The 144,179-nt window shown below is 36.5% G+C and overlaps 11 protein-coding genes, 2 long non-coding RNA genes and 2 pseudogenes across 14 annotated transcripts in view; 4 read left to right on the forward strand and 11 right to left on the reverse strand.

Moving 5' to 3' along the window:
• Positions 1–200: 200 nt before the first annotated feature.
• Positions 201–1,980, reverse strand: LOC113709037 (exopolygalacturonase-like). Its single transcript, XM_027231787.2, has 4 exons — positions 1,848–1,980; positions 1,377–1,688; positions 753–1,268; positions 201–658 (listed from the first exon to the last, which is right to left on the reverse strand). The coding sequence occupies exons 1-4, from the start codon at positions 1,977–1,979 to the stop codon at positions 413–415; spliced, it is 1,206 nt and encodes a 401-aa protein (XP_027087588.1). The 5' UTR covers position 1,980; the 3' UTR covers positions 201–412.
• Positions 1,981–5,869: 3,889 nt separating this feature from the next.
• Positions 5,870–7,653, reverse strand: LOC113709036 (exopolygalacturonase-like). The gene is made up of 4 exons (XM_027231786.2): positions 7,520–7,653; positions 7,049–7,360; positions 6,425–6,940; positions 5,870–6,330 (listed from the first exon to the last, which is right to left on the reverse strand). The coding sequence occupies exons 1-4, from the start codon at positions 7,649–7,651 to the stop codon at positions 6,085–6,087; spliced, it is 1,206 nt and encodes a 401-aa protein (XP_027087587.2). The 5' UTR covers positions 7,652–7,653; the 3' UTR covers positions 5,870–6,084.
• Positions 7,654–47,894: 40,241 nt separating this feature from the next.
• LOC140014250 (uncharacterized) lies at positions 47,895–53,151 on the reverse strand. Its single transcript, XM_072064691.1, has 6 exons — positions 53,002–53,151; positions 52,315–52,878; positions 52,006–52,173; positions 50,654–51,627; positions 49,948–50,437; positions 47,895–48,035 (listed from the first exon to the last, which is right to left on the reverse strand). Exons 1-6 carry the CDS (start codon positions 53,149–53,151, stop codon positions 47,895–47,897), a joined length of 2,487 nt encoding a protein of 828 aa, XP_071920792.1.
• A 9,112-nt stretch (positions 53,152–62,263) lies between these two features.
• LOC140014251 (polygalacturonase-like) lies at positions 62,264–62,950 on the reverse strand. Its single transcript, XM_072064692.1, has 3 exons — positions 62,938–62,950; positions 62,614–62,843; positions 62,264–62,518 (listed from the first exon to the last, which is right to left on the reverse strand). Exons 1-3 carry the CDS (start codon positions 62,948–62,950, stop codon positions 62,264–62,266), a joined length of 498 nt encoding a protein of 165 aa, XP_071920793.1.
• Positions 62,951–71,745: 8,795 nt separating this feature from the next.
• On the reverse strand, positions 71,746–73,533 carry LOC113707833 (polygalacturonase-like). Its single transcript, XM_027230168.2, has 4 exons — positions 73,381–73,533; positions 72,910–73,221; positions 72,281–72,796; positions 71,746–72,185 (listed from the first exon to the last, which is right to left on the reverse strand). Exons 1-4 carry the CDS (start codon positions 73,510–73,512, stop codon positions 71,931–71,933), a joined length of 1,215 nt encoding a protein of 404 aa, XP_027085969.1. The 5' UTR covers positions 73,513–73,533; the 3' UTR covers positions 71,746–71,930.
• Positions 73,534–76,375: 2,842 nt separating this feature from the next.
• LOC113707812 (polygalacturonase-like) lies at positions 76,376–78,166 on the reverse strand. Its single transcript, XM_027230133.2, has 4 exons — positions 78,011–78,166; positions 77,540–77,851; positions 76,911–77,426; positions 76,376–76,815 (listed from the first exon to the last, which is right to left on the reverse strand). Exons 1-4 carry the CDS (start codon positions 78,140–78,142, stop codon positions 76,561–76,563), a joined length of 1,215 nt encoding a protein of 404 aa, XP_027085934.1. The 5' UTR covers positions 78,143–78,166; the 3' UTR covers positions 76,376–76,560.
• A 2,839-nt stretch (positions 78,167–81,005) lies between these two features.
• On the reverse strand, positions 81,006–82,796 carry LOC113707829 (polygalacturonase-like). Its single transcript, XM_027230160.2, has 4 exons — positions 82,641–82,796; positions 82,170–82,481; positions 81,541–82,056; positions 81,006–81,445 (listed from the first exon to the last, which is right to left on the reverse strand). The coding sequence occupies exons 1-4, from the start codon at positions 82,770–82,772 to the stop codon at positions 81,191–81,193; spliced, it is 1,215 nt and encodes a 404-aa protein (XP_027085961.1). The 5' UTR covers positions 82,773–82,796; the 3' UTR covers positions 81,006–81,190.
• Positions 82,797–85,641: 2,845 nt separating this feature from the next.
• LOC113707808 (polygalacturonase-like) lies at positions 85,642–87,458 on the reverse strand. Its single transcript, XM_027230127.2, has 4 exons — positions 87,277–87,458; positions 86,806–87,117; positions 86,177–86,692; positions 85,642–86,081 (listed from the first exon to the last, which is right to left on the reverse strand). Exons 1-4 carry the CDS (start codon positions 87,406–87,408, stop codon positions 85,827–85,829), a joined length of 1,215 nt encoding a protein of 404 aa, XP_027085928.1. The 5' UTR covers positions 87,409–87,458; the 3' UTR covers positions 85,642–85,826.
• A 4,481-nt stretch (positions 87,459–91,939) lies between these two features.
• Positions 91,940–93,559, reverse strand: LOC113709035 (polygalacturonase-like; annotated as a pseudogene).
• Positions 93,560–95,180: 1,621 nt separating this feature from the next.
• LOC140014059 (uncharacterized) lies at positions 95,181–97,847 on the forward strand. The gene is made up of 3 exons (XR_011820945.1): positions 95,181–95,353; positions 96,846–96,933; positions 97,605–97,847. It is a non-coding gene; the product is annotated as an uncharacterized lncRNA (long non-coding RNA).
• An 8,734-nt stretch (positions 97,848–106,581) lies between these two features.
• LOC140014060 (uncharacterized) lies at positions 106,582–109,248 on the forward strand. Its single transcript, XR_011820946.1, has 3 exons — positions 106,582–106,754; positions 108,247–108,334; positions 109,006–109,248. It is a non-coding gene; the product is annotated as an uncharacterized lncRNA (long non-coding RNA).
• Positions 109,249–126,731: 17,483 nt separating this feature from the next.
• Positions 126,732–128,280, reverse strand: LOC113709033 (polygalacturonase-like; annotated as a pseudogene).
• Positions 128,281–131,853: 3,573 nt separating this feature from the next.
• LOC113709031 (exopolygalacturonase) lies at positions 131,854–133,880 on the reverse strand. Of its 2 annotated transcripts, none has more exons than XM_072065189.1 (4): positions 133,535–133,880; positions 133,300–133,428; positions 132,441–132,956; positions 131,854–132,331 (listed from the first exon to the last, which is right to left on the reverse strand). In XM_072065189.1, the coding sequence occupies exons 1-4, from the start codon at positions 133,664–133,666 to the stop codon at positions 132,080–132,082; spliced, it is 1,029 nt and encodes a 342-aa protein (XP_071921290.1). In that variant the 5' UTR covers positions 133,667–133,880; the 3' UTR covers positions 131,854–132,079. The 2 variants fall into 2 exon arrangements, with proteins under 2 accessions (XP_071921290.1, XP_071921289.1); XM_072065188.1 differs by having other exon boundaries at positions 133,120–133,428.
• A 7,416-nt stretch (positions 133,881–141,296) lies between these two features.
• Positions 141,297–141,647, forward strand: LOC113709030 (protein FAR1-RELATED SEQUENCE 12-like). The gene has a single exon (XM_027231782.1). It carries the CDS (start codon positions 141,297–141,299, stop codon positions 141,645–141,647), a length of 351 nt encoding a protein of 116 aa, XP_027087583.1.
• A 9-nt stretch (positions 141,648–141,656) lies between these two features.
• Positions 141,657–144,179, forward strand: part of LOC113709029 (protein FAR1-RELATED SEQUENCE 5-like) — a 2,857-nt gene continuing 334 nt past the window's right edge. Inside the window, exons 1-6 of the mRNA XM_072064693.1 lie at positions 141,657–141,858; positions 141,970–142,061; positions 142,143–142,403; positions 142,584–142,853; positions 143,538–143,612; positions 143,786–143,857. Coding sequence (XP_071920794.1) covers positions 141,657–141,858; positions 141,970–142,061; positions 142,143–142,403; positions 142,584–142,853; positions 143,538–143,612; positions 143,786–143,857 — 972 coding nt within the window. The remainder of the gene's footprint in view (positions 141,859–141,969; positions 142,062–142,142; positions 142,404–142,583; positions 142,854–143,537; positions 143,613–143,785; positions 143,858–144,179) is intronic.

The following is a 144,179-nucleotide window of genomic DNA, read 5'->3' on the forward strand; positions in this document are numbered from 1 at the left end:
TGATAATAAGTAAGGAAGTTTGATATTCAACATAACTAATGATGAAGTGTATAGTAGATAAAAGTTTTAGTTGGGAATGTGATAATTTAATGACCATTACAAGTTAAGTTTCCTATTTGTAATGGACAATTTCATCTTTGTAACTATTGATACAATTAATTGAAAAACAACAAACATAATTATAAGATGAAGGGTATAGGTTACGGTAAAAATTGAGACAATATTTTATTTGCTGTCAAAAGTATCAAAACTTATGATATTTTCATACAGAGTATGGATTCATCTAACAGAATTACTTTTTGAATGGATTCAAAAAATAATAAGACCTGAAATATATTTTCAGAAAGGGGGAAAGAAAAAAGGAGAAAAAAAATTGCAAACTCGTTCCTACACTTGCAAAAATTTAAGCAGCCTAAGCATGAACGATAGCATTGGCGCAGATAGGAGGGTTCAGTTTGCCACTGAGAACTGGCTTCACATTGGCACATTTGCTTGACAGAGTCCCTTGTTTGCCATTGTATGCCAAGTCAATGTGAGCAACCTCTACACCCTCGCATGGGATACTCTTGCTGCAAAGAAGAGTCACAGCAGCTGGTGTTGCTGAAGTGCCAGTGATGTGCTTGAAGCTGACCTGAGCAATCTTAACTCTTGATGGGGCCTGTAAATCAAAACAACGAGAAGAGAAAAAAATTAGCTCGAAAAGAAATACACTTTAAATTTGATTGTCTTAGCATGCATGTTTCTTAACTTACTGTGTTTGTGCATTGGTTGTTTGGGCAATATTCTTGATCAATGATCACTGGATTGCTGACATTTTGCATGATAATACCTTCAAAGTGCATATTGGTGGCACTACCACGTTTAGAAGCTGGCCAACTCTTTACTCTTACACCATTTAAAGTACCAGAGATGGTGCAGTCGGTAACAAAGATGCCCTCAACAGGCAGTTCATTGTCATACCTTCCAAGGCTTCCAACACTGATTCCATGCCCAGGTCCACATGTCACTTTGCTTATGTTAACTTGTTTGGCACCATCACCAATTGAGATGCAATCGTCCCCGGTTCCTATGTTTGAATTTGTGATGACTACTCCAGTGGAATGTCCAATGTGAATACCATCAGTGTTGGGACTGTCTCCAGGTGCTGTGATTGTGAAGTGTTGGAATGTTACATTGTTGCATGCGAAAAGATTCACGTGAAACAGTTTGCTGTTCAAAGAAGTTAGGTCACGGATGACAGTATTGTTGACGAAATTCAAGCTCAAAGTCTGCAATTTCAAGTTAAAAAAACGCAACAATCAGATTATTAATTGAGCTCATGTATCATTGGCAAAACATTCATATGTGTGTATTCAATGTTGTAAAGGCTGGCTCACATTTGGAAGTTTGCTGCATTCGGTTTTAACACGACATTCATTTTGGGTCCAAGCTTTGGCTCCTTGGCCATCCAAGGTACCACCTCCAGAGAGGGTCAATTGGTTAACGTACATAATTGTTATCCATTCCTTATCCTTGCTTATTTGTGCAGGATCTGCAGGTGCTTTGATGGTGCCTTGTATTTGAATCGTAATGGGTGCTTTGCAAGGACCTACAAGGCTCGCTTCTTTTAATAAAAATGTGCCCTTTGGAATCAAAATTGTAGATGCTGTTGTAGAATTACATGCTTGTTTCCAAGCATTCGCCAAAACCTGCAGCAATGGCAAATCTTTTAGAGCCCAATTATTTATTTCAATAGGAACAAAGCTTTCGACAAATCACGAACATTTCTTCAAATTCTGGTGAACTGATCAATCAACCAACTCGATTTCGATGTATGTAGCTTCTGCATTAAGATTAAGATTAATTACCTGGCTCATGTCAGCTCTGCCATCACGTTTTGCGCCAAGTTGAATGACATCAATAGGTCCTGTTCTGGCCTGGACAATGCATGTAAAGAACAGCCATGAACACAACAATGTGATGTCTAATGCTCTTGTCATCTTTTGCTCTTCTTTTTTTTTTTTTCTTTTTTCTTTCCCACTATTTACGTTTGCTTTATCTAAATAGTGTAATCTTAACTATATTTGTAGCCTTTTTATAGTGGTGACAAGGAGTTTGGCACCGTTAATTATCAAAATTTATGTTTGTGGTTTGTAAGGGGCTCGAGTGTTGTGGTACAATTGTGGCTGTAACTTCGGTTACTTTCTTCCTTTTCTCTATCCCGCCATCTCTCCGTTCTTGATCTCTTAATCTGGTCAAAACATCAACCTTTTATTAACTAAAAATGGTTAATTAGAATAGCGGATATAGGATGGATTTTTCCAACGTGGATGGATCTCCTGATGGTCAATGGTTTGCAACTTTGAATAGTAATTTGAAATCTTTGCAGCTTATAGTTCTTCGCAATAAAGTGATTAACAATGTGCTAAACTAATGGGATCATTGTATTAATAGGATTCCAAAATTATCGAAATCGAGTTGGGAATGTATTAATAGGATTCCAAAATTATCCAAATTGAGCTACTTGGAATCGGATTCTTTGAAAGAGATAAATTTTTATTTTAGAAATAATATATATTGGCCTACACACATACTTTTGCAAATGGCTAATTTCTCTATGTTCCTTTATGGTATGTTATAAACGAAGACATCCCTTGTAGTAATTTTGAAGATCAACAATGACCTCCCGATTCAAGATTGTCAAGTTTTTTTCCTTTATTTTGATTTTTGCCGATGCTTAATTCGACCATGAAGACAATATCTCATTTGGATCTATAAAATTTCACACCGACAAATTTGGGTGTTTGCAGTATATATGCTTTGTGATATTAATACCACAAAGCTAAAATGCTTATATATGAGCATGTTAAAATTAAATAGTGGTAAACTCGTAAAACTAGGGGTAGCGTTTTGCTAAACTTGACAAACTTCAAAAAAGGCTAGTGTAATATAACCTTTTGTGAATCACAATTGATGGACGAGATGCCCATACATTACAAATACACAAAGAATCAAGATTCAAGGTAACTATGTCGTATAAAATGTGATTTAACAGTTTCTTTTTTCCGTTTTTAGACTTTGCATGAGTTCATATTTTCTCATTTTAAGTGAAAACATGAACATGTTCTTGTTCCTAATAGGCAAGTTGTTAAAGCAAACATCTTTTCCCCAGTTTATACATGAACGTAGACATTGCTTAAATTTTGGAAGGTCAGACAACACTGATCGCATATACGATTATGATGTTTGATCAAGATTCATTTCAAAAAGCTATCAAATTTATTCATCAACTTGTAGACACTAATCGAATTTCTTTATTTATTTTCGTCTGAATTAACCTCAAGAAACTTTATTGTTTTTCAATGAATAATATCTACAGTCTCTGGGTGCGACTAGCTAATTGCCAGTCAAGGCAAATTTCTCAAAATAATGGTAAAACAAAGTATTTGTAGGGCTTTGTTCTATTCATCTCATATTCTAGCGTTGCTATGCATAAGGACCGCACATCTCATGCATGGCGACGGGCTAAATTTTCTTTTTCTTTTTTTTTAATAATTTTTTTAAACCAACCCATGTGTGCAGACATATTTTTTTTTTTGGCAGTCTAGTCCTAGAATCCTAGAATGTAAAATGTCTAATAAAAAAAGGAATAGTGTAGCTACACATATCATGTATGGCTACACATTGATTTTTTTTTTTAAATTTTGAGTGCGATTACGCTTTGAATGATTATGATTCTGATCCAAAGAGGAAAAAGAAAATTTAAAGCATCTTTACTTAGAGTAATATATCTTATGCTTTTGGTGCCAAAAGGGAAAAACAATTGACAATTTGAAGTACTTCACTTGTAATTTATATTTGTCATGGTAAAACTTTTGAAAAAATCGTTCAAAACATTTCTCATATTTTGTAAAAAGACTTTTTTTGTCTCTCACTTTTAAAAATGTAATTTTTTGTCTCTTATAAATTCACATTGGTCAAATTTGGTTCTTATCTAAGTTTTCGACTAGTTTTTGGTTGGAATTCATCACGTGTCTTGCACGTGATCAATTTTTAGGGGAAAAATTATCAAAACAAAATTTACATAATTTGATCTATAGTTCCTTACATTTTACAAAATGAATTGTTTCGTCCCTCACATTTCACGAATGAATTTTTTCATCTCTCATTGACCATGTGTACGAATAGTTTTTTTTTAAATCCATATATATATCTATTTGGTTTCATCTGAACAGTACGAATAACATGTAATATATCTCTTTTTTATTTTAATTAAACAAACTAATTGTAGTTGTACACATGATATTCAATAGACCTATACACGAGTTTAATAACAATTTTGATTTAAACCCATAAATATATATATATATATATATATATATTTGATTTCACCATGTGAATCTATTCAATAAAAAGGGCATGCTTATTGTTTTTTTAGCCAATGATCTATTGAGTATATAGGTAATCTTGAATTATTGCTAACGTAATTAGTTCTTTCCTAATCCACCTAGATAAGATTATATTATCTCAAAATGAAACATGCTATATATATATATACTAAATTTACATTATCAACTTTATTAGACACTATTTCTATATTTTTCATTTTCTTTGACCAATTTTTTTTTTAAAAACATTATTTAAGTTTGAAGTACCAGATCTAACATTCTCCATATTATTTTTCATTTTTGTGGTTTTTAGATTATTCATAACTCCAACTCTAAGACACTGCCATCTTTTATCCAAGTTATTGTACACTCATAATATTATGATGCTTAATAATTATACTATGATATTTCTATCAACAAAGCAAAACTGTTAAGTAGGAAAAATGAATTTGCACATCAAAGGGTGGGAATAATAATAGAGTTTATATCAAGGGCTTAATCTGTATCATTATTCTATGGCAGGTCATTTGTATAAAGGAATTGGCTTTTTGGATTTGTGTCATTCAATGTCATTTGTTATACTGCGCCACCCACTTAATCCTTCTCCACTACCCACCTAGCAAATTCATTTACCTACCAGACCTGTGCGTTGTTCAACTTGATAGTAAATGACAAACAAATTGTGAGAGTTCAGTTATTGGGTTAACTTTGTACATGTGAAAGTAGATGAACAAACACTTTATGTTTTTCTTTGGACTTGGTTGCCTGAATTTGTTTTGCCAAGGAGAAGTAATTCTTTGCGTAGAAGTTGTATGCATGCTTATCTTTGTTATTATTTCTTATTATGCAAGAAAAAGTTCGATAATGTTGCAATCACTGATGTTGATGCAATGATTATGGGAAGGCTTCAAGTCGAATCTTGAGACTGATAGTTGGGGACAAAAAAAATATAGGGAGAGATGAGAGGATAGAAAATAAAAAGTTCATTAGCATTGCAATAAAGTTGCTTAATATGAAGTAAGATGCAATGTTTTTTAACTTGAATAGATGTATTTTGTTTGAACATGAGCAATATGCATTCTTTTGGGTGTAGTGTTTATTAACAATGGGGTGCAAGTAATCCTATATATCTTATTGTTCTTGACTACAACGGTTTATTGTCATTAGTTTAAACTTCATTGGTAGACACAGTTGGTTTTCTCTCTTTTTTCACTATTCTTTTTCTTTAATTTTAAATACGCTCCAACACAAAGAACAAACAAAAAGTTCTTTTTCCCAAAAGTACTTTTTTAATAGGGATAATGATAATAAGTAAGGAAGTTTGATATTCAACATAACTAATGATGAAGTGTATAGTAGATAAAAGTTTTAGTTGGGAATGTGATAATTTAATGACCATTACAAGTTAAGTTTCCTATTTGTAATGGACAATTTCATCTTTGTAACTATTGATACAATTAATTGAAAAACAACAAACATAATTATAAGATGAAGGGTATAGGTTACGGTAAAAATTGAGACAATATTTTATTTGCTGTCAAAAGTATCAAAACTTATGATATTTTCATACAGAGTATGGATTCATCTAACAGAATTACTTTTTGAATGGATTCAAAAAATAATAAGACCTGAAATATATTTTCAGAAAGGGGGAAAGAAAAAAGAAGGAGAAAAAAAATTGCAAACTCGTTCCTACACTTGCAAAAATTTAAGCAGCCTAAGCATGAACGATAGCATTGGCGCAGATAGGAGGGTTCAGTTTGCCACTGAGAACTGGCTTCACATTGGCACATTTGCTTGACAGAGTCCCTTGTTTGCCATTGTATGCCAAGTCAATGTGAGCAACCTCTACACCCTCGCATGGGATACTCTTGCTGCAAAGAAGAGTCACAGCAGCTGGTGTTGCTGAAGTGCCAGTGATGTGCTTGAAGCTGACCTGAGCAATCTTAACTCTTGATGGGGCCTGTAAATCAAAACAACGAGAAGAGAAAAAAATTAGCTCGAAAAGAAATACACTTTAAATTTGATTGTCTTAGCATGCATGTTTCTTAACTTACTGTGTTTGTGCATTGGTTGTTTGGGCAATATTCTTGATCAATGATCACTGGATTGCTGACATTTTGCATGATAATACCTTCAAAATGCATATTGGTGGCACTACCACGTTTAGAAGCTGGCCAACTCTTTACTCTTACACCATTTAAAGTACCAGAGATGGTGCAGTCGGTAACAAAGATGCCCTCAACAGGCAGTTCATTGTCATACCTTCCAAGGCTTCCAACACTGATTCCATGCCCAGGTCCACATGTCACTTTGCTTATGTTAACTTGTTTGGCACCATCATCAATTGAGATGCAATCGTCCCCGGTTCCTATGTTTGAATTTGTGATGACTACTCCAGTGGAATGTCCAATGTGAATACCATCAGTGTTGGGACTGTCTCCAGGTGCTGTGATTGTGAAGTGTTGGAATGTTACATTGTTGCATGCGAAAAGATTCACGTGAAACAGTTTGCTGTTCAAAGAAGTTAGGTCACGGATGACAGTATTGTTGACGAAATTCAAGCTCAAAGTCTGCAATTTCAAGTTAAAAAAACGCAACAATCAGATTATTAATTGAGCTCATGTATCATTGGCAAAACATTCATATGTGTGTATTCAATGTTGTAAAGGCTGGCTCACATTTGGAAGTTTGCTGCATTCGGTTTTAACACGACATTCATTTTGGGTCCAAGCTTTGGCTCCTTGGCCATCCAAGGTACCACCTCCAGAGAGGGTCAATTGGTTAACGTACATAATTGTTATCCATTCCTTATCCTTGCTTATTTGTGCAGGATCTGCAGGTGCTTTGATGGTGCCTTGTATTTGAATCGTAATGGGTGCTTTGCAAGGACCTACAAGGCTCGCTTCTTTTAATAAAAATGTGCCCTTTGGAATCAAAATTGTAGATGCTGTTGTAGAATTACATGCTTGTTTCCAAGCATTCGCCAAAACCTGCAGCAATGGCAAATCTTTTAGAGCCCAATTATTTATTTCAATAGGAACAAAGCTTTCGACAAATCACGAACATTTCTTCAAATTCTGGTGAACTGATCAATCAACCAACTCGATTTCGATGTATGTAGCTTCTGCATTAAGATTAAGATTAATTACCTGGCTCATGTCAGCTCTGCCATCACGTTTTGCGCCAAGTTGAATGACATCAATAGGTCCTGTTCTGGCCTGGACAATGCATGTAAAGAACAGCCATGAACACAACAATGTGATGTCTAATGCTCTTGTCATCTTTTGCTCTTCTTTTTTTTTTTTCTTTTTTCTTTCCCACTATTTACGTTTGCTTTATCTAAATAGTGTAATCTTAACTATATTTGTAGCCTTTTTATAGTGGTGACAAGGAGTTTGGCACCGTTAATTATCAAAATTTATGTTTGTGGTTTGTAAGGGGCTCGAGTGTTGTGGTACAATTGTGGCTGTAACTTCGGTTACTTTCTTCCTTTTCTCTATCCCGCCATCTCTCCGTTCTTGATCTCTTAATCTGGTCAAAACATCAACCTTTTATTAACTAAAAATGGTTAATTAGAATAGCGGATATAGGATGGATTTTTCCAACGTGGATGGATCTCCTGATGGTCAATGGTTTGCAACTTTGAATAGTAATTTGAAATCTTTGCAGCTTATAGTTCTTCGCAATAAAGTGATTAACAATGTGCTAAACTAATGGGATCATTGTATTAATAGGATTCCAAAATTATCGAAATCGAGTTGGGAATGTATTAATAGGATTCCAAAATTATCCAAATTGAGCTACTTGGAATCGGATTCTTTGAAAGAGATAAATTTTTATTTTAGAAATAATATATATTGGCCTACACACATACTTTTGCAAATGGCTAATTTCTCTATGTTCCTTTATGGTATGTTATAAACGAAGACATCCCTTGTAGTAATTTTGAAGATCAACAATGACCTCCCGATTCAAGATTGTCAAGTTTTTTTCCTTTATTTTGATTTTTGCCGATGCTTAATTCGACCATGAAGACAATATCTCATTTGGATCTATAAAATTTCACACCGACAAATTTGGGTGTTTGCAGTATATATGCTTTGTGATATTAATACCACAAAGCTAAAATGCTTATATATGAGCATGTTAAAATTAAATAGTGGTAAACTCGTAAAACTAGGGGTAGCGTTTTGCTAAACTTGACAAACTTCAAAAAAGGCTAGTGTAATATAACCTTTTGTGAATCACAATTGATGGACGAGATGCCCATACATTACAAATACACAAAGAATCAAGATTCAAGGTAACTATGTCGTATAAAATGTGATTTAACAGTTTCTTTTTTCCGTTTTCTTAATTGCACGAGTTCATATTTTCTTATTTTAAGTGAAAACAAGAACATGTTCTTGTTCCTAATAGGCAAGTTGTTAAAGTAAACATCTTTTCTCCGGTTTATACATGAAACGTCGACATTGCTTAAATTTTGGAAGGTCAGGTGCCACTGATCACATATATGCTTATGACATTTGATCAAGATTGATTTCAAAAAGCTATCAAATTTATTCATCAATTTGTAGACACTAATTGAATCTCTTTCTTTATTTTCGTTTGAATTAACCTCAAGAAACTTTATTGTTTTTCAATGAATAATATCCATAATATTCAGGTGTAACTGGCTGATTGCCAATCGAGGCAAATTTCTAAAAATAATAGTTAAAAAAAAAGATATTTGTCGGGTTCTATCACATTCATGTCATATTGTAGTAACGCTGTACATGAGGATCGCATATCTCATGTACGGCGACTGGCTAAATTTTCTTTGTTTCTAAATTTTTTTTAAACCAATACATATACGGTGACATATTTTTTTTTTTTACATTCTAGTCCCTAGGGAATAGAATGCAAAATGTCAAACAAAAAAAATAGGAATAGTGTAGCTACATATATATGTGTGGCTACGCATTGATAGTTTTTTTTTTTAAATTTTGAGTGCGGTTACACTTGAAATGATTGTGATTTTGATCCAAAGAAGAAAAAGAAAATTTAAAGCATCTTTACTTGGAGTAATATATCCTATGCTTTTGGTGTCCAAAGGAAAAAACAATTGATAATTTGAAGTACTTCACTTGTAATTTATGCTTGTCATTGTAAAACTTTTTGTATATATGTAAAATCATTAATATCGTTTGTGGTTCATAGGAGAATTATATGAAATATATCTGTCCACTGCTTAATAGTACATATCATTAAAAAAAATACGAACCTAGTTGGGGACAAGATTTTTTGGATCTGTGCGAGAGAGATGTGTTGTATGAGTTTGAATAAAGTCAAGTATATGTGTTGCTTGAGAAATCTGAAAAACAATTGAGATTCTGCCAAAGTGTAAAATGCTTTTATAAGAAGTTAGTTTGTTTGCCAAACTATTGAAAAGATTGCACACTGTTAAATGCTAGAAAAACAAGTAGTCTGGTTACACTGGTATAAGGCCCAGGATGTGCTAAAATAACTAAATTGAGACTACACTAACAATTCAAAACAAAAAAAATTCAAAGTCATATGCAGCTATACTATTACTTTTTTTTTTTAATAAAAATTGGCATTTTGTATTTCAGTCCCGAGGGACTGGAATGTTGAAAAAATTAATGTGGTGTCACATATTTTGGTTAAAAAAAATTATGTGCAAGGACGCTAGAAGAAGAAACAGATATGGCAGAGTACCACTTTTGCTATTTTTTAAAAAATATTATTTTGGAAAATTGCTAGTTATCAGCACGAAAAATCCAACTCCCCATCCGGCATGCTTTTTCTCTTTTCGTAATCTTTATCCCAATTTTTTATCCTTAATTTGAAATTGGAAGCAGCATTATCGTTATAGAAGTGTTGGGTTCAAATAGGTTTAAGAAATGAGACAGTTTTACTCCATGCCATCAGTGTCATTATACTTGTATTTATGATGAGTGCAGCTGGGTTATTGGTCGATTTTAGGCTGCTTTATCTAAATCTTGGGCCAAAATAAAAAACATTCCAACAATTACCTAAGGACACATTAATATATCCTAATTTGTGTACAATCACTAATACTAGTAATCTCATCTGCAAAAGGAAAAAAAAAATTCTAGGTGGATATACATGTGAATTTGTTTGTATGGTACTAATTTATTTCCAAAACATAAAAAGGACATGCTTTTTTTTTTAGCCAATGATCTGTTGTGTATATAGGTGCTCCTAAATTGTTGCTAAAATAATTAGTTCATTTCTAATCCATCTGGATAAGATTATATTATCTCAAAATACAACATGTTATCTTATCTTATTTTATTTTATCTTACTATAAGATAAGAAAAGGCCTAAAGTTACTGTAGCACCTTGTTGTGCTGACACATGGCACAACAGATGAATTTTGGGCCTTTTTCCTTTTGCTTTGTATATAAGTTTCACTTTGCCATATGAAGTTAACATTTTTTTTGATGTGCTCAATGACTTAAATTAGTTGCATTATTTTTAGTAGACTTAATTATACAATTTATATAATTATATTATATGTACATTAACATTTGAAGATAGATTAACTTAAAATTTAATTATTTTTATTTCACTTTCCAACCTTATCATTTAAATTATTTATAAAATTAACATTTGAAAATAGATTAACTTAAATTTTAATTATTTTTATTTCACTTTGCAACCTTATCATTTAAATTATTTATAAAATTATATTTGTTAAAACATATGAGTACATTATATGTATATTAACATTTGAAGATAGTAAATTGGTTAACATTTGAAGATAGATTAACTTGAAATTTAATTATTTCTAAATGACTTAAATTAGATGTATTATTTTGAACATACTTAATTATACAATTTATATAATTATAGTATATGTACATCAGCATTTGAAGATAGGCTAACTTAAAATTTAATTATTTTTATTTCACTTTCCAACCTTATAACATATGAGTATGTTCTATGTAGATTAACCTTTCAAGATAGATTAACTTGAAATTTATTTATTTCTATTCCAGTTTTCAATCTTATCATTTAAATTATTTATAATTATATTTATTAAAAATTATATATCACATTTTATTTAACATTATTGAAAATTATATTTGACATTTTAACTTATATTTGTCAAATTATGTTAAAAAACATTTTAACTTATATTTGACAAATTAATTCAAATTTTTAACATTTGAATTTCATTTTTTAACCGTATTATTTAAAATTATATTTGGCTATTTAAAATTATCCTATCCTATTATAAAGAATAAAATTATTTTTTTAGTGTAATGAACATTTTTCTTCCTATTATACACAAAATCTAGAACCTCACAATAAAATCTACATTTTTCCTGTATTTATATTTATTTTATTCTCATCTAAAGTTATACAATTGAACTAAAATTACGACTTAATATACTATATATATATTTGTTATCAATTCTATTTTAATTCATTTAAACGTTTGTTTCTTAAAGTTGTCAACTGCAGTTAAACGTTCAATAGTTCCAGTCAAAACTTGAATATAATTCCAACTTATTTCTATTGAAGATTGAAGAAGGTCACAGAGTTATCGATTCCAGTTAAGAACACTCCAGAAATGTACTTACATATTGTTTGGTTGTCCAGTTTTTCCGCTTGTTTTCTTCTAACAATGTCAAAAAAAGGACAGCCATTCTTCAACTACTCCCTTTTTCACCTAATCAGATTAGACAACAACTTTTTTTTTGTGAGATTTAGGTTGAAATGTCAATCTTCTGAATAGTTTTCAGCTGTACTTCATTTTTTCATGGCCATTAGATTCAAATACAGAGTACTAGATTTGGTCAGATTGAATAGTGCAGTCCATGCTTACTACGTACATTAATAGCTTTTGTTCTCCTTTGTTTTTCCTCCGTTCGCAGATTGCATAAACAAGCCTTCCTTCGCTCTCCTGCTCTCTCATCCTTCCTTCGCTCTGCTGCTCTCTCATCGTTGGGTAATACAACTTTTCTTAGTTTTTCCTTCATTGTATTTGTGGATTTATGTGTTATTGTAGTAACATACAGTTTCTTTTACATGTTTTCCGTTTTTACATTGCAGCATTGCTTTGAGGATTTAACGTTTTGGCTTGCACCCCCCCTTTACTTGCCGGTTAGTTCTATTACTTATAATAGCCTACCAAATGTTTGATAAATTGCTTGTTAGCCTTTCTTGATGCTTCATATTTACAACTTTTCATCAGCATTGATAGCTGCTTATTGTTGATTTATATATGCTGTGTGCCTGTGATTGTCAAAGGCTGCTGATGAATATTCAAACTACTTATTGTCAACTACTTGTTCATTTGCAATATGTTTGCTTATCTCTTTAATCCATAGCTAACGTTATTGAATGTCTGTTTCATAATTAACCTAACTCTCACAATTGTTCCTTCTCTGCATGGCAAACAGCCTACTACAAACGGCTATGCCATGATGTCTGATTTTCAAGGCATTCCTTTTATAAGCTTGCCACATTTAGGTAGCCATTTAGAGAAGAAAAACTACAGAAGACAGGCTTACCTTAGATGGAAATCAAAAAGATTACGCTTATATCATTTTCAAATGAAGAAACAATCTTCTACTGAACCAGTCAATATTCCTCTGTTGAATATTGATAGAAAACTTCTGGAAAATAGCTCTCAAGCTGAAAACAATGACAATATTAAGCTTCCTAAAAATAGGCAGCAGGCATATACTAGATGGAAATCAAAAAAGTCTCGCAATGACAGTGTCCAGCCTGCTGAGCCAGTTTGTACTGGAAGTATACCTACATACACCAGTATAATTTAGGCATCAAGAAATTCTGAAAACATTGCTATACCTATGAACCATAACAAAGGTAATTCCTTTTATGGTTCATCGAACTTTTAATGTATCATTTACTTAGTATTTTATTTACTAAAGTTATAATTTGATGTGTGAAACCATTCACTGCAAGATCAAGGAATGCAAACGACATATGAAAGGCAAAACCATGTGCCAAAGAAAAGAAAGCGTTCAGGTTATAGTCAATATTTGCTACTTTATCTTCATTAAAACAGAATATTACCATAAAAGTTTCTAATGTTGTCAGATATTATATATATATTTTTCCTTTAGGAAGCACTCCTAAGAAAGGAAGAGCGTTGTTAGACTATATAGTTGACACTCCTGATATTCTGCCAAAACAAAAAGACTGTCCGCATTGTGGAGCTAAAAAGTTCTACTCAGAAATGGCAAACTTTTGCTGTGCTAACGGCGATGTAGTCCTCGCGCAGAATAAGCTTCCAGCTGTTTTGAGAGAACTTTTAACTTCGTCTTCTGAGGAAGCAGAAACATTTAGGCAATTGATTAGAACTTACAATAATCACTTTGGATTCACATCTTTTGGCGTTAAATGTGATAAGAATCTTTCAAGACGAAACAAAGGAGTGTACACATTTAAAGTACAGGGACAAGTGTATCATTTTTTGAATAGTTTGACCCCTGCTAGCAACCCAGGCAATAACATGCAATTGTACTTTCATGACGTTGAAAATGAACTATCTAACCATAAAGCTGCCTGTCCAAGATTATCAGAAAATGTAATAAAAAAAATTATGGCTGTTCTTGAGAACAATCCATATGCAAAATTTTTTAAGAGCTTAAGCAATGTCCATAATTTAGCTAGCTATAAGATAATTATGCATACTCTGCTTGGTGTTGACCAGAGAGTCTACAATAAGCCAACTGAATCGCAGGTAGCTGCATTATGGGTAGAAGGCCAAGAAAACGGTGAAAACAGCCGACGTAACATTCAAGTATATATACTCATGGTGGACAGCCACGAAATATTGAGTATTACTATGCATGTTATGATCCATTACAATACCCATTAATGTTTCCCTTTGGAGAACTTGGATGGCACCAAGGCATTCCAAAGAAAGGAATAAAAGCAAAGAAAAAGAAAGCTAAGACAAACAGGAAAGCATCAGATCAGGTTTCTCCAGCAAATGCTTTTACTGTTGATCAATTACTTCACAGTGAAGAAGCTGGTAAGTGCAATGAAAAATAATAAATACTGTACCATATTATAACTTACATAAATAGCTATTCTAAATAGTTTATTACTTTATATTGCAGTAATGGGTACACTAGAAGATGATCCATATTTTGTTTCGCTCAGAGAATATTATGCTTATAAACTTCAAATCAGAGACATAGATGAATCATTTCTGTTGCATTTTGGTCGATTATTACAACAATATGTAGTTGATGGTTATGTTAAAGTCGAAACACAGCGACTTGACTTTTTCAGATCACAGCAACAAGAAATCAGGAAGGAATTTTTGAATGGCATAATTGATGCAGTGGCATCTGGAGAAACTCTAGAATCAAATGTTGGTCAGCGAGTTATTTTACCACCAAGCTTTATAAGAGGACCTAGAAATATGAGGCGAAAGTATATGGATGCAATGACATTAGTCCAAAAGTTTGGTAAGCCAGATCTTTTTTTAACTATTACCTGCAATCCTAATTGGCCAGAGATAAAAGACTGTCTAATTGCAAACGATGAGGCACAGAACCGACCAGATTTGATCTCTAGAATTTTTCATGCTAAAGTAGAACAATTGAAAAATGAACTCTTCCAAAAAAATATTTTTGGCCAGATAGCAGCCTATAAATATGTTATAGAGTATCAAAAAAGAGGATTACCTCACGCACATTTTCTTCTTATCTTAAAATCAGAGCATAAACTTTATAACCCTGAAGAATATGACAAAATTGTATGTGCTGAGATATCAGATAAAAAACAGAATAAGCACCTGTATAGAATGGTTGTCAAGCATATGCTTCATGGTCCTTGCGGTGTAGCAAATCCAGAAAATGTTTGTATGAGAAAAAATGGAACTTGTAAGAACTCTTATCCAAAAGACTTTTGTGACTCAACCTGTCAAACAGAAGATGCATATCCAAAATATCGAAGAAGAAATAACGGTGTGAAAGTGAAAGTAAGAAATGCATTACTTGACAATCGTTGGGTTGTACCTTACAATCCTTATCTCCTTGCTAAATTTGATTGCCATATTAACGTTGAGATATGTTCAACAATCAAGGCAGTCAAATATATTTATAAATATATCTGTAAAGGTCATGATAGGACTTCTTTTCGAGTTATTGCTGATTGTTCAAATCCAGCGATTGATGAAATCCAGCAATATATATCAGCCCGGTGGATATCACCTCCAGAGGCAACATGGAGAATTTTTAGATTTCCTGTTAGTGAAATCAAACTGGCTATTATTCATCTTCAGCTTCACTTAGAAAACCAGCAACCACTAAATTTCAAGAAAAACACTGATCTGCGTAACGTTGTAAGGAATACACATTTAAGACGAACCATGCTTACTGAATTTTTTAACATGAACCAAACAAACGAAGAAGCACAAAATCTTAAGTGTACCTATTCAGAGTTTCCACAATTTTTTGTTTGGAAAGCGGACAAAAGAATGTGGAAAATACGTGAGCAAGGTGACTCTATAGGAAGAATAGTGACTGCTCATCCTGCTGAAGGTGAGAGGTACTATTTAAGACTTCTACTAACAAAAGTTCGCTGTCCAACTTCTTTTTCTGACTTGAAAACAATTAATGGGATACAAGTAGCAACTTTTCGAGAGGTAGCACTTTTGAGAGGTTATTTGCAGCATGATGATAGCCAACAGCTTTGCTTACAAGAAGCTGCTCATTTTCATATGCCATATGAAATGAGGCGCTTATTTGCTACGTTATTAGTTTATTCATGTCCAAATGATCCAATGGCTTTATGGCTTAAATTTGAAGATGTCATGTCAGAAGATTATGTTAGACTAAATACATTAACAACAAACCAAGTTAGACTAAAGGTTCTTGAACAAATAAATGGCTTCTTACAATCTATGGGAAAAGATATTTCTTCATATAATTTAGTTCCTCCTAACGTTTCATTCACAGACTTTGAAAATGAAACAAGAGAGTTAAGAGCAGAGCGTAGTATAGCTATTTCACTAGATGACTTAAATGCAATTGTAATGTTAAATATGAAGCAAAAAGAGGCCTTTAAAATCATTTCTGAAAGAGTGTACACAAACAAAACAGGTGCATTTTTTATTGACGGTCCAGGTCGCACCAGGAAAACATTTTTGTATCGTGCATTGTTAGCAGATGTACGATCAAAAGGATTTACTGCATTAGCAACAGCTACATCAGGTATTGCAGCTTCAATTTTACCGGGAGGCCGAACGGCTCATTCTCGATTTAAGATACCAATAGATATTTCCCCTGGTGCAACTTGTCGAATTAGCAAACAAAGTTCACTAGCAACTTTAATAAAAGACTGCAAACTAATAATTTGGGATGAAGCCCCTATGTCTAAAAGAGTAGCAATTGAGGCATTAGACGATTTGCTGCGAGACTTAATGAGTTCAGATGATATCTTTGGTGGAAAGATAGTAGTTTTAGGCGGAGATTTCAGGCAAATACTACCTGTTGTACGCAATGGGAGTAAATCTGAGACAGTAAATGCATGTTTAATTAATTCTTACTTGTGGCCTCATCTAGAAAAATTGCAATTAACTGACAACATGCGAGCAAGACTAGATCCAACATTCACACAGTTTCTTTTGAAAGTAGGAGATGGTTTAGAAAAATCAGAAATACAGGATTGTATCCAAATTCCTCCTTCAATATTAATTAAATATGATAATGAAACTGATTCACTACAAGCATTGATAGATGCTGTATATCCAGACCTGAATCAGCTGTCTCAAAATGCAGATTCATCTTTAAATAGAGCAATACTAAGTACAAAAAATCACTTTGTCGACGAAATTAATGACTTAATGATTGAAAAATTCCCTGGAAACAGTGTTGAATATATCAGCTTTGATGAAACTATCAATCCAAATTATCAAGCTGAGTATGTTGATTTGCTTAATACTTTAGCTCCCAGTGGTTTACCTTCTCACAAATTGATACTGAAACCAAATTCGCCAATTATTTTATTACGAAATCTTGATCCTACAGAAGGATTATGCAATGGAACTAGACTGATATGTAAGACATTGCACAAAAATGTGATCCATGCACAGATAGCAGTTGGTGAATTTGCTGGCAAACAAGTGTTTATACATAGAATTCCTTTACAACCATCAAATGATGAACAATATACAGTTCCTTACAAGAGAACTCAATTTCCAGTTCGGCTATGTTTTGCAATGACAATTAATAAAACTCAAGGCCAAACACTTGACTTTGTTGGCATTTATTTGAAGGAGCCTGTCTTTTCACATGGACAACTCTATGTTGCCTTATCACGTGCAAAAACAGCTGCTTCTGTCAAAGTCTTGATCAAACCATCTTACTTTGATTCTGCCAATGCAGATCATACAAAAAACATCGTTTATACAGAGATATTAGAACAGTCTACAGCTTTAATTAGAAGTAAAAACATTATCCTATCAGCTGGCTAATTCTTTTTTTATATTAACATTATGTTGCCTTCGAACTTCCTAACAACATATTGAAATATGCTTCCTTTTTTCCTGTTACAGGCTAACATGGGTAGACAAATGCTTCAAGTGTTGGAAGTGAACAAACAGAGTCACCAATGGACTGTGCTAATTCAGGTTGTTGAAAGGGGAAATGTGCATGTTGCACGAACTGCTCCATTCAAAAGGTTTCGTCGCTTTTTGTTGACTGATTCCCAGGTCTGTCAAACATCAATCATAAATACTTATTAACGTTAACATAAATTCCTTTCTGACACTGTTTCATTAACACTATAAATCAGGGAACAAGAGTCTCTGCTCTTGTGTATGACAGCTGCATTAAGCTATTTCAACACATGCTATGTCCATTCAAGCGCTACTACATCTCAAATGCATCAATAATGGACACATCAGCAAATTTCAGAATCGGCAACTACCCCTTTTCATGGGCCATTAACAGTGACACTCTCATTGAACCATACAATGAAACAATTCCTCCAACTTTACCATGCCCATTTGAACTGACACCATTTGCTGACCTGCATCAGTATGCAGACACAGAAATTCTTCAAAGTAAGCTTTGATTTCAAAATAATTGCTTTTTTGTTAACAGCTAATATTACTTTTGCTGATATATATTAATCCAACTGTTTTTTGCATGTAAACTGTTAAAAAAAATGTTAAGGCAATCGTCATTCATGCATTTCCTCGGAAACAGCAAAAGGACAGTACAACAAGAGACTTTGTGATTGTCAATGAAGAGTAAGTCAAAACACCCTCAAGCTTCATCTTCTCTTTTCCATAAAACAATGCTGTTTTCACATACAATCAATAAATTTCTCTTTTTTTGAAGGAAAAAAATGATGCTCCTCACTCTTTGGAATGAGTTTGCAAAAGATGATGGTTCAAAAATAGCCAGTAACATTGCTTCTGCCCCCATGATTATAGCTATGAGGATTAAAGTTACAACCTTTAATTGTAAGAATGTATATTTTCACTCACTTCATTGTGTAGCTATGTTTAAATAGGTTTCTTATTTCTTATTCTTTGTCTATATCTACAGCACTTTCTTCAACCTCAAGGCTCTCATCTTGCATCCTCTACAATCCACCAGTTCCTGAAGACATGCAAATGAATGAATGGTCAGCCTATTCTTGCATTTTATACATTGCTCATTCTAAATAAAAACCACTCATTCGTTCACTAAATTTCACTTACTTTATTTTCTTCATTAAATCTTCAAGAGTATCTCTGTTTTTTGCTTGTTAAGAAAATATGTTTGATATGCAGACAGAAGATGATAAAAAAATTTGAACAGTATCTTTTCGTTTGCCATATTTTCCAAGACACACAGTTTGAGAATACCCAATTCAGGACTAATAAGTAAATCTTTTGATTATGTCCAGTTCATAACTAATAAGTGAATCTTTTAATACACAGTTTGATTATGTCCATTTCACCATCGTTTCAGCATTTCATAGTTTGAAAATAACTTTTATGTTCAAGTTTAAATATGTTTTACTTATGTTAGGTATGCTGCTCACAAACAAGAGCTCAAAAATATGCTTGAAGCAAATGCTTTCAAAGATACATCACTTCTGCTACCTCCTCGAGGCCCAGAATTCATCAAAGATATTAAAACTGTTCTGGCATCCTTTGATAAAGTAATTTCCCATGCATAATTGAAATTCTAATGTTTATATCTTTGCTGACAGAGATAATCACATAGTTTATTTGTATGAAAATTCCAACAAAAAACTGCCTGGGTACGAGCAAAACCAGCCTTCATTCCTGGACAGCAAAAATGTTGGCACACAGTCTGTGCTAATTGTCACAAAAATGTTGATGCTGATATAGACTGGATTATTACATGTCCTTCATGTAACGAATCGACTTCTATTCAAATGAGGTCAGTCATAATCAGACTGAAATAATTGTTACTTTGCTTTACTTTCTTACCTTTAAAGGCTCATATGTTGAAAACAAACTAATATAATAGTGAATTTGCTTCAATTTACTTTAGTTAAAATTGCTTCATAATTATAACAGTCTTATTAGAACTTCTCTCATGCTGACAATAAAATTTTTCAGCTGTCGCATTGGCATTAAACTGACTGACGAAACTGGAAAAATGAATTGCACCATTTACTCTCCAGAAGTTGAGAAGTTGATTCCTTATACTGCTATTCAGCTGCGTGATGCGTATGAAACTGTAAGCTCAACATAAGCTCTATTCATAAATGAAACAACCAATAGAACTTTTTACATTTCACAGTTCAGTTTGAATAACCAGTTGTTCTTGATATACAGCTAAGTCCATTTTTAAAATGTTTAATAATACAGGGAGTTGCTCTAGATATGCAGCTTGCAGAATCTATTAGCAAGCACACAGTTGTCTGCTTTGTTCGATCATTTGAGGTGGAATATCAGAGTCAGCAGCAAAAGAAAAATGTAGTTGTCAAACTGTACACTCTTGAGGAACTACCACAAATGATAACATCCATCAATCATGAAGACCCTCTAAATGTACAAACCCAACTCATGACACCTGCAATAACTGAGGTAAAAGCCAGAGCATCAGAAGACATTATCACTCCACTGCTTGCACCAACAATTGAAGATAAAGCTGCAATCAACACTTCTGCAACTGCTGCCGCACCTGGAAAGAGTTCAGCCAAAAGAAGCCTTAATTTCACTTCAAAAGCTGTAAACAGTATATCCTCAGTTGTTGATGAAGCTTCAATGTTGATTGAAGAGGATGATAGTAAACAGCAGAGCTCCATAACGTTTGAACCTGAAACCTATAGCTACAAACAGGTAGGAACAGGTTCAAGCAAAAAGAAGAAGAGCGACCTGAAAATTGACTGATTCCTTTGTCTTCTTCAAAAACTACTTTTGTTAAGCTACTTTAATCATAGATTACTCAGACTCTTATATTTTGTGAATATATTATGATTCATTATGTTAGTCTACAAAACATAATGAAGCATAATATTTCTTTTGACGTCTGTAGAAGAAAAACTAACCTACAGAAGTAATATGGTATTGTCTCTTCATATGTAATCCAGTGTTGCTTTTGATGACGCTATGCAGTAAAAGGATTATATTCTGTCTATCTGCTCTTTCACATTACAGTAAGCTCCATATATTACATTTGCCTTACTTGCCGATTCTCTTGCAGCATCTATATACGATCATACATGAATAAAGAAGTCATTGGTTCTTTTGACGCTTGGTGGAACTGAAAACAATTTAAAAAATGGTACTCATTTGTCAGGATAAGTTATTACTTGAGTCGATTAAATTAAATGTTCAGAGTTCTGCTTTTGGTCATGTAAATCTTCTCATACTTTTTCTTTTCTCTATTTTCTATTCCCAACTCAGTAGCTTGTCCAATGTCTTTCCTTATTACCACCCAGAGAAACTCTTTACACCTCAACTTGTTGAACTACAGTTAGTTTTAAGTCCTTAGTCTGGTTGAATGCTCTTTGATAGTCATATAAACATGATTAACTTTAGCTAAGTCTGTTGGGAGAAGAGAATTGGCCAGTCAGTCTGTTGCCAAGTCTCAGCTGCTAAGAGCAATCATGAATATTGCACCTTTAGCTATATCAACCACTGGCCAAGGTTATTCAGGAGTTGACTTGACATCTGCAGTTACTTCTGATCAAGAAACAGGTAATACACTCTTATGCTATCATTAACTTTATAAAGTAACTATAGTGAATATTTATCAAATTGATGGCATTGTCATTAGAAGAAAGAAGGCTAGAGGCTGATGCTATGGTTCTTGCTGATAGAGGAGTTGTTTGTATTGACAAATTTGACAAAATGAATGACCAAGATTGTGTAGCTATACATGAAGTCACGCAGCAGCAAACTGTAACAATTGCTAAAGCTGGAATTCATGCATCCTTGAATGCCCAGTGCAGTGTTGTAGCAGCTGCAAATCCCATATATGGAACAGTAAGATGCAGAATCTATGTTCCTTGAAAAATTCCAGTTTGATATCCATTCCTTTCATTTATTGACTGCATATTATTCTTGTTATGTACACTATCACTGCTCGCTAACCACAACAAAGAATATTGGACTCCCACATTCTTTGCTTTCTCCTTTTGATTTACTGTTCATTGTCCTGGATCAAATGGAGCCTGGTATAGAGCGTCATATCTCAGAACATGTCTTGCAGATGCATAGTTTTCATTCCACTATGGATAGAGATAAGAGTATAGTAGCTCCTTTACTAAAATATAGCTAACTTCATCTTTGTGCTTGGATGGCTGAAAGTGAAACACCCAAATCTTCAAATGCAGATGTAGCTACACAATACAAAAGGGATGACAAGGGTCCACAGTCTTTGTCAAGTATAACCCAATGCTATATGGGACGAAAACAAGTCGTAAACATGAGACCCTCACCATTGATTTTTTGAAGAAGTACATCCATTATGCAAAACACAGAATTCAGCCTGAGTTAACTGATAAGGTTGCATTCCTGCCTTTTTAATAATGCAATCCTCAACTACAAGTGCCACATCATTGTCCCATAATTTGTGTTAAGAATTTCTGTTTACATCTCTTTTAAGTTTCCTTTGTGTTATCCATTCATTTGCTTCTCTTACATGGTCACTGGTTCATGGCTGATTTTACAAATTACTGTGTACAGCCATCAGATCAAATTGCAACTGCATATGCAGAGCTTCGAAGTACCAGTCCAAATGCCAAGGTAGTTAGGTAATTCGCAGTTAGTTGTGTACATGTATGTAGTATTTTGCATCAACATACTCAAATTTTATCAAAACAATAGCAATTGTTTTATGTAGACTAAGGCTGGAACACTTCCAATAACTGCCAGGACCTTGGAAACAATAATACATCTGTCAACTGCCCATCCAAAATTCAAGTTAAGAAGCCAGATAAATCTGTATGTTGCAGTATGTTGATTCGCTGTTATACTGTTCATCCCTATTTATTGCAGCACCAATGCTTTTTCATGTGCAAAATTACATATCCTTGACTAATTATGTCCACTAATTGCTTTTGAATAGATTTTAAAGGCTGATGTAGATGCCGCTCTTCAGGTCTTGAACTTTGCCATATATCATCAAAAGCTAACTAAAATGAAAGAGCATAAGCAAGAAAAAGAAAGACAAAATGAAAGAAAGTGCAGATCCGAGAATAATGCAAGTGACACCGGTAGACCTCACCATCAAGGTGCCAGAAATGATAGAGAAAATGGTGATGCTTCTGATAGAACAGAGTGACTTGTTCCTGAGCAAATCAAACTGAATGACTGCAAACCCATGATTTTGAATGTTTGCTTTCTTTGTGTTTTTTCGCTGTGCTTCAGCTGAAAGCTCAAATTTTCTTATTTGGCTGTAGAAAGCTCTTATCCTCTACAGATATATTTACGAAGCACATATGACTACAGTTCACTTTTTAAGATCATGATACAAAGACACCCAAAATTTGAGTCCGGATTATTAGATTTAGTGCTTGATTAATTCCCATTTTTCTTTAGATCTTGTTCTAATAACTTAGCCATGTTCTCTTTTAAGCATTTTGTAACGTCACAGAATATCTAATGCTTTATCCAATTGAGGCTACGTTCTATTCTGTTTGCCATAGATCATTAAAATCTTCCAATAACAGCCTTCAGTCTTCAACACTCTCCCAAACGCAAGCTATATATTTTTGAAAAGCTGCTATTTCTATCAGCCACCAACTCAATTGCAGTATATATGAAGTCAGCAAGCAAAAGATGCTAATCTTTCCAGTTGAATATCAACTGACAACTTCACAGTAGACAACTTCACAATTATTAACATTGGTTGAATATAATGATAACTTTACATATTCTGTGTACAATAGACTGACAAAACAAATCAAAAAACCAAATGCTAAAGCAAAAGATCTTATTTCCAATTTTCAGTTCACATAGTCATTCAGTTCAAAATCTTTTCCACACGAAGAAACTAAGATCTTCTGCCAGCTTTACTCCCACTACGCCTGCCAGCTTGACTCTGAACACCATCCTATAAATACCTTCAACATCCTAACACTTAGTAATATCAAGATCAAAAACATCAGGCCTGCTCTCTCACTACACTTCTCAACTTCGCTTCCCTTCAAATCTTAACAGCAAACAATGACACATAATGCAATGGCCTTAACTGATATTCACTGCTACTCCACAAATTGGACTACATTGGTCCAAGTAATTGAGGCCACTCACGTTTTAGAAGCTGGAAGATTTTCAACTGGAAGAAGATACCGCTGCTTCGTTCTTTCCAATTCACAGGTATACAATGAACATCAAATACTGCTATACTGCTTTTAACCTATAAAGTAAATATAATTTATTTAAACTCATTGCAATCCTATAGGGAATTCAAGTAAAAGCAATCGCTGTTGACAATGCTATTCCACTTGTTGATGGATTGCTACTACCATTCAAAAAGTATTTTGTTTCAAATGCATCCATTCATCGAAGCCAACAAACATCTTCAACTACAGACTATCCATACTATTGGACAATCACAGCTACAACAACAATTGAAGAAGTTAATGAAGCAGTGGATGAAACAATACCACCATACCTACATTTGCACCAATTTGCCAACATTCAGACTTATGCAGACTCAAACAAATATATGAGTATGTTAAACACTCCTCCACTTTTACCACTATCAACATCTGACTAACCTTCCAAACACAAATTTAAAAATGCTTTCACTGCAGATATATTTGGGATTGTTGTTTTTGCACGTCCAATGAGAGAGATAACAATTCAAGGACAGATAATTCCTGCAAGAGATTATGTAATCATCAATCAAGAGTAAGTTCTTTACCATATTCAAACTCAAAATGAAAAAAATTGCCTATTGACACTGATCTTACTGCATACTCAGGGAAAAACCAGTCATCTTAACACTTTACAATGACTTCCAGACAACTGAAGGTATACAAATCGCAGCAAGAGAAGAGCCATCAGTCATCTTGGCCATGAGACTCAGAGCAACTACCACAAACTGTAAAGCCTGAATATCCCACCTTATTATGCATTTTTTCACTAAAAAAGATATAATACTAAAGCTGATTTTTCATACAAGAATAATCTTATTAGAACTGATTTTTGTTCAAACACAATGTGCAGATCTTTCACTGGCTACGCAAGTTTCATCTGTCATAATGATTGAACCTGCTCTAAGAGAAACAATGGAGCTTAATCACTGGTAAACACTCCCACACCAAATATTTATTCCTAAAACTAAAGATTTAATTCTAACATTCCAAAAAACAAATCAAGGTTTCACAACAACATATCGCTGATGACACAAATGATTCATAATGAAGCTTATGCTGATCCAAGAGTTATTCTACCTCCAGTCAGTGCAAATGAAATCAGCCCCATAAACAGAGCTCTTCAGGCAGTAAGATTTGTAAGACATTCATAACTTAACCTTTCAATAACAAGAGTGATAATTTATTACTTCTACCTCGACCTCTAACATACTCTAATTGACAGAAACGAACAGCATCGATTGAAGGTCGAGTTGAAATTAATTATCAAAAAGCTCTTTTCTGGTATTTCACATGCTCCAACTGTCATGAACCCACTGACTACATAGGAATCTTGGACATTAATTGCCACTATTGCAGAGTGAAAATCAACCCCGCTCCTAGGCAAGTAAACGATATTTTTATCCGCCTAAAAATTTTCCTTCCGCGACTAATGAAAGAATAGCAAGTTAGCTAATACATCTAATTACATATATAGAGCTTGCATTACACTTACCATACTTGATGCCACTGGAAAAATGGATACACTTGCCTTGGGAGAAGAAGCTGAAAAATTGATGTCCATTCAAGCTGCTGAACTAACCGAGATAAACAATCAGGTATTAAAGAAAAGCGACTACAGACTGCTGACATATTAAATCTCTTTGCTTCTTAACATGTTTCATTGTGACTATAGCAGAATATGATTTTACTTCATCACATAACACAAGCAATCCAAGGAAAAAGACTCATGTGCTTCGTTAAAAAGGCAACTCCAAGAGAAAAAGCAATCAAAGGAACGACATTCACCATTGTCACCAGCTATGAAGTGGAACAGCTCGCAACTGACCAGCAAACTTCACTGAACTTCCACAATGATTATGCATAGCATTAATTTCGAACAATATAATGCTTATGTACTTAAAAACTGAACTACTTCTGTTTCATTTTAATTATCTTGTATCTCTTTATTCTACTTGCGTTAATGTATTTCTGTTATCTTATATTCAATTTACTCTCTTTTGCCTTAAAAAATAAATATACTTAAACTACACAACCAATTCTAATATAAATGTCCACCTATGAAAGCATTAAATTTGAAATCTAAATAAAACCAAATATCAACGTACAAATAAACTAAAATAAAATTTATCACAAAATTGAAGGTGGGCACGCACAGCCGGGCCTTACTAGTATATATATACATTAAATTTACGTTGTCAACTTTATGAGATAGTATTTCTATATTTTTCATTTTTTTCGACCAATTTTCTTTCTTAAAATTTTATTTAAATTTGGTATTCTTTATGCCATTTTTCCTTTTTATGATTTTTAGATTATTTATACCTCCAACTCGATGACACTGTCATTTTTTTACCAAAGTTTTTGTACACACATAATATTATTATGCTTAATAATTACACTATGATATTTCTATCTACAAAGTAGTACTGTTAAGTTGGAAAATCGATTATGCACGTCAAAAGACAGGAATAACAATGGAGTTTATATCAATGGCTTTATTTGTATCGTTAATCTATGGAAGGTCATTAGTATAAAGGAATTGGCTTTTTGGATTTGTGTCATTCCATGTCATTTGTGTCGCGCCCCATTTTTGATAAATAAATAAATTGTTTAAAAAAATGTATTTTTTGATTCAATTTGTGATTGAAAAATGAATTGTGATTTAAAAGAAAAGTGGGTGTAAATGGGGGTTTGAGAATGCGACGATTTGACCCAAAAATTATAGTTTAAAAAGGGTTTTTGAAATAAAAAATTGGAGTCGCCACTTGGTAATGAGTTAAGGTGTACCAAGTCACCTAAAAATGAATTTTTTTTGAAAAAATAGGAAAAATTAGTAAGAAACCCCTTTTAAACGACTCCTAGTCCACGTAAACCAAAGAAAAAGGTTCGGGAGTCACATTTGACAAAGGGGAAGGCAAGGATAAAATCCAAGGCACCCCTTTGACCTAGCCAAGGCTAGTTGCATGATTTAATCAAAGATTTTCTTGTTTTAATCAAAGAATTTATTACATTTGGATGCACTACATGAATGCAAACCCTAGACCTAGGGGTATTGGGGGAAATTTCCCTTCAAAGGTTGAGTGGTGCCAATCACATTAATTGTGAAGCCCAATAACGATCCTTTGAAGAAGTCACGAATAATGCGAGTGGGATGCAAATGAATGGAATGCATGTATGCAATGTGAGGACATGAGTTTGAAAAAAGTAATAAAAGACAAGAATGTGTAAGTGAAAATGTGCACGTGAGTGAGCAAGGTACGATATGTGAAATGATAATATAAAGTGCATGTGTGCAAGTGATGATAAAAGTGTTCGTGTGCAAGTGAAGATTATAAAGGTGCACGTGTGCAAAGTGAAAGTGTAATGAGGGTAAAAATGGGAGAATGGATTCATGGACCTAGGGAATTCATGCATACTGAGTACGGGGAGACCTAAATCGTGACTCAATTTGCCCTTTTATAGAGGGAATACAAGCGTGCTAAGGCTTATAAAAAGCCACACTCGTCTATATCCCATATTTAAGGGGACTCTCAAGCAAATGAACCCTATAACTAGTATGAAATGCAAAAATCCTAAATGAAGGGAAAAAGGGTTTCGAGGAGCATGCCAAATGATAAGTTAAGAAAAATGCATGACATGTGATGAACACGCAAATATGTACTAACGAGGGGAAGTCCCTAAGGGTCTAGCGTTGGACTAGCCCATTCTATGAATTCCGACTAGCGTTGGACTAGTGGAAACGTACATTCGTCCATCACATTCATTCATGGCCATGGAAAGCGAGTAGACATGCCAAACACTTATAAACACATAGCACATAACACTTAGCATGCTCAACTAGATGCAAGAACCTAATTAAAGCAAGTAACACATAACACATAGGCAATTAATGCCCTAACTATTACATTTGCTAGCTAGGCACACGTCTTCGATAGGTCTTCATTGAATGCTCCTCCAAGCCCTATCTATTACAAGCCAAGAGGTGTACACATACCCCATAAAGAAGAACTTAAATAAAAGCAAAAGTAAATGAAATGAAAGAACTAAAGAAAGGCAATGAAAGCAAATAGTCATGTAATTTCCACGTAACACGTTGGATCACATAGAAGAGACACAAAAAGGGATAAAAGAAAATATACCGCCCCCTTTGAATGGTGTCCAAATGAAAGAAAAATGGCTTCAAAACAATAAAAAGGTCAAGGTACCACTTTAATTGAGAAAAATTAAAAGAAAATGGAAACAACCGTCAAATTGAATCACTCGAAGCATTCCAAGGAAAGTAAACTACTCGTACTTAACCAATTAAGACAAACAAAGACCCAATTGAAAAAAATTAAAGAGGTCTAAAGGGCCAATTTATTACTATTATAAACAATAAGGAACTAAAAAAAAAACATAAAATAAAATTAAGAATCTAAGGTGAAACTTACCAAATCAAACTAGAAAATTCACAAAAAGGTAAACGAGGAGCAATTTACTAGTAGCTAAACAACCAAATGCCAAAGAATCCAAAAAAAATCAAATTAACTACAAGTCTAGGAAAAAGAAATTATTAGACCCTTCAAATTCATTCTACAATCCCTTAAGTATCTACCCAAAACAAATCAAGATGTATTAAAGAGGAAATGGCATGTTAGGAGGACAAAATTAATTAAGTTTCCAATTAATTGGGCCATGGAAGCATTAGATGGAAGCCAAGGGGTTGGAGTGCGATTTTTGAAAGTCATTTTCATGCAAAAGCCATGCAATCACGTAGAAGAAACTTTCTCTGCAACAAATTTCATTTCCAGCCGTGGCTTCTTTCCATTCTACCATGCAAACACAATCCAACAAACAAAAAAAACTTGTAAGGAGATCAAACATTCTTCCCCCTCTTCGGAACACAAAAATCCAGAAAACAAGAATATTCAAATGCTAAAACAAAATCCAGCAACTTTGGCTTGTTCTTCCTATTTCATGCTGCAAAAACTGAAAACTAGCAAGGTAGACAACTAAACCAGTTTTGGTGAATTGCTGCATTACCGAGTTGCTCAAATGCACTCCTAGCACAATTAAAAATTCAGCCAATCGATCCAAGCTTCAACATTAAACCAAAGACAAGCGTAACTCAACAGGCCAACAACTCCAAATACAAATTCTGGCAGCCTCTCATGTGAAGAAAAATGAAAGAAAAAAAAAACTTTCTTATAATCTGCTGCAAATTTGTGGCTTACTCTTTGTACAGACCATCCATGAGCTCAAATCAAAACATAATGAGGCAAATATCGCATGTTACCCACTAGTATACCCCAAGACATAAACCATTTAACATGCTCAAACAAGCAAAATATAATTCGGTGACTGCTAAAAAAAACAAAGTGCAGCAGCAATTTCCAGCCGCAATCTTTCGCATTTCTATCATGCAAACAAATTCATCAACCCAGAAATTATTAACCCAATTTAAAACATGAAATTTTGGGTGCAAGATTAAGATGGCAAATCTGGTTTTGATCATCAACAAAGGAAGGAAATTCATTATCCATCAATAGCAAAAGAAGCAAATCTGGCTTTGTGCACCTTCAGCCGCAGCTTTTCTTGCATTTCAACATACAAATGTGTTCACCATATATCAGAATTTTAACTACCAATCACCAACTAAACTTGTAACTTCATTGTAGCATTGAAACAAGAAAATGGAGCTAATCATCAAAGGTAGAAAGAAAACTAAACAGCAAAAGAATGAAACAGAAAAAAAACGCAGCAAGCTTTCTGCAATTCGGCACTTTACAAAATCCAGCTTTCAAGCACAATCAAATCCAAACACAAGGCTTTAAACTAGGCAGCAAACCATCATCCAAACAAATAGAAAAAAAAAACTGAGCAAAATCCAGTGCAAATACAAATAAAATACGTTCAGCAAGTTGAAAAATCTGGAACATATAAAACTGGTTTGGCAAGTTGAAATGCATTTTCCAGCAAGTGCTTGGGCATGAATCCGAATTTACCTCGGTTGAATCATTGTGTTAAGTACCCAAAACTAACATGCAAGGCTACTTAATGAAATTACTATCATTTCTAGTTCAGATCAAGTTCGGACAGCAACTATAAACATCCACAAATCCAGAAATTCTGTTCGCCATCCTTGGATGAACTTGCATGTAGCCGTTCACTATTTCATTTTTTTTTCTTGCTTAGCCGGACCAATAAACTTCCGGCAAAGCTTAATCATCTAATTTTAATTAGTCAAACACCTAACCAAGTGAAAATCAACCACTTTCCAGCAAATTTCATGCTAAAATACCCATGCAATTTCCAAAACAACTTCAACGGCTAAACTGGAAAAATTGTTTCAGCAATCCATCAACTTCCATTAAAATTTCCAGCCATGCAACCGAAATTCAGGCCACGTAGTTCACATGCAACATCAAATAAGAAACTATCTATCAGGTTGAGTCCAAAATTAAGCTCAGATCATCACAGCTAGCAAATTAAAAACCGAAACTTCTAGCTCAAGCTCTCGGCAGCTTCACTTCCTTCTCAAACAGATTTTTCTATGATTTAAGCTATCATCTAACCACACAATCCCACATGCATGCTTATAGTCAGCTTCATCAACCCATAAACAACTCATCTAAGTTCAGAAATTACCTTAGCTTGAAGCCTAAAACACACGACTAGCAGCTGCAAATCCTCCACTCTCGGCTGTCCAGAATTGCAGTCCGCAACTCTCCCTCTCCCTGGCTCAAACTTGCGGCTGGATTGGAGGAAGTTTGACTCTCGGTTCTCTCTCTCCCTCTCTCGGTTGGTCTTGAAGTGAGGCTGGAAGATAAGCTAAGTCCTCACCTCTCTCTCTCTCGTCGTTATTTCCAAAGAAGCTGATCACTTCACAGCTCACGGCATAGGAACAATTGAAATGAGAATGTTATGGTCAGTCGTAATGATTGTAGTGAATTGGAAATGATATAGCGTAGTGGGATGTATATATTGAGGTATTGGGAGTGGAGTGGAGTCGGCAATAACAATGGAAAGTGCTAGGTTGAGAAGTGGAAATGGAACCGGCAGAAATAGAATTGTGATTTTTTGATTTTTTTGATTTTTTTTTTTTGAAATTAATTAAATAAAACTGATAATAAAAATAGATAACAAACAACAAAAACAACAAAAAAAGTAATTTAATTAACATTGGATAGAAACTAAATAAACTAGAATCAACAAAGCACAATTTTCCATTTTTCATCAATTTCCTCTTTTCTTTTTTTTTCACAAATTTTACGTTAAAACTTAAAACTAAAACTAAAACTAAAACGTGAACAAAATTAATATGACAAATAATTAGCAAATAAAAGACAAATAAAAAGGTAACAACTAAAATGCAGACAATCTAAAACCAAATCATGAATTAGATGCAACATACAAATTATTTAAAAATTTGGTGTCTACAGTTTGCCCCTCTTTGTTTGAGTTTTGAAAAAACTTGAGACAAAGAAGTAGACACCAAATACTTACCTGTGTTATTCGGCTGCAAAATGATTTGAACGGACAGGAATTCTAAAAACGGGACTGACCCGAACATGAAATTAAACGGGACTGACCCGAATAAAAATTTAAAAACGGGACTGACCCGAACCGGAATTTAAAACGGGACTGGCCCGAACAGGAATTTAAAACGGGACTGACCCGAACAGGAAATTTAAAACGGGACTGACCCGAACAGGAATTTAAAACGGGACTGACCCGAACCGGAAATTTAAAACGGGACTGGCCCGAACACGAATTTAAAACGGGACTGACCCGAACAGGAATTTAAAACGGGACTGGCCCGAACGGAAATTAAACGGGACTGACCCGAACAGAATTTTAAAAACGGGACTGACCCGAACCAGAATTTAAAACGGGACTGGCCCGAACAGGAATTTAAAACGGGACTGGCCCGAACAGGAATTTAAAACGGGACTGGCCCGAACAGAAATTTAAACGGGATTGACCCGAACGGAAATTAAACGGGACTGACCCGAACAGAATTTTAAAAACGGGACTGACCCGAACCGGAATTTAAAACGGGATTTCACTGGGGAAGTTTAAACAATGAATTGAGTTTTTTTTTTTTTTTTTACCTGAGAATAGTTCAACTTTTGTACCGAGAGGGAAATTTGGATTTCTGTGACTGAAGCGATCGCTGATGTTGTTTCTTATGATCGAGCTTTGCAAATAACATCGATCCTTGCTTACTGGGGAGCTTTGTTTGCCATTGATTTAGGTGCCAAAAGGAGAGTGGCCGCTTTTGTTTGTGAATGCAACATTCCTGCAAGAAAAGAAGAAATAATGGGCTTGCCACCATTATTTGATTCGATTTGCCTTGAGAATCGTGTAAACATGAGTCTTGTGATGCTTTTATTTCTGCTCGGCGGCGTCTGCCTTAAACCTTTCAATTTCTGAGACTGATAAAATGCAGATTTACCACGTCACCCAATCCAGGTGGTAGCTTTGTTGTATGTTACTTCCTGTAACTGATGATTGAATCCCCTATCTTTGCACAAACCTCAGGGTTTATCATTCATTTGAATTTAATGGTAAAAGAATGATGCATGAAAATTAGTATATGCAAGATGATTTCCTATGTTAGGCAAAGATGAGCATGCAAAAGAATGTAGACAATCATAAGCATTCACACACAAATAATTTGAGAATAACCAAGAGGTTTATAAAGATACATTTTGCAAAAGAATATTTGTAAAGAACAAATACAAATTTAACCAACGAATATCATATTCAAGACTTTGGATATTTTCTCTTCGGAATCCGATATTGGCAGAAGTATCACAAATATGAGGAAAACCCCAAATGAACCAGGTCACCGGCTGTTTCTTCTTGAGCTTGTCTGTTGAGAAAACCTACCTTGGCGTCCTTTCGGGTTTTCACCAAGGTTGCCCCCACCCTTTTTGTTGTTGTTTTTTTTTCTTTTCTCTTTTTCTTTTTTTTTCCTCCTTTTTTCTTCTTTTTTCTTCTTTTTTTTCTTTTTTTTTTCCGAGGCGCCCTTTCGAGTTTTCACCTAGAGAACCAGGAAATATCTCGACCATTAGCGACTCAGAAATATGAATTGAAGATTTCTGGCATCAGTAGAATGCATTTCCCTTGTGAGATTAGGCGAAAGCATTATAGACATCACCTGCCAGTTGATTAACAAATTTCCTAATAGAAATGCAGCAAGTGACGAAAACCAGGACTTTGGGCTTTTGTAATGAGATCCGGTAGGGTGTTTTTCAAGAAAGGTTGAGGCTTGAAAGCAGATTTGATACGAGGGGTGAAATAACTTGAGATTGCACCCTTTTGAAAACAACTCCGAAACTGAGGAAAATTTGCCCCAGTTTGATCAGTTTTTCTCTCTTTGCATTTTTCATTGTATTTTCCTCACTTTTTGCATTTTTCTTTGAAAACTAAATTTACCCCAGTGTAGGGTTTTTTTTTTTTTTTTTTCCGAAACAAATTTGCCCCAGTGTGGGGTTTGCAATTCTCAAGGGTTATCAAACGAAATTTGTCAATTCTGATGGCTCAAAGGGGACAAGTAGAGATAAAATATTTTTTAGTGTAAAAGAAGATGGCCTGACTTGCATTTCGCCATTTGCATGAATTTCTAAAGAAAATTTGCATGATCAAATGAAAAACTTTTTGCACATATCTGAGTTGATGGGTTGAGGGAAAACCCGTCCATCCATTTCCGCCAAAATAAGAGCTCCGCCAGGTAATACCTTTTGGATAATGAACGGCCCTTGCCAATTTGGAGCGAACTTGCCTTTAGCTTCATCTTGCATTGACAAAATTCGCTTCAGTACCTTATCACCTTCTTCAAATGCCCGCCGATGGACTTTTTTGTTGTAAGCTCGGGCCACACGTTTTTGATAGCATTGCCCATGACAGATAGCATTGAATCGCTTCTCATCTATCAAAGTCAATTGCTCATGGCGCTGCTTGATCCAATCGGCCTCCTCCAATTTAGCTTCCATAAGGATTCGTAGCGACGGAATTTCAACCTCAGCTGGTAATACAGCTTCCATCCCATACATAAGTGAATATGGCGTTGCCCCAGTCGATGTCCGAATAGAAGTCCGGTACGCCATCAATGCATAAGGCAACTTTTCATGCCAATCGCGATGCTTTTCTGTCATTTTGCGGATAATTTTCTTCAGATTCTTATTTGCGGCTTCTACAGCTCCATTCATCTGAGGCCTATAAATGGCAGAATTGCGGTGTTTGATTTTGAACTGCTCACATAGTCCATCTACCATGTCATTGTTCAGATTCTTAGCATTGTCTGTAATAAGGGTTTCGGGTACTCCAAAACGACAGATGATGTGATCCCTCAAGAAATTGGCCACTACCTTCTTCGTGACATGTTTGAATGACTCCGCTTCAACCCATTTGGTAAAGTACTCAATCGCCACCAATATAAATCGATGTCCATTTGAAGCAGGAGGATCTATTGTACCAATCACGTCCATACCCCACATTGAACAGGGCCATGGGGCGGTCATGCTATGCAGTTCAGTGGGTGGAGCGCGTATAATGTCACCGTGCATTTGGCATTTTATACATCTCCGGACAAAATCTATACAATCATGCTCCATGGTAAGCCAGAAGTATCCGATTCTCATGATTTTCTTCGCTAGCAAATGGCCGTTCATGTGAGGTCTACAAACGCCACTATGCACCTCTTTCATCATATATTGAGTTTCATCTTCATCAATGCACCTTAAAAGGTTCAAATCTGAGGTTCTTTTGTATAACACTTCTCCATTTAAGAAAAATTTTGAAGCCATTCTACGCAGAAAATTCTTGTCCTTTGTATTAGCATGCAGAGGGTAAGACCCAGTTTTGAGAAACTCCTTGAGATCAGTATAGCACGGAAAATTATCGGAGGACTTGTCTACAACCCAACAGTGGGCAGGTTTGTCTTGAAGTTGAATCGGAATTGGCTCGATCCTCAATTCATCAGGATATTGGATCATAGAAGCTACAGTGGCTAAAGCATCGGCAAATGCGTTTCGGGCACGTGGAAGATGTCTGAACTCCAAATTTCGAAATTGCTTGGCCAGAGTGAGCAGACTGCAATGGTAGGGCAGAATTTTTGAATCTTTGGTTATCCACTGCTTCAAGGTTTGATGCACGAGCAAATCTGAATCACTGAAAGCTATCAACTCTTTGATTTCCATTTCTAAAGCCATTTTGAGACAAAAAATACAGGCTTCATATTCAGCCATGTTGTTTGTGCAGGCAAATTGCAATTTGGCAGCGGCAGGGTAATGTTTCCCTTCGGGTGAAACCAGAACGGCTCCAATTCCAACTCCGAGAGAATTCGAAGCTCCATCGAAGAAAAGCCTCCATTCAGGGCTTTGTTCACTCATATCATCTGTAGCGCCTACGAATAAAACTTTCTCATCAGGGAAATAAGTATGAAGTGGCTGATAATCATCATCCCTTGGATTTTCCGCCAAATGATCAGTTATAGCTTGCCCCTTGACCGCCTTTTGTGAAGTGAAAACAATGTCGAACTCTGATAGAATTATCTGCCATTTGGCCAGGCGTCCGGTTAACATCGGCTTCTCCAAAAGAAACTTCAGAGGATCAGATCGGGAAATAAGATAAGTGGTATGGCTCAACAAGTAGTGTCTCAACTTTTGAGCCGCCCAGGCCAATGCACAACAGCTTTTCTCAATGAATGAATAATTAGCCTCGTACTGCGTGAACTTCTTACTTAGTGACAGGTGCCGAACCTGTGCAATAATAAATACCTGCTCAAATAAAATACAAATTCTGTATATAGCGGTAAGCAGGGTCGAATCCACAGGGACTGGGGATAATTTAATTTCTTCTCAAGTTCCAGATATGGGGGGTTTTTGAAAATGAGAGTAACTAAATTGCTTGGAATAAATTAAAATAAAGTAAAATAACTACAACTCAAATAACTAATTATCACAATAAAAATAATAATGGACGAACTCTAGCCAAGAGACAACTTCGGAGATGGTTCACTTAGTTCGATCACAGATGCAAGGATTATTCCAATTACTATCTGATAAATTAGTTATAGTTGTCATACACGCGATAAACAACCAACTCTTCCTCAATTTGTCGATAGCCAAGGTACGACCGTTGACTATTTCTCTAATCAGGAAATAACCCTAGGTACGACCATAGAAGTTCAATTCCCTAATTGCATGAATAATTAGAAGAGCCTAATTCTAACCAATCAACACGCTACGAGGGTCTCTTTAAGTTAGCCTGTCTATCTCCCCGACACAAACCCAATCATGCCAGTTGCCACCAGTTTAGGATAATTAAACAATTACGGATTTAACTACCCTAATTGGATTCAGGTTATTGAATTAATCTAGAATCCGGGCCCTGGATAATCGAATAACAAAACAACCATATGAACATAAAGCAGAAGATAGACAAATACCAGTGAATAATGGAAATAAATAAAAACTAATTCGATCTCACAAATTTAGTAGAACCAAATCCTCCGTTGTTCTTGACTAGACAAATTTAGCCACGCCTCATGAGGAAAATCTTCAAGTAATTCCACTGAGGCCTAGGCCAGCAAAAGAGCCAAGAAAGAAACGAAAAAAAACTAAAACTAAACTAAAGCTTCGATAAGAACTAAAGATAAAAGGTATTCCTCTCCCGATCTCCATCCGTGTCCTTCTTTTTAAAGCCAAAGAGGACTAATGCCTCTCCTAGTGCGTGGATCCCGCCGAATTGAGAGTCAAAGTCCCAGAAGGAAACTCTGCCTAATTGAGAGAAAACCAAATCACAAGGTGGGTCCTGCCGAATTGATTCTTGTTTCCCATCTCTGTACGTTACTTCTCTTTAAAGGCCAAATGAAGAAATGCCTTTTCTCCTCTCGTGGTCCCCACCGAAAACAAGAGTCCCAAGTTACAAAAGTAGCTCTGCCGAATTCTCTCCTTTTGTTTTCTATTGCTCATCAAACACTCCCATCAGCAACCGAAATTTTTGTTCTCTTGCAGCACCATGTGGGCCCAACTTGTAAATCCGCTGGAGGCTCTAATGTGTGGAGAATTTTTCTCAGTAAAATCTCCTTATTAGCATTTGTCAGTTCAACTTCCTGTAGATAGGTCCAAATACCAAATATAAGTATATATTAACAATTTAAAACAATATTTGGTAGGGACAAGGGAAAATTAACAATAAAATTACTAACAATTAACACCCTATCAATTCCCCCCACACCTAAATCATGCTTGCCCTCAAGCATGGGACGACAAATAACACCAAAATTTGAAAATGGGTATTGCTCCATCTACCCTATTGCCAAGATACCAAGGAAAACATCTATCAAGCATCAGTGATCAGGGTTCAAGAAACATCGCCCCGGTTAGCTTCTGAACTATAAACTCCTCCAATTTAAAACAAACTAATCTAAGAAAAAGGAATGGTTACTCACATTTATCAGCAAATGGTCCAACTACTAACCAAAATCTCGACATTAAGATCACAGACCGGAAAGCCGACTAATTCACATACTAACACAATCTTTATTTTCTTTCTTTTTTTTTTCTCTTTTTTTTTGTTCTTGTTTTTGTTTTTTGTTTTTTGTTTTTTTTTGAGTAACAAAAGACTTAGTCTATAGCCCTTAGAGCCTTTTGACGCGAACTCCAACATTTGATAGATGGAGGAGCCCGGTTACTCAGCTCCAATCGCTATAGGACCACGCACTCATAGTAACTACTATCTTTTGACGCGAGAATCAACACTTTAGGTGAAGATCCCCGGTTACTCAGTAGTAACAACTAGCGGAGTACAGTCAACTCTTATTTACAACCATATAGCACAATAACTAAAAATAACACAAAAATAACAGCAGCCAGCCTCAAATTTCCAAACATGGAGAACTAAAATTAATAATTGGACCAATTCACAAGAAAAATGCCAACAATCATTCCCTATGCCTAGAAAAGTTAACTAAAAATTAGAAGAGTCAAACAATTACTGATATTTACCAGAGAGATGTCCCTGAACTCAACCACATCAACTTGATACATTTTTATTAATAAAACTTGGCAATAGCATAATTAGAGGCAACAATCCAGCATCAAAATTTGGTAGTCATAAAAGAACTGACCACTAGAAAAAGAAAAGAAAATAAACGAAAAGGGAGATAAATATCAAACTAAAAATAAAGGAACGGCCTTTAGAAACTAAAAACAAAAATACTCGCACCCCAAACTGACCCCCCCCACACCTAATTCACACATTGCCCTCAATGTGATAAACTAACAGCAAAAGGAAGGAGAAGGGTAACGGTACTTCCCTGAAATTGTCAAAACAGGAGTGGGTCGGGCGGAGTGCTACCAAATTCTGCACCATGTTATGCAACTTGCATTCGGAGTTGGACCCAGTCGTTAGCCCCTGGGGTAGGAGGAGGCTGCGAGTGTCTAGGTGTTTTAAACCTAGAAGCGGATCTTAGCCTTACCATGATCTCTAGATGTCACTCTAATCACAAGGGACTACAATTGCCAACAGATAATGGAAACAGGAATTTCAAAGTAATAACAATTTTTTTTTTGTTTAAAACCAACCCCATGAACAATAGGCACAATTCAATCACCCACAGGTTATACGAATACCTCAACACTAATAACAAATGCAATCAATGAGCCCCTGTGGTCCAAATGTAGTCAAATTCAGAATCAAGGCAGTCCAATCATGCAACAAGTGCTCCAAATAGCTTAGTAAAGGAAACCAAAAGGATAAAATGCTCCTAAACAAGGCAATCAGAGGCAACTAACTTCAATAAGCAAATTTAAGCATTATAGGCACCTCCCAATTTAACAAGCAAATTACCCACAATTAGATACAAATCACAGCAAAATAGACACAATTGGTCCCAAAATGGTAACAGCTGCCTCCAATTGGACAGTCCATTCCCCAATTCAACCTGCCAAAATCAGCAATTGACCCAAGAAAATGGTAACTCCAGCAACAGTTCAGGAACCAACACTCAAGAATCAAATAGGTAGTCCGGCACAGAGGATTAAGAAATGGAAAGCAACACTGCAACCAGTACCACTGGTGCACAGACAGGAAAAAAAATTAAATTTCAACGGTAGCAACTCAATCACAAGAACTTAAACTTTAAAATAAGCAAGTATCTTCAAATATAAGCCACAATGATAGGGAAAAAATCTCAACCAGTACCACTGGTGAGTCACAGGGAGAAAAAAAAAATTAATCAAGCGGCCAACAAATGAAGAAAGAGCAGAAAATCTCCCCACTATGGCAGCAATTAAACCCAATTGACAACGGCGCCAAAAATTGACAGGTGCCGAACCTGTGCAATAATAAATACCTGCTCAAATAAAATACAAATTCTGTATATAGCGGTAAGCAGGGTCGAATCCACAGGGACTGGGGATAATTTAATTTCTTCTCAAGTTCCAGATATGGGGGGTTTTTGAAAATGAGAGTAACTAAATTGCTTGGAATAAATTAAAATAAAGTAAAATAACTACAACTCAAATAACTAATTATCACAATAAAAATAATAATGGACGAACTCTAGCCAAGAGACAACTTCGGAGATGGTTCACTTAGTTCGATCACAGATGCAAGGATTATTCCAATTACTATCTGATAAATTAGTTATAGTTGTCATACACGCGATAAACAACCAACTCTTCCTCAATTTGTCGATAGCCAAGGTACGACCGTTGACTATTTCTCTAATCAGGAAATAACCCTAGGTACGACCATAGAAGTTCAATTCCCTAATTGCATGAATAATTAGAAGAGCCTAATTCTAACCAATCAACACGCTACGAGGGTCTCTTTAAGTTAGCCTGTCTATCTCCCCGACACAAACCCAATCATGCCAGTTGCCACCAGTTTAGGATAATTAAACAATTACGGATTTAACTACCCTAATTGGCTTCAGGTTATTGAATTAATCTAGAATCCGGGCCCTGGATAATCGAATAACAAAACAACCATATGAACATAAAGCAGAAGATAGACAAATACCAGTGAATAATGGAAATAAATAAAAACTAATTCGATCTCACAAATTTAGTAGAACCAAATCCTCCGTTGTTCTTGACTAGACAAATTTAGCCACGCCTCATGAGGAAAATCTTCAAGTAATTCCACTGAGGCCCAGGCCAGCAAAAGAGCCAAGAAAGAAACGAAAAAAAACTAAAACTAAACTAAAGCTTCGATAAGAACTAAAGATAAAAGGTATTCCTCTCCCGATCTCCATCCGTGTCCTTCTTTTTAAAGCCAAAGAGGACTAATGCCTCTCCTAGTGCGTGGATCCCGCCGAATTGAGAGTCAAAGTCCCAGAAGGAAACTCTGCCTAATTGAGAGAAAACCAAATCACAAGGTGGGTCCTGCCGAATTGATTCTTGTTTCCCATCTCTGTACGTTACTTCTCTTTAAAGGCCAAATGAAGAAATGCCTTTTCTCCTCTCGTGGTCCCCACCGAAAACAAGAGTCCCAAGTTACAAAAGTAGCTCTGCCGAATTCTCTCCTTTTGTTTTCTATTGCTCATCAAACACTCCCATCAGCAACCGAAATTTTTGTTCTCTTGCAGCACCATGTGGGCCCAACTTGTAAATCCGCTGGAGGCTCTAATGTGTGGAGAATTTTTCTCAGTAAAATCTCCTTATTAGCATTTGTCAGTTCAACTTCCTGTAGATAGGTCCAAATACCAAATATAAGTATATATTAACAATTTAAAACAATATTTGGTAGGGACAAGGGAAAATTAACAATAAAATTACTAACAATTAACACCCTATCAATTCCCCCCACACCTAAATCATGCTTGCCCTCAAGCATGGGACGACAAATAACACCAAAATTTGAAAATGGGTATTGCTCCATCTACCCTATTGCCAAGATACCAAGGAAAACATCTATCAAGCATCAGTGATCAGGGTTCAAGAAACATCGCCCCGGTTAGCTTCTGAACTATAAACTCCTCCAATTTAAAACAAAACTAATCTAAGAAAAAGGAATGGTTACTCACATTTATCAGCAAATGGTCCAACTACTAACCAAAATCTCGACATTAAGATCACAGACCGGAAAGCCGACTAATTCACATACTAACACAATCTTTATTTTCTTTCTTTTTTTTTTCTCTTTTTTTTTTGTTCTTGTTTTTGTTTTTTGTTTTTTTTTTTTTTGAGTAACAAAAGACTTAGTCTATAGCCCTTAGAGCCTTTTGACGCGAACTCCAACATTTGATAGATGGAGGAGCCCGGTTACTCAGCTCCAATCGCTATAGGACCACGCACTCATAGTAACTACTACCTTTTGACGCGAGAATCAACACTTTAGGTGAAGATCCCCGGTTACTCAGTAGTAACAACTAGCGGAGTACAGTCAACTCTTATTTACAACCATATAGCACAATAACTAAAAATAACACAAAAATAACAGCAGCCAGCCTCAAATTTCCAAACATGGAGAACTAAAATTAATAATTGGACCAATTCACAAGAAAAATGCCAACAATCATTCCCTATGCCTAGAAAAGTTAACTAAAAATTAGAAGAGTCAAACAATTACTGATATTTACCAGAGAGATGTCCCTGAACTCAACCACATCAACTTGATACATTTTTATTAATAAAACTTGGCAATAGCATAATTAGAGGCAACAATCCAGCATCAAAATTTGGTAGTCATAAAAGAACTGACCACTAGAAAAAGAAAAGAAAATAAACGAAAAGGGAGATAAATATCAAACTAAAAATAAAGGAACGGCCTTTAGAAACTAAAAACAAAAATACTCGCACCCCAAACTGACCCCCCCCACACCTAATTCACACATTGCCCTCAATGTGATAAACTAACAGCAAAAGGAAGGAGAAGGGTAACGGTACTTCCCTGAAATTGTCAAAACAGGAGTGGGTCGGGCGGAGTGCTACCAAATTCTGCACCATGTTATGCAACTTGCATTCGGAGTTGGACCCAGTCGTTAGCCCCTGGGGTAGGAGGAGGCTGCGAGTGTCTAGGTGTTTTAAACCTAGAAGCGGATCTTAGCCTTACCATGATCTCTAGATGTCACTCTAATCACAAGGGACTACAATTGCCAACAGATAATGGAAACAGGAATTTCAAAGTAATAACAATTTTTTTTTTGTTTAAAACCAACCCCATGAACAATAGGCACAATTCAATCACCCACAGGTTATACGAATACCTCAACACTAATAACAAATGCAATCAATGAGCCCCTGTGGTCCAAATGTAGTCAAATTCAGAATCAAGGCAGTCCAATCATGCAACAAGTGCTCCAAATAGCTTAGTAAAGGAAACCAAAAGGATAAAATGCTCCTAAACAAGGCAATCAGAGGCAACTAACTTCAATAAGCAAATTTAAGCATTATAGGCACCTCCCAATTTAACAAGCAAATTACCCACAATTAGATACAAATCACAGCAAAATAGACACAATTGGTCCCAAAATGGTAACAGCTGCCTCCAATTGGACAGTCCATTCCCCAATTCAACCTGCCAAAATCAGCAATTGACCCAAGAAAATGGTAACTCCAGCAACAGTTCAGGAACCAACACTCAAGAATCAAATAGGTAGTCCGGCACAGAGGATTAAGAAATGGAAAGCAACACTGCAACCAGTACCACTGGTGCACAGACAGGAAAAAAAATTAAATTTCAACGGTAGCAACTCAATCACAAGAACTTAAACTTTAAAATAAGCAAGTATCTTCAAATATAAGCCACAATGATAGGGAAAAAATCTCAACCAGTACCACTGGTGAGTCACAGGGAGAAAAAAAAAATTAATCAAGCGGCCAACAAATGAAGAAAGAGCAGAAAATCTCCCCACTATGGCAGCAATTAAACCCAATTGACAACGGCGCCAAAAATTGACAGGTGCCGAACCTGTGCAATAATAAATACCTGCTCAAATAAAATACAAATTCTGTATATAGCGGTAAGCAGGGTCGAATCCACAGGGACTGGGGATAATTTAATTTCTTCTCAAGTTCCAGATATGGGGGGTTTTTGAAAATGAGAGTAACTAAATTGCTTGGAATAAATTAAAATAAAGTAAAATAACTACAACTCAAATAACTAATTATCACAATAAAAATAATAATGGACGAACTCTAGCCAAGAGACAACTTCGGAGATGGTTCACTTAGTTCGATCACAGATGCAAGGATTATTCCAATTACTATCTGATAAATTAGTTATAGTTGTCATACACGCGATAAACAACCAACTCTTCCTCAATTTGTCGATAGCCAAGGTACGACCGTTGACTATTTCTCTAATCAGGAAATAACCCTAGGTACGACCATAGAAGTTCAATTCCCTAATTGCATGAATAATTAGAAGAGCCTAATTCTAACCAATCAACACGCTACGAGGGTCTCTTTAAGTTAGCCTGTCTATCTCCCCGACACAAACCCAATCATGCCAGTTGCCACCAGTTTAGGATAATTAAACAATTACGGATTTAACTACCCTAATTGGCTTCAGGTTATTGAATTAATCTAGAATCCGGGCCCTGGATAATCGAATAACAAAACAACCATATGAACATAAAGCAGAAGATAGACAAATACCAGTGAATAATGGAAATAAATAAAAACTAATTCGATCTCACAAATTTAGTAGAACCAAATCCTCCGTTGTTCTTGACTAGACAAATTTAGCCACGCCTCATGAGGAAAATCTTCAAGTAATTCCACTGAGGCCCAGGCCAGCAAAAGAGCCAAGAAAGAAACGAAAAAAAACTAAAACTAAACTAAAGCTTCGATAAGAACTAAAGATAAAAGGTATTCCTCTCCCGATCTCCATCCGTGTCCTTCTTTTTAAAGCCAAAGAGGACTAATGCCTCTCCTAGTGCGTGGATCCCGCCGAATTGAGAGTCAAAGTCCCAGAAGGAAACTCTGCCTAATTGAGAGAAAACCAAATCACAAGGTGGGTCCTGCCGAATTGATTCTTGTTTCCCATCTCTGTACGTTACTTCTCTTTAAAGGCCAAATGAAGAAATGCCTTTTCTCCTCTCGTGGTCCCCACCGAAAACAAGAGTCCCAAGTTACAAAAGTAGCTCTGCCGAATTCTCTCCTTTTGTTTTCTATTGCTCATCAAACACTCCCATCAGCAACCGAAATTTTTGTTCTCTTGCAGCACCATGTGGGCCCAACTTGTAAATCCGCTGGAGGCTCTAATGTGTGGAGAATTTTTCTCAGTAAAATCTCCTTATTAGCATTTGTCAGTTCAACTTCCTGTAGATAGGTCCAAATACCAAATATAAGTATATATTAACAATTTAAAACAATATTTGGTAGGGACAAGGGAAAATTAACAATAAAATTACTAACAATTAACACCCTATCAATTCCCCCCACACCTAAATCATGCTTGCCCTCAAGCATGGGACGACAAATAACACCAAAATTTGAAAATGGGTATTGCTCCATCTACCCTATTGCCAAGATACCAAGGAAAACATCTATCAAGCATCAGTGATCAGGGTTCAAGAAACATCGCCCCGGTTAGCTTCTGAACTATAAACTCCTCCAATTTAAAACAAAACTAATCTAAGAAAAAGGAATGGTTACTCACATTTATCAGCAAATGGTCCAACTACTAACCAAAATCTCGACATTAAGATCACAGACCGGAAAGCCGACTAATTCACATACTAACACAATCTTTATTTTCTTTCTTTTTTTTTTCTCTTTTTTTTTTGTTCTTGTTTTTGTTTTTTGTTTTTTTTTTTTTTGAGTAACAAAAGACTTAGTCTATAGCCCTTAGAGCCTTTTGACGCGAACTCCAACATTTGATAGATGGAGGAGCCCGGTTACTCAGCTCCAATCGCTATAGGACCACGCACTCATAGTAACTACTACCTTTTGACGCGAGAATCAACACTTTAGGTGAAGATCCCCGGTTACTCAGTAGTAACAACTAGCGGAGTACAGTCAACTCTTATTTACAACCATATAGCACAATAACTAAAAATAACACAAAAATAACAGCAGCCAGCCTCAAATTTCCAAACATGGAGAACTAAAATTAATAATTGGACCAATTCACAAGAAAAATGCCAACAATCATTCCCTATGCCTAGAAAAGTTAACTAAAAATTAGAAGAGTCAAGCAATTACTGATATTTACCAGAGAGATGTCCCTGAACTCAACCACATCAACTTGATACCTTTTTATTAATAAAACTTGGCAATAGCATAATTAGAGGCAACAATCCAGCATCAAAACTTGGTAGTCATAAAAGAACTGACCACTAGAAAAAGAAAAGAAAATAAACGAAAAGGGAGATAAATATCAAACTAAAAATAAAGGAACGGCCTTTAGAAACTAAAAACAAAAATACTCGCACCCCAAACTGACCCCCCCCACACCTAATTCACACATTGCCTTCAATGTGATAAACTAACAGCAAAAGGAAGGAGAAGGGTAACGGTACTTCCCTGAAATTGTCAAAACAGGAGTGGGTCGGGCGGAGTGCTACCAAATTCTGCACCATGTTATGCAACTTGCATTCGGAGTTGGACCCAGTCGTTAGCCCCTGGGGTAGGAGGAGGCTGCGAGTGTCTAGGTGTTTTAAACCTAGAAGCGGATCTTAGCCTTACCATGATCTCTACATGTCACTCTAATCACAAGGGACTACAATTGCCAACAGATAATGGAAACAGGAATTTCAAAGTAATAACAATTTTTTTTTTGGTTTAAAACCAACCCCATGAACAATAGGCACAATTCAATCACCCACAGGTTATACGAATACCTCAACACTAATAACAAATGCAATCAATGAGCCCCTGTGGTCCAAATGTAGTCAAATTCAGAATCAAGGCAGTCCAATCATGCAACAAGTGCTCCAAATAGCTTAGTAAAGGAAACCAAAAGGATAAAATGCTCCTAAACAAGGCAATCAGAGGCAACTAACTTCAATAAGCAAATTTAAGCATTATAGGCACCTCCCAATTTAACAAGCAAATTACCCACAATTAGATACAAATCACAGCAAAATAGACACAATTGGTCCCAAAATGGTAACAGCTGCCTCCAATTGGACAGTCCATTCCCCAATTCAACCTGCCAAAATCAGCAATTGACCCAAGAAAATGGTAACTCCAGCAACAGTTCAGGAACCAACACTCAAGAATCAAATAGGTAGTCCGGCACAGAGGATTAAGAAATGGAAAGCAACACTGCAACCAGTACCACTGGTGCACAGACAGGAAAAAAAATTAAATTTCAACGGTAGCAACTCAATCACAAGAACTTAAACTTTAAAATAAGCAAGTATCTTCAAATATAAGCCACAACGATAGGGAAAAAATCTCAACCAGTACCACTGGTGAGTCACAGGGAGAAAAAAAAAAATTAATCAAGCGGCCAACAAATGAAGAAAGAGCAGAAAATCTCCCCACTATGGCAGCAATTAAACCCAATTGACAACGGCGCCAAAAATTGACAGGTGCCGAACCTGTGCAATAATAAATACCTGCTCAAATAAAATACAAATTCTGTATATAGCGGTAAGCAGGGTCGAATCCACAGGGATTGGGGATAATTTAATTTCTTCTCAAGTTCCAGATATGGGGGGTTTTTGAAAATGAGAGTAACTAAATTGTTTGGAATAAATTAAAATAAAGTAAAATAACTACAACTCAAATAACTAATTATCACAATAAAAATAATAATGGACGAACTCTAGCCAAGAGACAACTTCGGAGATGGTTCACTTAGTTCGATCACAGATGCAAGGATTATTCCAATTACTATCTGATAAATTAGTTATAGTTGTCATACACGCGATAAACAACCAACTCTTCCTCAATTTGTCGATAGCCAAGGTACGACCGTTGACTATTTCTCTAATCAGGAAATAACCCTAGGTACGACCATAGAAGTTCAATTCCCTAATTGCATGAATAATTAGAAGAGCCTAATTCTAACCAATCAACACGCTACGAGGGTCTCTTTAAGTTAGCCTGTCTATCTCCCCGACACAAACCCAATCATGCCAGTTGCCACCAGTTTAGGATAATTAAACAATTACGGATTTAACTACCCTAATTGGCTTCAGGTTATTGAATTAATCTAGAATCCGGGCCCTGGATAATCGAATAACAAAACAACCATATGAACATAAAGCAGAAGATAGACAAATACCAGTGAATAATGGAAATAAATAAAAACTAATTCGATCTCACAAATTTAGTAGAACCAAATCCTCCGTTGTTCTTGACTAGACAAATTTAGCCACGCCTCATGAGGAAAATCTTCAAGTAATTCCACTGAGGCCCAGGCCAGCAAAAGAGCCAAGAAAGAAACGAAAAAAAACTAAAACTAAACTAAAGCTTCGATAAGAACTAAAGATAAAAGGTATTCCTCTCCCGATCTCCATCCGTGTCCTTCTTTTTAAAGCCAAAGAGGACTAATGCCTCTCCTAGTGCGTGGATCCCGCCGAATTGAGAGTCAAAGTCCCAGAAGGAAACTCTGCCTAATTGAGAGAAAACCAAATCACAAGGTGGGTCCTGCCGAATTGATTCTTGTTTCCCATCTCTGTACGTTACTTCTCTTTAAAGGCCAAATGAAGAAATGCCTTTTCTCCTCTCGTGGTCCCCACCGAAAACAAGAGTCCCAAGTTACAAAAGTAGCTCTGTCGAATTATCTCCTTTTGTTTTCTATTGCTCATCAAACACTCCCATCAGCAACCGAAATTTTTGTTCTCTTGCAGCACCATGTGGGCCCAACTTGTAAATCCGCTGGAGGCTCTAATGTGTGGAGAATTTTTCTCAGTAAAATCTCCTTATTAGCATTTGTCAGTTCAACTTCCTGTAGATAGGTCCAAATACCAAATATAAGTATATATTAACAATTTAAAACAATATTTGGTAGGGACAAGGGAAAATTAACAATAAAATTACTAACAATTAACACCCTATCACTTAGATAGTAAATGGCTTGTTCTTTCCTTCCAGAGTCATCGTGCTGACCTAGAACACACGCTACTGCTCTATCGAGTACAGATAAATACATAATCAAAGGTCGGCCCGGTTTGGGTGGCACTAAGACTGGTGGATGCAACAAATAATCTTTAATCTTGTCGAAAACCTGTTGGCACTCCTCATTCCAATACAACGGCACATTATTTCTCAATAATTTGAACAATGGCTCGCATGTGGCAGTTAGTTGGCCGATGAACCTCCCAATGAAATTGATCTTCCCTAAGAAGCTTTTCACGTCCTTCTGAGTTTTCGGCACTGGCATATCTCGAATTGCTTTGATTTTCGCCGGATCTATTTCTATGCCCTTCTTGCTAACAATGAATCCCAACAGCTTACCCGCAGGTGCTCCAAAGGCGCATTTCGCAGGATTTAACTTCAAATTGTACTTCCGCAATCTTTCGAATAACTTCTTCAAATCAACCAAATGGTCCTCTGCCCTCATAGACTTGATTATGATGTCATCCACATAGACCTCCATCTCCCGGTGGATCATATCATGAAATAGGGTTGTTATGGTCCTCTGATACGTTGCTCCAGCATTCTTTAAACCGAAAGGCATGACTCGGTAGCAAAAGGTACCCCAAGGGGTAATGAAAGCAGTTTTCTCCCTATCCTCTTCTGCCATCAAAATTTGGTGGTAGCCAGCAAAACAATCACAAAAGGATTCAATCTCATGTCCGGCAGTATTGTCTAAGAGAATGTGAATGTTTGGTAGAGGGAAATCATCTTTAGGACTGGCTTTATTAAGGTCTCTATAATCAACGCAAACTCGCACCTCTCCATTCTTTTTTGGAACAGGGACTGGATTCGAAAGCCAAATTGGGTAATGGGAAACAATGATAATGTTGGCTTTGAGTTGTTTTTCAATTTGCTCTTTTATTTTGAGGCTTATATCTGGTTTGAATTTTCTGGGTTTTTGTTTTACGGGTGGAAAAGAAGGGTCTGTGGGTAACCTATGCACCACCACATCAGTTGAAATGCCAGTCATATCATCATAGGACCACGCAAATACATCCTGGAACATGGTCAAGAATTCAAGCATCTCCTTTTTCTGCCTTTCATTCAAATGAATACTAATTTGCACCTCCTTAACCACATCCTTAGTGCCAATGTTAACCTTTTCTGTTTCTTCCAGGTTCGGTTTTGATTTTTCCTCATATTGTTCAAAGTCCTTTGCAAAAAAATCGAATACTTCCTCATTATCACTCTCGCTTTGGAGTTCGGATTCACAGACCTCCAAGTCGTGAGTGATATAGAGATTGCCATTATCGTATTCCAGAACTGTGATATCCAAAGGATCAAATAATTTTATTTTTGGCCATCTGAAAGAATTAACGAATGTGGGATAATAAGCAAATAAGCAACAAACAATATGAATATAAACAAGCGAATAAACAACAATGACAAGAAAAACTTGTGCATTTTCATAAAACCTTTGATTGAAAGCAAATGGAGATGAAAACTTAACAATATTTACATGCACAAACGTTAGTCAAAAAGGAAAATTATTTTCATTGGCTATTTACAGATGCAAAAGTATTTTCATGAGTTCACATGAATGATAAACCCCTTTCAGTTTACCGAAACTCCTTCCGAACGGGTAGGGACTCGGCTGTCCAATTAGAAATTGACCCTTCGGGGATGTTAGGAAAGTCAGCCTCATCTGGAAAACTATCTTCAAATGTTGCCCCTACGAACAATTGGGCCAAACTAGCTTCAATTTCTTCAACTGGATTAACCTCTGATGTGATAACCTCTGTTGGTCGCGGAAAAGTATACCGCAGTGGTGGAATGTCAAAAACCCTTTGCCTGCCCTCTTTCTCTGCTCTTTTGTGCTCTTTCATCTCTTTGATGTCCTTGGCGGTTGGTTTGAAACCCAAACCGAATGTATCCCTTTTTCCCATAATCTCCACTGGCTTCAGGATCCCTTGCAGTTCACGCCCCAATCCTCTGTCTAATTTGTATCCTCCACGAATCATTTCCTTAGCCATCATTACACTTGCTTTTGAGAGAGCTTGTTCCTCCGTTGTGATCCAACTTACAGAGACTTTATCGGATGTGCTATGAGGGGACATGATGGCACTTCGACTTCCCTCCTCTTTAGATCCAGAATCGGTGATTACCAGGCAGTCCTCTTCGGCAAAGATAGTGATTAGCTTGTCATTTACTACGAATTTCAGCAATTGATGCAACGAAGATGGCACAGCCCCAGACTTGTGAATCCATGGCCTTCCAAGTAAAATATTGTAAATGCTCGGGAAGTGCATTACTTGGCAAGTTATTTGAAATTGGGCGGGCCCCATCTCGATTACTAAATCTGCCTCTCCTATCGGCTCCCTTTGAGCTCCATCAAACCCTCGAACGATAGTCCCTGAAGGCCTCAGCTTAATGTCTTGCAATCCTAGCTTCTCCAAGGTACTCCAAGGACAGATATTAAGCGCGGACCCGTTGTCAATTAGCACCTTCGGCAGCATTTTCCCGTTGCACCTCACTGTTATGTACAACGCCCTATTATGTCCAATGCCCTCTGTCGGCAATTCATCGTCAGAAAAAGCAATTTGTTTGTTGAATAATACGCTCCCAACCACGTTTGAAAAATTATCAATAGAAATGTCCCTCGGAATTTGAGCTTTAGTTAATACGTCGATCAATGCATCCCTATGCACGTCTGAAGAGAAAAGTAAATCCAACATGGATATCTGGGCAGGCGACTTGCTCAGCTTTTCAACTACATTGTACTCACTTCTCTGAAGTCTCTTAAGGAAATCCAAGGCTTCTCTCTCGGTGATTGTTGGTTTAACGGGCGGTTCGGAGTTATTTGCTTGAATCGGAATGGTAGCTTCAAATGGACTTGCAACCTTCCCTGATCTGGTGACTGCTGACACTTCTTCCTTTTTAGCAATTGACTTTTCCCCAATCCGTACGTCAGGTTCATCATAATTCCATGGCACTTGTTGCAGGCTTAAAACAGGCTCTTGCTGCGGGAATTCAATAACCACCGGCTCCAAAGCCTCACTCTCGGCTGGCGTGAGATCCAAAATAAAGGGCTTTTCGTCCTCTTCAAGTGGCAATTCTATGACAAAGGGTTGGTCTGTGACCCCAAACACTTCAGCTTCCCTTGTCAATTCTTTGACCGGTTCCACATACTCCGTATCATCCAGAATAACCCCAATGATATTGGCATGTTCCGGTAAAGGGTTCCTATTTACGTTCGGCCCTTGTGACTCCCTTTTTCTGATCACGATTTCTCCAGCTTCAATCATATCTTGAACTTTATGCTTGAGGGCCTTGCAATCAATGGTTGAATGTCCGGGTGCCCCTGAATGATAAGCACAAACAGCTTGCGGGTTATACCACGCGGGCATGCCATATGGATAGGTAGGAGGGGGCACCATACCAATTTTCCCGGCAGCCTTCAACTGGTCATACAATTGGTCCAGAGGCCTGCCTAAACTGGTAAATGTACGGCTAGGTGGTCGGTTGTAAGGTTCAGGAGGTTGAGGGTGATTGTAAACAGGTCTATTTGGTGGAGGAAATCTTGGGTTATATGGAGGGCGAGGTCGGTTTTGGGGTGGATTTGGTTGAGAAATTTGAAAAGGGGCTGAAGGTGGGTTAGGATAGCTTGGGCGGGGTCTAGGGTGGTGGATGTTGGTGGTATATACAGGATGCGGATTTGAGTAGTAAGGGTAATGTGGTTGGTAGGTAGGATTGTGTTGATATCGGGGTCTGGGTGAAGGGTTTTGGTTCCAGATAAAGGTTGCATCCCCCTCCTTCTTTTTGAACGGCGGCTTTCTTACATTGCTTCCTTGACTTTGCAAAGCATCCAACTGGGATTTGAGAGCAGAGACGTTGACAATTTTCCCGGCTCTTACAAAGTCATCAAATTCTTCCAGTTTATTCACAATTGCAGCAAAAGAACAACCAGTCATACGGAAAATTTCTTCAAAATACGGAGGGTCATGTGCCTTTATAAATGTGCGAATAATTTCATCCTCAGTCATCGGAGGCTCCACTTTCGCAGCTATCTTTCTCCATCTTTTAGCATATGTCTTATGATCTTCAGATGGTCGCCTCTTTGTTCCTTTCAAACTAGTTCGGGTTGGTGCCAGCTCACAGTTATACTCGTATTGTCTGATAAAAGCGTTGGACAGATCGAGCCAGGTCTTCACTTCCTCTGGCTTTAAATTCGAGTACCAATCAAGGGCGTCCCCTTCTAAGCTCTCTGGAAATAATCTCAACGGCAAGTTCTCATCATCCACTGGCTTGCCCAACTTGTTGGCAAACAAGCGCAAGTGTGTCTTAGGGTTACCCGTTCCATCATATTTGTTGAACTTCGGGGTCTTGAACCCTACGGGCAGCTGTACATTTGAAAATAGGCATAAATCATCATAGTCCAACACTCCTGGCTTGCTTAAACTTTGGCTTTTCCGAATAAACTCATCGAAACGATCTAGTCGCTTAAGCAACTTCATGCCCACTGGGGCAGACGACTCTCCCACTTCCGGCTTAGTTTGAATGGTGTGTTCTGGCACAAATGGTTCTGCAGTAGTTTGATAAAAAGCTTGTTGGTCTGGAAGTATGTTGGGAACACCCTGAGGCTGATAGCCTGGCCCGTAAGGAGGATAGAACGGAGGATTTTGGGCATAAGCATATTGCGGGTTGACAATTCCCTCAAACGTGGTTTGAATTGGCGGAATGGCAAATGGTAATGTAGTTTGAATTGGAGGAATAACAAATGGTTCGGATTGTGGTTGTGTGGCGGGCACAGGCTCAGGTTGCACTCCGCTACTAACGAGCTCGTCAATCAATTTCTTCTGAGCGGCCATTTCCGATGCCATCTCCCCAAATTTTGTGAGTAACTCTGTCAACTGAACCCCAGGACTTGCAGCTTCCTGCTGGGTAGTTGCAACGGCCTTATCGGATGATTCTGGTTGAGTACTCATGTCTACACGATTCCTTTGGGCTTTACTTCGGGATCGCATAATAATGGGACTTTTCCGAAAAGCTATTTTGAAATTTACCTGAGAATGCAAAAGACTTCATTAGATAAACCAATGATTACTGAATTTCTGCAATTTATTCAAAAAGAGAAAAAAAGAAAAAGACATGAGTTAGTAATTATTCAAACAATTCGAATGCATGTCCTATTTGGGGGGCCCTTTTTGTGCCAAGGGTAGGCCTAGCATGATGCAACACCTTCGAAATGGGACCCGTAATACAAACCTGTTTTTGACAATAATCCAAAATAAGAGCAAAAGAAAAGTCATTTTCATTGATAAACTTGCCAATATTTACATCATGTCACGAAGACGCTTCCGTACAAGATTACCAAAACTTCTGAACCTATCTAATACAGAGTCCTTTGTTTCCCTAGCATATGAAATTCTAACACATTCAGTTTGGTCATATAATTCTGCACATTTCCTTTTCAGCTCTTGACGCTTTCCTCGTTCATTTTCATATAATTGCTTGTTTTGCTCGGCCATCCCTTTGTATGTTTCGGCAGACTTACTTAACTGCAGAATTTCCCTATCTTTTGCTTCGACAATGGCCTTTAACCTTTTCACCTCCTCAGCTGGCTCGTCTTGAATTTCTTGCGCAGCGGATCCTCCTACCCAGTCTTCGTATTGTGGAGTTGGCAAACCCTTCTGCTTAAGCTCCGGGATGTATCTAAAACTCACGTCATCAGATAGCGTCACCCAGGCGTCAATAATCCGATCTTTCATAGGGATTTGATTTGGGCACATTCCCCAGTTAAAAATAATGGTGACTTCGCTCATGTCAAGCACGGGTGGTATTTCTTGGACACGCCCTAATTGTCTGAGAAACCTTTTTGGGGCGTACGCGGTAATCCCTTGAGTACCCAGTAGGAGAATGAATTCGGATGCCTGAGTGCGAAGAACGGGTTTAGTACAATCGGTCCAATCCAACACCCATCTAATATTTTGATCGGTCACGTTCTTCAAGAAATCCACAAACTCGGATGCATTACACGGCAGATTGTCTCTGTTAATTCTCTTGTGATGCGTGGTTATCCAGTTGTATGCGGACATTGGTAGACTTGATGAAATAGCCGATCGTCTCATGAAATGCTCCATTCCCCATATATGTAAGATCAAATTTGAACCACAAAAGAACTTTTTCCCTTTCTGACAGGTAGTGCAGGCTATGAAGATGTTGGCCAAAATGGTAGGAATAATGGAACACGGCCTATCATTAATTCCGAGAAACAAGTCATACAGGATTCTAGTGAGCTTGAAGGCTATCTTTTTGTCTTTCCTAGGAAAAAAGTAGGTTCCCGTCATGACTAAACCGTATACCCAGACTTTCTTTCGATCCCACGTTTCCTTGGAAGTAAACGAGAAATCCCCTCGATGCCTCTCAAAACCATCTCTTAGCACAAATCGATCAAATAAGAACTTCGCCTCTATATTTTGGTCTGCCCCTTGTAGTACTGATTCCTTTAACCCAGTGAAACGGCAAAATTCAGCTTTGTTAGATACTAGCGGCAATACCACGGCAGTTCCTTGAATCGGCCAATTGAGAAATCCGGCGACTTCCTCAATAGTTATGGTCATCTCCCTTTTTCCAAGTCTAAAAGCAGAACAAGTGGGGTCCCATAGATGCACCAAAGCTTCTACCAAATATCCATCGGACTTAACATCCTTGAAATCCCCGATGTGTCCTAATCGATCGGCTATTTGGTTAATCTCATTGGGTAAGAGTAACGTGGGCCATCTTTGTACCTCCGGCGGCACTACTAACATCTGTTGCACTCGGCGAGGGCTTTCCATCTAGAAACCAAAACCGGAGTTAAATACCTTACCTACAGGTCCCATTTCTCTGGTTAACAGGAATTTAAACGTGCAAATCCCAAAAATTGGATTAAATACCCATGGGATTTAGGTTGGCTTGTCCCTAATGCGGGATTCCCTAAGTGGCATTCCCTTTCTAAGGCTTATGCATGATGCCATTCTTATCAAAGCAGGGAAAAATGCGATTTGAAATGAGACGTGACCTAAGGAGCCCTTTGTTTGCCAGGGTAAGCCTAAAATGGTATGACATTAATTTATGAACAAAATATACCGAAATTTCTAAACGTGCAATAGCCTATCTATAAGGGTAGGTTCTAAAAGAGGATCATGCCAGACCTCTTATTTGCTAATGTTTGTGAATGCAATGGGGGCACAAAACCAAGAAAAGTTAGCTCAGTCCGATAAATACACATAACACATTGTAACAACGAAATCAACACAAGGGAATAAAGCAATAGAAAGAAGAAAGGGGTTGGACCCCTCCCCTCGTGAATAGTGTCCCTAATAGGGTAAGGTTGACTCTACCCTAGGCAAGCTAAAATGGATGCATGAGGTTAGGGTTCACTAATGCATCTAGACTCAATAAGTCATAGGTCCCCGAGCCTTCAGACTTGGAAACCAAGGGTCATCACTCCCAAGGTTCCTTGTCGGTGGCTCGAGCGATTCCCCAGACGTTGCTATGCACACGTCGTGTTACGGCTACCCGTCTGGGCAAATCTAAAAAAAATCCTCAACCTTCGACTAAAAACTAATAGGTTATCAACCTAAAGTTTAAAGCGGAAGATCGAGTGACCCCTCGGATCATGCTACGCACACGTCGTGATAGATCACATGTCCAAGTGGATCGCCTAAAATCCTAATAGGGTGGAGTGGCGTGACAAGCCACTAAAAGAAAAATAAATGAAGGGTGAAAAAAATTAAAGCGTATGCACGTATGCTAGTGCTCGTTTGGAGGGGAGGGATCAAGAACCCAACACGAGGCTCTAGGGTGATGTCCCCCACCCAAATGCAATGCAAGCGCGAGATAAACAAGTACACATACATCCAATTAACCAATCATACATTCACGAGCGAGGGAGTAGTTGGATACGCGTGAAATGCAAAAAATCCTAAAAAAGGAAAAAAATGCAACCCTAAAACACCCAAATGTGATATATGAAAAGGTTAAAAGAAGAAAAAGGTTGATTAAATCAAATTTGCTCGGACTCTCGAATGTCCCCAGTGGAGTCGCCAACTGTCGCGCCCCATTTTTGATAAATAAATAAATGGTTTAAAAAAATGTATTTTTTGATTCAATTTGTGATTGAAAAATGAATTGTGATTTAAAAGAAAAGTGGGTCTAAATGGGGGTTTGAGAATGCGACGATTTGACCCAAAAATTATAGTTTAAAAAGGGTTTTTGAAATAAAAAATTGGAGTCGCCACTTGGTAATGAGTTAAGGTGTACCAAGTCACCTAAAAATGAATTTTTTTTGAAAAAATAGGAAAAAGTAGTAAGAAACCCCTTTTAAACGACTCCTAGTCCACGTAAACTAAAGAAAAAGGTTCGGGAGTCACATTTGACAAAGGGGAAGGCAAGGATAAAATCCAAGGCACCCCTTTGACCTAGCCAAGGCTAGTTGCATGATTTAATCAAAGATTTTCTTGTTTTAATCAAAGAATTTATTACATTTGGATGCACTACATGAATGCAAACCCTAAACCTAGGGGTATTGGGGGAAATTTCCCTTCAAAGGTTGAGTGGTGCCAATCACATTAATTGTGAAGCCCAATAACGATCTTTTGAAGAAGTCACGAATAATGCGAGTGGGATGCAAATGAATGGAATGCATGTATGCAATGTGAGGACATGAGTTTGAAAAAAGTAATAAAAGACAAGAATGTGTAAGTGAAAATGTGCACGTGAGTGAGCAAGGTACGATATGTGAAATGATAATATAAAGTGCATGTGTGCAAGTGATGATAAAAGTGTTCGTGTGCAAGTGAAGATTATAAAGGTGCACGTGTGCAAAGTGAAAGTGTAATGAGGGTAAAAATGGGAGAATGGATTCATGGACCTAGGGAATTCATGCATACTGAGTACGGGGAGACCTAAATCGTGACTCAATTTGCCCTTTTATAGAGGGAATACAAGCGTGCTAAGGCTTATAAAAAGCCACACTCGTCTATATCCCATATTTAAGGGGACTCTCAAGCAAATGAACCCTATAACTAGTATGAAATGCAAAAATCCTAAATGAAGGGAAAAAGGGTTTCGAGGAGCATGCCAAATGATAAGTTAAGAAAAATGCATGACATGTGATGAACACGCAAATATGTACTAACGAGGGGAAGTCCCTAAGGGTCTAGCGTTGGACTAGCCCATTCTATGAATTCCGACTAGCGTTGGACTAGTGGAAACGTACATTCGTCCATCACATTCATTCATGCCCATGGAAAGCGAGTAGACATGCCAAACACTTATAAACACATAGCACATAACACTTAGCATGCTCAACTAGATGCAAGAACCTAATTAAAGCAAGTAACACATAACACATAGGCAATTAATGCCCTAACTATTACATTTGCTAGCTAGGCACACGTCTTCGATAGGTCTTCATTGAATGCTCCTCCAAGCCCTATCTATTACAAGCCAAGAGGTGTACACATACCCCATAAAGAAGAACTTAAATAAAAGCAAAAGTAAATGAAATGAAAGAACTAAAGAAAGGCAATGAAAGCAAATAGTCATGTAATTTCCACGTAACACGTTGGATCACATAGAAGAGACACAAAAAGGGATAAAAGAAAATATACCGCCCCCTTTGAATGGTGTCCAAATGAAAGAAAAATGGCTTCAAAACAATAAAAAGGTCAAGGTACCACTTTAATTGAGAAAAATTAAAAGAAAATGGAAACAACCGTCAAATTGAATCACTCGAAGCATTCCAAGGAAAGTAAACTACTCGTACTTAACCAATTAAGACAAACAAAGACCCAATTGAAAAAAATTAAAGAGGTCTAAAGGGCCAATTTATTACTATTATAAACAATAAGGAACTAAAAAAAAACATAAAATAAAATTAAGAATCTAAGGTGAAACTTACCAAATCAAACTAGAAAATTCACAAAAAGGTAAACGAGGAGCAATTTACTAGTAGCTAAACAACCAAATGCCAAAGAATCCAAAAAAAATCAAATTAACTACAAGTCTAGGAAAAAGAAATTATTAGACCCTTCAAATTCATTCTACAATCCCTTAAGTATCTACCCAAAACAAATCAAGATGTATTAAAGAGGAAATGGCATGTTAGGAGGACAAAATTAATTAAGTTTCCAATTAATTGGGCCATGGAAGCATTAGATGGAAGCCAAGGGGTTGGAGTGCGATTTTTGAAAGTCATTTTCATGCAAAAGCCATGCAATCACGTAGAAGAAACTTTCTCTGCAACAAATTTCATTTCCAGCCGTGGCTTCTTTCCATTCTACCATGCAAACACAATCCAACAAACAAAAAAAACTTGTAAGGAGATCAAACATTCTTCCCCCTCTTCGGAACACAAAAATCCAGAAAACAAGAATATTCAAATGCTAAAACAAAATCCAGCAACTTTGGCTTGTTCTTCCTATTTCATGCTGCAAAAACTGAAAACTAGCAAGGTAGACAACTAAACCAGTTTTGGTGAATTGCTGCATTACCGAGTTGCTCAAATGCACTCCTAGCACAATTAAAAATTCAGCCAATCGATCCAAGCTTCAACATTAAACCAAAGACAAGCGTAACTCAACAGGCCAACAACTCCAAATACAAATTCTGGCAGCCTCTCATGTGAAGAAAAATGAAAGAAAAAAAAAACTTTCTTATAATCTGCTGCAAATTTGTGGCTTACTCTTTGTACAGACCATCCATGAGCTCAAATCAAAACATAATGAGGCAAATATCGCATGTTACCCACTAGTATACCCCAAGACATAAACCATTTAACATGCTCAAACAAGCAAAATATAATTCGGTGACTGCTAAAAAAAACAAAGTGCAGCAGCAATTTCCAGCCGCAATCTTTCGCATTTCTATCATGCAAACAAATTCATCAACCCAGAAATTATTAACCCAATTTAAAACATGAAATTTTGGGTGCAAGATTAAGATGGCAAATCTGGTTTTGATCATCAACAAAGGAAGGAAATTCATTATCCATCAATAACAAAAGAAGCAAATCTGGCTTTGTGCACCTTCAGCCGCAGCTTTTCTTGCATTTCAACATACAAATGTGTTCACCATATATCAGAATTTTAACTACCAATCACCAACTAAACTTGTAACTTCATTGTAGCATTGAAACAAGAAAATGGAGCTAATCATCAAAGGTAGAAAGAAAACTAAACAGCAAAAGAATGAAACAGAAAAAAAACGCAGCAAGCTTTCTGCAATTCGGCACTTTACAAAATCCAGCTTTCAAGCACAATCAAATCCAAACACAAGGCTTTAAACTAGGCAGCAAACCATCATCCAAACAAATAGAAAAAAAAACTGAGCAAAATCCAGTGCAAATACAAATAAAATACGTTCAGCAAGTTGAAAAATCTGGAACATATAAAACTGGTTTGGCAAGTTGAAATGCATTTTCCAGCAAGTGCTTGGGCATGAATCCGAATTTACCTCGGTTGAATCATTGTGTTAAGTACCCAAAACTAACATGCAAGGCTACTTAATGAAATTACTATCATTTCTAGTTCAGATCAAGTTCGGACAGCAACTATAAACATCCACAAATCCAGAAATTCTGTTCGCCATCCTTGGATGAACTTGCATGTAGCCGTTCACTATTTCATTTTTTTTTCTTGCTTAGCCGGACCAATAAACTTCCTGCAAAGCTTAATCATCTAATTTTAATTAGTCAAACACCTAACCAAGTGAAAATCAACCACTTTCCAGCAAATTTCATGCTAAAATACCCATGCAATTTCCAAAACAACTTCAACGGCTAAACTGGAAAAATTGTTTCAGCAATCCATCAACTTCCATTAAAATTTCCAGCCATGCAACCGAAATTCAGGCCACGTAGTTCACATGCAACATCAAATAAGAAACTATCTATCAGGTTGAGTCCAAAATTAAGCTCAGATCATCACAGCTAGCAAATTAAAAACCGAAACTTCTAGCTCAAGCTCTCGGCAGCTTCACTTCCTTCTCAAACAGATTTTTCTATGATTTAAGCTATCATCTAACCACACAATCCCACATGCATGCTTATAGTCAGCTTCATCAACCCATAAACAACTCATCTAAGTTCAGAAATTACCTTAGCTTGAAGCCTAAAACACACGACTAGCAGCTGCAAATCCTCCACTCTCGGCTGTCCAGAATTGCAGTCCGCAACTCTCCCTCTCCCTGGCTCAAACTTGCGGCTGGATTGGAGGAAGTTTGACTCTCGGTTCTCTCTCTCCCTCTCTCGGTTGGTCTTGAAGTGAGGCTGGAAGATAAGCTAAGTCCTCACCTCTCTCTCTCTCGTCGTTATTTCCAAAGAAGCTGATCACTTCACAGCTCACGGCATAGGAACAATTGAAATGAGAATGTTATGGTCAGTCGTAATGATTGTAGTGAATTGGAAATGATATAGCGTAGTGGGATGTATATATTGAGGTATTGGGAGTGGAGTGGAGTCGGCAATAACAATGGAAAGTGCTAGGTTGAGAAGTGGAAATGGAACCGGCAGAAATAGAATTGTGATTTTTTGATTTTTTTGATTTTTTTTTTGAAATTAATTAAATAAAACTGATAATAAAAATAGATAACAAACAACAAAAACAACAAAAAAAGTAATTTAATTAACATTGGATAGAAACTAAATAAACTAGAATCAACAAAGCACAATTTTCCATTTTTCATCAATTTCCTCTTTTCTTTTTTTTTTTCACAAATTTTACGTTAAAACTTAAAACTAAAACTAAAACTAAAACGTGAACAAAATTAATATGACAAATAATTAGCAAATAAAAGACAAATAAAAAGGTAACAACTAAAATGCAGACAATCTAAAACCAAATCATGAATTAGATGCAACATACAAATTATTTAAAAATTTGGTGTCTACAATTTGTTATACTGCGCCACCCACTCAATCCTTCTCCACTACCCACCTAGCAAACTCATTTACCTACCAGACCTATGCGTTGTTCAACTTGATAGTAAATGACAAACAAGTTGGGAGAGTTCAGTTATTGGGTTAACTTTGTACATGTGAAAGTAGATGAACAAACACTTTACGTTTTTTCTTTGGACTTGGTGGCCTGAATAATTTTTGCTAAGGGGAAGTAATTCTTTGCGTAGAAGTTGAATGCATGCTTATCTTGGTTATTATTTCTTATTATGTGAGAAAAAAGTTTGATAATGTCGCAATCACTGATATTGACCCAATGATTATGGGAAGGCTTCAAGTCGAATCTTGAAACTGATAGTTGGGGACAAAAAAGATATGGGGAGAGATGAGAGGATAGAAAATAAAAAGTTCATTAGCATTGCAGTAAAGTTGCTTAATATGAAGTATGATGCAATGTTTTTTAACTTAAATAGATGCATTTTGTTTGAACATGAGCAATATGCATTCTTTTGGGTGTAGTGTTTATTAACAATGGGGTGCAAGTAATCCTATATATTTGATTGTTCTTGACTACAGCGGTTTATTATCATTAGTTTAAACTTCATTGGCAGAGATAGTCGTTTTTCTCTCTTTTTTCTCTATTCTTTTTCTTTAATTTTAAGTACACTCCAACACAAAGAACAAGCAAAAAGTTCTTTTTCCCAAAAACACCTTTTTAATAGGGATAATGACAATAAGTGAGAAAGTTTGATATGTAACATAACTAATGATGAAGTGTAATGTAGATAAAAGTTTTAGTTGGGAGTGTGGTAATTTAATGACCATTACAAGTTAAATTTCCTCTTTGTAATGCAGAATTTCATCTTTGTAATGCAAAATTTCATCTTTGTAACTATTGATACAATTAATTGAAAAGCAACAAACATAACTATAAGATGAAATGTGTTAGGATATGACAAAAATTGAGGCAATATTTTATTTGTTTTCAAAAGTGTCAAAACTAATGATATTTGCATACAGAGTATGGATTCATCTAACAGAATTACTTCTTGAAAGGATTCAAAAAATAATAAGACCTGAAATCTATTTGTCAGAAAGGGGGAAAGAAAAAAGAAGGAGAAAAAAAATTTCGAGCTCGTTCTTATGTTTCCGGGAATTTAAGCAGCCTGAGCAATAACGGTAGCATTGGTGCAGATTGGAGGGTTCAGCTTGCCACTCAGAGCTGGCTTCACATTGGCACAATTGCTTGACACACTTCCTTGATTGCCATTGTATGCCAAGTCAATGTCAGCAACTTCTACACCCTCGCATGGGATACTCTTACTGCAAAGAAGAGTCACAGCAGCTGGTGTTGCTGAAGTGCCAGTGATGTTGTTGAAGCTGACCTGAGCAATCTGAACACTTGATGGGGCCTGTAAATCAAAACAACGAGGAGAGAAAAAAATTAGCTCGAAAAGAAATGCACTTTAGAATTTGATTGTCTTGGCATTCGTGTTTTTTAACTTACCGTGTTTGTGCTTTGTTTGTTTGGGCAATATTCTTGATCAATGATCACTGGATTGCTGACATTTTGTATGATAATACCTTCAAAGTGCATATTGGTGGCACTGCCACTTTTAGAAGCTGGCCAGCTCTTTACTCTTACACCATTTAAAGTACCGGAGATGGTGCAGTCGGTATCAAAACTACCCTTAATAGGCAGTTCGTTGTCATACCTTCCAAGGTACAACTGGCTGACTGCCAGTCGAGGCAAATTTCTAAAAATAATGGTAAAAAAAAAGGTATTTGTCGGGATCTATCACATTCGTCTCATATTGTAGCATCGCTGTACATGACGACCGCATGTCTCATGTACGGCGACTGGCTAAATTTTCTTTGTTTCTATTTTTTTTTAAACCAACACATGTACGGTGACATATTATTTTTTTTACATTCTAGTCCCTAGGGAATAGAATGGAAAATGCCAAACAAAAAAATAGGAATAGTGTAGCTACATATATCTTATGTGGCTACATATTGATTGTTTTTTTTAAATTTTGAGTGCGGTTACACTTGGAATGATTATGATTCTGATCCAGAGAAGAAAGAGAAAATTTAAAGCATCTTTACTTGGAGTAATATATCCTATGCTTTTGGTGTCCAAAGGGAAAAACAATTGATAATTTGAAGTACTTCACTTGTAATTTATACTTGTCATTGCAAAACCTTTTGTATATATGTAAAATCATTGCTATCGTTTGTGGTTCATAGGAGAATTATATGAAATATATCTGTCCACTACTTAATAGTACATATCATTAAAAAAAATATGAACCTAGTTGGAGACAAGCTGTTTTGGATCTATAGGAGAGAGATGTGTTGTATGAGTTTGAAGAAAGTCAAGTATATGTGTTGCTTGAGAAATCTAAAAAACAATCGAGATTCTGTCAATGTGTAAAATGCTTTCATAAGAAGATAGTTTGTTGGCCAAACGACTGAAAAGATTGCACACTATTAAATGCTGGGAAAACAAGTAGTCTGGTTACACTGGTATAAGGCCTAAGATGTGCTAAAAGAATTAAATTGAGATTACACTAACAATTCAAAACAAAAAAAATTCAAAATAATGTGTAGCTATACTATTACCATTTTAGCATTTTGCATTTCAGTCCCGAGGGACTGGAATGTTAAAAAAATTAATGTGGTGTCACATATTTTGGTTGAAAAAAATTATGTGCAAGGACGCTAGAAGAAGAAATAGATATGGCAGAGTACCACTTTTGCTTTTTTTTTTTAATATTATTTTGAAAAATTGCTAGTTATTAGTACCAAAAATCCAACTCCCCGTCCGGCATGCTATTTTCTCTTTTTGTAATCTTTATCCCAATTTTTAATGCTCAATTTGGAATTGGATGCAGCATTATCATTATAGAAGTGTTGGGTACGAATAGGTTTAAGAACTGAGACAAGTTTTACTCCATGTTGTCAGTGTCATTATACTTGTATTTATGATGAGTGCAGCTGGGTTATTGGTCGATTTTTGACAGCTTTATCTAAATCTTGGACCAAAATAAAAAAAAAACATTCCAACAATTATCTAAGGGCACAGTAATATATCCTAATTTGTGTACAATCACTAATACTAGTAATGTGGGAGCCCGAAATTTTACTTACTTTTATTTTATTTTACTGGCTTATTTAATTATTTATTTAACCGTTTTCTCCGAATAATTTATTTCAACCATTTTAAATTCATTTACAAGGAGCAAAGTCTCACTTATATTTTTAAAACGTCCCGTTAGTAAATTTAAATTTTTTGCTGCACGTTTAGTAAGAAATAGCGAATACACGTTTTTTGAGGTAATGTTTATTCCGAGAGTGTAATGATCTTGGAGATTTGTAGAAATTATACTGGACTAGTAAGTATGAGTAATTACAGTGTTAGAAGAATTACCTTGGAGGATTAGTGTATAAGTGTAACAAACAAGAAAGAAAGTGGTAGTACAAAACCTTATTGAGGCACTATTAAGAGTTGACTTTCTTGCACAACTTAAAGCTACTTTTCTTCAATCTTCCCACACAAGATTCGCAACTCAAAACACTCCCTCACACTCCCTCATTCTGCCGAACCTAGAAGAAAAAAAAAGGGAAGAGAAAGGCTTCATCTTCTTGCTCCAATCTTGCTCAAGTTCTTCATCCAACCATCAAACCTCTTGGAAATTGGCTCTAGCTTGAAGAAAGGTGCACTCTTGTGAAATTTCTTGGTGAAATATTGGAAGAAACCCTCACTTACAACTAGGGTTTGGTTGCTTTTGAAGATGACCCCTTCACCTCTTTTAATCTTTCAATTTGTACAAAGATTGGTGGTTAGTTTTCATGGGTTTGAAACCCTAATCAAGATTTTAGGTTAGAGAACTTGAGGAACTTTTATTTCTTGCTTTATATTCTAGGCTAGCGGTCTTGAGGTGACCTTTGAGGTAGCTGACTTTAGGATATTGCTTGATTGTTGTTGTTTGTGTGGTGAGTGATATGATTTTGGCTTGAGAAGATGAGAGGAAGTTGGAAAAACCGTGAGAGGAGAGCTGGCCAAAATTTCTGTTTTGTTGTCTTACTTTGAACTCGAATTTTTGTTGCTTATTTGACTGCTAAACTGATTGATATATGTTGTATTATGTGTGTGAAAATTTCCTTTCAAAATTTATTTCAATTGGTTGCATAAAACTTGAGTTTTGTGAAAGGTAGAAATCTGGAAATTTGCTGCCAGGGCAGCCGAACAGTAGTACTTTGTCTGAGCATAACTCTTCGTAAAAAAAGTCAAAATTGAGTGTCGTTTGTGGCATTTGAAACTAGACATCAAGGGCTTTCCAACGGTATAAAATTTCCCTGCTAGTTCATTTTGAGTAAACCATAACGAATCGGAAAAATGGACTGACCAGTTTTGCCTGTCTGTCCGCGAGCAACTGGGAAGCTGCATCTTGTGGCTCGATTTTGTCTCACTTGTAAAAAGATTTTTAAAATGATGTCTTCTGATGAATTGTAGAATTTTGAAACTAGTTTCTAACACCATAAATCATTCTCAATTTAGACTTGTGTAGAGTTAGATATGGTTTGATTTCAAAACTGCGTCAAAGCTGGAAAATGGAAATTTTCTGAATAGGTTTCGAAAATCAGCCAACTTCAAACCATTATATCTTGTTGCTCAAAACTCCAAATTTAGTTCTACTTATTGTGTTTGAAACTTGACTTGGAACTCTTGCTGTGTTATAAATTTCAGAGGCTGATTCACTTCCTGTAAATTTTGCCGAATTTCCAAACATTGCTGAAAGACCAAGACTGGTTCTATCCTGTCTTCTTGAAACTATAACTTTGAGCCAAAATTTGAATGATTTCTGGTTGGAATCTAGGAAGGTGTCTTCTGGAAAGTTTTAGTACTCTGAGTCTAGTTTCCAACGGTATAAAGTTTCCAATTTTTGGACTTACTAAACTCAAGATCTGATTTTCCAAATTTTGTCGTGTAAAGCTGAAATTTTTCGATTTCTTAAGAAACGAACTTTTATGAACTTTCCCCTTCCTTTTGAGATTGATAGTTCATTTCAAACTTGACTTCATGGATGATACAAGTTGTCTTGTGACTTTAACACCTTTATTTTTTAAACTCGATTCCCGATGGAGAAAACCTCTTTTGATGCGTTCTCTTCATTGTTTAACTTTCTTGGTTATTGCGTTTCATTTTCATACTTGAGAAATGGACCTCAATTCTTAGTCTTATGCCTTTGATTTCATGAGTTTGAACTTTAAAAATGGAGCGTTTTAACTCGAGTGATTCTTAGAGAATTTCTCCAGTTTTCTACTCAAACTTTAAACGTTTAACTTTGACAATTTCTATGAAATTAGTGGAGTTTTAGATGATTTTTATCTCCATTAGTTTGAAAAATGTGAACGTCCTTTATATTCAAACTTATGGGTCACGAGATTAGAAGTTTCGGGAGATGAAAGCTATCTACCTTTTTCTCGATTTTCGTACTGAAAGTAAATATTGTACTTTCTTTTGGAATTGAAATTTACTTACCATGACTTAAATCAAAGTCGGCTCTTGAGTTCTCTTTGAGCATTATTTCAATGATTTAGTGAAAAGTTCCTTTAATTTGACTCGAACTTGTGACATTAAATCCTCATTTTTGAATCTCGATTTTCGATAAGTAAAACTCCTTTAAGGCATTATCTTAAGTTTTAACCAAGTGCATTTTCTTCCTTGAATGTTAAGTGGTATAGATTATACGTGAGTGATGGATGGTCACTATTTCTTCTGGTGCTCAAGAGGGATTCAAAAGGAATTCCAGTGAGGAACCTTAGAATTATTTGCTCACTTGCTTTTTGAACTTGTGAGTGTCAAGTGCATAAATTGTTGCTAAATACTTGAATTGTTTCTTGCTCATTATGTGCTTTGAAATTATCGAGATGAGTGTGTACTTTATCGCACTCGTTCTCTTTTATTTAAATTGATAATCGAATTGTGTGAAATGAATTGATAATCGAATTGTGTGAAGTGAGTTGATAATCGAATTGTGTGAAGTGTAAGTGTTCATCTGGGGACGCCCAAAACTCATTAGCCAACCTTGCGACTCAAACCGGCATGGGGTTGGTCGAGAAGCCTGGTGAACCATGAAAAAATCATAAGATCGATCTCTTGAGATCTTGTTTGACATACTCGAGTAGTATCGTCCATCCAGTGAGTGTTTGGTTATGGACCTGAGTGGGTGAAATGGTGGATAGGGGAAGTAAATGGAGTGTCTACGGACTTAATACCTATCCGGTTGACGGAGTATTATCACGTGGAGGTATTGGATCAAACCTTGGCAAAACAAGTGGAAATCAGCTCCTGAGAGCTCCTGTATCCTTATTTAGTGTGTTTTATTGTTATTTATGAATTACCTGAACTTTCTATCTTTATTTCTTGTACAAGTGTTATTGTTACCTGAACTACGTGTTTGCATGTTTTTCTTGACCTCATTGAGCTTTAACTCACACCATTAGTTTGTTTTCCTTAATAGGAACTCGGAATGAAAAAATTTCGGAGAAGCCGACTTGATTACCTTTTGATTAGAATTTTGGATGTAATCGATTAATCGACTTATGGTGGTTGTATTCTGGAAAAAGTTGATGTACGTTTTGGTAACTTGTAATTCAAGATTTGAATGTTTATTTAAGAAAGCGAACTTTCTTTGTATCTACTCTTATTATTGGTTGATTACCTTAAATTTAAATTTGACTTGTATTGAGTCCTGACGAGAGCTAGGCAGGCGTCCCACTGATACCCTTGGATTCGCCCTAGGGTGAAGTGGGGGCATCACAAGTAATCTCATCTGCAAAAAGAAAAAAAATTCTGGGTGGACATACATGTGAATTTGTTTGTATGGTGCTAATTTATTTCCAAAACATAAAACGGGCATGCTTATTGTTTTTTTAGCCGATGATTTGTTGCGTATATAGGTACTTCTAAATTGTTGCTAAAGCAATTAGTTCATTCCTAATCCATCTGGATATGATTATATTATCTCAAAATACAACATGTTATATATATAAATATATATTAAATTTACATTGTCAACTTTATGCGACAGTATTCCTATATTTTTCTTTTTTTTTTCAACCAATTTTCTTTTTGAAAACTTTATTTAAGTTTGGTATTCTTCATGCTATTTTTTCTTTTTATGGTTTTTAGATTATCTATAACTCCAACTCTATGACAATGTCATTTTTTACCAATGTTATTAAACACTCATAATATTATTATGCTTAATAATTACACTATGATATTTCTATCTACAAAGCAGTACTGTTAAATGTGAAAAATGATTATGCACATCAAAGGGCAGGAATAACAATGGAGTTTATATCAATGGCTTAATTTGTATCATTAATCTATGGAAGGTCATTAGTATAAAGGAATTGGTTTTTTGGATTTGTGTCCTTCCATGTCATTGGTTATACTGCGCCACCCACTTAATCTTTCTCCACTACCCACCCAGCAAACTCATTTACCTACCAGACATGTGTGTTGTTCAACTTGATAGTAAATGACAAACAAGTTGTGAGAGTTCAGTTATTGGGTTAACTTTGTACATGTGAAAGTAAATGAACAACACTTTACGTTTTTTCTTTTGTCTTGGTGGCCTGAATAATTTTTGCCAAGGGGAAGCAATTCTTTACGTAGAAGTTGAATGCATGCTTATCTTGGTTATTATTTCTTATTATGCGAAAAAAAAGTTTGACAATGTTGCAATCACTGATGTTGACCCAATGATTATGGGAAGGCTTCAAGTCGAATCTTGAAACTGATAGTTGGGGACAAATAAGGTATAGGGAGAGATTAGAGGATAGAAAACAAAAAGTTCATTAGCATTGCAATAAAGTTGCTTAATATGAAGTAAGATGCAATGTTTTTTTAACTTAAATAGATGCATTTTGTTTGAACAAGCAAAAAGTTCTTTTTCCCAAAAGTACTTTTTTAATAGGGATAATGACAATAAGTAAGAAAGTTTGAAATGTATTAGGATGGATTTTTCCAACGCGGGTGGATCTCCTAATGGTCAATGGTTTGCAACTTTGAATAGTATTTTGAAATCTTTGGAGCTTATAGTTCTTCACAATAAAGTGATTAACAATGTGCTAAACTAATGGGATCATTGTGTTGATAGGATTCCAAAATTATCGAAATCGAGCTGCTTGGAATGTATTAATAGGATTCCAAAATTATCCAAATTGAGCTATTTGGAATCAGATCCTTTGAAATAGATAATTTTTTATTTTAGAAATGATATATATTGGCCTACACACGTATACTTTTCCAAATGGCTAATTTCTCTATGGTTCTTTATGGTTTGTCATAAAACGAAGACATCCATTGTAGTAATTTTGAAGATCTATAATGACCTCCTTATTCAAGATTGTCAAGTTTTTTTCCTTTATTTTGATTTTTGTCTATGCTTAATTCGACTGTGAAGACAATATCTCATTTGGATCTACAAAATTTCACAATGACAAATTTGGGTGTTGCAGTATATATACTTTGTGATATTAATACCTCAAAGCTAAAATGCTTATATATGAGCATGTTAAAATTGAATAGTGGTAAACTCATAAAACTAGAGGTAGCACTTTGCTTAATTTGACAAACTTCAAGAAAGGTTGGTGTAATATAACCTTTCGTGAAACACAATCGGTGGACGAGATTGCAGTACAGTACATATACACAAAAAATCAAGATTCAAGATAACTATGTCGTATAAAATGTGATTTAATAGTTTCTCTTTTCCGTTTTCATAATTTGCACGAGTTCATAATTTCTCATTTTAAGTGAAAACATGAACATGTTCTTTTTCCTAATAGGCAAGTTGTTAAAGCAAACATCTTTTCTCCGGTTTATACATGAAACGTAGACATTGCTTAAATTTTGGAAGGTCAGGTGCCACTGATCGCATATATGCTTATGACATTTGATCAAAATTGATTTCAAAAGGCTATCAAATTTATTCATCAATTTGTAGACACTAATCGAATCTCTTTCTTTATTTTCGTCTGAATTAACCTCAAGAAACTTTATTGTTTTTCAATGAATAATATCCATAATATTCAGGTGCAACTGGCTAATTGCCAATCGAGGCAAAATATTACCTCATCATTCAGGTATTCCCAATTCCCACAAAACCATGATGACTCTTAAGAGCAATTTATTTATGTTTGGAAAATAAATTAGCACCAGGCAAACAAATTCACATGTATGTCCACCCAGAATTTTTTTTCTTTTTGCAGATGATCTGTTATGTATATAGGTACTCCTAAATTGTTGCTAAAGTAATTAGTTCATTCCTAATCCATCAGGATAACATTATATTATCTCAAAATACATCATGTTATATATATAAATATTTAAGTTTGGTATTCTCCATGCTATTTTTTCTTTTCATGGTTTTTAGATTATTTATAACTCTAACTCTATGATAGTGCCATTTTTTTACCAATGTTATTGTACACTCATAATATTATTATGCTTAATAATTACACTATGATATTTCTATCTACAAAGCAGTACTGTTATGTGGGAGGAATAACAATGGAGTTTATATCAATGGCTTAATTTGTATCATTAATCTATGGAAGGTCATCAGTATAAAGGAATTGGCTTTTTGGATTTGTGTCATTCCATGTCATTTGTTATACTGTGCCACCCACTCAATCCTTCTCCACTACCCGCCCAGCAAACTCATTTACCAACCAGACCTGTGCATTGTTCAACTTGATAGTAAATGACAAACAAGTTGTGAGAGTTCAGTTATTGGGTTAACTTTGTACATGTGAAAGTAGATGAACAAACATTTTACGTTTTTTCTTTGGACTTGGTGGCCTGAATATTTTTTGCCAAAGGGGAGTAATTCTTTGCGTAGAAGTTGAATGCATGCTTATCTTGGTTATTATTTCTTATTATGCGAGAAAAAAGTTCGATAACGTTGCAATCACTGATCTTGACCCAATGATTATGGGAAGGCTTCAAGCCGAATCTTGAGATTGATAGTTAGGGACAAAAAAGATATGGGAGAGATGAGAGGGTAGAAAATAAAAAGTTCATTAGCATTGCAATAAAGTTGCTTAATATGAAGTTGCAATGTTTTTTAACTTGAACAGATGCATTTTGTTTGAACATGAGCAATATGCATTCTTTTGGGTGTAGTGTTTATTAACAATGGGGTGCAAGTAATCCTATATATCTGATTGTTCTTGGCTACAGCGGTTTATTGTCATTAGTTTAAACTTCACTGGCAGAGATAGTCGGTTTTCTCTCTTTTTTCTCTATTCCTTTTCTTTAATTTTAAGTATACTCCGACACAAAGAACAAGCAAAAAGTTCTTTTTCCCAAAAGTACTTTTTTAATAGGGATAACGACAATAAGTAAGAAAGTTTGATACGTAACATAACTAATGATGAAGTGTAATGCAGATAAAAGTTTTAGTTGGGAGTGTGGTAATTTAATGGCCATTACAAGTTAAATTTCCTCTTTGTAATGCAGAATTTAATCTTTGTAACTATTGATACAATTAATTGCAAAGCAACAAACATAACTATAAGATGAAAGGTATTAGGATACGACAAAAATTGAGGCAATATTTTATTTGTTTTCAAAAGTGTCAAAACTAATGATATTTTCATACAGAGTATGGATTCATCTAACAGACTTACTTCTTGAATGGATTCAAAAAATAATAAGACCTGAAAACTATTTGTCAGAAAGGGGAAAGAAAAAAGAAGGAGAAAAAAAAATGTCGAGCTCGTTCCTACGTTTCCGGGAATTTAAGCAGCCTGAGCAGGAACGGTAGCATTGGCGCAGATTGGAGGGTTCAGCTTGCCACTCAGAGCTGGCTTCACATTGGCACAATTGCTTGACACACTCCCTTGATTGCCATTGTATGCCAAGTCAATGTCAGCAACCTCTACACCCTCGCATGGGATACTCTTACTGCAAAGAAGAGTCACAGCAGCTGGTGTTGCTGAAGTGCCAGTGATGTTCTTGAAGCTGACCTGAGCAATCTTAACACTTGATGGGGCCTGTAAATCAAAACAACGGGGAGAGAAAAAAATTAGCTCGAAATGAAATGCACTTTAGAATTTGATTGTCTTGGCATTCATGTTTTTTAACTTACAGTGTTTGTGCATTGGTTGTTTGGGCAATATTCTTGATCAATGATCACTGGATTGCTGACATTTTGCATGATAATACCTTCAAAGTGCATATTGGTGGCACTGCCACTTTTAGATGCTGGCCAGCTCTTTACTCTTACACCATTCAAAGTACCGGAGATGGTGCAGTCGGTAACAAAGATACCCTCAACAGGCAGTTCATTGTCATACCTTCCAAGGCTTCCAACACTGATTCCATGGCCAGGTCCACATGTCACTTTGCTTATGTTAACTTGTTTGGCACCATCACCAATTGAGATGCAATCGTCCCCGGTTCCTATGTTTGAATCTGTGATGACTACTCCAGTGGAATGTCCAATGTGAATGCCATCAGTGTTGGGACTGTCTCCAGGTGCTATGATTGTGAAGTGTTGGAATGTTATATTGTTACATCCGAAAAGATTCACGTGAAACAGTTTGCTGTTCAAAGAAGTTAGGTCGCGGATGACAGTATTGTTGACGAAATTCAAGCTCAAAGTCTGCAATTTCGAGTTAAAAAAAAAAAGCACAACAATCAGATTATTAATTGCGCTCGTGTATCATTGGCAAAACATTCATAGGTGTGTATTCAATGTTGTAAAAGCTGGCTCACATTTGGAAGTTTGCTGCATTCGGTTTTTACACGACATTCATTTTGAGTCCAAGCTTTGGCTCCTTGGCCATCCAAGGTACCACCTCCAGAGAGTGTCAATTGGTCAACGTATATAATTGACATCCATTCCTTATCCTTGGTTATTTGTGCGGGATCTTCAGGTGCTTTGACCGTGCCTTGTATTTGAACCTCAACGGGTGCTTTGCAAGGACCTGCAAGGCTCGCTTCTTTTAATAAAAATGTGCCCTTTGGAATCAAAATTGTAGATGGTGTTGTAGAATTACATGCTTGTTTCCAAGCATCCGCCAAAACCTACAACAATGGCAAATCTTTTAGAGCCTAATTGTTTATTTCAATGGGGACAATGCTTTCGACAAATCACGAACTTTTCTTCAATTTCTGGTGAATTGATCAATCAACCAGCTCGATTTCGATGTATGAAGCTTTTACATTAAGATTAAGATTAATTACCTGGCTCATGTCAGCACTGCCATCAGGTTTTGCGCCAAGTTGAGTGACATCAATAGGTCCAGTTTGGGCCTGGACAATGCATGTAAAGAATAGCCATGAACACAACAATGTGGTGCCAAGTGCTCTTGCCATCTTTTGCTCTTTTTTTTTTCTTTTTTTCTTTTTTCTTTCCCACTATTTGTGTTTGCTTTATCTAAATAATGTAATCTAAGCTACATTTTTAGCCTTTTTATAGTGGTGATGAGTAGTTTGACACCGTTAATTACCAAAATTTATGTTTGTGGTTCGTAAGAGGCTCGAGTGTTGTGGTACAATTATGGCTACGACATCGGTTACCTTTCTTCCTTTCCTCCATCCAACCATCTCTCCCTTCCTGATCTCCTAATCTGGTCAAAACATCAACCTTATATTAACTAAAAATGGTTAATCAATCTAGCAAATATAGGACGGATTTTTCCAACGCGGGTGGATCTCCTGATGGTCAATGGTTTGCAACTTTGAATAGTCTTTCAAAATCTATGGAGCTTATAGTTCCTCATATTAAAGTGATTAACAATAAGCTAAACTAATAGAATTATTATATTAATAGGATTCCAAATTTATCAAAATCGAGCTGCTTGGAATGTATTAATAGGATTCCAAAATTATCCAAATTGAGCTACTTGGAATCAGATTCTTTGAAAGAGAAGATTTTTTATTTTAGAAATGACATATATTGGCCTGTGCACATATACTTTTGCAAATGGCTTTTTTCTCTATGGCCCTTTAAGGTATTTCATAAAACAAAGACATCCCTTGCCGTAATTTTGAAGAGTTACAATGACCTCCCTATTCAAGATTGTCAAGTTTTTTCCTTTATTTTGATTTTTTCCTATACTTATTTCGACTATGAAGACAATATCTCATTTAGATCTTTAAAATTTTGCAAGGACAATTTGGGCGTTTGCAGTATATATACTTTATGCTATCATTACCTCAAAACCAATGCTTGTATATCAGCATGTTAAAATTAAAGAGTAGTAAACTCGTAAAACTGGAGGTAGCATTTTACTTAATTTGACAAATTTCAAGAAAGGCTGGTGTAATATGAACTTTCGTGAATCACAATCGGTGGACGAGATGGCTGTACAGTACAAATACACAAAGATTCAAGATTCAAGATAACTATATTGTATAAAATGTGATTTAACAGTTTCTCTTTTCCGTTTTCATAATTTGCATGAGTTCATATTTTCTCATTTTATGTGAAAACATGAACATGTTCTTGTTTCCAATAGGCAAGTTGTTGAAGCAAACATCTTTTCTCCGGTTTATACATGAAACGTAGACATTGCTTAAATTTTGGAAGGTCAGGTGCCACTGATCACATATATGATTATGACATTTGATCAAAAGCTATCAAATTTATCCATCAATTTGTAGACACTAATCACATCTCTTTCTTTACTTTCGTCTGAATTAACCTTAAGAAACTTTATTGTTTTCCAATGAACAATATCCACTACATTCAAGTGCGACTGGCAAATTCCTAAAAATGGGCACGCTTATTGTTTTTTTTGCCGATGATCTGTTATGTATATAGGTACTCCTAAATTGTTGCTAATGTAATTAGTTCATTCCTAATCCATCTGGATAAGATTATATTATCTCGAAATACAACATGTTATATATATATATATATATTAAATTTACATTTTCAACTTTATGAGACAGTTTTTCTATATTTTTCATTTTCTTCGACCAATTTTCTTTTTGAAAACTTTATTTGAGTTTGGTATTCTTCATGCTATTTTTTCTTTTCATGGTTTTTTGATTATTTATAACTCCAACTCTATGACACTGTCATTTTTTACCAATGTTATTGTACACTCATAATATTATTATGCTTAATAATTACATTATGATATTTCTATCTACAAAGCAGTACTGTTAAGTGGGAGGAATAACAATGGAGTTTATATCAATGGCTCAATTTGTATCATTAATCTATGGAAGGTCATCAGTATAAAGGAATTGGCTTTTTGGATTTGTGTCATTCCATGTCATTTGTTATACTGTGCCACCCACTCAATCCTTCTCCACTACCCGCCCAGCAAACTCATTTACCAACCAGACCTGTGCATTGTTCAACTTGATAGTAAATGACAAACAAGTTGTGAGAGTTCAGTTATTGGGTTAACTTTGTACATGTGAAAGTAGATGAACAAACATTTTACGTTTTTTCTTTGGACTTGGTGGCCTGAATATTTTTTGCCAAAGGGGAGTAATTCTTTGCGTAGAAGTTGAATGCATGCTTATCTTGGTTATTATTTCTTATTATGCGAGAAAAAAGTTCGATAACGCTGCAATCACTGATGTTGACCCAATGATTATGGGAAGGCTTCAAGCCGAATCTTGAGATTGATAGTTGGGGACAAAAAAGATATGGGAGAGATGAGAGGGTAGAAAATAAAAAGTTCATTAGCATTGCAATAAAGTTGCTTAATATGAAGTTGCAATGTTTTTTAACTTGAACAGATGCATTTTGTTTGAACATGAGCAATATGCATTCTTTTGGGTGTAGTGTTTATTAACAATGGGGTGCAAGTAATCCAATATATCTGATTGTTCTTGGCTACAGCGGTTTATTGTCATTAGTTTAAACTTCATTGGCAGAGATAGTCGGTTTTCTCTCTTTTTTCTCTATTCCTTTTCTTTAATTTTAAGTATACTCCGACACAAAGAACAAGCAAAAAGTTCTTTTTCCCAAAAGTACTTTTTTAATAGGGATAACGACAATAAGTAAGAAAGTTTGATACGTAACATAACTAATGATGAAGTGTAATGCAGATAAAAGTTTTAGTTGGGAGTGTGGTAATTTAATGGCCATTACAAGTTAAATTTCCTCTTTGTAATGCAGAATTTAATCTTTGTAACTATTGATACAATTAATTGCAAAGCAACAAACATAACTATAAGATGAAAGGTATTAGGATACGACAAAAATTGAGGCAATATTTTATTTGTTTTCAAAAGTGTCAAAACTAATGATATTTTCATACAGAGTATGGATTCATCTAACAGACTTACTTCTTGAATGGATTCAAAAAATAATAAGACCTGAAAACTATTTGTCAGAAAGGGGAAAGAAAAAAGTAGGAGAAAAAAAAATTTCGAGCTCGTTCCTACGTTTCCGGGAATTTAAGCAGCCTGAGCAGGAACGGTAGCATTGGCGCAGATTGGAGGGTTCAGCTTGCCACTCAGAGCTGGCTTCACATTGGCACAATTGCTTGACACACTCCCTTGATTGCCATTGTATGCCAAGTCAATGTCAGCAACCTCTACACCCTCGCATGGGATACTCTTACTGCAAAGAAGAGTCACAGCAGCTGGTGTTGCTGAAGTGCCAGTGATGTTCTTGAAGCTGACCTGAGCAATCTTAACACTTGATGGGGCCTGTAAATCAAAACAACGGGGAGAGAAAAAAATTAGCTCGAAATGAAATGCACTTTAGAATTTGATTGTCTTGGCATTCATGTTTTTTAACTTACAGTGTTTGTGCATTGGTTGTTTGGGCAATATTCTTGATCAATGATCACTGGATTGCTGACATTTTGCATGATAATACCTTCAAAGTGCATATTGGTGGCACTGCCACTTTTAGATGCTGGCCAGCTCTTTACTCTTACACCATTCAAAGTACCGGAGATGGTGCAGTCGGTAACAAAGATACCCTCAACAGGCAGTTCATTGTCATACCTTCCAAGGCTTCCAACACTGATTCCATGGCCAGGTCCACATGTCACTTTGCTTATGTTAACTTGTTTGGCACCATCACCAATTGAGATGCAATCGTCCCCGGTTCCTATGTTTGAATCTGTGATGACTACTCCAGTGGAATGTCCAATGTGAATGCCATCAGTGTTGGGACTGTCTCCAGGTGCTATGATTGTGAAGTGTTGGAATGTTATATTGTTACATCCGAAAAGATTCACGTGAAACAGTTTGCTGTTCAAAGAAGTTAGGTCGCGGATGACAGTATTGTTGACGAAATTCAAGCTCAAAGTCTGCAATTTCGAGTTAAAAAAAAAAAGCACAACAATCAGATTATTAATTGCGCTCGTGTATCATTGGCAAAACATTCATAGGTGTGTATTCAATGTTGTAAAAGCTGGCTCACATTTGGAAGTTTGCTGCATTCGGTTTTTACACGACATTCATTTTGAGTCCAAGCTTTGGCTCCTTGGCCATCCAAGGTACCACCTCCAGAGAGTGTCAATTGGTCAACGTATATAATTGACATCCATTCCTTATCCTTGGTTATTTGTGCGGGATCTTCAGGTGCTTTGACCGTGCCTTGTATTTGAACCTCAACGGGTGCTTTGCAAGGACCTGCAAGGCTCGCTTCTTTTAATAAAAATGTGCCCTTTGGAATCAAAATTGTAGATGGTGTTGTAGAATTACATGCTTGTTTCCAAGCATCCGCCAAAACCTACAACAATGGCAAATCTTTTAGAGCCTAATTGTTTATTTCAATGGGGACAATGCTTTCGACAAATCACGAACTTTTCTTCAATTTCTGGTGAATTGATCAATCAACCAGCTCGATTTCGATGTATGAAGCTTTTACATTAAGATTAAGATTAATTACCTGGCTCATGTCAGCACTGCCATCAGGTTTTGCGCCAAGTTGAGTGACATCAATAGGTCCAGTTTGGGCCTGGACAATGCATGTAAAGAATAGCCATGAACACAACAATGTGGTGCCAAGTGCTCTTGCCATCTTTTGCTCTTTTTTTTTTCTTTTTTTCTTTTTTCTTTCCCACTATTTGTGTTTGCTTTATCTAAATAATGTAATCTAAGCTACATTTTTAGCCTTTTTATAGTGGTGATGAGTAGTTTGACACCGTTAATTACCAAAATTTATGTTTGTGGTTCGTAAGAGGCTCGAGTGTTGTGGTACAATTGTGGCTACGACATCGGTTACCTTTCTTCCTTTCCTCCATCCAACCATCTCTCCCTTCCTGATCTCCTAATCTGGTCAAAACATCAACCTTATATTAACTAAAAATGGTTAATCAATCTAGCAAATATAGGACGGATTTTTCCAACGCGGGTGGATCTCCTGATGGTCAATGGTTTGCAACTTTGAATAGTCTTTCAAAATCTATGGAGCTTATAGTTCCTCATATTAAAGTGATTAACAATAAGCTAAACTAATAGAATTATTATATTAATAGGATTCCAAATTTATCAAAATCGAGCTGCTTGGAATGTATTAATAGGATTCCAAAATTATCCAAATTGAGCTACTTGGAATCAGATTCTTTGAAAGAGAAGATTTTTTATTTTAGAAATGACATATATTGGCCTGTGCACATATACTTTTGCAAATGGCTTTTTTCTCTATGGCCCTTTAAGGTATTTCATAAAACAAAGACATCCCTTGCCGTAATTTTGAAGAGTTACAATGACCTCCCTATTCAAGATTGTCAAGTTTTTTCCTTTATTTTGATTTTTTCCTATACTTATTTCGACTATGAAGACAATATCTCATTTAGATCTTTAAAATTTTGCAAGGACAATTTGGGCGTTTGCAGTATATATACTTTATGCTATCATTACCTCAAAACCAATGCTTGTATATGAGCATGTTAAAATTAAAGAGTAGTAAACTCGTAAAACTGGAGGTAGCATTTTACTTAATTTGACAAATTTCAAGAAAGGCTGGTGTAATATGAACTTTCGTGAATCACAATCGGTGGACGAGATGGCTGTACAGTACAAATACACAAAGATTCAAGATTCAAGATAACTATATTGTATAAAATGTGATTTAACAGTTTCTCTTTTCCGTTTTCATAATTTGCATGAGTTCATATTTTCTCATTTTATGTGAAAACATGAACATGTTCTTGTTTCCAATAGGCAAGTTGTTGAAGCAAACATCTTTTCTCCGGTTTATACATGAAACGTAGACATTGCTTAAATTTTGGAAGGTCAGGTGCCACTGATCACATATATGATTATGACATTTGATCAAAAGCTATCAAATTTATCCATCAATTTGTAGACACTAATCACATCTCTTTCTTTACTTTCGTCTGAATTAACCTTAAGAAACTTTATTGTTTTCCAATGAACAATATCCACTACATTCAAGTGCGACTGGCAAATTCCTAAAAATGGGCACGCTTATTGTTTTTTTTGCCGATGATCTGTTATGTATATAGGTACTCCTAAATTGTTGCTAATGTAATTAGTTCATTCCTAATCCATCTGGATAAGATTATATTATCTCGAAATACAACATGTTATATATATATATATATATTAAATTTACATTTTCAACTTTATGAGACAGTTTTTCTATATTTTTCATTTTCTTCGACCAATTTTCTTTTTGAAAACTTTATTTGAGTTTGGTATTCTTCATGCTATTTTTTCTTTTCATGGTTTTTTGATTATTTATAACTCCAACTCTATGACACTGTCATTTTTTACCAATGTTATTGTACACTCATAATATTATTATGCTTAATAATTACATTATGATATTTCTATCTACAAAGCAGTACTGTTAAGTGGGAGGAATAACAATGGAGTTTATATCAATGGCTCAATTTGTATCATTAATCTATGGAAGGTCATCAGTATAAAGGAATTGGCTTTTTGGATTTGTGTCATTCCATGTCATTTGTTATACTGTGCCACCCACTCAATCCTTCTCCACTACCCGCCCAGCAAACTCATTTACCAACCAGACCTGTGCATTGTTCAACTTGATAGTAAATGACAAACAAGTTGTGAGAGTTCAGTTATTGGGTTAACTTTGTACATGTGAAAGTAGATGAACAAACATTTTACGTTTTTTCTTTGGACTTGGTGGCCTGAATATTTTTTGCCAAAGGGGAGTAATTCTTTGCGTAGAAGTTGAATGCATGCTTATCTTGGTTATTATTTCTTATTATGCGAGAAAAAAGTTCGATAACGCTGCAATCACTGATGTTGACCCAATGATTATGGGAAGGCTTCAAGCCGAATCTTGAGATTGATAGTTGGGGACAAAAAAGATATGGGAGAGATGAGAGGGTAGAAAATAAAAAGTTCATTAGCATTGCAATAAAGTTGCTTAATATGAAGTTGCAATGTTTTTTAACTTGAACAGATGCATTTTGTTTGAACATGAGCAATATGCATTCTTTTGGGTGTAGTGTTTATTAACAATGGGGTGCAAGTAATCCAATATATCTGATTGTTCTTGGCTACAGCGGTTTATTGTCATTAGTTTAAACTTCATTGGCAGAGATAGTCGGTTTTCTCTCTTTTTTCTCTATTCCTTTTCTTTAATTTTAAGTATACTCCGACACAAAGAACAAGCAAAAAGTTCTTTTTCCCAAAAGTACTTTTTTAATAGGGATAACGACAATAAGTAAGAAAGTTTGATACGTAACATAACTAATGATGAAGTGTAATGCAGATAAAAGTTTTAGTTGGGAGTGTGGTAATTTAATGGCCATTACAAGTTAAATTTCCTCTTTGTAATGCAGAATTTAATCTTTGTAACTATTGATACAATTAATTGCAAAGCAACAAACATAACTATAAGATGAAAGGTATTAGGATACGACAAAAATTGAGGCAATATTTTATTTGTTTTCAAAAGTGTCAAAACTAATGATATTTTCATACAGAGTATGGATTCATCTAACAGACTTACTTCTTGAATGGATTCAAAAAATAATAAGACCTGAAAACTATTTGTCAGAAAGGGGAAAGAAAAAAGAAGGAGAAAAAAAAATTTCGAGCTCGTTCCTACGTTTCCGGGAATTTAAGCAGCCTGAGCAGGAACGGTAGCATTGGCGCAGATTGGAGGGTTCAGCTTGCCACTCAGAGCTGGCTTCACATTGGCACAATTGCTTGACACACTCCCTTGATTGCCATTGTATGCCAAGTCAATGTCAGCAACCTCTACACCCTCGCATGGGATACTCTTACTGCAAAGAAGAGTCACAGCAGCTGGTGTTGCTGAAGTGCCAGTGATGTTCTTGAAGCTGACCTGAGCAATCTTAACACTTGATGGGGCCTGTAAATCAAAACAACGGGGAGAGAAAAAAATTAGCTCGAAATGAAATGCACTTTAGAATTTGATTGTCTTGGCATTCATGTTTTTTAACTTACAGTGTTTGTGCATTGGTTGTTTGGGCAATATTCTTGATCAATGATCACTGGATTGCTGACATTTTGCATGATAATACCTTCAAAGTGCATATTGGTGGCACTGCCACTTTTAGATGCTGGCCAGCTCTTTACTCTTACACCATTCAAAGTACCGGAGATGGTGCAGTCGGTAACAAAGATACCCTCAACAGGCAGTTCATTGTCATACCTTCCAAGGCTTCCAACACTGATTCCATGGCCAGGTCCACATGTCACTTTGCTTATGTTAACTTGTTTGGCACCATCACCAATTGAGATGCAATCGTCCCCGGTTCCTATGTTTGAATCTGTGATGACTACTCCAGTGGAATGTCCAATGTGAATGCCATCAGTGTTGGGACTGTCTCCAGGTGCTATGATTGTGAAGTGTTGGAATGTTATATTGTTACATCCGAAAAGATTCACGTGAAACAGTTTGCTGTTCAAAGAAGTTAGGTCGCGGATGACAGTATTGTTGACGAAATTCAAGCTCAAAGTCTGCAATTTCGAGTTAAAAAAAAAAAGCACAACAATCAGATTATTAATTGCGCTCGTGTATCATTGGCAAAACATTCATAGGTGTGTATTCAATGTTGTAAAAGCTGGCTCACATTTGGAAGTTTGCTGCATTCGGTTTTTACACGACATTCATTTTGAGTCCAAGCTTTGGCTCCTTGGCCATCCAAGGTACCACCTCCAGAGAGTGTCAATTGGTCAACGTATATAATTGACATCCATTCCTTATCCTTGGTTATTTGTGCGGGATCTTCAGGTGCTTTGACCGTGCCTTGTATTTGAACCTCAACGGGTGCTTTGCAAGGACCTGCAAGGCTCGCTTCTTTTAATAAAAATGTGCCCTTTGGAATCAAAATTGTAGATGGTGTTGTAGAATTACATGCTTGTTTCCAAGCATCCGCCAAAACCTACAACAATGGCAAATCTTTTAGAGCCTAATTGTTTATTTCAATGGGGACAATGCTTTCGACAAATCACGAACTTTTCTTCAATTTCTGGTGAATTGATCAATCAACCAGCTCGATTTCGATGTATGAAGCTTTTACATTAAGATTAAGATTAATTACCTGGCTCATGTCAGCACTGCCATCAGGTTTTGCGCCAAGTTGAGTGACATCAATAGGTCCAGTTTGGGCCTGGACAATGCATGTAAAGAATAGCCATGAACACAACAATGTGGTGCCAAGTGCTCTTGCCATCTTTTGCTCTTTTTTTTTTCTTTTTTTCTTTTTTCTTTCCCACTATTTGTGTTTGCTTTATCTAAATAATGTAATCTAAGCTACATTTTTAGCCTTTTTATAGTGGTGATGAGTAGTTTGACACCGTTAATTACCAAAATTTATGTTTGTGGTTCGTAAGAGGCTCGAGTGTTGTGGTACAATTGTGGCTACGACATCGGTTACCTTTCTTCCTTTCCTCCATCCAACCATCTCTCCCTTCCTGATCTCCTAATCTGGTCAAAACATCAACCTTATATTAACTAAAAATGGTTAATCAATCTAGCAAATATAGGACGGATTTTTCCAACGCGGGTGGATCTCCTGATGGTCAATGGTTTGCAACTTTGAATAGTCTTTCAAAATCTATGGAGCTTATAGTTCCTCATATTAAAGTGATTAACAATAAGCTAAACTAATAGAATTATTATATTAATAGGATTCCAAATTTATCAAAATCGAGCTGCTTGGAATGTATTAATAGGATTCCAAAATTATCCAAATTGAGCTACTTGGAATCAGATTCTTTGAAAGAGAAGATTTTTTATTTTAGAAATGACATATATTGGCCTGTGCACATATACTTTTGCAAATGGCTTTTTTCTCTATGGCCCTTTAAGGTATTTCATAAAACAAAGACATCCCTTGCCGTAATTTTGAAGAGTTACAATGACCTCCCTATTCAAGATTGTCAAGTTTTTTCCTTTATTTTGATTTTTTCCTATACTTATTTCGACTATGAAGACAATATCTCATTTAGATCTTTAAAATTTTGCAAGGACAATTTGGGCGTTTGCAGTATATATACTTTATGCTATCATTACCTCAAAACCAATGCTTGTATATCAGCATGTTAAAATTAAAGAGTAGTAAACTCGTAAAACTGGAGGTAGCATTTTACTTAATTTGACAAATTTCAAGAAAGGCTGGTGTAATATGAACTTTTGTGAATCACAATCGGTGGACGAGATGGCTGTACAGTACAAATACACAAAGATTCAAGATTCAAGATAACTATATTGTATAAAATGTGATTTAACAGTTTCTCTTTTCCGTTTTCATAATTTGCATGAGTTCATATTTTCTCATTTTATGTGAAAACATGAACATGTTCTTGTTTCCAATAGGCAAGTTGTTGAAGCAAACATCTTTTCTCCGGTTTATACATGAAACGTAGACATTGCTTAAATTTTGGAAGGTCAGGTGCCACTGATCACATATATGATTATGACATTTGATCAAAAGCTATCAAATTTATCCATCAATTTGTAGACACTAATCACATCTCTTTCTTTACTTTCGTCTGAATTAACCTTAAGAAACTTTATTGTTTTCCAATGAACAATATCCACTATATTCAAGTGCGACTGGCAAATTCCTAAAAATGGGCACGCTTATTGTTTTTTTTGCCGATGATCTGTTATGTATATAGGTACTCCTAAATTGTTGCTAATGTAATTAGTTCATTCCTAATCCATCTGGATAAGATTATATTATCTCGAAATACAACATGTTATATATATATATATATATATATATTAAATTTACATTTTCAACTTTATGAGACAGTTTTTCTATATTTTTCATTTTCTTCGACCAATTTTCTTTTTGAAAACTTTATTTGAGTTTGGTATTCTTCATGCTATTTTTTCTTTTCATGGTTTTTTGATTATTTATAACTCCAACTCTATGACACTGTCATTTTTTACCAATGTTATTGTACACTCATAATATTATTATGCTTAATAATTACATTATGATATTTCTATCTACAAAGCAGTACTGTTAAGTGGGAGGAATAACAATGGAGTTTATATCAATGGCTCAATTTGTATCATTAATCTATGGAAGGTCATCAGTATAAAGGAATTGGCTTTTTGGATTTGTGTCATTCCATGTCATTTGTTATACTGTGCCACCCACTCAATCCTTCTCCACTACCCGCCCAGCAAACTCATTTACCAACCAGACCTGTGCATTGTTCAACTTGATAGTAAATGACAAACAAGTTGTGAGAGTTCAGTTATTGGGTTAACTTTGTACATGTGAAAGTAGATGAACAAACATTTTACGTTTTTTCTTTGGACTTGGTGGCCTGAATATTTTTTGCCAAAGGGGAGTAATTCTTTGCGTAGAAGTTGAATGCATGCTTATCTTGGTTATTATTTCTTATTATGCGAGAAAAAAGTTCGATAACGCTGCAATCACTGATGTTGACCCAATGATTATGGGAAGGCTTCAAGCCGAATCTTGAGATTGATAGTTGGGGACAAAAAAGATATGGGAGAGATGAGAGGGTAGAAAATAAAAAGTTCATTAGCATTGCAATAAAGTTGCTTAATATGAAGTTGCAATGTTTTTTAACTTGAACAGATGCATTTTGTTTGAACATGAGCAATATGCATTCTTTTGGGTGTAGTGTTTATTAACAATGGGGTGCAAGTAATCCAATATATCTGATTGTTCTTGGCTACAGCGGTTTATTGTCATTAGTTTAAACTTCATTGGCAGAGATAGTCGGTTTTCTCTCTTTTTTCTCTATTCCTTTTCTTTAATTTTAAGTATACTCCGACACAAAGAACAAGCAAAAAGTTCTTTTTCCCAAAAGTACTTTTTTAATAGGGATAACGACAATAAGTAAGAAAGTTTGATACGTAACATAACTAATGATGAAGTGTAATGCAGATAAAAGTTTTAGTTGGGAGTGTGGTAATTTAATGGCCATTACAAGTTAAATTTCCTCTTTGTAATGCAGAATTTAATCTTTGTAACTATTGATACAATTAATTGCAAAGCAACAAACATAACTATAAGATGAAAGGTATTAGGATACGACAAAAATTGAGGCAATATTTTATTTGTTTTCAAAAGTGTCAAAACTAATGATATTTTCATACAGAGTATGGATTCATCTAACAGACTTACTTCTTGAATGGATTCAAAAAATAATAAGACCTGAAAACTATTTGTCAGAAAGGGGAAAGAAAAAAGAAGGAGAAAAAAAAATTTCGAGCTCGTTCCTACGTTTCCGGGAATTTAAGCAGCCTGAGCAGGAACGGTAGCATTGGCGCAGATTGGAGGGTTCAGCTTGCCACTCAGAGCTGGCTTCACATTGGCACAATTGCTTGACACACTCCCTTGATTGCCATTGTATGCCAAGTCAATGTCAGCAACCTCTACACCCTCGCATGGGATACTCTTACTGCAAAGAAGAGTCACAGCAGCTGGTGTTGCTGAAGTGCCAGTGATGTTCTTGAAGCTGACCTGAGCAATCTTAACACTTGATGGGGCCTGTAAATCAAAACAACGGGGAGAGAAAAAAATTAGCTCGAAATGAAATGCACTTTAGAATTTGATTGTCTTGGCATTCATGTTTTTTAACTTACAGTGTTTGTGCATTGGTTGTTTGGGCAATATTCTTGATCAATGATCACTGGATTGCTGACATTTTGCATGATAATACCTTCAAAGTGCATATTGGTGGCACTGCCACTTTTAGATGCTGGCCAGCTCTTTACTCTTACACCATTCAAAGTACCGGAGATGGTGCAGTCGGTAACAAAGATACCCTCAACAGGCAGTTCATTGTCATACCTTCCAAGGCTTCCAACACTGATTCCATGGCCAGGTCCACATGTCACTTTGCTTATGTTAACTTGTTTGGCACCATCACCAATTGAGATGCAATCGTCCCCGGTTCCTATGTTTGAATCTGTGATGACTACTCCAGTGGAATGTCCAATGTGAATGCCATCAGTGTTGGGACTGTCTCCAGGTGCTATGATTGTGAAGTGTTGGAATGTTATATTGTTACATCCGAAAAGATTCACGTGAAACAGTTTGCTGTTCAAAGAAGTTAGGTCGCGGATGACAGTATTGTTGACGAAATTCAAGCTCAAAGTCTGCAATTTCGAGTTAAAAAAAAAAAGCACAACAATCAGATTATTAATTGCGCTCGTGTATCATTGGCAAAACATTCATAGGTGTGTATTCAATGTTGTAAAAGCTGGCTCACATTTGGAAGTTTGCTGCATTCGGTTTTTACACGACATTCATTTTGAGTCCAAGCTTTGGCTCCTTGGCCATCCAAGGTACCACCTCCAGAGAGTGTCAATTGGTCAACGTATATAATTGACATCCATTCCTTATCCTTGGTTATTTGTGCGGGATCTTCAGGTGCTTTGACCGTGCCTTGTATTTGAACCTCAACGGGTGCTTTGCAAGGACCTGCAAGGCTCGCTTCTTTTAATAAAAATGTGCCCTTTGGAATCAAAATTGTAGATGGTGTTGTAGAATTACATGCTTGTTTCCAAGCATCCGCCAAAACCTACAACAATGGCAAATCTTTTAGAGCCTAATTGTTTATTTCAATGGGGACAATGCTTTCGACAAATCACGAACTTTTCTTCAATTTCTGGTGAATTGATCAATCAACCAGCTCGATTTCGATGTATGAAGCTTTTACATTAAGATTAAGATTAATTACCTGGCTCATGTCAGCACTGCCATCAGGTTTTGCGCCAAGTTGAGTGACATCAATAGGTCCAGTTTGGGCCTGGACAATGCATGTAAAGAATAGCCATGAACACAACAATGTGGTGCCAAGTGCTCTTGCCATCTTTTGCTCTTTTTTTTTTTCTTTTTTTCTTTTTTCTTTCCCACTATTTGTGTTTGCTTTATCTAAATAATGTAATCTAAGCTACATTTTTAGCCTTTTTATAGTGGTGATGAGTAGTTTGACACCGTTAATTACCAAAATTTATGTTTGTGGTTCGTAAGAGGCTCGAGTGTTGTGGTACAATTGTGGCTACGACATCGGTTACCTTTCTTCCTTTCCTCCATCCAACCATCTCTCCCTTCCTGATCTCCTAATCTGGTCAAAACATCAACCTTATATTAACTAAAAATGGTTAATCAATCTAGCAAATATAGGACGGATTTTTCCAACGCGGGTGGATCTCCTGATGGTCAATGGTTTGCAACTTTGAATAGTCTTTCAAAATCTATGGAGCTTATAGTTCCTCATATTAAAGTGATTAACAATAAGCTAAACTAATAGAATTATTATATTAATAGGATTCCAAATTTATCAAAATCGAGCTGCTTGGAATGTATTAATAGGATTCCAAAATTATCCAAATTGAGCTACTTGGAATCAGATTCTTTGAAAGAGAAGATTTTTTATTTTAGAAATGACATATATTGGCCTGTGCACATATACTTTTGCAAATGGCTTTTTTCTCTATGGCCCTTTAAGGTATTTCATAAAACAAAGACATCCCTTGCCGTAATTTTGAAGAGTTACAATGACCTCCCTATTCAAGATTGTCAAGTTTTTTCCTTTATTTTGATTTTTTCCTATACTTATTTCGACTATGAAGACAATATCTCATTTAGATCTTTAAAATTTTGCAAGGACAATTTGGGCGTTTGCAGTATATATACTTTATGCTATTATTACCTCAAAACCAATGCTTGTATATGAGCATGTTAAAATTAAAGAGTAGTAAACTCGTAAAACTGGAGGTAGCATTTTACTTAATTTGACAAATTTCAAGAAAGGCTGGTGTAATATGAACTTTTGTGAATCACAATCGGTGGACGAGATGGCTGTACAGTACAAATACACAAAGATTCAAGATTCAAGATAACTATGTTGTATAAAATGTGATTTAACAGTTTCTCTTTTCCGTTTTCATAATTTGAATGAGTTCATATTTTCTCATTTTATGTGAAAACATGAACATGTTCTTGTTCCCAATAGGCAAGTTGTTGAAGCAAACATCTTTTCTCCGGTTTATACATGAAACGTAGACATTGCTTAAATTTTGGAAGGTCAGGTGCCACTGATCACATATATGATTATGACATTTGATCAAAAGCTATCAAATTTATCCATCAATTTGTAGACACTAATCACATCTCTTTCTTTACTTTCGTCTGAATTAACCTTAAGAAACTTTATTGTTTTTCAATGAATAATATCCACTATATTCAGGTGCGACTGGCAAATTCCTAAAAATAAGGGTAAAAAAAAGTATTTGTCGAGTTTTATTATATCCATCTCATACTGTAGCATCGCTGTACATGAGGCCGACATATCTCATGTACAGCGACTGGCTAAATTTTTTTTTCTTAATTTTTTTAAGCCAACACATGTGCAATGACATATTTTTTTTTTTACATTCTAGTCCCTAAGGAATAGATTGCAAAATGTCAAATAAAAAGGGTAATAGTGTAGCTACATATATCATGTGTGGCTACACATTGATAGCTTTTTTTAAAAAATTTTTGAGTGCAGTTACACTTGGAATGATTATGATTCTGATCCAAAGAAGAAAAAGAAAATTTAAAGCCTCTTTACTTGGAGTAATATATCCTATGCTTGTCGTATCAAAAGGGAAAAACAATTGATAATTTGAAGTACTTCACTTGTAATTTATACTTGTTGTTGCAAAACTTTTTGTATATGTGTAAAATCATTACTATCGTTTGTGGTTCATAGGAGAATTATATGAAATATATCTGTCCACTACTTAATAGCACATATCATTAAAAAAAATATGAACCTGACTGGGGACTAGTTTTTTTGGATCTATTGAAGAGAGATGTGCTGTATGAGTTTGAGGAAAGTCAAGCACATGTGTTGCTTGAGAAATCTGAAAAACAATTAAGGTTCTGCCAATGTGTAAAATGCTTTTACAAGAAGATGGTTTGTTGGCCAAACTATTGAAAAGATTGCATGGTGTTAAATGCTGGGAAAACAGGTAGTCTGGCTACATTGGTATAAGTCCCAGGATGTGCTAAAAGAACTCAATTGAGGCTACACTAACAATTCAAAAAAAAATTCAAAGTCATGTGCAACTACACTATTACTTTTTCTCAAAAAAATATTGGCATTTTGCATTTCAGTCCCTAGGGACTAGAATGTTAAAAAAATTAATGTGGTGTCGTACATTTTGGTTAAAAAAAAATTTCTATGCAAGGACACTAGAAGAAAAAACAGATGTGGCGGAGTCCCACGTTTGCCCTTTTTTTTCAATATTATTTTGGAAAATTACTCGTTATCAGTGCCAGAAATCTAACTCCCCGTCCGACAGGCTATTTTCTCTTTTCATAAACTTTTTCCCAATTTTTGATGCTCAAAATGGAATTGGAAGCAGCAATATTGTTACAGAAGTATTGGGTTAGAAAAGCTTTAAGAATAGAGACAAGTATTACTCCATGCCGTTAGTGTTATTATACTTGTATTTATGATAAGTGCAGCTGTGTTATTGGTCGATTTTAGGTAGCTTTATCTAAATCCCGGACCAAAATAAAAGGACATTCCAATAATTACCAAAGGGCAAAGTAATATATATTAATTTGCATGCAATCACTAATACTAATAATCTCATCTACAAGAAGAAAAAAAAATTCTAGGTGGATATACATGTGAATTTGTTACTATAGTGCTAATTTTATTTTCAAGACATAAAAAAGGCGTGCTTATTGTTTTTTTAGCCAATGATCTATTGTGTACATGGGTACTCCTGAATTGTTGCTGAAGAAATTAGTTCATCCCTAATCCATCTAGATAAGATTATATTATCTCAAAATGTAACATGTTATATATATATATATATATATATATATATATATATATAAATGTATATTAAATTTACATTATCAACTTTATGATACACTATTTCTATATTTTTCATTTTCTTTGACCAATTTTCTTTTTGAAAGTTTTATTTGAGTTTGGAGTACCATATCTAACATTCTTTGTGCTAGTTTTTCTTTTTACGATTTTTAGATTATTTAAAACTCCAAATCTATGGCACTGTCATTTTTCATCCATGTTATTGTACACTCATAATATTATTATGCTTAATAATTAGACTTTGCTATTTCAATCTTCAAAGCAATACTATTAAGTGGGAAAAATGAATATGCATATCAAAGGGCGGGAATAACAATGGAGTTTATGTCAATGGCCTAATTTGTATCGTTAATCTATGGAAGGTCATTTGTATAAAGGAATTGGTTCATTAGATTTGTGTCATTCCATGTTATTTGTTGTACTGCGCCGCCCACTGAATCCTTCTCCACTACCTTCCCAGCAAGCTCATTTACCTACCATACTTGTGCGTTGTTCAATTTGATAGTAAATGACAAACAAGCAGTGAGAGTTCAATTATTGGGTTAACTTTGTACACATGAAAGTAGATGAACAAATACTATGTTTTTCTTTGGACTAGGTGACGAGAATTTTTTTGCCAAGGGAAAATAATTTTTTGCATAGAAGTGGTATGCATGCTTATCATTGTTATTATTTCTTATTACATGAGAAAAAGTTCGATAATGTTGCAACCACTATGTTGACCCAATGATTAGGGGCAGGCTTCATGTCGAATCTTCAGACTGAAAGTTGGGGAAGAAAAGATATAGGGAGAGATGACAGGATAGACAATAAAAAGTTCATTAGGATTGCAATAAAATTGCTTAATATGAAGTAAGATGCAACATTTTTTAACTTGAATAGATGTATTGCTTGGACATGAGCTATATGCATTCTTTTGGTGTAATGTTTATTAGCAATGGGTGCAAGTAATCCTATATATCTGATTGATTTTTACAACAGTGGTTTATTGTCATTAGTTGAAACTTCATTGGCAGAGATAATTGGTTTTCTCTCTTTTTTCTCTATTCTTTTTCTTTAATTTTAAGTACACTCCAACTCAAGGCATAAGCAAAAAGTTCTTTTTCCCAAAAGTACTTTTTTATTAGGGATAATGACAATAAGCAAAAAAGTTTGACATGTAACATAACTAATGATGAAGTGTAATATAGATAAAAAGTTTTAGTTAGGAGTGTTGTAATTTAATGACTATTAGAAGTTAAATTTCATCTTTGTAAAGGAGAATTTCATCTTTGTTACTATTGATACAATTAATTGAAAAAAAACAAACATAATTATAAGATGAAGGGTATTATGATATGGCAAAAATGGAGACAATATTTTATTTGTCTTCAAAAGTATCAAAACTAATGATATTTTCATACAGAGTATGGATTCATCTAACAGAATTAGTTCTTGAATGGATTCAAAAAATAATAAGACCTGAAATCTATTTGTCAAAAATGGGGAAAGAAAAAAGGAGAAAAAAATTTCGAGCTTGTTCCTATGCTTGCGGGAATTTAAGCAGGCTGAGCAGGAATGGTGGCATTGGCGCAGATTGGAGGGTTCAGCTTGCCACTCAGAGCTGGCTTTACATTGGCGCAATTGCTTGACACATTCCCTTGATTGCCATTGTATGCCAAGTCAATATCAGCAACCTCTACACCCTCGCATGGGATACTCATGGGATACTCTTACTGCAAAGAAGAGTCACAATAGCTGGTGTTACAGAAGTGCCAGTGATGTTCTTGAAACTGACTTGAGCAATCTTAACACTTGATGGGGCCTGTAAATCAAAACGGAGAGAAAAAAATTATCTCGAAAAGAAATGCACTTCAGAATTTGATTGTCTTAGCATGCTTGTTTTTTAACTTACAGTGTTTGTGCATTGGTTGTTTGGACAATATTCTTGATCAATGATCACTGGATTGCTGACATTTTGCATGATAATACCTTCAAAGTGCACATTGGTGGCACCGCCACTTTTAGAAGCTGGCCAGCTCTTTACTCTTACACCATTTAAAGTACCGGAGATGGTGCAGTCGGTAACAAAGATACCCTCAACAGGCAGTTCATTGTCATACCTTCCAAGGCTTCCAACACTGATTCCATGGCCAGATCCACATGTCACTTTGCTTATGTTAACTTGTTTGGCACCATCACCAATTGAGATGCAATCGTCCCCGGTTCCTATGTTTGAATCTGTGATGACTACTCCAGTGGAATGTCCAATGTGAATACCATCAGTGTTGGGACTGTCCCCAGGTGCTATGATTGTGAAGTGTTGGAATGTTGCATTGTTGCATCCAAAAAGATTCACATGAAATAGTTTGCTGTTCAAAGAAGTTAGGTCACGAATGACAATATTGTTGACGAAATTCAAGCTCAAAGTCTGCAATTTCAAGTTAAAAAAAAGGCGCAACAATCAGATTACTAATTGATCTCGTGTATCATTGGCAAAGCATTTATAGGTGTGTATTCAATGTTGTAAAAGCTGGCTCACATTTGGAAGTTTGCTGCATTCGGTTTTTACACGACATTCATTTTGGGTCCAAGCTTTGGCTCCTTGGCCATCCAAGGTACCACCTCCGGAGAGTGTCAATTGGTCAACGTACATAATTGTTATCCATTCCTTATCCTTGCTTATTTGTGCAGGATCTTCAGGTGCTTTGACCGTGCCTTGTATTTGAACCTCAACGGGTGCTTTGCAAGGACCCGCAATGCTCGCTTTTTTTAATAAAAATGTGCCCTTTGGAATCAAAATTGTAGATGTTGTTGTAGAATTACATGCTGGTTTCCAAGCATCTGCCAAAACCTGCAACAATCACAAATCTTTTAGAGTCCAATTGTTTATTTCAATCGGGACAATTCTTTTGACAAATCACGAATTTTTCTTGAAATTCTGGTGAACTGATCAATCAACCAACTCGATTTCGATGCATGTAGCTTCTGCATTAAGATTAAGATTAATTACCTAGCTCATGTCAGTACTGCCATCAGGTTTTGTGCCAAGTTGAGTGACATCAATAGGTCCAGTTTGGGCCTGGACAATGCATGTAAAGAATAGCCATGAACACAACAATGTGATGCCAAATGCTCCTGCCATCTTTTGCTCTTCTTTTTTTTTCCTTCTTTTTTGTTCCCCACTATTTGCATTTGTTTTATCTGAATAGTGTAATCTAAACTACATTTGTTGCCTTTTTATAGTAGTGGTTAGGAGTTTGGCACCATTAATTACCAAAATTTATGTTTGTGATTCTTAAGAGACTCGAGTGTTATGGTGCAGTTGTGGCTGTGACATTGGTTACCTTTCTTCCCTTTCTCAATCCAACCATATCTCCCTTCTTGATCCCCTAATCCAGTCAAAACATCAACCGTATATTGACTAAAAATGGTTAATCAATCTTGTGGATTTCGGATGGATTTTTCCAATGTGGGTGGATCTCTTGATGGCCAATGGTCTGCAACTTTGAATAGTAATTCAAAATCTTTGGAGCTTATAGTTCTTCACAATAAAGTGATTAACAATGTGCTAAACTAATAGCATTATTGTGCTAATAGAATTCCAAAATTATCCAAATCGTGCAGCTTGGAATGTATTAATAGGATTCCAAAATTATCCAAACTGAGCTACTTGGAATCAAATTCTTTGAAAGAGATGATTTTTTATTTTAGAAATGATATATATTGGCCTATGCACATATACTTTTGCAAATGGCTATTTTCTCTATAGTCCTTTAAGGTTTGTCAATAAACAATAACATTCCTTCTTGTAATTTTTAAGAGCTACAATGACCTCCCTATTCAAGATTGTCAATTTTTTTCTTTATTTTGATTTTTGCCTATACTTAATTCGACTGTTAAGACAATATCTCATTTATATATATATAATTTCACAAGGACAAATTTTGGCGTTTGCAGTATAAATACTTTATGCTATTATTACCTCAACGCTAAAATGCTTATATATCACCATGTTAAAATTGGAGAGTGGTAACCTCGTAAAACTAGAGGTAGCATTTTGCTTAATTTGACAAACTTCAAGAAAGGTTGTGTAATATAATCTTTTGTGAATCACAATTTGTGAGGCCCCAGTCCGTTCTACGTTGAGATATTCATTAGCTGGGCGGTAACGTCTGATTTTAGGAGTATTTCGAAAACCCTATGTAGGGATTAAAATTTAAAGCCCTACTATCCAATTATTCCATAATAAGTGCAAGTGAGCCTAGAAAGTAGGGTTTCACTCTTTGGTTTCAGGATTGGAGCAAAATTAGGGTTTTTGCAATTTTCGCCGGATGAAATTTTGGTACGGAAAAAGGATCAAATTTGGTGATTAAAAGTGACTTTTAAGTGAGAAATAATATGTGATTAGGAGCAATAAGATAAGGTTAGTGAATAGGAAGTCAAAACCCTAGTACGTGTGTTTTAAGAAAAAACGGCGCGAACCGGCGGGTCCCGCGCATTACCGATTGAACGCACCAATTGACCACCACTTACTTGCTATACAAGTTTACCATTAATGGAACAAAATATCTTCCCCCTCTTAGCTTCTTATTGGCCGAAAATTAGAGGTTAGAAATGCAACAAGAGAGAGAAAAATTTGTGGTCAAGGTTAGTCCAAGTGTTGAAAGAATTTGTGGTCACAATTAAGCCTTGATCATCTTACCTTCCTATAAGACAACTTGAGCCTTTTCTCCCTCATTCTTTCTTGCTAAGTGCCGAGCTCAAGGGGAGAGAAAAGAAGAGCAAGAACAACAAATTTTCCTTCTTGATTTGCTTCAATTAAGTTAGAAATCCAAATCTAAACCGATTAAACTCACCTTTGAGTGTCTAAGTAGTGAAGTGTTGGAGAGTTTTTGGAAAGGAAAGCTAGGAGGACACTTGGTGGACACCAATCAAGGTGAGGATGCTGATTTCCCTAAATTTTACCTTCAATCTTGTGTAAATTAGCTTGGTAACTTCAAATCGGTGGTGAATAATGGATGCAATCATGATTTGAGGGTTTTTCCCTTTTGGTTTTATGAACTAGAGCTTGCTGAATTGCTGCCCAACTTAGAGTGTGTATGATATATGTGCAACTAAAGTTATATAAGGTTGTTTAGTGGTGATTAGAACCAGAAATTTGAGGAAATTACACTTAGAGCTAAGAATTCCAGATTTCTGGAAAATTTCCCAAGCATTCTGTCCGAAATTGTACCTATATGATAGAGGCCGAATTGGCCTTTGGTCAAAGAAGGAAAGTTGTAGAGAATGGTATTTTATGTGTGCCTATAAAATTTCAGCTCAATCGGAGCAACGTAGCTCGTGAAAAGTCCAAAATACCCTTACTGTTTTAAGTATTTCCCAGCAGTCCGTTTCTTCAGTTCAGTCCAGTTTATCACGATTTTTGACCAGGATCCATTCTGATTTAGCTCTGGGCCAAAACATAAAAGTTGTAGTGTTCTGAAGTAGCTTTAAAATGCCTCAAAGAAAACCTGATTCGGACTTGTGTACACTGAGTTATGTCCATTACAGTGTTCTGCGTTTAAACAACCGACGAATTGGTTTCTGGTTTAGTAATTCGAGAATTTGACTAAGTTACATTAGAAACTGGATTACGTGATCTTCATGAATGTTGTAGATCTGTGTCTTAGCTTCGAAACGGCGTAGGTTTTGTTTTAATCCGATAAGCGTAGCCTTGGATATGGTATTACCGCATTTGTACGTCAAATCTGTCTTGTGCTAAGTTGAATTTCTGCACTTGTAATTGTTGTGAATCTTGTTTTTATGATGTTGTGAGCCTATGGAACGGCTCTTGGCTTGAATTGTTTTATGTGTGATGTTGGATTGTGGTTGAAGAAAAATAATGAAGCCTAAATGGCTGGAAATTAGGTAAACACAAAGGGCATGCTGCCCGACTTTACGCTCGAGGACCTTTGCTACTTTGGTTATCGAGGGTTATACGTTAGTTCTTGGCCAAAACATCAAAGTTTTAGCCTTACGTCTCAGCTTTCTAACGCCTCTGGAATTTCTTGATTTCGATTTTTGAGCCGTGAGTTACGGCCTTGCAAACAGGGCCTGTTTGGTAACCCACCATGAAACGGCTGGCACTATTTCGTGCCTTTTGACCTATATCTATTGAGATCTAGGTTAAGGTGTCTTCACGAAAATTGTAGCCCTTTCTCATAGCTTCGAAACGGTGTCTCGTTCACCTTGATCCGATATTCCTAGCCTAACTTTTGACCAAAACGGTTTGAGATGGCCGATTTGGCCGTCCCGTTTGCCGTTCCGCGCGCGCGCGTGTGCCCCTTTTTGCCGTTTTCGCACTTGCGCGTGCCAATTTTGCCGTTTTGCTTGTTTTATGTATGTTAGTAGCCGTTTGTGATATATTGTGACACAATCTTCGATTTCAGACGGTGGTGAACTAGGCAGAGCCGGTGGGGCCCACTACTAGCCAATAAACGAAGTGCTTTCCGCTTTTGTACTACTTTTGTGTTTTGGGTAAGTACTCAGGCCGCTTTTGTATGTTAGTTGCTTATGTGTTTCGATATGTATGAAGAGGGTACTTAGACGAGGGTGTACTTTATCGCACTCGCTCTAAACCCTAATTTGCACACATATTTGTACATGGCTTATGTATATGAGCAATTTTGGAACTAAAACCCTTGAACTAGTGGCTCGGGGTGACTTTTGAATAATTTTGTGAATTTTGTGAGTTTGAGGTTGAACTCAATACCTAGATGGACTATTCGAGCCGGTTAGGGCTTGGTCGAAGTCAGTCCAACTTGGTTTGAGGTCACCAAGTTTGTGAACCCGGTTCGCTGAGTATGTGAACCAATTTTGTGACCCGAGCTTGTGACTCAATCTCAAGTTTGTGATTTCGTTCGCCTGGGCAAGTTTGTGAGGTGACTGGCCAGTGAGGGTGATAAGGTGTTCGGTGGGTGTACAAGTGGAGTTCTACGGACCGTGTTTGTGGTCGACGGAGTGTCGACAGGAGGTCACGCATGGCACCCGACTTGGCTTTGGAGCCACCTGTATCCTTATTATGTGATGTTACTTTTTCTGCTTTTGCTTTACTCTTGCTGTGGAACTACTGTTACGTGTAATTTACGCTTTCGCCCCTGTTTACTTACTAAGCACATAGCTTACCCCGTTCCTTTTCTTTTCCTTAGCAGGGGCCGACGCGGGGACTTTTGGCACATACACTAGTATAGTATAGTTAGATTTGCTTGTAATAGCGGACAATTAGAATGTTTGTTTTTATTGTGGTGATTTGTATAAGGACCCTCCTTAGGGTCTACCTTTTGGTTTTGGTGGTAATTATAAGGATGTAATAGTTTGAGTAGGTACTTTTGGAGAATGTAATTATAACTCTTTTGGGATTGTATATAGTGTGTAAGGTACACTTTTGGATTCTCTGGCTCTTATCGTTTTAAGTTTTGAGCCCTGGCGCGAGCTAGGCAGGCGGCCCGCCGATACCCTTGGGCTCGCCCTTGGGAGAAGTGGGGTCGTCACAGTTGGTATCAGAGCGCCTAGGTTAGAGGACTTGAGCAATTGTGGGACATACGTGATAGGCATTAGGCATATTTGACCCTTTTAAGTTGAATGGTATCTTTTAAGCTGAAATGCCGGTTGACTGACGACTTAATGTTTTGTAGGTATGTATAGGGGCAGTTCGAGTGGTGCGGAATCCAGTGGTGTGGGACCGAGACCTCCGAGTAGGAGGGGACCAGAGGATCGAGCGCTGCGTAAGCGGGCGATCCGTTATAGGCAGAGGCTGGGAGAGCCTTACACTTTGTACTCTCTCTTTGGCCAGGTGTCGCGCCGACCCTGCGCATGTTGGTATACACATGGCTATCCCGACGAGGTAGTCATAGCATTGGATGACGAGCGGTATTACCTCGACAGGACAGTCGAGACTCTGAGGGCACAGCTAGACGAGGCTAGAGCAGATGGCCGTAAGCAGGCGAGGCGTATTGAATACTTGGAGCGGAGTCTCCGAGAGGAGAGAGAGAGGACGGACGCTCTACACCGTCAGCTTCAGGATACACACCAGCACCTCTTCGCTATGAAGAGGCAGCTGAGGGATAGGGCTCGGAGTATGTCTGTCGACTGCGAGCTCCTTCTAGATCTAGCCGCAGAGGCACCACCACGAGCCACCGGTCCAGAGAGGATGGACGAGGTGGACACGTTAGGTTCCGTTGGGAACCTAGGCCCTAGGGGAGGCGATTAGGGTCGCTTTTGTACTTTTGTACTTTTGTTTAGCTAGTGTATGACTTTTGTTAGAACTAGCATGACTACTTTCTTTTGTTATTTGGTTGTCTGACTAGATTTTGGAGCCAGTGCTCATGTGTACGTTGGGTTTTGTACCGACTGGAGGTCGGTGATGTGTAAATCTTTTGATGTGACCTTGTAAATATATGCATATATTTGCGTAGCATTTTGAACTTATGTTTTATGTGTCTTTTGTTCATACGCTTTACGTTCGTACTTTTGCTCATAGTCTGGATAATAAGCATATGTCATGTTCCGATCTATAGACTTTTGCACTTAAATGGCCTCCGGTACTAGAGATGAAAGGCAAGGGCGAGGCTCTGAAGGAAATAATGAGAGTGGGCCGGACCAAGTCGCTACGGCTATCCAGCGGATGGCCGATCTTCTGGAGCGAATGTCAAATCAACAAGGCCAGGGGAGCAGTATGGGGAATCCTGGACATAATCAGGGACATAATCCGGGTAATCACGAGGGTGAAGACCGTGCCTTGGAGCGATTCCAAAAATTCGCACCCCCAAAGTTTATAGGTGGACCCGACCCTCACTTAGCGGAGGGTTGGATGGACCGTATGCTAGATATTTTTGCCACGCTTAGGTACTCGGAAGAACGGCAGATATCCTTTGCTGCTTTTCAGTTCGAAGGGGCCGCTCGAGCCTGGTGGAACGTGATTAAAGTCAAGTGGGAGCGCGAACAGACCCCTTGGACCTGGATCAACTTTACACGGGAGTTTAATGAAAAATACCTGCCGCCCATTGTGCAAGAAAAACGGGAAGATGATTTCATCCGCCTACGTCAAGGGGCATCGAGTGTGGCGGAGTACGAAACTCAGTTTACAAAGCTCTCTCGCTTTGCCCCAGAGCTGGTGCTGACGGAGCAAAAGAGAATTCGCCGCTTTACTCAAGGCTTAAATGTAGAAATTCAGGAAGCATTGGCGGCCGCACAGCTGGACACCTTTAGCCAAGCGCTAGAAAAAGCACAACGGATTGAGACTGCCAGGGGACAGGTTAAAGCCTTCCATGACCGGAAAAGGAGGCAACCCAGTTCGAACGATTCCCTGGTTGGACAGAGTTCGCGAAACGAGCCACCTGCTAAGACGAGTAAGGGCACAGATGGTCCACGACCTACAAGAACCCTGAATAGCTTTGGGCGAGGTCAGATACTGCAAGAGGCCCAGAGGAGTGCTCAGCGTGGAGGGTCAAGCACGGCCACTAAGCCAACCTGTGGTTTCTGTGGGGGCAATCACACCGATGAAAACTGTTGGAAAAATAGTTCGGTACGGAAATGCTTCAAATGTGGTAGTACCGAACATCTGATTGCCCGGTGCCCTAAGATACAGAAGGATGGACTCAAACCACCGACTGAAGGGACCACAACTAAGCCGTCAAGTGTAGGGGAAAATCGATCCAAAGGGCCAGCAAGGGTCTATGCGATGGGTCAACCTGAGATGACGAGTCCTTCGGTGGACCTTGAAGGTACGCTTTGAACAAACGAATCCATTTCGAGGACGAAATTGTCCTAAGTGGGGGAGATTGTGAGGCCCCAGTCCGTTCTACGTTGAGATATTCATTAGCTGGGCGGTAACGTCTGATTTTAGGAGTATTTCGAAAACCCTATGTAGGGATTAAGATTTAAAGCCCTACTATCCAATTATTCCATAATAAGTGCAAGTGAGCCTAGAAAGTAGGGTTTCACTCTTTGGTTTCAGGATTGGAGCAAAATTAGGGTTTTTGCAATTTTCGCCGGATGAAATTTTGGTACGGAAAAAGGATCAAATTTGGTGATTAAAAGTGACTTTTAAGTGAGAAATAATATGTGATTAGGAGCAATAAGATAAGGTTAGTGAATAGGAAGTCAAAACCCTAGTACGTGTGTTTTAAGAAAAAACGGCGCGAACCGGCGGGTCCCGCGCATTACCGATTGAACGCACCAATTGACCACCACTTACTTGCTATACAAGTTTACCATTAATGGAACAAAATATCTTCCCCCTCTTAGCTTCTTATTGGCCGAAAATTAGAGGTTAGAAATGCAACAAGAGAGAGAAAAATTTGTGGTCAAGGTTAGTCCAAGTGTTGAAAGAATTTGTGGTCACAATTAAGCCTTGATCATCTTACCTTCCTATAAGACAACTTGAGCCTTTTCTCCCTCATTCTTTCTTGCTAAGTGCCGAGCTCAAGGGGAGAGAAAAGAAGAGCAAGAACAACAAATTTTCCTTCTTGATTTGCTTCAATTAAGTTAGAAATCCAAATCTAAACCGATTAAACTCACCTTTGAGTGTCTAAGTAGTGAAGTGTTGGAGAGTTTTTGGAAAGGAAAGCTAGGAGGACACTTGGTGGACACCAATCAAGGTGAGGATGCTGATTTCCCTAAATTTTACCTTCAATCTTGTGTAAATTAGCTTGGTAACTTCAAATCGGTGGTGAATAATGGATGCAATCATGATTTGAGGGTTTTTCCCTTTTGGTTTTATGAACTAGGGCTTGCTGAATTGCTGCCCAACTTAGAGTGTGTATGATATATGTGCAACTAAAGTTATATAAGGTTGTTTAGTGGTGATTAGAACCAGAAATTTGAGGAAATTACACTTAGAGCTAAGAATTCCAGATTTCTGGAAAATTTCCCAAGCATTCTGTCCGAAATTGTACCTATATGATAGAGGCCGAATTGGCCTTTGGTCAAAGAAGGAAAGTTGTAGAGAATGGTATTTTATGTGTGCCTATAAAATTTCAGCTCAATCGGAGCAACGTAGCTCGTGAAAAGTCCAAAATACCCTTACTGTTTTAAGTATTTCCCAGCAGTCCGTTTCTTCAGTTCAGTCCAGTTTATCACGATTTTTGACCAGGATCCATTCTGATTTAGCTCTGGGCCAAAACATAAAAGTTGTAGTGTTCTGAAGTAGCTTTAAAATGCCTCAAAGAAAACCTGATTCGGACTTGTGTACACTGAGTTATGTCCATTACAGTGTTCTGCGTTTAAACAACCGACGAATTGGTTTCTGGTTTAGTAATTCGAGAATTTGACTAAGTTACATTAGAAACTGGATTACGTGATCTTCATGAATGTTGTAGATCTGTGTCTTAGCTTCGAAACGGCGTAGGTTTTGTTTTAATCCGATAAGCGTAGCCTTGGATATGGTATTACCGCATTTGTACGTCAAATCTGTCTTGTGCTAAGTTGAATTTCTGCACTTGTAATTGTTGTGAATCTTGTTTTTATGATGTTGTGAGCCTATGGAACGGCTCTTGGCTTGAATTGTTTTATGTGTGATGTTGGATTGTGGTTGAAGAAAAATAATGAAGCCTAAATGGCTGGAAATTAGGTAAACACAAAGGGCATGCTGCCCGACTTTACGCTCGAGGACCTTTGCTACTTTGGTTATCGAGGGTTATACGTTAGTTCTTGGCCAAAACATCAAAGTTTTAGCCTTACGTCTCAGCTTTCTAACGCCTCTGGAATTTCTTGATTTCGATTTTTGAGCCGTGAGTTACGGCCTTGCAAACAGGGCCTGTTTGGTAACCCACCATGAAACGGCTGGCACTATTTCGTGCCTTTTGACCTATATCTATTGAGATCTAGGTTAAGGTGTCTTCACGAAAATTGTAGCCCTTTCTCATAGCTTCGAAACGGTGTCTCGTTCACCTTGATCCGATATTCCTAGCCTAACTTTTGACCAAAACGGTTTGAGATGGCCGATTTGGCCGTCCCGTTTGCCGTTCCGCGCGCGCGCGTGTGCCCCTTTTTGCCGTTTTCGCACTTGCGCGTGCCAATTTTGCCGTTTTGCTTGTTTTATGTATGTTAGTAGCCGTTTGTGATATATTGTGACACAATCTTCGATTTCAGACGGTGGTGAACTAGGCAGAGCCGGTGGGGCCCACTACTAGCCAATAAACGAAGTGCTTTCCGCTTTTGTACTACTTTTGTGTTTTGGGTAAGTACTCAGGCCGCTTTTGTATGTTAGTTGCTTATGTGTTTCGATATGTATGAAGAGGGTACTTAGACGAGGGTGTACTTTATCGCACTCGCTCTAAACCCTAATTTGCACACATATTTGTACATGGCTTATGTATATGAGCAATTTTGGAACTAAAACCCTTGAACTAGTGGCTCGGGGTGACTTTTGAATAATTTTGTGAATTTTGTGAGTTTGAGGTTGAACTCAATACCTAGATGGACTATTCGAGCCGGTTAGGGCTTGGTCGAAGTCAGTCCAACTTGGTTTGAGGTCACCAAGTTTGTGAACCCGGTTCGCTGAGTATGTGAACCAATTTTGTGACCCGAGCTTGTGACTCAATCTCAAGTTTGTGATTTCGTTCGCCTGGGCAAGTTTGTGAGGTGACTGGCCAGTGAGGGTGATAAGGTGTTCGGTGGGTGTACAAGTGGAGTTCTACGGACCGTGTTTGTGGTCGACGGAGTGTCGACAGGAGGTCACGCATGGCACCCGACTTGGCTTTGGAGCCACCTGTATCCTTATTATGTGATGTTACTTTTTCTGCTTTTGCTTTACTCTTGCTGTGGAACTACTGTTACGTGTAATTTACGCTTTCGCCCCTGTTTACTTACTAAGCACATAGCTTACCCCGTTCCTTTTCTTTTCCTTAGCAGGGGCCGACGCGGGACTTTTGGCACATACACTAGTATAGTATAGTTAGATTTGCTTGTAATAGCGGACAATTAGAATGTTTGTTTTTATTGTGGTGATTTGTATAAGGACCCTCCTTAGGGTCTACCTTTTGGTTTTGGTGGTAATTATAAGGATGTAATAGTTTGAGTAGGTACTTTTGGAGAATGTAATTATAACTCTTTTGGGATTGTATATAGTGTGTAAGGTACACTTTTGGATTCTCTGGCTCTTATCGTTTTAAGTTTTGAGCCCTGGCGCGAGCTAGGCAGGCGGCCCGCCGATACCCTTGGGCTCGCCCTTGGGAGAAGTGGGGTCGTCACAGTTGGTATCAGAGCGCCTAGGTTAGAGGACTTGAGCAATTGTGGGACATACGTGATAGGCATTAGGCATATTTGACCCTTTTAAGTTGAATGGTATCTTTTAAGCTGAAATGCCGGTTGACTGACGACTTAATGTTTTGTAGGTATGTATAGGGGCAGTTCGAGTGGTGCGGAATCCAGTGGTGTGGGACCGAGACCTCCGAGTAGGAGGGGACCAGAGGATCGAGCGCTGCGTAAGCGGGCGATCCGTTATAGGCAGAGGCTGGGAGAGCCTTACACTTTGTACTCTCTCTTTGGCCAGGTGTCGCGCCGACCCTGCGCGTGTTGGTATACACATGGCTATCCCGACGAGGTAGTCATAGCATTGGATGACGAGCGGTATTACCTCGACAGGACAGTCGAGACTCTGAGGGCACAGCTAGACGAGGCTAGAGCAGATGGCCGTAAGCAGGCGAGGCGTATTGAATACTTGGAGCGGAGTCTCCGAGAGGAGAGAGAGAGGACGGACGCTCTACACCGTCAGCTTCAGGATACACACCAGCACCTCTTCGCTATGAAGAGGCAGCTGAGGGATAGGGCTCGGAGTATGTCTGTCGACTGCGAGCTCCTTCTAGATCTAGCCGCAGAGGCACCACCACGAGCCACCGGTCCAGAGAGGATGGACGAGGTGGACACGTTAGGTTCCGTTGGGAACCTAGGCCCTAGGGGAGGCGATTAGGGTCGCTTTTGTACTTTTGTACTTTTGTTTAGCTAGTGTATGACTTTTGTTAGAACTAGCATGACTACTTTCTTTTGTTATTTGGTTGTCTGACTAGATTTTGGAGCCAGTGCTCATGTGTACGTTGGGTTTTGTACCGACTGGAGGTCGGTGATGTGTAAATCTTTTGATGTGACCTTGTAAATATATGCATATATTTGCGTAGCATTTTGAACTTATGTTTTATGTGTCTTTTGTTCATACGCTTTACGTTCGTACTTTTGCTCATAGTCTGGATAATAAGCATATGTCATGTTCCGATCTATAGACTTTTGCACTTAAATGGCCTCCGGTACTAGAGATGAAAGGCAAGGGCGAGGCTCTGAAGGAAATAATGAGAGTGGGCCGGACCAAGTCGCTACGGCTATCCAGCGGATGGCCGATCTTCTGGAGCGAATGTCAAATCAACAAGGCCAGGGGAGCAGTATGGGGAATCCTGGACATAATCAGGGACATAATCCGGGTAATCACGAGGGTGAAGACCGTGCCTTGGAGCGATTCCAAAAATTCGCACCCCCAAAGTTTATAGGTGGACCCGACCCTCACTTAGCGGAGGGTTGGATGGACCGTATGCTAGATATTTTTGCCACGCTTAGGTACTCGGAAGAACGGCAGATATCCTTTGCTGCTTTTCAGTTCGAAGGGGCCGCTCGAGCCTGGTGGAACGTGATTAAAGTCAAGTGGGAGCGCGAACAGACCCCTTGGACCTGGATCAACTTTACACGGGAGTTTAATGAAAAATACCTGCCGCCCATTGTGCAAGAAAAACGGGAAGATGATTTCATCCGCCTACGTCAAGGGGCATCGAGTGTGGCGGAGTACGAAACTCAGTTTACAAAGCTCTCTCGCTTTGCCCCAGAGCTGGTGCTGACGGAGCAAAAGAGAATTCGCCGCTTTACTCAAGGCTTAAATGTAGAAATTCAGGAAGCATTGGCGGCCGCACAGCTGGACACCTTTAGCCAAGCGCTAGAAAAAGCACAACGGATTGAGACTGCCAGGGGACAGGTTAAAGCCTTCCATGACCGGAAAAGGAGGCAACCCAGTTCGAACGATTCCCTGGTTGGACAGAGTTCGCGAAACGAGCCACCTGCTAAGACGAGTAAGGGCACAGATGGTCCACGACCTACAAGAACCCTGAATAGCTTTGGGCGAGGTCAGATACTGCAAGAGGCCCAGAGGAGTGCTCAGCGTGGAGGGTCAAGCACGGCCACTAAGCCAACCTGTGGTTTCTGTGGGGGCAATCACACCGATGAAAACTGTTGGAAAAATAGTTCGGTACGGAAATGCTTCAAATGTGGTAGTACCGAACATCTGATTGCCCGGTGCCCTAAGATACAGAAGGATGGACTCAAACCACCGACTGAAGGGACCACAACTAAGCCGTCAAGTGTAGGGGAAAATCGATCCAAAGGGCCAGCAAGGGTCTATGCGATGGGTCAACCTGAGATGACGAGTCCTTCGGTGGACCTTGAAGGTACGCTTTGAACAAACGAATCCATTTCGAGGACGAAATTGTCCTAAGTGGGGGAGATTGTGAGGCCCCAGTCCGTTCTACGTTGAGATATTCATTAGCTGGGCGGTAACGTCTGATTTTAGGAGTATTTCGAAAACCCTATGTAGGGATTAAGATTTAAAGCCCTACTATCCAATTATTCCATAATAAGTGCAAGTGAGCCTAGAAAGTAGGGTTTCACTCTTTGGTTTCAGGATTGGAGCAAAATTAGGGTTTTTGCAATTTTCGCCGGATGAAATTTTGGTACGGAAAAAGGATCAAATTTGGTGATTAAAAGTGACTTTTAAGTGAGAAATAATATGTGATTAGGAGCAATAAGATAAGGTTAGTGAATAGGAAGTCAAAACCCTAGTACGTGTGTTTTAAGAAAAAACGGCGCGAACCGGCGGGTCCCGCGCATTACCGATTGAACGCACCAATTGACCACCACTTACTTGCTATACAAGTTTACCATTAATGGAACAAAATATCTTCCCCCTCTTAGCTTCTTATTGGCCGAAAATTAGAGGTTAGAAATGCAACAAGAGAGAGAAAAATTTGTGGTCAAGGTTAGTCCAAGTGTTGAAAGAATTTGTGGTCACAATTAAGCCTTGATCATCTTACCTTCCTATAAGACAACTTGAGCCTTTTCTCCCTCATTCTTTCTTGCTAAGTGCCGAGCTCAAGGGGAGAGAAAAGAAGAGCAAGAACAACAAATTTTCCTTCTTGATTTGCTTCAATTAAGTTAGAAATCCAAATCTAAACCGATTAAACTCACCTTTGAGTGTCTAAGTAGTGAAGTGTTGGAGAGTTTTTGGAAAGGAAAGCTAGGAGGACACTTGGTGGACACCAATCAAGGTGAGGATGCTGATTTCCCTAAATTTTACCTTCAATCTTGTGTAAATTAGCTTGGTAACTTCAAATCGGTGGTGAATAATGGATGCAATCATGATTTGAGGGTTTTTCCCTTTTGGTTTTATGAACTAGGGCTTGCTGAATTGCTGCCCAACTTAGAGTGTGTATGATATATGTGCAACTAAAGTTATATAAGGTTGTTTAGTGGTGATTAGAACCAGAAATTTGAGGAAATTACACTTAGAGCTAAGAATTCCAGATTTCTGGAAAATTTCCCAAGCATTCTGTCCGAAATTGTACCTATATGATAGAGGCCGAATTGGCCTTTGGTCAAAGAAGGAAAGTTGTAGAGAATGGTATTTTATGTGTGCCTATAAAATTTCAGCTCAATCGGAGCAACGTAGCTCGTGAAAAGTCCAAAATACCCTTACTGTTTTAAGTATTTCCCAGCAGTCCGTTTCTTCAGTTCAGTCCAGTTTATCACGATTTTTGACCAGGATCCATTCTGATTTAGCTCTGGGCCAAAACATAAAAGTTGTAGTGTTCTGAAGTAGCTTTAAAATGCCTCAAAGAAAACCTGATTCGGACTTGTGTACACTGAGTTATGTCCATTACAGTGTTCTGCGTTTAAACAACCGACGAATTGGTTTCTGGTTTAGTAATTCGAGAATTTGACTAAGTTACATTAGAAACTGGATTACGTGATCTTCATGAATGTTGTAGATCTGTGTCTTAGCTTCGAAACGGCGTAGGTTTTGTTTTAATCCGATAAGCGTAGCCTTGGATATGGTATTACCGCATTTGTACGTCAAATCTGTCTTGTGCTAAGTTGAATTTCTGCACTTGTAATTGTTGTGAATCTTGTTTTTATGATGTTGTGAGCCTATGGAACGGCTCTTGGCTTGAATTGTTTTATGTGTGATGTTGGATTGTGGTTGAAGAAAAATAATGAAGCCTAAATGGCTGGAAATTAGGTAAACACAAAGGGCATGCTGCCCGACTTTACGCTCGAGGACCTTTGCTACTTTGGTTATCGAGGGTTATACGTTAGTTCTTGGCCAAAACATCAAAGTTTTAGCCTTACGTCTCAGCTTTCTAACGCCTCTGGAATTTCTTGATTTCGATTTTTGAGCCGTGAGTTACGGCCTTGCAAACAGGGCCTGTTTGGTAACCCACCATGAAACGGCTGGCACTATTTCGTGCCTTTTGACCTATATCTATTGAGATCTAGGTTAAGGTGTCTTCACGAAAATTGTAGCCCTTTCTCATAGCTTCGAAACGGTGTCTCGTTCACCTTGATCCGATATTCCTAGCCTAACTTTTGACCAAAACGGTTTGAGATGGCCGATTTGGCCGTCCCGTTTGCCGTTCCGCGCGCGCGCGTGTGCCCCTTTTTGCCGTTTTCGCACTTGCGCGTGCCAATTTTGCCGTTTTGCTTGTTTTATGTATGTTAGTAGCCGTTTGTGATATATTGTGACACAATCTTCGATTTCAGACGGTGGTGAACTAGGCAGAGCCGGTGGGGCCCACTACTAGCCAATAAACGAAGTGCTTTCCGCTTTTGTACTACTTTTGTGTTTTGGGTAAGTACTCAGGCCGCTTTTGTATGTTAGTTGCTTATGTGTTTCGATATGTATGAAGAGGGTACTTAGACGAGGGTGTACTTTATCGCACTCGCTCTAAACCCTAATTTGCACACATATTTGTACATGGCTTATGTATATGAGCAATTTTGGAACTAAAACCCTTGAACTAGTGGCTCGGGGTGACTTTTGAATAATTTTGTGAATTTTGTGAGTTTGAGGTTGAACTCAATACCTAGATGGACTATTCGAGCCGGTTAGGGCTTGGTCGAAGTCAGTCCAACTTGGTTTGAGGTCACCAAGTTTGTGAACCCGGTTCGCTGAGTATGTGAACCAATTTTGTGACCCGAGCTTGTGACTCAAGCTCAAGTTTGTGATTTCGTTCGCCTGGGCAAGTTTGTGAGGTGACTGGCCAGTGAGGGTGATAAGGTGTTCGGTGGGTGTACAAGTGGAGTTCTACGGACCGTGTTTGTGGTCGACGGAGTGTCGACAGGAGGTCACGCATGGCACCCGACTTGGCTTTGGAGCCACCTGTATCCTTATTATGTGATATTACTTTTTCTGCTTTTGCTTTACTCTTGCTGTGGAACTACTGTTACGTGTAATTTACGCTTTCGCCCCTGTTTACTTACTAAGCACATAACTTACCCCGTTCCTTTTGTTTTCCTTAGCAGGGGCCGACGCGGGGACTTTTGGCACATACACTAGTATAGTATAGTTAGATTTGCTTGTAATAGCGGACAATTAGAATGTTTGTTTTTATTGTGGTGATTTGTATAAGGACCCTCCTTAGGGTCTACCTTTTGGTTTTGGTGGTAATTATAAGGATGTAATAGTTTGAGTAGGTACTTTTGGAGAATGTAATTATAACTCTTTTGGGATTGTATATAGTGTGTAAGGTACACTTTTGGATTCTCTGGCTCTTATCGTTTTAAGTTTTGAGCCCTGGCGCGAGCTAGGCAGGCGGCCCGCCGATACCCTTGGGCTCGCCCTTGGGAGAAGTGGGGTCGTCACACAATTGGTGGACGAGATCGCTGTAAAGTACAAATACACAAAGAATCAAGATTCAAGATAACTATGTTGTATAAAATGTGATTTAATAGTTTCTCTTTTCTATTTTCATAATTTGCACGAGTTCATATTTTTTCATTTTAAGTGAAAACATAAACATGTTCTTGTTCCCAATAGGCAAGTTGTTAAAGCAAACATCTTTTCTCCGATTTATAAACGTAGACATTTCTTAAATTTTGGAAGGTCAGGCACTAATGATCGCATATATGATTATGACATTTGATCAAGATTGATTTTAAAAAGCTATCAAATTTATTTATCAATTTGTAGACACCAATTAAATCTCTTTCTTTATTTTCGTCTAAATTAACTTCAAGAAACTTTATTGTTTTTCAATGAATAATATCCACAATATTCAGGTGCAACTGGCTGATTGCCAATCAAGGCAAATTTCTAAAAATAATGGTAAAAAAGGTATTTGTTGGGTTCTATCATATCCGCCACATATTGTAGCATCGCTGTACACGAGGACCGCATATCTCGTGTATGGCGACTGGCTAAATTTTCTTTTTTTCTTAAATTGTTTTAAACCAACACATGTGCTGTGACATATATATATATATATTTTACATTCTAGTCCCTAGGGAATAGAATGAAAAATGTCATATAAAAAAATAGGAATAATGTAGCTGCATATATCATGTGTGGTTACACGTTGATAGTTTTTTTTTTTTTTCAATTTTGAGTGCAGTTACACTTGGAATGATTATATGATTCTTATCCAAAGAAGAAAAAGAAATTTAAAGCATCTTTACTTGGAGTAATATATCCTATGTTTTTGGTGTCCAAAGGGAAAAACAATTGATAATTTGAAGTACTTCACTTGTAATTTATACTTGTCGTTGCAAAACTTTTCGTATATGTGTAAAATCATTACTATCGTTTGTGGTTCATAGGAGAATTATATGAAATATATCTGTTCACTATTTAATAGTACATATCATTAAAAAAAATATGAACCTAGCTAGGGACAAGCTTTTTTGGATCTATTGGAGGGAGATTTGTTGTATGAGTTTGAAGAAAGTCAAGTATTTGTGTTGCTTGAGAAATCTGAAAAACAATTGAGATTCTACCAATAAGTAAAATGCTTTTTTAAGAAGATAGTTTGTTTGCCAAACTATTGAAAAGATTGCATGGTGTTAAATGATGGGAAAACAAGTAGTCTAATTACACTGGTATAAGGCCCAGTCTAATTACACTGGTATAAGGCCCAGGATGTGCTAAAAGAACTCAATTGAGACTACAGTAACAATTAAAAAAATTCAAAGTCATGTGCAGCTACACTATTACTTTTTTTCAAAAAAAAAAAAAACATTGGCATTTTGCATTTCAGTCCCGAGGGACTAGAATGCTAAAAAAATTAATGTGTTTTCGCATATTTTGGTTAAAAAAATTATGTGCAATGAGCCCAGAAAAAGAAATAGATATGGTGGAGTCCCATTTTTGTTTTTTTTTCAATATTGTTTTTGAAAATTGCCTGTTATCCGTACCAGAAATCCAACTCCCCATCCGGCATGCTATTTTCTCTTTTCTTAATATTTATCCCAATTTTTTATGCTCAAATTGCAATTGGAAGCAGCATTTGTGAAGATTCACAAAATTTATTTATTTTAAACTCCTAATTCTAGCTTATTTAATTATTTATTTGGCTAATTGTCCTAAATATTATTTTCTAATCTTTTTGGACCTAATTATATGGATCTATAGCTGGTTATATTTTTAAAGTGACTTGTTTCAAAATTTAATTTTTGGAAACTCGTTAAGTGAAAATAGTGAAAACGCGATTGGAGTCAATAATCGATTCGAGAATACAATAAGTTTGGAAAATTGGAGACTTGTATATTAGTCTTAAAATAGGTATTTTTATTCTTAAGTATTCAAGTATTAGTTAGTGATATAATCGTTATAAGAATTTCTTGAAAATTTCGCTTTATCGCGCAAAAATCGGAAGTACGCGTTTTTATGTACGCGATTAATTGAGGAACTTAAAACCATTATTTTTAGGCTATTAAGAGTGAATAATGATAGTATGAATGGAAGTGCAATAGAGGTTTAGCGCACTGGTAAAACAAACTCGAGAGGAATCAAGTACGAAACGTGCGCGTACGCGCACTATTCCTAGTTGACTTTTGAAGCAATTTTTGGCCACAAATTTTGAAGCTTCTCACGGAAGCTTACCATTAGCACCATCTCTTCTTTTCCTTCTCCAAGCAGCCGGCCACACCAAGGGAAGAAAGAGCTAACTTTCTTCATCATTTCACTTCACTTTACTCCACCAAATCACCTCAAATTTACATTAAACTTTGCTAAACACTTGGAGAGCAACTCAAGCTGAAAAAAAGGACTTCATTCCCACGGTTCTTGTGAGCTTTAAGAGGATCAAAATTTCTGCCTAAGTCGTCAACTAAGGTAATCAATGATCAACCTTGAAATTCTTAGTTTATGGAAGTAGTAGTGCACTTATGAGTTCATGCATGCATGTGGGTAGCTTTATTTATGTTGAATTTTGATGTGTGGGCTCTATGAATTCCCACTATGATTGGATGGACTAATTTGATGAACTATGGTGTTATTGATGTTGGTTTAGTGCTTGTTATACTAGAAATGAGTGATGTTAAGGATGAAAATCCAAAGGAGGTCAAAGGGAGAATTTTTCCGATTCTGCCCCTGTGAATTCCGTGTACTTTAGTTCAAATTTTTTAGGTTCTAATGACTTGTTTCTGATGTATATGTGTAATAGAGGTTGTGTACAAAGTTTCATCAAAAAATTCATGATTTGGTTGGCCAAATGATGTGTTTTCCGAAACCAGCAAAACTGGAAATTTTTCTCGTAACTGCTCTGGCAGTGTTTTTGTTTTGGCTATAAATTTTTGCTCCGATGTCAAAATCGAGTGCTGTTTGTGGCACTGAAAACTAGACATTCTCAGCTTTCCAAAGGTGTAAAATCTACATTCTGATTCCACCTGAGTAGTCCATACCAATCGTTTAAACATGACTATCTTGTTTCGCGTCTACACTAGGAGCTCTGTTTTGAGCAACGAATTGATGCTCAAATGTGAGCTAGTTATGGACAGATTTTAAAAATAATTTCTCCTAAGAAATTGTAGCTTTATGAATCTAGTTTTCAACGCCACCAACTACGCTCAATTCTGAGTTGAATTGAGTGATTTATGACCAGATTTCGAAACTGATTTTATGGGAGAAAACCCTCATTTTGAGCAAATTTGTAACCAATCTTGACTTGGGACTTACTATTCGAAATTCTTGGTGTAAACCACCTACCAAATGTATCTTGGATCCATATTAGACCTGTTTATCATAAATGAGACATGTTTTAGGCATTTTTATTGGCCAAAGGTTTGAGAAAAATAGAACTAGAGGTGCAAGGCAGTTTTGCCTTAGAGATTTGGAAACTTTGATGTTTTGTTAACCAATTTTTCGAATACTTTTTCTATGAAATTTGGTAGAGGAATAGCTATTATATGGTAGGATAATACTACCAAATTTGGTGCCATTCCGAGACCATTTCGATGTTCAACCAATATCCCAAAGTCAGCGATTTAAATCTGGAAAATTGGTCTAACGGTCTCATTTTTCAGCAACTTTGGGCCACTATATCTTGGTGCTCAAAACTCCAATTCTTGTTCCATTTATTTTGTTTTAAAATCTTGATTGCAACTCTAATTAAGTTTCAAATCTGAGAAGCTAGTTCAAATTCTGTGAATTTTGTCGAATTTCCAAAGTTGGCGAAAAACCAACCCCAAAACTGTCTCGCAAGCCTAAAACAGTAAGTTTGAGCCAAATTTTGAATGTCTTCCATTTGGAATCATGGAAAAGTGTATTCTAGGAACTTTTAGTACTTTGGAAGAAGTTTCAACGGTACCAAGTTTTCCAATTTTGGACTTGTAAAGAGTGAGATACGATTTTTCAAAGATTTCATATCAAAGCTGAAATTTTCGAAACTTAAGGAAATTGAGTTTTTCGAATTCTCTTTTTCCCTTCGATATCACATGATCGTTTTACACTTGAATTTAGAGATGAAAACCAGATTTCTCTTGTGCTTTAAAACCCAGCCTTTGAGTCTCGATTTACGAGTAAATAGGACTCATTTTCATGAGATTTTCTTAGATTGTACTCTAGTACAATCTTCTTCGATAATTGGGGTTTATACATGACAGTTTATTATTAAATGCCCAAGCACTCAAGAGGACCTTCAAGGGGATCTCACGGAAGACGCATAAACTATCGTTTGAACTTGCTACTTGAATCACTCGGTGAGTGTCAAGTGTGTGACAACGTGTTAATTGCTTTTGATAAATGAAAATTTTGGAAGTGCTGAGTCGAGTGTGTACTTTATCGCACTCATTCTCATTTAAGTGAATTGTACTTGACTTTCGTGACATAAAGTGATTGAATTATTTGAAGTGAATTGTTAAGTGAATTTAAGTGAAATGTTTAAGTGCTTGTTTATGCTATGGTCGCATAAGTCGTTTGGAGTGAATTTCCTCAACTCTTACATGTTAAGTGGGGGACGCCCAACTCTCTCATTGGCTAACCTTGGATTCGAACCGGCATGGGTTTGGTCGGACTCCTTGGCGAACCATGAGCTCATATAAGCTTGACCTATCGAGAGGTTTTGCTTGGCATACTCATGGAGTATCGCCTCATAAAAGTATTGCGGGTCCGGTGTGGTATGTAAGGTGAAAGAGGATCGTGTAAGTGAAGTTTCTACGGACTAAACCTACCCGATTGACGGAGTGTCAACTCGTGGAGGTTCGTGATCGTGCAAGTGAAAAATAGCTTCTGAGAGCTTCTATATCTTTGAATTGTTTCTGTTTACTTTTCTAGTTTGAATTGTCATTTATTGAAATGTTATTACTTGACTTGAAAAATTGGGATTGTTACTTGAACAACATGCCTGCATGTGTGATCTTGGTCTCACGAACGTTTTTGCTCACCTCGTAGATTTGTTTTTCTTAACAGGGATGGATGAAGTGGAACTTGATGGAACCCTCTTTTGATGTATGCTTGTATTAGGTTTCAAATGTATTTGGCTAGACTCTTGGTTGTTGCATATTTTGGAATTGAATGTATCTTTTGGAAATCCTGATGTAAGGATTGGATAACTTATGTATCATGATCTTGTGGTGTAAGGTTGGAGAAGTTATAGAAGTTTTCCGCACTTCTTTACTTTACCTTATCGCTTTAGATACTATTGTATTAAGCTTGAATGGATATTGTACCGAGTCCTGGCGAGAGTTGGGCAGGCGTCCCGTGGATACCCTTTGGTTCGCCTTAGGGAGAAGTGGGGGCGTCACAGCATTATCGTTACAGAAGTACTGGGTTAGAAAAGGTTTTAGAACTGAAACAAGTTTTACTCTATGCCATTGGTGTCATTATACTTGTATTTATGATGAGTGCAGCTAGGTTATTGGTCAATTTCAGGCAGCTTTATCTAAATCCTGGATCAAAATAAAAAAAAAACATTCCAATAATTACCTAAGGGCACAGTAATATGTCTTAATATGTGTACAATCACTAAGACTAGTAATCTCATCTGCAAAATGGAAAAAAATTCTGGGTAAATAGACATGTGAGTTTGTGTGTATGGTGCTAATTTTATTTTCAAGACCTAAAAAGGGCATGCTTATTGTTTTTTTAGTCAATGATCTGTTGTGTATATGGGTACTCTTGAATTGTTGCTAAAGTAATTAGTTCATTCCCAATCCAGCTGATTAAGATAATATTATCTCAAAATGTAACATGTTATATATATATATATATATATATGTACATTAAATTTACATTGTCAGCATTATGAGACACTATTTCTATATTTTTCATTTTCTTCGATTAATTTTCTTTTTAAAAGCTTTCTTGAGTTTGGAGTACCATATCAAACATTCTTCATGCTATTTTTTCTTTTTACGATTTTTAGATTATTTATAACTCCAAATCTATGACACTGTCATTTTTTACCCATGTTATTGTACACTCATAATATTATTATGCTTAATAATTAAACTTTGATATTTCTATCTTTAAAGCAATACTATTAGTGGGAAAAATGAATATGCACATGAAAGGGCGGGAATAACAATGGAGTTTATATCAATGGCTTAATTTGTATCATTAATCTATAGAATATCATTTGTATAAAGGAATTTGCTTATTGGATTTGTGTCATTCCATGTATTTGTTATACTGCGCCACCCGCTTAATCCTTCTCCACTACCCTCCCACCAAACTTATTTACCAACCATACCTGTGCGTTGCTCAACTTGATAGTAAATGACAAACAAGTTGTGAGAGTTCAATTATTGGGTTAACTTTGAACATATGAATGTAGATGAACAAATACTATGTTTTTCTTTGGACTAGTGACCAGAATTTTTTTGCCAAGGGGAAGTAATTCTTTGCGTAGAAGTTGTATGCATGCTTATCATTGTTATTATTTCTTATTACGTGAGAAAAAGTTCGATAATGTTGCAACCACTGATGTTGACCCAATGATAAGATGAAGGCTTCAGGTCATGTAAGGATCGAGGACAACCTAAGAGGGGGATGAATTAGATTTTCTAAAACCAGTTAAGATATAGGTCACTCCTTTTCAAGCCTACCATTCTTTTCTCGAAGACCACTCAATGGATCAGATTACAAGAAAGCACAGGTGTTCGTGAGATGAAGAGATGAACAGTTTATATAGTAAAGCTGTAAACGAAAATAGAGAGACAAACCAGGCTTCAAACTCAACTTGAGTTTGAACAACACTTTATATAACAAACTATTTCAAGTTGAACAATCTTGCAATCAATTTCTTGTGTACAAGGGAAGGGTCACTTCCTTCTTGCCCCAAACCACACTTGGTCAAGTAAAAAAGTTTTACAAACATTCGGATAACCCTCACAATGCTACACTATTGAAGAAGTTGTGTCACACTTGAAAAGTTACAAGAAAATTGCAGAAGCTGAAAATACAAATGTTTCTTTTGGAGTGTTCTTACACTTGAATCACTCACGATCTGATGTAGACTTGATGTGCAAAGTTAATCTGAGGTGGTTGACTTTGTTCCTTTTATAGGAGATCAAGAAATTCTTTAATTAATGCTGTCAAGGGATAGAAGGCATCTGAAGAGTCAACTAGCCGTTGGTGCTGTCGGACGTCCGATAGTCAGTTTTTATGCGTCCGAGAGAGATCAGTAAGTTCGAGAAATTTTCTTGAACCTCTTAGGACGTCCGATCCCCTCTCACCATGCATCCGAGGGTAAGATGCAGATTTGGAGATTCCTCTTCAATTTCTTCGGACGGCCGATGTGTCCAATGTGTTGCGTCCGAAGTGCAGCAACGCTTGTCGGACGTCCGATGCTCAGGTGTTGAGCGTACGATCGTGATCAGTAATCGTAGAAGCCCTGTTTGTCTTCTTCAAACGTCCGAGTCTGAGTTCTTCATACGTCCGAAGTTACTCAATGGATGTCGGACATCCAATACTCTCCTTTTGTGCGTCCGACATCTTTCTCAGCACTTTTCACTCTTTGTGATTTTCTTTTTGCTCTAAGTCCTCAGACCTGTTTAGTGTCATTTCTGAAAAGAGTCTTTACAAAAAGTATTAGTAACATCCGTTTATTTTATAATGATCAAAAGATATGAATTGAGATAAACAATCTTCCCCTTTTTTATGATGACAAAATACTTGGATAAAGCAAAAAGAAAAATAGACACACGAGTTGGGATTGCAACTCCCCCTAACGAAGTGCATGAGTATACGAAAAGAAACGCAACTTCCCCTAAAATTGACTCCCCCTAACTCGTTTCTTTACACCATCAGTGCTAATCCAATTCTCCCCCTTTTTGTCATCACAAAAATAGGTAGGCCATGTCTGATCAATTTTGATACCAGCAACATCAGATGACATCAGCATGATCCATCAGAAACATTAGCAACAAAAATTTGACAACAAAGATTTGCAGATAACAAACACATCATTCATAACAAACACATCCATTCTCAGCAGATAACATCAGAAACACTTAGTCATAGCATCCATAAACAATAGAAAATATCCAGTTGTACAGACCAGAAGTACAACTCTTAGTACATAGCATACGAAAAGTTTTGCAATGCAAAAGATGAAGTATAGTCCTAAAATAGAGTGCAGTGACCTAGCAGTGCTTAGATAGTGATTTTAAATGATCCAAGCCTCCTCCTGGCCAGATGAAACTGTTCAGAGTCCACTTCTTCCTCAGTTTCTTCATCGTCTTCTTCATATGCCTCCTCAGTTGCTGGAGCCTTGCCTTTATCCTTGGGTTGAGAGCTGGAAGCTGGTATGGTCTCAGTACCAGTAGTTGGCCCTGTAGGCTCAGGTCTTGGCTATTTTTGATGAGCATTTTCATTGTTTTCAGGTATTTGAGGCACAAGAAGGTTCCTTTTTTCAATGAAAGAAGATTGTTGGGCAGGGATCATGGTCATCATGAGACCATCTTCAATAAGCATAACATGCTGTTTGAGGTTTTCAAGCAAGGAGATGACCTCAGAATTGGAAGAGAAGGACTTGCTAGCAGACTTTCTAGGATGAATGGTGAAAGGAGAGACATAGTCTGACTGATCACGAGAAGTCCTAGGAGTGACAGGGATTTCATGAAAGTTTTTCCTTCTGGACTCAGCCACAGTCTCCTTATAGCACCAATGGCCATCAAAAAATCTTAAGTTTTTCCTTTCAAAATAAGCTTTTGAAAAAACTGTTGAAGCACTGTCTTTGGGTGATTTTCCAGAAAAAGGTATTTCAAAATGGGCAAAGATAGGGGTCAGAAATTCGCCATAAGAGAGTTTCCTACGACTGTCTTTGCTAATTTTGAGCAGAAACTTGCACATCACAAATCCAAAGTCAATGCGGATTTTTTCAACAAAACAGTAAAAAAGGTAGAGTTCCATTTTGTTTGCATCTGTTCTGTGGCCATCAGTTGGCACCAAAAGATTTGAAATGATGATGAAGATGATCAGATTCTGAGGACTGAGATCATCTAATCTTGCCTCAGCAAGAGTATTGAATTTGGTTTAAAAATAGGTCATGAGTTTTGCATTGTAAAAATGATGGTAGGCAGAAGGAAATTCCTCATACGAAAAGAAATTTACAATTTTTCCTTTGTAACCATCTTCAATTTTTGTTTTCAAAATGGAATTTACAATGTCAGGTGTTAATGTGATGTTCACAGAGTTGACCCTAGAGATGAGTTCTGTGTGTGAGTTATCCTTTCTAAAATTAGCAAACAATTGATAAAGCATGTCAGGATAAAAGGTATTAGGAATGGTCAGAAGATGAACCCATTTTTGGAATTCAAACAGCTTAATATCAGGTTCAAGATCAAGCTTACGAAATTCGTAGGGAAGGATGAGCCTTTTGGTGATGAACCCTTTTTGAGAGACCAATTCAAATCTGTCTCTGACTTCATCATCAATGAATTTTGGGAGAGGAGTGGGTTCTGTTACGGGTTGAGATACTTGATCCTTCCCAGAACGTTTCCCTTTTGAGGTTTGTGTGGCAGATGCTCCAACATTTTAAGCCTCAGTCCTTGTCCTTGGAGACTTCTTGGTGGAAGGTTCAGATGTTTGCTGATTCTCAGCAATGTTTCCTTCATTCTGCTGATCAACAGAGGGATCAGCAGATTATTTTTTCTTGGATTGGGGAGTGCTCTTCCTTTTTACAGTTCTCTTTCCTTTACCAGATGACCTTGTGACAGTTTCGTCACCCTTGGTAGCCCGCTCTGGTTCCTTATTTCCACCAATTATGTTTCCTTCAGAGTTCTGCTCTTCCATCTGCTCATCAGATGGTTCAGCAGTTGGAGAAACCAATTTTCTTTGGGCAGTTTGCTTCACTTTACCACCACGGATCACAATCTTCTTTTAGGTGCTTGGGTAGATGGTTCCACAATTTCAATGTCCTCATCTCTAAATCTAAAAGACCGTCCGGCACTAGTAGACCCTCCTCTGATTCTAACCATGATGCAATGTGGATGTATTTTTTTATGCAGAACGTGATATATAGACGAAGAATGTAGTATGACCAAACGATAATGCACTGTAATATCGCAAGGAAAGAATTATGAGAGGTTAGGGTTTTACATATGAATTGGAAACTATGGGGTAGTTGGGGGTTAGGAGTGATTTTTATGAATGGTTAACTGGCAATAGAAGTGTAATGGAGTTGGTTGAGTCAATTTCTTGGAACTTGATTTGAGGAGAGAGGAATTTGAATTTTAAATATGAGAGGAAACTGAAAGGTTGCGTCCGAGACCGTGGAGGAAAATGAACTGAGGAAGATGGGTAACTGCTATATAGGGCTCAATTTTTGAGTGTCGGACGTCCGAATGAAGTGAAACGTCCGACACAACCGTCCGAACCAGTACTTTTCTGAAACGGGACGAAGAACACTGTCGGACGTCCGTTCCAATTCATCGAACCTCCGATAAAGATTGACTCGAAACGAAACTTAGAATTGAACGTCCAGTTTTGTTCTTAAGAACACAAATTGATCCAGTGGAAGAGCTTTTGTGAGGATATCAGCGATTTGCTCTTTAGAACAAACAAACTGAACACAGATTACCCCCTTAGAGACAAGATCGTGAATGAAATGATACTTTATATCAATGTGCTTAGTCCTAGAGTGTTGAATGGGATTTTTTGTCAGGTTAATTGCACTAATGTTGTCACAGTACATAGGTACACATTCATATACTAAATCAAAATCATTCAATGTGTTTTTCATCCATAACAATTGAGCACAACAAGCACCAGCAACAACATATTCAACTTCAGTAGTGGACAATGAGATAGCATTTTGTTTTTTTATTAAACTAAGATACTAAGCAATTTCCAAGAAAGTTGCATATATCAGTAGTACTTTTTCTATCTATTTTACAACAACCGAAGTCAACATCAGAGAATCCACATAAAGGAAGTTTATGGCATTTTGGATACCACAAGCCAAAGTTTAAGGTTCCTTTAAGATATCTAAGAATTTTTTTTACTGCATTCAAGTGTGATTCCTTTGAACAGGATTGAAATCGAGCACATAAACATACAGCAAACAAGATATCAGGCCTACTGGCAGTTAAATAGAATAAACTTCCAATCATATCTCTATACTTCTTTTCCTCAACTTTTGTACCTTCTTCATCTTTGTCAAGTTTGGTAGATGTGCACATAGGTGTTCCAACAGGCTTTGAGTTCTCTATTCCGAATCTTTTCAGCAGCTCCTTGGTGTATTTTGTTTGATTTATAAACGTTCCATCTCGGGTTTGAACCACTTGGAGTCCAAGGAAGAAGTTTAATTCTCCCATCATGCTCATTTAAAATTCTTTTTGCATGATGTTTAAAAAATCCTTGCACAAGCTCTCATTAGTAGCACCAAATATGATATCATCCACATATATTTGCACAATTAAAAGATCTCGTGAGTTTTGTTTTGTGAAAAGTGTAGTATCTACAATGCCCCTTTTAAAATCATTTTCAATCAAGAACCCACTCAAACGTTCATACCATGCTCTAGGAGTTTGTTTTAATCCGTATAAAGTTTTTAAGAGTTTATAAACATAATCTGGATAAAATTTATTTTCAAAATCAAGAGGTTGGTCAACATAGATTTCTTGATCTATAAAGCCATTTAAGAAGGCAATTTTAACATCCATCTGAAATAATTTAAAATTCTTGAAACATGCAAATGTTAGAAACATTCTAATGGACTCCAGCCTAGCTACAGGTGCAAAGGACTCATCAAAGTCTATTTCCTCTTCTTGAGTGTATCCCTTAACCACCAGTCTGGCCTTATTTCTAACAACCTCCCCTTTATCATTCATTTTATTTCTAAAAATCCACTTTATGCCAATGATAGGATGGTCTTGTGGTCTAATAACCAGGGTCCAAACCTTGTTTCTTTCAAATTGGATTAACTCTTCTTCCATAGCTAAAATCCAGTGCTCATCATTCAATGCATCAACAACATTTTTAGGTTCAAAGTGTGATACTAAAACAAGATTATTTACTAGGTGTCTAGAGGAACGAGTTCTGACCTTTTCAGATGGATCACCAATTATAAGCTTCGTGGGATGGTTCTGGACAAATTTCCAGGTTCTTGGAAAATCATTAGGAGTAGTGGTATCTCTGTCATTCACTTCTCCAACTGGACTGTCTTGAGTATCAGCATCCTTTAAATCAGTTTCTGGTTAAGCAGAGCCATGATCATTGATTGCTAACTTCTTTAATTCTTCTTGAACATCTATATCATCATCTTCACCACAACTCATGAAAATGTCACCATTAGATTCATCAAAAGTAATGTGTATCGCCTCCTCTATAACCAGTGTTCTACGATTATAAACTCTGAAGTCTCTTTTGTTTTCACAATATATCCCAAGAAATTTTTCTCATCAGATTTCTTGTCAAACTTTCCAAGATGCTCCTTGATGTTCAAAATGAAACATTTACAACCAAAGACTTTAAAGTAACCAACAACAGGCTTTTTGTCAAACATGAACTCATAGGAAGTTTTGTTCAAAATTGGTTTTAAGAGAATTCTGTTCATGGTATAACAGGCAGTGTTTATGGTTTCAGTCCAAAAATACTTTGGTAAATTGCATTCACTAAGCATGGTTCTAACAATCTCTTGGAGAGTTCTATTTTTTTCTTTCCACAACTCCATTTTGTTGGGGGACGCTAGCAATAGAGAATTCATGTGTAATGCCATTGTTATCACAAAAATCTGGAAAGTCACAAAAATGAAATTCAGTACCATTATCACTTCTAATTTTGATAATTTTCAACCTAATCAAATTCTGAACTTTAGCAAACAGTGATACGAAGTTCTTGAAAGCATCATCTTTATGTGCAAGAAACATCATCCATGTATATCTGGAATAATCATCAACAACAACAAAACAAAATCTCTTACCACCAAGGCTTATAATTTGTGTAGGACCAAACAGATCAAGATGTAAAAATTCTAGTGGCTTTGAGGTAGAAACACATTTTTTGGGTTTAAAAGATTCCTTGACTTGTTTTTCAAATTGGCAAGCATCACATATCCGTTCCTTTTCAAATCTGATTTTTGAGAGACCTCTAACAAGATCCTTTTTAGAAATTTCTTTTAGCAAACCCATATTTAAGTGACAAAACCTTCTATGCCACAACCATGGGTCCTCATTTGCTACTTTGAGACATTTGAGATAGGAGAAATTAATTTTTTCAAAAACAACTACATAGATATCATTAATTCTTTTTTCTTTGAAAACAGTGTTGAACTTTGAGTCAAATATGAGGCATTCAAGCTTCTTGAACAATACAAACAGATTCCTATCGCACAATTGGCTAACACTTAATAAATTGTAGCTCAGATTGTCAACAAGAAGGACATTGTGAATAAAGGTTTGACCATTCTTACCAACATCACCAATGCCAACAGTTTTGGCTTGGTTATCATCTCCAAACGTTACCTTTCCACTTGCTTTTTTCTTGAGTTTAATGAATTGTGATGCATCACCAGTCATATGTCTTGAACATCCACTATCAATGAACCATTTTGATTCTTTGGCAATGTTATCCAGGTTCACCTACACAGAAATCCACAATATAATGTTTGGTACCCATTACTTTTTGGGTCCTTCATGGTTAGCATTATGTCTAACAATCCACATGCATCTCATTCCATTTCTCATATTTTTCTTAACATAGCAGCTGCTATTCATGTGACCAAATTGACAACAAAAATTGCATACAGTTATTGGATCAATCAAATAAACAAGTTTAATGAATCTGACTTGCCTTCTCTTGTAGATATTAAACTCATTTTTACTATAATTCAATCTTGTCTGATGAGTGTTAAGATGAGGTTCAGTGTTATTCTTTTGAAGATGGTTCTGTTTCATATGTTGTAACAATTGACATGAGTCATCCATCCTCCTTTTTAGGTTGCATTGTTCACTTCTGAATGTGTCACAGAGATTTGTCTTTTTGTTAAGTTCAGCAAGCACATCAGTTTCAATCCTTTTCAGGTTCTCATTTTCGTGCTTAAGACCTTTGTTTTGTCAAAAAAAATTTATATTATCTTGTATTAGAAAGTTAATTTTCTGTTTTAGATCCTTGTTCCTAACATAGGATTCTTTTAAGCTATTATGCATTTTTTCTAGAAAGGAATTAACATCAACATCAGATTCACTATCACTATCAGTTTGAGAATTGCATTGTGTTACCTCTTCATCTCCAATGCCCATGAAAGCCACTTAAGCAGATTTCTCTTCTTTCTCAACTTCACCTTCTGAGTTGCAATCATTCCAGGTGATCTGAAAATTGTTGAATTTTGATTTTCGTTCAACCTTGTTCTCCTTCTTTTTTTTCATTAAACACTCATTTGCATAGTATCCTGGTTGGCCACATTCGAAATACTTATCGGTCTACTTCTTGTTGAACTCCAGTTTCCCTTTATTTCTGAAGTCATTAGACTGATTTGGGAAGGAATTGCTGGATCCACCTTTTCTGAATCTTCTCTTGTTGAGTATTCTTTTGAAGTCTCATGTGATGAGTGCAATATCACTGTCATCATCTTCCAAATCATTTCCATCCTGCGAGGCTGTTTCATCTTCGTCTTGTGACGCTTTCAAAGCAATACTCTTTCTTACCTTGGTGTCTTCTTCATCCTGCATCTTAGATTTAAGTTTCAGTTCATAAGAAATTAGAGAGTTAATCAGAGATTCAATGGGTAAAGTATTCAGATCCTTGGCTTCCTCAATGACAGTTACTTTGCTTTCTCAGTCCTTTGATAGAGCATTCAGGATTTTTCTGTTCTTCTCACCTAGAGAATACTCCTTTTCAAGCACTTCTAAATCCTTGATCAGATCATTAAATCTACAATAAATTTTGTCAACGTTTTCATGAGACTCCATCTTAAAAGATTCATTTTTAGTGACCAGAATGGATTTCTTTTGCTCTCTCACATTCTCGCTTCCCTCATGGATCTCTCTAAGTTTATCCCAAATTTCTTTTGTAGATCTGTAGCCTTTGACTCTAATGGACGCATTTGAGTCTAATGCATTGTATAGAACATTCATAATCTTGGCATTTAGAGTGAGATGAGTTCTATTTCAGCAGTCAACTCACTTCTTGTTTTTTGTCTCAGCCTATGAGTTGTTTCATCAACAATAGTCGTGTCATATGGACCTTCATTAACAATAAATCACAACTTAATATCAATGGATTGTAAGAATATAATCATTCTTTCCTTCCAACTCACATAGTTTGATCCATTGAACATTGGAGGTCTAGTGACAGATTGTCCCTCAAAGAACATGACATTGTTGGTTGTCGTATTTACTCCCAAGTCGATTGAGTTTAATCTCTAGGAGACCAAACTCTGATACTAATTGTAAGGATCGAGAACAACCTAAGAGGGGGGTGAATTAGGTTTTCTAAAACCAACTAAGATATAGGTCACTCCTTTTCAAGCCTACTCTTCTTTTCTCGAAGATCACTCAATGGATCAGATTACAAGAAAGCACAGGTGTTCGTGAGATGAAGAGATGAACAGTTTATATAGTAAAGCTGTAACGAAAGTAGAGAGACAAACCAGACTTCAAACTCAACTTGAGTTTGAACAACACTTTATATAATAAGCTACTTCAAGTTGAACAATCTTGCAACCAATTTCTTATGTACAAGGGAAGGATCACTTCCTTCTTGCCCCAAACCACACTTGGTCAAGCAAGGAAGTTTTACAAACATTCGGATAATCCTCACAATGCTACACTATTGAAAAAGCTGTGTCATACTTGAAAAGTTACAAGAAAATTGCACAAACTGAGAATACAAATGTTTCTTTTGGAGTATTCTTATACTTGAATCACTCACGATCTGATGTAGACTTGATGTGCAAAGTTAATCTGAGGTGGTTGACTTTGTTCCTTTTATAGGAGACCAAGAAATTCTTCAATTAATGCTGTCAATGGATAGAAGGCATCTGAAGAGTCAACTAGTCGTTGGTGCTGTCGGACGTCCGATAGTCAGTTTTTATGCGTCCGAGCGAGGTTAGTAAGTTCGAGAAATTTTTATGAACTTCTTAGGACGTCCAATCCCCTTTCACCATGCGTCCGAGGGTAAGATGCAGACTTGGAGATTCCTCTTCAATTTCTTCGGACGGTCGATGCGTCCAATGTGTTGCGTCCGAAGTGCAGCAACGCTTGTCGGATGTCCGATGCTCAGGTGTTGAGCATCCGATCGTGATCAGTAATCGTAGAAGCCCTGCTTGTCTTCTACGGACGTCTGAGTCTGAGTTTTTCATACGTCCAAAGTTACTCAATGGATGTCGGACGTCCGATACTCTCCTTTTGTGCGTCCGACATCTTTCTCAGCACTTTTCACTCTTTTTGATCTTCTTTTTGCTCTAAGTCCTTAGACCTGTTTAGTGTCATTTCTGAAAAGAGTCTCTACAAAAAGTATTAGTAACATCCGTTTATTTTGTAATCATCAAAAGATATGAATTGAGATAAACAGGTCAAATATTCAAATTGGTAGTTGGGGACAGAAAAGATATGGGGAGCGATGAGAGGATAGAAAATAAAAAGTTCATTAGTATAGCAATAAAGTTGCTTAATATGAAGTAAGATGCAATGTTTTTTAACTTGAATAGATTTAATGTTTGAACATGAGCTGTATGCATTCTTTTGGGTGTAGTGTTTATTAGCAATGGGTGCAAATAATCCAATGTATTTGATTGTTTTTTACTACAGGAGTTTATTGTCATTAGTTGAAACTTCATTGGCAGAGATAGTTGGTTTTCTCTCTTTTTTCTCTATTTTTTTTTCTTTAATTTTAAGTACATTCCAACTCAAAGCATAAGCAAAAAGTTCTTTTCCCAAAAGTACTTTTTTATTAGGGATAATGACAATAAGCAAGAAAGTTTGACATGTAACATAACTAATGATGAAGTGTAATGTAGATAAAAAGTTTTAGTTGGGAGTGTTGTAATTTAATTACCATTACAAGTTAAATTTCATCTTTGCAAGGGAGAATTTCATCTTTGTTACTATTGGTACAATTAATTGAAAAACAACAAACATAATTATAAGATGAAGGGTATTATGATATGGCAAAAATTGAGACAATATTTTATTTGTCTTCAAAAGTATCAAAACTAATGATATTTTCATACAGAGTATGGATTCATCTAACATAATTACTTCTTGAATGGATTCAAAAAATAATAAGACCTAAAATCTATTTGTCAAAAATGGGGAAAGAAAAAAGAAGGAGAAAAAAATTTCGAGCTCGTTCCTATGCTTGTGGGAATTTAAGCAGCCTGAGCAGGAATGGTGGCATTGGAGCAGATTGGAGGGTTCAGCTTGCCACTGAGAGCTGGCTTTACGTTGACACAATTGCTTGACACATTCCCTTGATTGCCATTGTATGCCAAGTCAATGTCAGCAACCTCTACACCTTCGCATGGGATACTCTTACTGCAAAGAAGAGTCACAGCAGCTGGTGTTGCTGAAGTGCCAGTGATGTTCTTGAAGCTGACCTGAGCAATCTTAACACTTGATGGGGCCTATAAATCAAAATAACGAGGAGAGAAAAAAATTAGCTCGAAAAGAATACACTTTAGAATTTGGTTGTCTTAGCATGAATGTTTTTTAACTTACAGTGTTTGTGCACTGGTTGTTTGGGCAATATTCTTGATCAATGATCACTGGATTGCTGACATTTTGCATGATAATACCTTCAAAGTGCATATTGGTGGCACTACCGCTTTTAGCAGCTGGCCAGCTCTTTACTCTTGCACCATTTAAAGTACCGGAGATGGTGCAGTCGGTAACAAAGATATCCTCAACAGGTAGTTCATTGTCATACCTTCCAAGACTTCCAACACTGATTCCATGGCTAGGTCCACATGTCACTTTGCTTATGTTAACTTGTTTGGCACCATCACCAATTGAGATGCAATCGTCCCTACTCCAGTGGAATGTCCAATGTGAATACCATTAGTGTTGGGACTGTCCCCAGGTGCTGTGATTGTAAAGTGTTGGAATGTTATATTGTTGCCTCAGAAAAGATTCACATGAAATAGTTTGCTGTTCAAAGAAGCTAGGTCACGAATGACAGTATTGTTGACGAAATTCAAGCTCAAAGTCTGCAATTTCAAGTTAAAAAAAAGCACAACAATCAGATTAGTAATTGAACTCATGTATTGTTGGCAAAACATTCATAGGTTTGTATTCAATGTTGTAAAAGTTGACTCACATTTGGAAGTTTGCTGCATTCGGTTTTTACACGACATTCATTTTGGGTCCAAGCTTTGGCTCCTTGGCCATCCAAAGTACCACCTCCGGAAAGTGTCAATTGGTCAACGTACATAATTGTCATCCATTCATTATCCTTGCTTATTTGTGCAGGATCTTCAGGTGCTTTGATGGTGCCTTGTATTTGAATCTCAACGGGTGCTTTGCAAGGACCCACAATGCTCGCTTCTTTTAATAAAAATGTGCCCTTTGGAATCAAAATTGTAGATGCTGTTGTAGAATTACATGCTTGTTTCCAAGCATCCGCCAAAACCTACAACAATGGCAAATCTTTTACAACCCAATTGTTTATTTCAATGGGGACAATGCTTTCGACAAATCACGAACTTTTCTCAAATTCTGGTGAACTGATCAATCAACCAACTCGATTTCGATGCATGTAGCTTCAGCATTAAGATTAAAATTAATTACCTGGTTCATGTCAGCACTGCCATCTGGTTTTGCGCCAAGTTGAGTGACATCAATTGGTCCAGTTTGGGCTTGGACAATGCATGTAAAGAACAACCATGAACACAACAATGTGATGCCGAATTCTCCCGCCATCTTTTGTTCTTCTTTTTTTCTTTTTTCTTTCCCACTATTTGCGTTTACTTTATCTGAATAGTGTAATCTAAACTACATTTGTTGCCTTTTTATAGTGGTGATAAGGAGTTTGGCACCGTTAGTTACCAAAATTTATGTTTGTGGTTTGTAAGAAGCTCAAATGTTGTGGTATAGTTGTGGCTCTTATTTCGGTTACCTTTCTGCCCTTTCTCTCTCCAAACATCTATCCTTTCTGGAACTCTTGATCTGGCCAAAATGTCCACCAAGTTGCTGCCATTCATCTTGTATTAGCTAAAAATGGTTAATTAAGCTGACGAGTAATAGAGATCGGACGGATTTTTCCAACGTGGGTGAATCTCCTAATGGTCAATGGTTTGCAACTTTGAATAGGAATTCAAAATCTTCGGAGCTTATATTTCTTCACAGGAAAATGATTAACAATGTGCTAAACTAAAAGGATTATTGCATTAATAGGACTCCAAAATTATCCAAATTGAGTTACTTGGAATCAAATTCTTTGAAAGAGATTATGTTTGATTTTAGAAATGATTTATATTGGCCTACATACATATACTTTTGAGGTTTGTCATAATACGAAGACATCCCTTGTAGTGATTTTGAAGAACTACAATGACTTCCCTATTCAAGATTGTCAAGTTCTTTTCCTTTATTTTGATTTTTTCCATATAATTAATTCAATTTTGAAAACAATATCCCATTTGTTCACAAGGACAATTTTGGGTGGTTGAAGTGTATATACTTTATGCTATCAAATTCCATTTTTTTCCTCAAAAAAAGTGTATATACTTTATGCTATCATTATCTCAAAGTGAAAATGCTTATATATCAAGAAATAAAGAGTGTATAACCTCAAAAAACTAGGGGCAGCGTTTTACTTAATTTGACAACTTCATGAAAGGCTAGTGTAATATAACCTTTTGTGAATCACAACAGATGGTCATGCAATACAAATACACAAAGAATTAAGATTCAAGATAACTATGTCATTTTATATATATAAAAAAAAAAAGGTAACTATGTCATATAAAATGTGATTTAACAATTTCTCTTTTTCTTTTTCAGAATTTGCACGAGCCACATACTCTCATATTAAGTGAAAACATGAACATGTTCTTGTTCCCAATAGAAAAGTTTTTAAAGCAATATTTTTCCCTGGTTTATACATATAACGTAGACATTGCTTAAATTTTGAAACGTCAGGCAACACTAATCACATATATTGCGTCTGATGAAGATTGATATCAAAAAGCTATCAAAGTTATTCACCAATTCACTGACACTAATCAAATCTCCTTCTTTATTTTCGTCCAAATTAACCTCAAGAAACTTTATTGTTTTTCAATGAATGATTTCCATGATCTCCTTGTGCAACTGGCTACCTACCGGTTGAGGGTAGGCATTGCCAATACCAGAAATCCAACTCTTCGGGCAGCATGCTATTTTCTCTTTTCATGATGTTTTTCCCAATTTTCGTTGCTCAAACCGGATGCAGCAGTATCGTTACAGAAATATTGGATTAGAAAAGGTTTAAGAACTGAGACAAGTTTTACTCCATACTGTTGGTGTGATTATACTTGTATTTATGGTGAGTCTAGTTGGGTTATTGGTTGATTTTAGGTAGATTTATCTAAATCCTTGACCAAAACTGATTGGACATTCCAATAATTCATAGAGGGCACAGTGATACATCTTAATTTGTGTACATCCTTGACCATAATTGATTGGACATTCCAATAATTCTCAGAGGGCACAGTGATATATCTTAATTTGTGTATAACCACAAGTGATAAATGATAATCTCATCTGAAAAAAAAAATCTGGGAAGATATACTTGCGAGATATTCTAATAATTCCCAGAGGGCACAGTGATATATCTTAATTTGTGTACAATCACAACGTGATAAAAAATAATCTCATCTGCAAAAAAGAAAATCTGGGAAGATATACTTGTGAGTTTCTTTGTATAGTGCTAATTTTATCTTCAAGACAAAAAAAAAAAAAAAAAAAAAAAAAAGACAAGCTTGTGGTGTTTAGCGAATGATTTGTTGAATATATAAGTACCCTGAGTTGTTGGTAACTTAATTAGTTCTTTCCTAAACCATCTACTTGTGATTATATTATCTCAAAATGTAATATATTTTTAGACATATGAAATTTTCATTGCCAACTTTATGGTACACTACTCTATATTTTTCATTTTCTTTAACCAAATTTTTTCAAAAAAATTATTTAAATATGAAGTAATAGATCTAACATTCTCCAAACTATTTTTCTTTTGCTGTTTTTCAGATTATTGATAATTTCAATTCTATGGCACAATTTGATACTGTCATTTTTTTTGCACAAGTTATTGTACACTCATAATATTATTATGCTTAATAATTACATTATGATTTTTCTGTCTACAAAGCAATACTGTTAAGTGAGGTATATGCATATGCACGTCAAAGAATAGAGTTTAGATCAAGGGCTTAATCTGTAACATTAATCTATGAAAGGTCATTTTCTATAAAGGAATTGGCTTATTGGATTTTTATCATTCCATGTTATTTGTTATGTTGTGTCACCCACTAAACCCTTCCCGACTACGCTCCCAGCAAATTCATATACCAACCATGCCTAAGCCGTATTCAAATTGAAAAATATATGACAAACAAGTTGTAATATTTCAGTTATGGGTTAACTATATATGTGAATATGAAAGTAGATGAACACTTTTTGTTTTTCTTTGGACTTAGTGACCTGAATTTTTATACCGAGGGAAAGTAATTCTTTGCATAGGTGTTCTATGCGTGCTTTTCATTTTAACTTGAATAGATGTATATTCTTTGAATATGAGCTATATGCATTCTTTTGAGTGTGATGTCTGTTAATGACAAGATACAAGTAATCCACTATATCTGATTGTTTCTGGCTATAGTTGTTCATTGGTAGAGACAACTTTTTTCTCTATTCTTTTTCTTTAATTTTAAGCACAAATAAAAAGAACTTCTTTGTCCCAAAAGTACAATTTTTATTAGAGATATTGGTAATGAATAAGAAACTTTGACACGAAATATAACTCAAGATGGAGTGTAATGCAAGCAATAAGTTTTAATTGGAAGCGTGTTATTTTAATAACCATTACAAGTTAAATTTCATCTTTCTAAGGAGAATTTCAATCTTTGCAAGTATTGACACAATTAATTGAAAGACAATAAACATACTTATAAGATCAAGGATATTCGGATATGGCAAGAACCAAGGCAATATTTTGCTTATTTTGAAAAGTTTCAAGACTCATAATTTTTTTTATATAGAGTATATATAGATTCATCTAACATAATTGTTTCTTGAATGCCTTCAAAAATAACAAGACTCAATTCGACATTTAATTTATATTTGACGCCAGATCATTCTAAAGCTCTTTCACATGAAACCTGATAATGTCGTATATGCTCTATTCACCCCTTCCACAGTAAATATTCTAGTTTTGTTTTTAGTTGCCCTGAATTCGTAATCATCTCTAAGAAGCCAGTAAACACCAAATTGCACGAGTCAGATTATCACAACTTCAGTATAAATTTCATAAATTTTATTATTATTCTCCACTTCTCTTGCAGAGTTGTAAAACGAACTACCTATCAACCATACATGATGCTTATGCAAGGAGGGAGTTGGTGTTGTCGGCAAACTCCTGTACAAAATTCTACCAACCAACCAAAATCGAATTGTCTGGGAAAATTAAAAAAGAAGGGAAAAAAAAGTCTGTCCATGCTGAGTTTTTGAGGTGGTGAATTCAAGAAGATTGGGCAGCGTTATTCTTGGCACAAATTGGTGGGTTTTGTCTGCCCATGAAGGTTGGCTGCACATTAGCACAGTTGGTTGTGATATTGCCTAGGCTTCCATGGTACGCCAAATCTATGTCACCAATCTCCACACCTTCGCATGGGAAAGTCTTGCTGCAAACAAGCTTCACAGCAAGTGCAGATGCCGAAGTGCCCCTGATGTTATTAAAGCTCACTTTACTGATCTTAACCCGTGAAGGTGCCTGCAAAGGAGAAGCAGATCAAGAAAAAGCACAAAAGAAATTGATTTCTCAGATAAAACTTAACATAGTTGGATCCATTGGGATTTTGATTAGTATTTCTGAGACTTACGCCAAGTGTGCATTGGTTGTTAGGGCAGTACTCCTGATCAATGACAATAGGACTTGTAACGTTTCGCATGGTAATATCATCAAAATGCACATCTGTTGCAGCACCAGTAGTGGCTGAAGGCCAGGATTTCACCCTTACACCGGTTAACGTGTTGATGAGAGTGCAATTTCGAACAAAGACTCCCACAACAGGTTCTTCATTTTTGTACCTTCCAAGACTTCCTATGCTAATCCCATGTCCAGGTCCACATACGACATTGGTTATGCTAACTTGCTTGGATCCGTCTCCAAGTGAGACGCAGTCGTCCCCTGTTCCTATGGTTGAGTCTGTTATGTTTACTCCGCTGGAACGCCCCACGTGGATTCCATCAGTATTCAGACTAGTTCCTGGGGCAGTGATTGTAAGGCGCGAAAGTGTCACATTGTTGCATCCCAGAATATTCATGTGAAATAATTTGCTATTCAGCGAAGCTATGCCGCTGATAATGGAATTGTTGAGGAAGTTGAAGCTAAAATTCTGCAAACGCCAAGCCACAAACACAATAAAGAATCAACTGGTGCGAGGTACTAATACTGTATTAATTAAATGAGTAACTTGGCCTCTGATCTAGAATCCAATTAGAACTGGTGCGTCAAACTTGTGTTTTACTCGTATATAATTGGTGCATTAAGAGGCTTACATTTGGAAGTTTGCTACAATCGGAGGCTTTGGCACAATCATTTTGGGCCCAAGCTCTGGCTCCTTGGCCATCAAAGGTACCAGAGCCTGAGAGTGTAAAATGGTCCAAGTACTGGATGGTCACCCATTCACCATCCTTGATTAGGTTAGGATTTTGTGGAGCTTTGAGAGTGCCTTGTACCTGAAGTTCGATGGGGGCCTTGCAAGGACCTTCAAGGGTTGCTTGAAGTAATCCAAATGTGCCTCTGGGAATCACAATCGTGCTTGGTTTTGGAGAATTACAGGCTGCTTTCCAAGCACTCAATAAAGCCTGAGAAACATCAGTTGATCAGAATGACATGCAAATGATAATGCACATTTTGGATAGGATAACAGAATTAAAATTTTGTCGATCTCTCGTGTGTAAATTTATTTACCTGGCTGATATCGGAAACTCCATCTCCCTTCGCACCAAAGCTTCTCACATCTAAAGGTCTTGATTGGGCGCCTACAATGGATGCCAGGAGTAGCCATGAAGAGAATAAAGTGATGCAAAATGTAGTACTCATCACTTCTGAATAATTTACGGTCAAATGTTTATATTGATTGCTAAACTTAAACCGTACATGTACTTTAAAACCTTATTTGGTGCTACTTATAAATATATACATCCATGGAGGTGAGGATGAGCTTTAGCACCGGTAGTGTTCCTAACAAATTTTGAGATGAGAATTTGAGGCTCACAGGAAGCTGGATTGTCGTGGTTCAACTTACTTTCCAAATGTGCTTTGCTTCGTTTGGTTACACGCATTGCTCTCGGAGGATTTGTTTGCCTGTAACTCAAGGCCACTCAAATGCCATGATTTCATCCAAACTTTCATTTCTTCATGCACCTTGCCCGCTCGGCACCTACTTTGTCCATTGTGCATGACACGTAACATTAATCAAGACCAATTCTGTTTTTCCTTTTCCAATGGAAAATTATTTCGTGAAGAGCTTGTAGGATAACGTCCTATGCGATGTTTTACAAGTCAAACGGGTAAGTGAACCATTGAAATGTTCGGGTTGTGGTTCAGACAATCTGACTGATACAATCCAAGTTCAATTATTTTTTTTTTGAAAAGAATAAAATATATAAATATAGGTGCACAAAGTAAGACATTCCATTGACTAATTTAAGACATCATTTGACATTTCAAATGAACTTGGACCTTTAAAGATAAATTTTAGTAATTAATCTTTAGGGTTCAAAAAAAAGCTATTCTTTTTTTTTTCTCTTTCTTTTCAATTTAATTGACAAAGTATAAAACTACAGTTCGTTTTTGGCTCGCATGGTTCATACGATTTTGATCGATTTTTAGGTCTAGTCAACCCAAAATATGAATCGCATCAGAATCATGGCTAATTTGTGGTTTGACCAATCAAACCGATCGATCCAATCCAATTTTCAAAACGCTATCCAAATGTGGATAAAATGAAAATTGGAAACTATCTTAATTAGCATGGACCCAAAAATGAAAGTAAGCAGGCCTTTGCCATTAAAAAGACAGGTTAATACCACGTACTAGACTTCCTTGAAGATCGACCATAAAATCAAGGATATGATGGTGATCGTAACAAAGAATCTAAACAACCTTGTTTGGCAAACAAGTTTTTTGTCCAGTTTATCTGCTACAAGTTTTTTAAAAATTTTAGCTATAGTAACCTCAAAAAACTTTTCAAAAATTTTAAACTATACATTTCAAAATATTCAAAAATTTACACACTTCAAAAATTTTTTAAAAACTTTTACAGTAAGTTACAATAAAGTTTTAGATAAATACTCAAAAAACTCACTTGCCAAATGGGACAATATACTGGCGTACTGATTGCTCAACATTATAATTAATTGGTTTAACTTCTTCCTACATAGAAGTATTGGCGAGACCCTAATGGATTTTTTTTTAATATGTGTCCAATTGGCTCATTGATACACACAACTTAACATACAAACCCATAAGCTACGATTTATTGTATGGTCTCCTGATATTAAAACTTTACCTTTTTCCATAAAATAAATATTTGGCCCCTTTAAAATGATAATTGAGTGCCCTAGACAACACAAATCATGAGTGATCACTAAACACCGCTTAGCTATATTTATTCGGGATACTCATTAGACTCAACTCATCATCTAAATGCGTGCACAAACACTTTTTTTTTTTTTTTGGCAAATCTCTCTCGTATTTAATAAACTCTCTCGTATTAATATAGTATCACTTATATCTATTACCTTCCTGCACCTTCTTCACATCTTCGAAGGAAGCCCTTGGAAGCCAATTTATTGCTATGCCTCAAATGCCAATGGTGGAGCTAAGTCTAATAGGCACCAATTAATTGGTTAAACAGACTCTAGTTTTAAGCATCATATATAAAGTCAATGTTAATTTTCAAAGTCTTAAGACCGATTTGTGATATAAATTACCTGAAAAGTTTTGTTACCTATGGTATTGAGTTGTGGCTCGTACTTTTGTTACCGGGTTATGGTTGTGTGAAGGGCAAAAAGTCTGAGCGGCCACTAAACTATTGGTCAGATTATGTTTTGGCCATCAAACTATTTTTCGTCAGTAATTGACTACTAAACAACTTAATCAGTAAATTCGTGACCATTTAGTCGATAATTGCTCTTAATTTGTGAAATTAGCTATACACGTGGCAAAGTGCGGAGTAATTTTGTTCAACAATTACGCGACCCTATTTCACCGATTAACTGCTAATTTTACAAATTAAGAACAATTGTCGACTAAATGGTCACGGTTTACTGATTAACTTATTCAGTGGCCGCTGAGGTTTTTTACTCTTGTGTAAACGTGGATGTATACTGTAGAATTCGATAGAAAGGACAAAACAAAGAAGAGTTGTTTTAAATATTGATATTTGATTAATGGTCATATGCACTTCATGGCTATTTGTACTCATGCATGTTTAGAATGTCAAAATCGATCACATCAATAAGAAGATGGGAATGATCCTAGCGACTAGAATGCTCCAATTAGGGAAAAGAAAAATAAGACAAAAAATAAGATTGGATGATTTTTTCTATGAGTTTGCTAATCCATTTTCTACTACAGGGGAGTCTAAACGATGTTTTTTGTGAATTGACAGTTGATGTTGTGGATTGCTTTACTTGGTTAGTGAATTTACACTTATGTCTATACATTGTGAAGGACCGAAAAAATATCTATACCTATATCTATATCATATAAAAAACACTTACTTTTCTAATTATTTAAAATTTTCTCGAGAGGTTTCTTATAAGAAAGTATTAAGCGTTCAATAATATATTAGGAAACACGTATCAAGTATTGCATTTGGATAAGTGATTATTTTAAATAGAAGTGACAAAATGGATTCATATCCACCAATCCATCCATATAAACCAACCTTAAATAGATTTGAATGATCCATATAAATTCAATGGTTTTAGATGGATAACCATTTAAATCCAATTATGTTGGTGGATTTAAATGGATTATCCATGTCATCCATATACATCCACTTAACTTAAAAAACAGAAAACACACATACTGATTGCAAATATTTATAAAAGGGAAAATCGTCCAAAACGTCCCTTACATTTTGTAAAATGACTTTTTTCATCCCCCACTTTTAAAAGTGTAATTTTATGTCCCTTACATATTTACATCGGTCAAATTTAATTCCTAACTAGGTTTCCGATCATTTTTTTGTCGGAATCCATCACGTGCAAGGCACGTGATCATTTTTTAAGGGTAAATTTGTCAAATTATATTTTACATAATCTGATCTATAGTCCTCCACATTTTATAAAATAAATTTTTTCGTCCCTCACATTTTATAAAATGATTTTTTTCATCCCTCACATTTCACAAAATGAATTTCTCCATCCCTCACATTTCAAAAAATGAATTTTTCATTTCTCACTAATTATGCGTGTGAATACATTTTTTTTAAATACATGTATATGTCTATTTGATTTTGCTTAATAATAATAGCAAAAGACATGTATGTAATTGGGCCCAACTTGTGGGATATCTTCTCTTTTTGTATAATTATGACTAATATTTACCAATAGAACCCTAATTTGCATATTCTTATTGTATTTTGACCAAAAATAGCTTTATTGGCCAACTTGACAATGAATGCAAGATTTTTTACTAGCTAATACCAGATGAAATCAAATGATCACGTATAATATATGGTATTCGTATTGTTAAGTGAAATCAAATAGACACATACATGTGTTTATGCTATTCGTATTATTAACCAAAATCAAATAGACATATACATGTGTTTAAAAAAATGTATTCACACACATAATTAGTGAGAAATGAAAAATTCATTTTTTGAAATGTGAGGGATGGAGAAATTCATTTTTTGAAATGTAAAGGATGGAGAAATTCATTTTGTGAAATGTAAGGGATGAAAAAATCATTTTATAAAATGTGAGGGACGAAAAATTTGTTTTATAAAATGTGGGGAACTATAGATCAGATTATGCAAAATATAATTTGACAAATTTACCCCTCAAAAATAATCACGTGCCTTGCACGTGATAGATTTCGGTCAAAAATGATCGGAAACCTAGTTAGGGATTAAATTTGATCGATGTGAATATGTAAGGGACATAAAATTACATTTTTAAAAGTGAAGGATGAAAAAAGTCATTTTGCAAAATGTGAGGGACGTTTTGGACGATTTTCCCTTTATAAAAAAAGTGGGATAGAATCTTGTGGGACCATCTATTCTTTTCTTCATAACTTCCTCATATGTCAAATTAATTTTGTAGGACCACCAATTCTTTCCTTCATAACTTCCTTATATGCGAAGTTGCCAATAACATTAATTGCATTTTATTTGCTTCTAGTTCCTAGACTTCTTCCATCCTTTTCAAAATTATATTTTAGTCCCTACTCTTGTTTTTTTTTTAATTAAACTCTCATGTAGTAATGATTGCAAACATTTACATTCTTAAGTAAAGAAAAAGCGAGAATGCATTATGCAGTGTCAAAATAAATTTTTATTTTTTTAATTCTTTTATTTATAAAAAAAATTTCTAACGAGTGTCCCCGCAACATTGGTTAAGATACGTAAATGACACCTTCTTTTCTTTTTTTTTTTTTTAATAAGTGGAAGGTTTTGAATCCAAATTCTCATACTTACAATCCCTCTCCCCTTATCACCCAACCCAACTATCAAAAAAAAAAAAAGATACCTGATTTACTAAGTAATATAAGGTAGCTTGTATATCAATGGTATAATAAGGAGTTTCATACATGTTTAGGTACTACGTGCACATGTGATGAAAATATTTTACTTCTCAAATAACATAAGATTTCTTTTTAGAACTCCACTTTCATTCAAGGCATCCCTCTTGAACAGGAGTACAAAAAATTGGAAACGTAAACTTCTTTTCACTGTAAAGCCGTATTCAATTCACCCAAAAGTTATAAAAATGTAGCAAAGTTCTTAATTGTCCATTACTTTATAAAATGATACTTAAAGTAATGATGAAAGGCTAAATTGACCACAACAGTTAAATTTTCTTGGAACTAAACTAATTTTATGAAGAATTGAAATAGAGTAGTAGTATAAGCATTTGTTATTACCAAAAGGTTTTAGGTGATTTAAGGATAGAACTTTAGGGATCTGTATTTTTTGGAAAAAAAAACATTTGGATCTTAAATCTGGGATTTGGGAGAGTAAATGGATAAATGGATGGATCATGGTTTACACTATTCATTTAAATGACATCTATTTAGATCCATTTATTAAATGGTTTTAATTGGATTGGATCAATTTGATCCACTATCCATTTAACTAAAACCATTTATCAACCACATATCCATTTTGTCACTTCTAATTTTAAATAATGTTTGGGCTTGCATCACAAATACATTTTTCAATAGAGCTGTTTAATGGGTTTGACACTTGTTAAGATGTACTTTAGATGTTAAATTTTTTGAAAAGTAAGATTAATTAGGAAAATCATATAAATAACAGGGAGGGTAGTATGTGTGTGTATATATGGTAGATTGAGCAAAATTTAAGTATGTTAATGAGTGTTTAATGGGCACCTGTTAGAAAAACATTATTTCAAATATCTTTTATTTTCATACTCATCTTTTCAGTACATATATTACATCATAAAAAGGGCGCTGCTGTAATTTTTTAACATAACATTGCAAATAGAGTCACTCGTTGAAGTATTTTTTTTTCATTCTTTTTCTTTTTGATATTTTGATATTGGATAACACTTATTAACACCTTGTGAGTTTAAGTGCCAATGATTGCCACTATAGTAGGTCAATTTTACTTGTCAACTTTTCCTCATACAATACAATCAACCTAACAATTACAAATTAAATTGGATTCTGGCACATGACATAGTACAATAAAAGAATAGATTATGCCCCAATGAAATTAAATGATTTTGATACAAATGCACCTAGGTCACTTTTAGAAAGAAAAAAAAATGTAAGGACAAATATCTTACTATATATAAAGTGGGAGGGAGGGGTTCAATATAAACAAATCGTGTCATTTAATGTATTGGGCCGACCGCTCCTGAACTGTCCTCTCACAAGCAAAAACATGAGGAGAAAAATGATCCACGTCAAGAAGGCTTAAGAAGGGGCAAAAACGACGCCGTTCCAAATTAAAAAATTTGGACTTCCAAACGGAATCAGACGGAGCAAACGGTAGAGTTGAAATTTTGAAAAGCAAATTGAAATTTTGAATTAGCCGCACAAAACGAAATTGAGGGAAGAGGCTTGGCGTACTCCGTCTGAAGATAGGGAGCTCAGTTTTCTTTTTTCAGAAACCTCGTATCTTAGTTTTCTTTCTTAGAAAACTGTAGCACAAAATTCAGAGAGCTGAAGGAAGAGACTTGGCGTGCTCCGTCTGAAGATAGGGAGTTGACAGAAAACTCTTATCTTAGTTTTTTTTTCTCAGAAAACTCGACACAATTTCTGTCCGAGAGTGTTACCGAGAAACTGAGAAGAGACTTTGGTGACTGGGTCAGCAAATGTTGTATCCATTTTAAATGCTTACAAGGCTTGCAGGAAGGTAGAAGCAAACAGAGGAAATTCAACATGTCATAAAACACCAGATTCTGTCCTTCAACTTAATAGCAGAAGCAGCTGCACTCTCTGAATTTGGTGAAATGTAGAGTGCATTAGCAGACGAAGGTAACGTGACAGAACCATATAACTAACTGTGGCCAATTATTTGTCATCCAAATGCACATCTGTTAAATGAAAGATGAAATTAGATTCACTGAAGACATCATATGAAGATGATAGAAGAATAGTAAAATTGTACCGTATCTGTGTGTGTGTGTGTGAGCATTTAGCTTTTCAGTGATGAACTATAATGGGATAGTAGTCATCGGAAGACCCAGGGGTATGTATTGAAATCAAGCGGAATTAGTGAAAGATGAGAGAAATAAAGTCACATGTAACAAGTGAACGAATGTACATCCTGTTGTAAATTAGTTACAGGTTATAGGTACTGTATTACAATTGATATGAATCATTGTGCATCTAATAGTTGGTCCATACTCATGACACAATCTTAGTTTGCCCTTCTCTCCTGACCATGCAGTGTGTATATAATGGAGGTGCAGAATTAAATGAGGTAAAACAGAGGAAAAAACCGACCTATGTGAATAATAAATGGGTGTACCTGGTGTTGTAAGTAAATTACATGATGTAATAAATATATTACAATGAGTAGAAAATACTTATTTGGCCCTCAAAATATAGAAATAGTAAAAAATACGGAGTTGGCTTAGGCGGTTGTCATTGACGAATGACATAAGGTCCAGTGAACAAAGTACCTAGAACCTAAATATAATCATCCAAGTGGATGTACATACAGTTAAAATATACTACAACATGTGACCAACACATTACAATATGTATAACTTATTGTACACGGAGTTGTATTTGTACATACATAATATCGTTGTCTTAGAGTATAATAGGATTTGGTGTACGAGTATTTGTACAATATTAATCATATCGATGAACGTAATAATAGGATTTGGTATACGAATAATGTGTGTAACATAACACATTATGAATGGTAATATACATTTATGTTGTCGTTTATGTACATACCATTCATGAACTGCTGCAAATTAAGGTGTTTGATGCATAATTAGTAGGAGCAGAAGTAATGGATTGTAACAAATTGGTAGAAGATAGGACCCCTGAATTAGAAATGGAGTTCAATAGTGAAAAGGATGCGTACAAGTTTTACAACAACTATGCCTTTAAAACGGATTTTAATGTATGCAAAGACTATCTAAATAAAGACAAAGACGGTGTGACGACGTCTAGGAGATATAGTTACTGCAAGGAAGGTGTAAAACGCAAGTACGAAGGTGATGTGATGCCAAAAAGGACACGAGCGCCGACGAAAACAGGGTGTGGAACTAAAATAGTTATTGTGTTGCTTAGAGAGATAATGAAGTACCGTGTACATGACCTTATCTTAGAACATAACCATGAGTTGCACATTGCTTAATGTTCGCACATGATGCCATTACAAAGAAAAGTGAGTGAGACTCAAGGATTCCAAGTTGAAACAAGCGAGGATGCTGGGATTTCATTGAAACAGAGCCATGAGTTTATGGGAAAGGAGGCGGGTGGGATGGAAAATGTGGGATATACTCGGGAAGACCTGAAACGATATCTTCGTACTCGACGGGAAAGGAGTTTGAAATATGGAGAAGCAGGTAACATGCTGAATTATTTTCAAGAGCAAACACTTGAGAATCCATCCTTTTTTCATGCCGTACAACTGAATTGTGAAGGGCAGATAACTAATATCTTTTGGGCTGATGTAGGAATGTTAATTGATTACAACTTTTTTGGAGACGTAGTCACATTCGACACAACCTACAAAATAAATAAAGAATACCGCCCACTTGGAGTGTTTGTGGGTTTTAACCAACATAGGCAAATTGTGATATTCGGTGCTGCCCTTATGTATGATGAGACTATAGATTCTTTCAAATAGGTATTTGGTACATTTCTAGAAGTAATGTGCGGAAAGCGTCCAAATACCATATTAACCGATCAAGATCACGCCATGGCAGCCGCTCTTTCAGTTGTCATGCCAGAAACATTTCACGGTCTATGTACGTTTCACATAAGGCGTAATTTTATGAAACATCTTGGCAATCATTACAAGAAAAATAGTGATATTCCATACATGTTTGGTGCCTGCATGTATGAGTTTGAAGAAGTGGAACAGTTCAATAGGGTGTGGGAGGCGATGGTGAAAAAATACAATCTTGAAAATAATAAATGGCTTTTCGAGTTGTATCGAATTCGTGATAAGTGGGCAAGGTGTATGATGAAAGAAAGATAGACCGCGGGAATGCAAAGCACCCAATTTAGCGAAAGCCTAAATGTAGCAATTAAAAATCATTTGAAACTGGATCATGATCTTGTGCAGTTCTTTAGACATTTCAATCGAGTGATTGATGATAAGAGACATAATGAACTCATCGCAGAATATGAAATGAGGCAAAAGCTCCCTATGGTTGGGTTGAGGCAAACACCTGTGCTTGTACATGCAGCAGAGACGTATTCACCCACCGTATTTGTTGCATTCCAAAATGAATATGGCGAGTCAACAGCTATGGTTATATTGAGACAACAAGATGCAGGGATGTTTGTAGAGTTTGCGGTCATGAGATATGATGGAGGATCTGAAAGAATAGTGGTATTCAATCGGAATGATCTAAGTGTACATTGTAGTTGCAAAAAATACGAGAATGAAGGAATTTTGTGTGGACACTCATTGAAGGTGTTTGATACCGTAGGCATAAAGACAATTCCTCTTGAATACGTTAAGAGACGATGGACAAGAAGAGCTCGAGCTGGAGACTGTTTTGATCGGTAAGGACGGGAAATTATAGCTGATCCAAAAGCAATCATTTCAACTCGTTATCGGGAGCTCGCTCCAGCCATGATTAAGGTCGCAACTCGAACAGCAATGTCGGAGGACACCAGTAAAATAGCAATCACTGTCACATCCGATTTGGCAAAGAGAGTTGAACTCTTCCTCTCAGAAAGCGAAGAGCAACCTTTGCAAAATCAAAAAAATCTGAATGTCGAGAAATAGGATAAAATTGAAATTGTAAATGAAATGAGGGAGGCAGTAGTCGCAAGAGGCATTAAAAAATGAGGTGGTGGGAAGAAAATTAGAATGATGCGAAGTTGGGTTGATAAATTTGACAGAGTAAAAAGAAAATCTAGACTGTCAAGGACTACACAGACTACGGTATGGATCAAATTTTGGTACTAGGGGAACATTTATGCTAAAACTAAGTTATCGTTATACTATTAACTAAAGTTTAGGTACCATTAATTATGAAATAATATTATTGCCGTGTCAATACTGTAGGTCTCAGAATCGGAGCCGACATCTGTTTCATTTGAGGAATACATGTTTATGGGATGCTGTTCATCTACTGATTCTGTTTCGATTAGTATAAAATGGACATGACTGTTGCTTTTATTTAGATGTTTCTAACAGCATAAATAGTTACATTGATGTTACATTGTGTGATAATGTTGTTATGGCCGTCATCCCTCCTGATATACCTATTTTATTTGTCTTATACAATGATTTGGCCCATACGAAACTCGTAGACCCATTCAATGAGTCAGACAGTGAATGGCCCTCCAAACGCTGTTGCTCCTGATATCGATGAAAGTGAAACGGTATGCATATATTTAGTAGTTAAAATAAAGACCTTCTTATTCGTGTAGTAGAACTATCTTTTTTTCTTTAATTGTAATTGTGGGCACCCGAACGTTGTCAAATCATGCAAATTATGTAGTTAACGTCTGTTCGCTTTAATAACATATTATTTTTTATTATGCGAACCTCCACCGTTTGACTAATCAGGGGCCTCCTGCAAGTGTCCCTACAGAATGGATGCATCCCAGATTATCTATTTTTTTCAACCATAACGCCGTCAGAGATATTTTAATGGTCTGATATATCATTTTTGTTATAATGTCTAGTCTAATTTAACGTTAT

The sequence above is a fragment of the Coffea arabica genome, chromosome 9c, assembly GCF_036785885.1.
Source record: "Coffea arabica cultivar ET-39 chromosome 9c, Coffea Arabica ET-39 HiFi, whole genome shotgun sequence".
Lineage (NCBI taxonomy): Eukaryota > Viridiplantae > Streptophyta > Magnoliopsida > Gentianales > Rubiaceae > Coffea > Coffea arabica.

Coding starts and splice junctions, on each gene's coding strand:
- LOC113709030 (XM_027231782.1), top strand. CDS start 141,297: ATGGATTGTAACAAATTGGTAGAAGATAGGACCCCTGAATTAGAAATG.
- LOC113709037 (XM_027231787.2), bottom strand. CDS start 1,979: ATGACAAGAGCATTAGACATCACATTGTTGTGTTCATGGCTGTTCTTT. Junction 1,689..1,847: donor GCAGAGCTGACATGAGCCAG/GTAATTAATCTT, acceptor CCATTGCTGCAG/GTTTTGGCGAATGCTTGGAA. Junction 1,269..1,376: donor AATGCAGCAAACTTCCAAAT/GTGAGCCAGCCT, acceptor TTGAAATTGCAG/ACTTTGAGCTTGAATTTCGT.
- LOC113707812 (XM_027230133.2), bottom strand. CDS start 78,142: ATGGCAAGAGCACTTGGCACCACATTGTTGTGTTCATGGCTATTCTTT. Junction 77,852..78,010: donor GCAGTGCTGACATGAGCCAG/GTAATTAATCTT, acceptor CCATTGTTGTAG/GTTTTGGCGGATGCTTGGAA. Junction 77,427..77,539: donor AATGCAGCAAACTTCCAAAT/GTGAGCCAGCTT, acceptor TCGAAATTGCAG/ACTTTGAGCTTGAATTTCGT.
- LOC113709036 (XM_027231786.2), bottom strand. CDS start 7,651: ATGACAAGAGCATTAGACATCACATTGTTGTGTTCATGGCTGTTCTTT. Junction 7,361..7,519: donor GCAGAGCTGACATGAGCCAG/GTAATTAATCTT, acceptor CCATTGCTGCAG/GTTTTGGCGAATGCTTGGAA. Junction 6,941..7,048: donor AATGCAGCAAACTTCCAAAT/GTGAGCCAGCCT, acceptor TTGAAATTGCAG/ACTTTGAGCTTGAATTTCGT.
- LOC140014250 (XM_072064691.1), bottom strand. CDS start 53,151: ATGAGTACTCAACCAGAATCATCCGATAAGGCCGTTGCAACTACCCAG. Junction 52,879..53,001: donor AGAAATTGATTGACGAGCTC/GTTAGTAGCGGA, acceptor ACCACGTTTGAG/GGAATTGTCAACCCGCAATA. Junction 52,174..52,314: donor ACGAGTATAACTGTGAGCTG/GCACCAACCCGA, acceptor ACATTTATAAAG/GCACATGACCCTCCGTATTT.
- LOC113707829 (XM_027230160.2), bottom strand. CDS start 82,772: ATGGCAAGAGCACTTGGCACCACATTGTTGTGTTCATGGCTATTCTTT. Junction 82,057..82,169: donor AATGCAGCAAACTTCCAAAT/GTGAGCCAGCTT, acceptor TCGAAATTGCAG/ACTTTGAGCTTGAATTTCGT. Junction 81,446..81,540: donor ACAACCAATGCACAAACACT/GTAAGTTAAAAA, acceptor TTTGATTTACAG/GCCCCATCAAGTGTTAAGAT.
- LOC113709031 (XM_072065188.1), bottom strand. CDS start 133,666: ATGAGTACTACATTTTGCATCACTTTATTCTCTTCATGGCTACTCCTG. Junction 133,429..133,534: donor GAGTTTCCGATATCAGCCAG/GTAAATAAATTT, acceptor GATGTTTCTCAG/GCTTTATTGAGTGCTTGGAA. Junction 132,957..133,119: donor ATTGTAGCAAACTTCCAAAT/GTAAGCCTCTTA, acceptor TGGCGTTTGCAG/AATTTTAGCTTCAACTTCCT.
- LOC113707833 (XM_027230168.2), bottom strand. CDS start 73,512: ATGGCAAGAGCACTTGGCACCACATTGTTGTGTTCATGGCTATTCTTT. Junction 73,222..73,380: donor GCAGTGCTGACATGAGCCAG/GTAATTAATCTT, acceptor CCATTGTTGTAG/GTTTTGGCGGATGCTTGGAA. Junction 72,186..72,280: donor ACAACCAATGCACAAACACT/GTAAGTTAAAAA, acceptor TTTGATTTACAG/GCCCCATCAAGTGTTAAGAT.
- LOC140014251 (XM_072064692.1), bottom strand. Junction 62,519..62,613: donor ACAAACAAAGCACAAACACG/GTAAGTTAAAAA, acceptor TTTGATTTACAG/GCCCCATCAAGTGTTCAGAT.
- LOC113707808 (XM_027230127.2), bottom strand. CDS start 87,408: ATGGCAAGAGCACTTGGCACCACATTGTTGTGTTCATGGCTATTCTTT. Junction 87,118..87,276: donor GCAGTGCTGACATGAGCCAG/GTAATTAATCTT, acceptor CCATTGTTGTAG/GTTTTGGCGGATGCTTGGAA. Junction 86,082..86,176: donor ACAACCAATGCACAAACACT/GTAAGTTAAAAA, acceptor TTTGATTTACAG/GCCCCATCAAGTGTTAAGAT.